This window comes from Acipenser ruthenus, chromosome 28 (assembly GCF_902713425.1).
Source record: "Acipenser ruthenus chromosome 28, fAciRut3.2 maternal haplotype, whole genome shotgun sequence".
NCBI lineage: Eukaryota > Metazoa > Chordata > Actinopteri > Acipenseriformes > Acipenseridae > Acipenser > Acipenser ruthenus.
Window position 1 is genome coordinate 19740160 of NC_081216.1, and position 107410 is coordinate 19847569.

The window sequence follows — 107410 nt, forward strand, 5'->3', positions numbered from 1 at the left end:
CCATGTTTATTCTCTTATTAAAAGAAGCAGGTATGACCAAGTAGATGTGTATAGTGATGCAATGCTGAGGACAGGAAGCTCATTTCAAGTCATGTAGATTCTGATAAGAAGAGAATGGGAGAGTGATAGATTACTGAAATAAATAAAGAGAATTATTAACAATCTAGAACACTTCAATCAATTTCAAATATCTTATTATTTCAAAGCTTTTCTATGAGCGACATACATACATTGCATACAGAAAGTGTCCTTCTGGAACTAATTAAAAGCTGAAGAAAGCTCTACAGTCTATTTGTTTTGTCCTTTTTAACTGTGCCACTGTGTTTCTCTATAGTTTTGTTTCTGCAAACAAATGTTGTTTACAGCTGGGAATTTCTTAGCCGCTGTCAAATATTTGACGCACACATAAATAGAAAATGAACAGGGTTAACAAATATCATACTGGTTTTTTTATTTTTTATACTGTACATGTGCAAAATACTATATGCAGTATAGTTTTTTTTTTTTAAAATTTAGTCGTTGCCAATTAGTTTTTTTTATTATTTTCTTCCCAATTTGAAATGCCCAATTATTTTTAGGCTCAGCTCACCACTACCACCCCTGCGCTGACTCGGGAGGGGCGAAGATGAACGCACGCTGTCCTCCGAAGCGTGGGCCGTCAGCCACCCGCTTCTTTACACTCTGCAGACTCACCGTGCAGCCGCCTCAGAGCTACAGCGTCGGAGGACAATGCAGCTCTGGGCAGCTTACAGGCAAGCCCGCAGACGCCCGGCCAGACTACAGGGGTCGCTGGCGTGCGGTGAGCCGAGGACACCCTGGCCGACCTAGCCCTCCCTCCCCCCAAACGACGCTCGGCCAATTGAGCGCCGCCCCCTGGGAGCTCCCGTCCATGGTCGGCTGTGGAATAGCCTGGACTCGAACCGGCGAAGTCCAGGCTATAGAGCGCATCCTGCACTGTAGCGAGTGCTTTTACTGGATGTGCCACTCGGGAGCCCACTTTTATTTGGTCTTCCTTACTTAGTATTTAGCACTGCAGACTGACCCAAGGCTCAGAGACGTTGCAACCAAGTGCCCTGTCCCTTAGCGAGGTTTAAAAATATTAATAAACAACAAAGATATGATGGATTTTGTGTGGGGTATGGCCGCACCCACTCAAAAATCGTGCTGGCCGGAATAAAACTGGAAGTTACGTACGAAAATGTAAACACACATGGGGACTGCCGCTGAAAACATCAAAGATGAAGTTGAAGACCCAATTAATTTTAGGGAACAGGTGCCACGACCCTACATTTTTTAACTGCCGGCAAGGCAGCAGGATCCCACTGATCAACGAGTTAGTTATCTAGTTTTATCCATTTTCATTACTGCATACTGTACCCAATACGCACTAAAAAATTGTGCCTTAAGTCCAGAGAGAATGCTAAGTGCTCATGTTGAAATACAATTTATTCATGCACAATTCTGAAGTGTTGTCAGTGTTTAATGCTGGCCTTAAGCGACAGCTCCGGATCGTGTTAGCCGTCTAATAAAAACAAACAGTATAATTAGACTTCACAAACAAACAAAACACTCATGTTTAATTCACATTTCTCCTTTCTTGGTTCAGCTTAACCATAACAAAAAGAACAGATCACCTAGACACGTCCCCTTTTGTACCGTCAGTCACGCCCCCTTGGTTAGTGAGTTCAACTGTTTCTCCTCCAATCCGCAGTTGCCACATCACTTCCCTTCTGGGGTGATAACTTGGTGTACCGTAGCTCCACCCCCTTTCTAGATGGCTGACTTCCACCTTTCCCTGGGAATGAATTGTCTGACCATCCTGTCCAGGGCACTCTGTTCCCTTTATACAGCGCCCTCACAGGTCGGGAGGGAGATTTATAACCAAGATTCATTCTTTCTCTGTCACATATATTTATTTTTAAAAAAAACTGACGTGCACTGAAGGTACAGCATCTGACTTCAACCTGACTCACTGCTTGCTTCTAAATCCCATGCTATATTCAAGTCACCCTCCAGATAATCACTTCCGAGAAAGTGCGCGCCACAAATGATTCTTTTGGTGAACGGAGTTCGCGGTGAAGTCCTCTCTTTTGACTTGTACAAACTGCACCCTGGAGCGAAATATGGCACTTTTTTTGGAATACACCCAATGCCCTGACGGGTTGGAGTTAGTGCAACCCCCCCACACACATGTATTCATCATATTGTTATTATTTATTTTTTTATTTTTTTATCTCACAAACCTGTAGGCCAGACATACAGGCCGGGAACTGTTTCCCTTTTGAAACGTCACGTGTGACGTGGTACAAAAAGGTTGTGTTTTTGGTAAGTGTGGTCCGTGATCCACATTAATCACATTTTAGTGGTCTATACAATGTTTTTTTTTTTTTTTTAATAATAATACTAATATTCTTAATAAACACTGCTGCATCTATTTCAGTGATAAAAAAACCCTGCAAGATACACTTTAAGGCTTAATATCATTGTGTTAATGAGCAGGCTGTTAACATTAATTACAGTTTGGATCCAGATTACAATCAAGAGACACAAAGAATTGAAGACATACCAGCGCTTGGCTACCCAATAGAAGACTTAATAAGTTAAATGAAATAGTTTCCCATTGACACAGCTTATAGAAATGAGGCATGACAATGTATTTCTTTTGGGCTGAATATTCCTACAGAACGTTTGTATTAATCATCACAGAAACTGCCCCTGTTCTGCCTAACATTTGAGCGGTTTTGTACATGTACTCAACTCCTATGATTGGTCTGTGTTCAGATTGTTGGTGCATTTAATTAATGTATTGCTGATATGTTGATATATACTGGTTATACCTGCTTATACTGCTACCTTGAAAAAAACCCATGTACCATTTATGTGTTGAAGCACCTGGGTTAAAAAAGTCTGTCATGGCCATATTCTGATGGTCCTTAGTTCTGTCATTGTGAGGAGGTTTGACTGTAGCTTTGAACTTAAAAATGTATTAAGTGCCTACAACATTAAGCAAGGATATAACCTCAAGGAGCGAGTTATCCTAGTTCAGAACCATGGACAGCATTGTCTAGTTCACACTGATATCAATGACGCTACATTACATGTATTCACAACATTCTAGCTCACAAAGAATTCATTTTTAAAAATGTTTTGTGAAATACTGTTTGATTTTCATGGAACTGTTGTTGACTTCTAGAAAGTACAGTACACATGCATATACACAGCATATAGTTGTTTGTGTGTGTGTGTGTGTGTGTGTATGTGTGTGTGTGTGTGTGTTGGAACAAGATTTGTGTTAGATAGGTACTGGTCAACACTGGTTACAGTTTCCCTGTACTGAACGGGTCTGAGTCTGGGCAAGGGCCTAATTGCTTTATTGATCGCTCAACAACATAATGGGTCTTCCATCAGTGTATACTGTGGCACTGCAGCCAGAATCCTTCATTTAGGAATGCATGAAAAGCATGTTTGTCAACTCATTTCTGGGCATCTCTAAATAGCCTCGTGCAGCGCTTGCCATATCAGTCAAGGGGCGTGGCCAGGGCAGCGCCGGGACTTCCGTTTGGCAGCTCCGCCTGTCAATCTCCCCCTTTTTCCTATATTAACCTAGCACTACTTCCTCTCTTTGTCTTGTGTTTATGTTTTTTTGTCCTACTCCTCCCTCCTCCTCCCTCTTCCTCCTCCTTCTCATCCTCTGCTCCTTTCTAATACTGCACCGTCCGTCTCTCATGCTCCTCGGTGAGAGTTCAGAGTGTCTTGCTTGTATGTCTTGTCCTGGTCCTTGTCTCAAGCCGCGCAGCAGTCAGAGGATGCTGCCTGACCCGGTCCTTTGAGTACAGGGATCTGTCCAGCCTGTCCTATGTCTAACACCATTGTCACTCAAGCACTCCCATGCTTCAAGCTCGCTGCCCCTCACGCCTTTCTTTACTCCAAGCCCTTGTAGGCACCCAGTGAAATTATATTAGATTTGTTTTTTTCTACTTTACTTACTTGGCATCCGTGCCTATGATTTAAGCTTTTGTTTATCCAGTTCATTCAGATGTTCCTGCCTCCGAGATTCTTAGTAAGGCTACCAATTTTCACCCTTTTCCATAACAACGTGTCACTGCGTCAACTGAGACTAATGCTTGTAACTCTTGTGATTATGAAAACGACAGTTTCCCCGCAGGGTTGTCTGCATATTATTAATATCAGTCAGATTATGCAAGTGTTATCGCATCTCTTCCAAGTCGCTGCCTTTAATTATTTTTATTTAAATACCTTTTTTCATTTACTGGACCATTTTTCTGTGAATAAAATGAGTCACATTTCTATGAAAACCCTGTACTTCAATGGCATTCCTGTGGTCTGTAACCACTTACAACTGATCGCTATGTATATATTGCTTTCATGTTTATTTGTTTTCTGATAATCTAATCTTGCAAAACAAAACCAACTGGGGTAATGTACACTTTTTTAGGAAGATTGATCAGCTGAGACGATTAATCAAAAACATGTTGCTGTATTTCATAATACTCATCCAGTCTGGACCCCCTGAGTAGTGCCAGCATTTTCCTAAGATACTGCGAGTTTTAATTGGCTCTCAGGAGTGGAAATGCACTGAATGTTGTCTGGATTTCCGAATAGTCTGTCAGTGCGACAAGCTTTATAATCCACACCAGACCTTTAAAAAGATCTATCGAAACTGGTACTATTCTTTGTTTTTCTGCAGCGTTAGCAATTGCTACACAACAGCATTAAAAAACAATTCTATCCATCAACTCTTTTTGACAGTCTGACTTTATTGTTCCTTACTAAAAGTTTATGATAAATTGTCTGCACCAGTGCCATTTCTCTTTTAAAGTGCCTTGTATTATAAAGTTGTATTCTTTTGTTTTCTCAGATATTTGTGTATATTGTGAATACAATGTATGGATGAATACTAGAATTGAAAAATTGTGTTTTGCTGTATGTATGTGTGCCTTTAGGTAAAAGCATACCATAACAAACGTTTACATTAACAGTGTATAAACTTGTATACTTGTCTGCTGTATAGGGGGATTCACAATGCTTTCGATTATTTCTGAAAAAAATCAACAACTATATATTACCTAAGAGCTCTTAAAGTAATTTCCTCAGTTGCTAATTTCAAGCATTGTAACATCATTGGGTACTCTTCTCTTCCAGAAAATCATGAAGTGAATGACACTTTGGAGTAAATGAATGTGTTCCTATCTCTGTAGCATATCCGTCTCCATTGTGGTGTGTGTTCACTTACATCAAAATTCAACCTTTTTTAAGTTATTTATAATGGGCCCTGGAGAGCTTCATAATTGTGTACAATTGTGCAAAATTACAGTTTGGATTGGTGCATAAAAAAAATATTCAGCTCAACAATTTGCAGCTAAATGGAGTATACTCTGGATAAATTTAAATACATTTGAATGTATTTGTCAGCGATGAAATATTTATATCTGTACAGTATGTATTTATTCGTTGTCCATAGCTGGGGAACAACCTCTCACTGGCCACTAGAGGGGGTAGTCACACAATTCCACCATACACTGGGGACCATCACACGTAACCCTCTATAGAAAGAGCCAGGTTTATTGTGTCTGTTTTTATAGGTTCAGTCGTGCTCATGGCTTCAGAACCCTCTGATTAATACTGCTCTTGGTCTGTTATACAAAGATCTCACCAAAAATAAGACTACAGTCTCAGTGAGCAAATTCTTGAAAAAGTACAGATTGGACTATTAATGAAATCAAGCCACCAATAGTGTATTTGGTTAATGTCTGCTATACCAGCAGCCCATGTGCATTGAATGTGGGTTGTATGTGATACTACAGAAATCAATAAAGGTAACAGACATAGATCAACATCTGCTTCAGTTTAGCAGCCTGCAAATGTGTCCTTCGGGGGATTCTTTGAAAACAGCAGGGGAACATACATAGGAAAGCTATAGCCTCCGTCTGCCAAACTTTCTAAGCATAAAGTGTGCTTTGTATTTGAACTTAATTCGCTATGTCCTATTACTACTGATATAGTTGCCTTAAAAATACCACTGATGGATTGAGAAAAAGACATGACTTGCATACAAACACATTTAATACACTTTTTTAACACTAATGGTCAGATTCTCAGCTGACCCATTTAATAATGATGGTGTTTTTTTGCTGTTCAGTTTCATACCTAGAACTAATGATATGTTGCCAATATATCCATCCTATATAGATTTGCATCAAAATAATAAAGCTTCTCCCAGTGTTATAAACATATCTTGAACAATAATAACGTTTTTCTCTAATGAAACAAAATGGAGCATGCTCTTCTGTGAAATACACACATTTACAATGTCATTAATAAAGATGTTCTCCCAATCATAGTTTTGTGGTAAATGTAACCAACATTCTGCATTACTACAGTGTAGCCAAAGTGTACAAATATTTAGTGTATTTAATGTGAAAATGGCACTAACATTGAAGTATTCATCATATATATGCTAACCTGAGGATCACAATGTACCGGTAGTTTTTGTTTGCAAATTTCTGAAGATTCTAAAACATATGGAAAAACAGATAAGATTCTGATAAGGATTCAGCTCAGGGAATATATTTCAGTGGTATTTAAAGCTGCCAAGTACTGTAAGTATAAGATTATAATAGAAAAAAACATAAACCAGCAAACATTTTCATGGATTGTACTCCACTGTAGAAAAACAAAGATTATTTGTTTGATTTCAGTTCTTCATTATAACTAAATCAGGAAAGATTACAATCTTGAGTTCCATATAGTGGTTCCAACTGAGCTTTTGTTCCTGAAAATATCCACACAGCAGGGTGGTGTTTGTACCTTGTAAAGGCAACCTTATGGTTCCCAAGCAAGCTTCTTGATCACTATACAAAAATGGGTCTGTAACAGTGCACCACACTGGCCTTGGTGATTCCATGGTGATTCATATTGTCGTCATCATCAAGAACAGTCAAATGGGTTTGCCTTCATTTGAAAATACTTTTGATTCAACTGTGAGAAGCAACAGCAAAGCAACGAAGCAACTAAAATGATCCCAAAATCTTTGAACATGGAGACAATCAATGGCAATTACAGTATATGACATACTTTGCAGAATATCATATGCATTGAAATGCTGAACTGATGACTATATCAGGTCTTGCATACTATAATTTCCCATGGCAGATGAAGTTACATTGGTTTGATTGATTGTTTTAAAAAAAAAATTGTTTAACTTTGATTTCATTTGCAAGAAACGGAAGATCTAAAAAATTTTGTTGAGCAACCGCTACATCAATCAGCTGTAAACAGATGCAGTATCCACCCTGTGAAAGGATGGCTTCAGAATGAGATCTTAAATCACTGAGAATTATAACTTGGGAGCCGTCTGGAGCACTTTATTGCTAAGGATGACAGAGCCTTTGTAAAACACTTCTAAAAACGAATTTAGAACCAAAGAAGTCATTAATATCATCTGTGTGATTAAAATGCTATTTTGCATGTCATTTTACTGAATGCTCACACAATGGAATGCATGCACATAAAACTATGGTCTTAAGTGATTCTTCCTTCCTTTGTACATAACAATTAAGCACTGAGAATAATTATGTAGGATTGACTGTTAATCCAGTCCCTTAGTGTCTCATTGCCCCTCACATTCCCCAAGAGCAGGTTACTCATAAATCTTTTTTTTTTCATCATCCTACTACTGCTACTACTACATTTTCAGATGATCACACACTTTCTCCTTGTGATCTTGACTTTCCAAATACCAATGTAACCAACCTCCCAGGTGTATTGCCGTTGTCATGCAAGATGTCCCCTCACATATGGTGTATCCTTTTTCTCTTTATCTCCTTTGAAAATAGGAAAACAAAACACCTGAAATATTTCATGCCATCTCAAAGAACACAGCTAAGTTGAATCTGAGTTAAAACCACAACAGTAACAGGAATAAAAATATGAGGATTAATGCACAGTTGTACCCACATTACTCCTTTTGGGAGTGAGCCACACTGTTGCTCAACATATATTTATAACACTGTCACCTACTAGCAGCAAGAAATTTTCACCTTGGCTGCAAATCACAGACCTCTGGGATGTCAAGACCCACAACAGTCACTAAGACCTTAAAAAAACCATGCCTTCAGCAACAGACGTTTTGGAATGCAAGGCACTCTAGATGGTTTCCATTGCTTGAATTCTTTTTCTGTAGGCTTAGTCTACAAAAGCCCTCAAGTATGTGATTAATATATTTATAGATTCACTCCTGAATATTGTTTTTTTTTGGCTGATAATGAAGAGAAAAAAGCAGACCATGCAGGTACTTGTGACAGTGATACATTTTCATCACAGTTGACAGCAGCAAGAAATATCAGCTAAAACCAACCAATTGAAACCCACAGTCATTTCAGACTTACAGTAGGCATTACACTGGCATTAGCCAACATTCTTGACCAAATTTATGAAGCAGTAGATTTTGAGAATGTGTGAGCATTTGTACGATAATGAGCTAGATCCTCAAAGCTCTTTACTCCCAATTATCATTAGTTTGTTTTTTCCAGAAAGGAAAACAACACTTAATAAAAAGTTAACAAACCAGACAAAACTACTTAAACATGTAAAAGATGGGTTTGTTAACAGTCTTAGGTTGAGCTAATGACGAGTTACAGTAAACAGCTTTGAGTCAAGCCAAATATGTGTAAAATGCAAATTAATGCCGTTGGAAATATGATCCAAAACCATTATATTGAAACTGCTTCAAGGGAGTGACTCACAGTACCCCAAAGAAGTCTAACAAAAGAAAGCATGATTTTGACAAAACCCTGGGATGGGTTGTTTGATATTTATTAGCCAGCTGGTGAGTACTGTAGTCCCTAATGCTATCCCATAGTCCAAACTTCATTCTGCGCTCCATGGCTCCAATGGATCATGGCTGGATCCAAAATTATTATATATGTATTGCATGAGACTACAAAAGGGAATATAATGATTGATATTTTTTCTTAGTGCTATCATTTCTATTTGCTATTACACCCCATATTTGAGCCAAACCGTGCAAATCCATTTCCAAAACTTTACAAATCAAACATAATCTCCTTATTCTTCCAGAGGCCCTTTAAATGTTACCTTCCTGCACCAAACTGGTCACTCAGAGCAAGGGTCAGAAATGTGTTATTTATCAGTAGAGGGTTGATTTGCCTGTTAATTAAATACCTTTGTATAGAGAAATCCAATAGAATAAATGGCCCTGTTTTTGCACATCAGTATTTTATGGGCAAATTAATGTATTGACTAGTCTATGGACTAATCAAGCATAATGCTTTGCCGGTAGACAGAATTGAAACTATTTTATTTTAAATTCAAAGCAGATCCCTTGAGAGCAATGACCTATTAATACAATCATATTTATAAAGCAGTGCTATTGTTTTTTGTTTTATTGTGTTTTTTCATCTGGGGACACGTTCTGTACATGCATGTAGTATTTATTAAATAAACAGAGGATGTGCAACATGTGTTGCATGTAAAGGAATGTAATCTAAACTGTTTTATTTCCCTTCACCGAAAGGAAGCAGTGACACTGTCATGCATATTCTTACTATAATATTCATACACTTAGAAGACTTCATTGGTGTAATTTAAAAGAAGGTAGGATGGAGGAGCCAGGGTTAAGATGATTTTGTAAACTGGGAGGGGACTGATGTCAAGACGGAGCTGTATCTGTGGAAACAGGAATAAATAAAGAGCAGCGGAGTGCAGGAGGCAGCTGTCTCTTTAACAAACGTCTGAAGTGCATCTTTCGCTCGCTATTTCAATGGAATTCATTTTGCCAATTAAGTAATTCGCGCTAGTGTGAGAGGGCATATCCTACTTGCATTTACAATACTGGCATTCGTATACGTGTGTTGTGGATTTTCTTCCCTTTTCTCCAAATAAATGGTACACTCCTTAGACTGTGAGACCCAACTAAATCAGTTTCTGAGCATCTCTCTTTACTGTTCATAGCAGGCATTTGGGTCTCCTTAGAAAAAATGGGATATCCGTGGTAGCTAGCCATAGACACAAGGTTGCAACGCCGACGTTCCTTTCTGTATAAGCCTTGCCGGGAAGGTTGTTTCTCTCGTACAAAACGAATATAGCGTTCAAGTACGCTTGCAGTAATTGTTCGTGTAAAAAGAATGGATGGAGTAAGCAGCAACAGGACTATGTCTTACAGCAGATGGAGTTATGACAGGTAAGCTTTCTAAGATATTCACGTACAGCGGGAGTTAAGTAGTGGTACAGTAACTATGCCAGGTAGTAACAGTATGTGGCTGCTTGCATTGCATTTGTTATCAGTTGTAAGAATGAAATGTCCCGTATTTTACGCAATATGCAGTTTTTCTTCAGGTGGGTTATCAAAAGTCTTATTTGAGACCATAGTTGCAAGCCATGCGGTTTTGGACTTGCACCATGCATGGTACTGATGTTGAATCATAAAGGAATGAATGTGGTAAATATTGTAATATTTATGCAAGTTTTTTTTTTTTTTTTTTTTTTTATCCAAGCAAATTTGCCAGCACACATGCTTATGCATGCAAGTTGCTAAGGAAGCTCAAAATAAAGCACACATATTTCCAAGGATGTTTATTCCCTTTAAGAAGCACTTTAGTAACTCATGATGTGTTGTTGACAGACTGGTGATCCAACATTTGACCATTTAACAAATGCTCAAAGAATAGGTGGTTGACAAGATTTATTAAACCAACAATAAAAATGTATTTGATTGCAGCTGTAGAATGGTATCTAATTTTTTTTTTTTTTAGGTCTTAAGGGTGATGCTTTTGAGGATGTATAATGGATTTAACCTTTTAAGTCTTTTCATTGTGGAAGCTTTTACAGAAAACTCTTAATTAGGAGTGCATGTTGTACACACTATTCTCAATAATATGAATTAGTATTTCATTAAAACAGTCTGTGGGTCAGAAATATCATCTCTTCAATATATTTTCTTCCCTCCTTTCTATTGATATATGTGATGATAATGTAACATACACAGCCTATTGACATGGTGCATGCTTTGATGGCTACCATTTGTTCTATTTGCTTAAGATAACCGATGAGTCATTTATTTTTGTACTGACTGGGGTCTAATATAACCAATTTAATTAGCTTTTGTGCAATTTTGTCATAGCTTGCCTGGTTGCCTTTTTCTCCCTGGTGTAGCTTTACTGTCTAAGGGAGCTGTCCACCCTTATTCATTGCCAGTGGTGTTTACAATTACAGGTGTTCAATGTTTATTGGGCAAGGGTTAAGGTAGAATTAGTTTTGTCAGCTGGAGCTGAACCAATATGGCTTTCTGATTGTGATAAAGAGGTGCAGTGTTTGCTTACCAAGGAAAAAATACAGCATCTGTTTATTCTTACAATATTTATACAATGGTGTGGATGCTGCTCTATGAATTGTCATTTCACCACAGACATTTCCTCATATTGAACTCAGTATACCAGAAAAAAGTCACTCTTCAATATGAGCATAGTAATGATTCTATAGATTTCAACATGTCTACCATTCCTTTCACACAGGGGGAGACTGCAAACTGTATTTGAGTTTTAGAAAATGTCATCAGTCTGAAATAACATTAAAATGCCAGCCTTTGAAAAATGGTATTGAATTTTACCCTGGACATATTATGCATAAATGATACAACTGAAAGGTTTTTTTTTTTTCTTTGCATTAACATTTTCTTCAAAGTGAGGGATGGCATGGGACCAGAATGACTAATTCACTTCTCTCAATGCAAAGCTCTATCTCGGTTTAGATGAGAACTGCAAGACACACATTCCCATTTGCACATGGCATGCATTTCTTTGGCTTGAGGCTGACAAATTAGGATTCATTTTGTACTCTGTGCCTTTGAAGATCTAGACCCTGCTGGCTGAATGGCTGAGCTCCTTCCTTAAGTGACCTGTGCAGGAGGCAGATTAGATTAGAATCATTTTCACTGTGTTTAATCCATTTTCACTAGCATTAATAGTGTAAATTATGCAATGCAATATAGATCGATTCCATGTTACACTGATTAGTTATTAGATATTGATTTCCATTGTTAGGTTTTATTGACAAAGAAAAAGAATGTCACACTAAAATTCTAAACCATCCTACCACTGTTCATTGGTATGCTCTATCAATGCACAAATGCCTGGTAAAGTACCGAGCATTATCAGTGTTGAGACTAATCAGGGCTCCAGGGCCAGCACATCTCTTTAAATGTTTATCACCTCCACCACAGCCCCGACACCTGGGAGTTGAATCTCTCGACCTGGGCTCCTAGACACCTCTTTGCATCTCTAGTCCCTTCTTAGGAGCTGCAGTGTAGGAAAACAATAATCTCCTCTGAAGGTGAAAGATCCAAATGCCCATGCTGTTATAAAAAAAATCAACCAATAGTTATGCTCTATTAATCCTTTTTTTTTTTTGATAAAGGTTGTTTCGGAATTATGTTAAATACCTGCTTGTATGTTAAATAACTGGTCTTTTTGTTGCAGTGAGAGAGACAAAAGTACAGGCATTCACAGAATACTGCTTATAGCTTATTGCCACAATAATAAATTGTGATGTATAGGCTGTTAAGCTGTGGTGCTCATTGTAAATACATTTTTTTTATAGGCGTGTTGCTCTAATGAAATGTAATTGTTTTTGCACAATGCAATAAATATATATGGGCAATGTTGTGGCAACCAGAATGAATAATCCAATTCAGTTTTCAGTGTTTATTCAGTACAATTGATTTTGCTTTAGGTTTTCAGACAAAAGCATTTAGCTTTATTAATAGCATTCTTACTTCCTGTCTTCCAGTACAAGTACATACATTTGTGTGTTTTTCAATAATATGAAAAATGATGCTTTGTTTGAAACAAAGACACATTTTCTTCTGATTTAGTGACTCTGTTTCAGGCCCGTGCTTTGAGCTGTTATCCATAGTACTGTGAAGTGTATCAGTGACATTCAGGATCACTCAAGGTAAAGGTGGAGTGACTGGCTAAATAACAATAACAGGCTCTGATTATCTAAAACATGCAGCTCTGTTAGAAATACACAATAAGAGATGTTTGCAATACACAGACTGTCCCCATACTTAATGGAAGTTGTCATAGTTGCTTTACTAATATCAGGACATTAAATATTAACAATGTTAGGCACACACACACACACACACACACACACACACACACACATATATATATATATATATATATATATATATGGCAATGCAAATCAGTGAACATTATTGCAAAACAAAGCACGTTAACAGAGAATTTGGCAATTTACAAAACAGCATTCCAAAAACAATTCTTAATGTGCTTTCTCATCCATGCCAAAGTAATATGTCAGTTATTTTTATATAGCACCTTTCATAGTGGATCACCATCACAAAGCGCTTTACAGAGGCAGGATGTGAACTGTGCATTATATGCAAAGTCACTTACAATAGGACATTGATTTAACATCTCATCACCAGGATGGAACACAAGGAGGTTAAGTGACTTGCTCAGGGTCACACAGCAAGTCAGTGAGTGGCAACGGTGGGATTTGAACCGGTGACCTTTTGGTTACAAACCCAGCACTATAACCATTGGACCACACTGCCTCCCGATGTACCATAAGTAACCTGAATAAGAAATGGTGTTTAAAAAACAACAGCCAAAAAGTGTACCACTTTTTAATGGTACAGTAATTATATTAATCCCTTGCTTTCTTGTTTTCTTTTATTGAACATGGTTAAACTGGGCAGTTTCTTTTTTTACATGAAGTGACAGCTTGTAAAAAGTATAACTGAATACCCAAACGCACCATCTTTTTTATTGTTTTATCTGCAACTGAATCTATTCTGTCCTGCAAATAACTGAATGTACTGCTTTAGACCCATAATACAATGTGCATTAATCAATTTCCTCTGTACAGTTCAGCTGGTAATAACATGTTTAAATGACACGTGTCAGAGGTCCATCAGAGGTCCTACAGGATCGGATATGGTAGATTCTACTGTAGTACTAAATGCAGCAAATTATTTGAGACAACTTGAATTGGGGTAATAAATACAGGCTATATAGAATTCTACATGGCTCCTACAGTCGGGTCAGTTTATAGCATGAACTTTCCATGAAGCATTTACCTAAAAGGTTGATTGTATCAGTCATTTGGTCTCATTGGTGGATGTAGGTACTACTGCCATTTCTAGATGACGCATTGCTTTACACAGCTAAACACATGCAACTGTATCTGATGTCAAATTTGTATTTTGGTTTCATTTGATTGGTTTTGATAATAAGCTACTGTAAGTAACTGACGTCTGGTAATGTAATTGGCATATGTTTTCTTTATTACCCTCTGGTGTCTGGGAAATGCAGGAATTGGAAAACAAATTTGTCTGAATGGCATATTAGTAGAGCAGTACTTTTATTTGATGTATTTATTTAACAAGGAGATGACCAGTTGAGACTCTTTTACATTGTGTTCTTGTTCAAGACTACACAGACAGCGAAGCAAATGACAGTACAGTAGTTGAATGCATAAACAATATATGAATAAATAGTATACAAATATTGACTGGAGTTGAGGCTTATAGTGGAAAACTGTTGCCCCGAGGGTTGACACAATTACAGACACCACAGGACACTTTGTTAAATCTACCGGTAAGTCACATTTCTACATACACATCAATTAAGCAAAGCAGTCATTCTGGTAGGGAATTACTTTAACCTTAGATCAAATCCCATAAACCAAGTATAATTTAGGCGCTTCCAATACCAGATCGAATCGTCAATCGATAAACAACACGTCCAATGATTTATAGTCTTTATAAGATTTATATCTTACCCCAATCCATTACGTCCCCGCTGTGCACCAGAGTTCGCCTCCTCCTGCCCAGCCTCCACTTGATCTAACGGGGGGAGGGCAGCTGTCCTGCCCCCCTGCCCATGATTTCCCTATGGTCAGCCTCTCCACTTATCTGCGTAATAAACTAAGTAACAAGTCTACAAAAAGCTGCTGTACTGTTGCTCAAATTACCACCAGGTAGTCTTTGTACTGACTATAAATAAATTAAAGGAGTTTTAAATTAAAGATTCCCAGTCATCTGTATTTCCCTTTTGATGTATAATTGAAAATATACACTGAATGTGCTTTTCAAACTCCAAAAGGACACAATGCTTATTTTTTTTTCAGTAATTGATAGATTTGTAAATCCTTCCCTCAGCATTCACTGTGATTCATCTCCTGATAGGTGTAATTAATTTCTTAATTCCTTGAAAAAATAGTGCTAAAGCAATTAAACGAACACCTGATTTCTAACACAATTTTTGAAAAGTTTTGGTCAGGTTTCCGTTCTTACCATAGCACAGAAACTGTGTTATTAAAAGTAACGAATTACCGGTTGATAACTGCAGGTTGAAAACTTTATTCTAGTTTTTATTGTATTTTTTAAAATATACTGCTCTGTTTTTGACTGTCTGTAAAGCGCTTTGAACCATTGTGTATGAAAGGCGCTCTATAAATAAAGGTTATTATTATTATTATTATTATTATTATTATTATTATTATTATTATTATTATTATTATTTATATAAGTGCAAGTTGGTAGAAAATGTCAGGAATCAAACATTTCAATACCTACAGCAGGTATTTGGTATATGCATAGACAAGAACAAATAATTAATTGATTGGTAGGAAAACATTCAAGACCAAAGTGGTGTTTTGACCATTTTAGCCAAAGATAATATCCCTTTCTTTGGTGCTTGAAAAGCAAAAACCTTGTACTTGATTTCCATGTGTGGTCCAAGGAATAGAAAAGGACACCCCTGTCATCAAATGTTTTAATGCTTGGTGAGGTTGTGTCACAGAGTGTCACATTATCTCTCTCTCTATATATCCCTTAAGGCCAGTTCCTCAATGTGATGTATCTTTTGTAATTTGCAGGAATCAACTTGTGGTATATTTCCTGTGATTAATTTGCAATGAGAGCTATCTTATAGAGCTGGGCCTGGAAGACCAGCAGTAACTGAGTCAGGGGACCAGCAGTTCTACTCTGTGCAAAAGAAAACAGATTCTGTAATCCAATTTTATTTCCTTCCTGAGTAAAACTGCGAACATTCTAACTGTTTTGAATAAAGAAAGAGTCTGCTCCCTTGCTGAAGTGTTTAATTAATTCGACTGGAGAGTTAAAGGGAATTTGTAAAAATCTGCAGATGTAACTGGATGAATCTCATATTAGTCTGCAGGGATTGGATAGCAATGCTACAAAGGGGCAAGTGTAGCTACAATGTTCTGTGCCACAGGTAGAATGAGTACTGTAGCATATCAGTATCAGTGACTGTGCAGTCTGTGTTCCTTGTTTTCATTATGTACCAGAAATAAGCCAGAATATCCCAGGTGGCAACCAGACAAGGGAGCTAGTTGGGAGCCCTGCCAGTTAAAACTGGTAAACAAATCTAAAACAATGCATTTATTATACACGTTAAGTTAAGTCGGTGACTGGTACCCAAAGATAAATTAATGAGGTAACTGGGGATTAAAAACTCAATTGAGATACAGCTCCGACTGTTGACAGCAATATAAGCAATGGAATATGTCACATCTATACAAGTTTAGGGACTGATTTTCTGAAATAAAAATGTTGCTGATACATATTACCAGTAAAATTATTGACCTTTTCTTTTTACCTATACCATAACTGTGTACAGTATGTGCATGATTTAACTTAGTTGAGAATAGTTCATAAATGATTGATTATTTTAAGTTATTATTAAGAAGAATATTTGATGTCCATGTCAGGGAACATATTTTCTGAATTGTAATTTATGAACCAGAAAATCGTCATCCATTGGGTGAATGGAGAGACTTGAATCCTGGTTCAAGTCACATCCCCTTTTTCTTCAGGCCAGCCAAAAAAAGCTAATCACATAAAAACACATAAAATGTGCTTACCTGTCTCACTATGGCTGTGCTCTGTCTCACTGTAGCACTGCCCCAATTGCCACCTCTATTGAGACCTGACTCAATAGTGACTCATTGGCTGTGCTACTGTACTTATTATAGCTCCAAGAACAATAATCATCAACTCAGGACAGGATGTCCCCAGTGGAAAATAAAGAAAGATTGAACCAACTGAATTCACTTCAGCAGTGCTCCTCCATTATAAGACAGTGTCCAGGGGCCATAGTTAAAGGCTGCTGTGTGTGTTCAGCCTAATAATGAGAATCTGAGTACAAGTAATTCCCTTCCACAGTAAGGGTCTGCATCAGAGTGAGCAAAATATACACAGCTGGTATAAAGCCTCTAAGGGTATATCTAGCAACACATGCTGTGTCCTACAGTATCTAGGTTACGGATTTCGGTACTGGCACAGAACGTAATGATCCCAATATCAACATCATTAATAAACTGTGAGTGTTACCGTTACCGAGAGATATAATATGAGGCTGAATGAGCAAACTGTAGTTAATTAACCATGTGAAGCGCACATATGAGCATCGACAGACAGTTAGACACATCATATACTGTTCTTATGGTAAAATCTTTCCTTTTTTCTGCATGTACTCCATAGGGTGTCTACAGGAGACCTGGAGAAAGCCAATGGTCATCAAGTGGCATGTCGTTATCAAAGACTGTATGACTGTAAAGAATTGGCAGTCTTGTAACAAGAGCCTTAGTGTTCCTGTAGGCCAAATGCAGCATATTATAACTGGAAAAACGTTTAGGCCTTTAGCTACAGTAGTTACTGGTATTTGACAGCTGGGTTACAAGTTAAAATAATCCACACCACACATCACATTTAACATTGACTAACTTTGAAATATTCATGATATCACTTTGCTTAAGAATGTTAATTGTTACTCCCCCTTTTTTTGTAAGAAACATATTCAATGTATTAGGCTATTCACTATTAATGATCCAAACTTAGGGACAGGACCTTGATAACTGAAGGATATTTTTCAATGTCTCCTCAGTTCTCAGCCACTATTCATTTTAATTCAGAAGCAATTCTTATGGCACGGTGACAATGCTAATAGATCATTTCCTTCATTATTGTATGCATGGGGGCCAATTCTGCATTTCTACTAGACAGGTAGTTTCGGAATGTCAGATTTCACCATTTAAAACTGGTAACAGTGTTAGTTTTCTTTTTGTTAACAAAAGAATACTTTAAGATGGTTGTTATCATTATTATTATTATTATTATTATTATTATTATTATTATTATTATTATTAGTAGTAGTAGTAGTAGTAGTAGTAGTAGTAGTAGTCGTAGTAGTAGTGATATCTCTTTCCGATTCAAGGATATACCGCAGTGCAAGCATTTGTGGCTGTCTACTCTAAAACAAACATTGGATATTTCTTCTTTAGTGATGTTAAGAAAGAGTGCTTTTAAAATAAAGAACCTGCCATCATTGACAAGATCTGAAGCCTTTCACAAGATGTAATCCTAGAAATGCTGCATCACCATTACAGTATGGAACTGTATAACATTTTACAGTGGAACATATCTTGGCTTAATAACCAAGATAGGCTTGCTACAGCTATTGCCAAACATTTTGCAGAATGTTAGGATTGTATATATATATATATATATATATATATACACAGTGCCGTGATAAAGTATTTGCCCCCTGTCTGATTTTCTGCATTTTTGCACATTTTTCACATTGTATTTGGTCAGATTTTTTTGTGGGTTGTAGTAGTATATAGAGGGAGTCTGAGAGAAAAAATGACACCAAGTCTTTTACAATGTTCTGATGAAGACAAACTGTCAAAATGCGTTAACATTGTAGCTTGCCGACTTTTGTAATGTGAACATGCACAAATAAAAATACTTTTACCTACAAATCAAGTGCAGATCTGGATCAATCCAAGGGAGTAGCTGTTTCCCTCTTTCTGTGGTTTTCAACAGTTATATATATATATATATATATATATATATATATATATATATATATATATATATATATATATATATATGTATATATATATATATATATATATATATATATATATATATATATATATATATATATATATATATATATATATATATAGATCTTTTATTTAACATCATGTAATCAAAGAAACTACAAAATGATATCACAAAAGTATATGGAAAACTACAAAGCGATAAGTAATTCAGTATGTTAACGTAACATTATTCAGCAGGTTTCATTCAACTTTATGAAGCAAAATGTGTTAATTCTATAAGGTGATCATAGCTTAGAATGACTACTCTTACCCCTTCAGTATTAGAGCAACACAAGCCAGAACCACTTAAAATGACTGCAAACAACATCTACAGTACGGGTACATATAAAGATCGTCCAGCCTTTCTGTCTGTACTTGTGCTCTTGTGTAAGGGGTGGTGAACTTGATCTGCTTGCCCTTCACATGAACACAACATAGGATTAAATTGACTGCACACATTACACATGCAGTTTAACTGACCTCCCTGACTTCCTGGCAATTACAAAACAGCACAGAGATTAATTGCATTTCTGTTGGCATTGTAACATCCCTGAAATTAACAAAGCTTAAAATTATTCTTTAGCTGGAGGTTTTGATTGCTGCTACTGCTGATGCATGGAGCAATGACCCTCAGTGATCTTTTCTTGTTATGGAAAGACATAAATGGAGCACTTAATAACAGCCAAGTACCCAGCAAATGGTTGTAATGGTATTAATAAGGGGCTTGGCACGTGTGTATTTCCATACAAAACTTGAGACACACTGTAAGACCATTCCTGCAGTATCTACATGATTCAAACAAGTTGAAAAAAGCCTGAAAGTGGGACAGCGCTGCTCATGACTTATCCATCTTTATTATTCATGAGTCATGCGGTGAGATAATGTTCTTTCCATTGACCAAGTACAGCAAAAGTAACTGTGTTAAATAATGATAATCTCTTCTGGTGCTGAATAGAATATTTTAATAAAATAAATGATTCAATGAAGGTGGAACCTATTACTGGAGTCTTTTGTTCTATGAACATTGCATTCTCCTAGGTACCCCAGCCTTACAAATCCCAGCAGGATTTGTCAACATAATATGAATTGTGGCATCTTTGAAAACGTGTTTGACCTTTCCGTTGATTTGATTTTGAAATTCACTAGAGAAGATGACAACACTCATGAGTTTACCTAAGGAGGGCATTTTCTAATCTTCTTTGACATAACTGGCAGGACTTTGGAAAAATGGCAGCTGATTGTCGGTTTCATTCATTCGGCTGTGTTGGTTACTCAGCCACCTGCTGATCCTGTTGAAGTGATCACAATCAGGGTCTGTTTGAGTAATGTCACTTCCATTATTAAAGATTCAGTGTGGCATACCTCCTCTCCTGTCTGCTACATTGTCTAAAGGTAGGGGAATACATTTCCATGTTGTAAAGGTGATGCATGTAATAATAGTAAAAAAAATAGACCAACGATAGCCATTGTAATATGGTAGCAATGGTAGCAAAGATAGCCATTGTAATATGGTAGCAATGGTATGGCATATATGGAAAAAACATGTCTTCACACAATCGGAAATCACTAATACTACTACTACTGGCAGCCAGAAGTGACAATGGCAAAAATCAAGGCCCGAGACCCTCCGAGAGAAGGAGGAACTGCTGAAGCAGCTGGATGACCTCAAGGTGGAGCTGTCCCAGCTCTGCGTCGCCAAGGTGACCGACGGAGCTGTAGCCAAACTCTCCAAGATCTGTATTGTCTGCAAGTCCATTGCCAGAGTTCTGACTGTAATTAACCAGACGCAGAAGGAGAATCTGAGGAAATTCTACAAAGGCAAGAAGTACAAGCCTTTGGACTTGAGGCCCAGGAAGACTCGTGCCATGAGTCGCAGGCTGAACAAATACGAAGAGCTTGAAGACCAAGAAGCAGCAGAGAAAAGAACAACTGTACCCTATCCGCAAATACGCTGTAAAGGCATAAGTTCGTTCTCTTGTACTGAATAAAACACAGAAAAGCAAAAAAAAACTACTATGGCTACTACTACGACTACTACTACTGCTACTACTACTACTACTACTACTACTACTACTACTACTACTAATAATAATAATAATAATGATAATAATAATAATAATAATAATAATAATAATAATAATAATAATAATAATAATAATACACATATTCTATTTGTCTCACATGTTGTATTTGTCCTCATAGCTTTTTTTTTTTATCCAGTGCATTTGTGATTATTCCAGATAAGTCTGCTGCCCTGTGGTCCATGTGAGTTCATTCTAAAAGAGGGAAATGAGGTTAAAGTGAGTGAATCAGGCAGCCGGTTAAACACTGGAATTACAATTAAGAATCACATTAGGCTCCCAGACAAACCCCCCACTTCTCATTATTTCTTGAATGAACCCCCACCTGTAATAAACTTCATTAAATTGATCCTCTATTTTACTGTTCAATAACGCGGTACTGCGAAAACATTGTTTTATCCCACTCGGACTGCTTGCTCACCAAATATATTTGTATCACTGAATATTAATGAATGATTTTAATGAGCAAGCCTTCTCTACAACTACCTATATCAATTTTATTGAAATGAAAAACCACTTGTTGACATGTTGTCCTTTTAACCCCACTCAGACCCCTTGTTTAATAAATATCTTGGTATCGCTGAATAGATGATCATGCCCTCTTAGCAAAATATACGTGCTGAACAGCTGGCTGGGAGGTTTTGCTCCCATTTTGCTCCCCAAAAGGGTTTCTGCAGAGGCTGATTAGCTTAACCTTATAACTAATTTTTCTGGAATATTTCACTTTTTATCACACAACCGAATTTCATTGCTTTTTTCACATCAACTTTGCTTAATTGTTTTTATCACACTGATATTGCTGAACAATACTTTTAAAATGTTAACACTCTTAATACAAATTCCCATTAATCATAACTGCTTTCCAGTTACATACATGAAAGACCTCTTAAAATGAATAATGCCAGAAGACATTAGGCAGCTACACTGAGCCTCTTATTTTTGTGACTAATGATATCCTAAGACGTGGAAACAGAATTGAAATGAAATGACTCCTCACAATTGATTGTATAATACTGTTTGCTAAAGTGTTCTGTACAGTATAACATACTGTATTGAGAAAGTTTTGTCATGGAATTGGTCGTGTTACCCAGTGGTTGGATTTTTCCATATTTGTCTGCTTCTGTTGCATTTCAGGGTTTTGGCCATGAATGCTCTTTCTGATCATGTCTGAATGCTGTTGACATACGGTATTTAACAGAAAGCTGTGTAAAGAAGAACATGCTTTTATCTGAACTTTTTTTTTTTTAATCTTTTTTCTTTTCATAGCTGGTTGGTTAAATTCAATGATTGATGTTTGTTTATGTGGTGTTAAATTGTTGGGAACAAACTGTTCCAAGTAGAAATTAATATCTGCATTGAATTTAACTAAACTATAAGCGCTTATAAAATATGAAATATATAAACAGCATTATCCTGATAACCAAGTTAGAAACTGAAATGCTTATAGTATGACCTCCAAATGATACAATTCTTGAGAAATGTCAATGTTAAAATAAACAATACCAGTATGAATAATATGTATAATATCTGTGGCATGCAGCCTTTTGTACATTAGTTCTTCATTCAACAATACATCCAGCATGTAACTAATGAAGAAGCTGGTGTATATGCAATGTGCAATTAGTGCTTGTTACCATACAGTACTTATATTTTTGGCAGGCTGTTTAGTCGAGAGGTTATTTTAACACACTAATTATTACAATAAGAAACAAACAGAGCTGATAAGAAATAATTACATATGAACCACACACAGTACATTACATTCCTGCGAAACACTTTTTATTTAATTAAGAAAATGTGATATATTGTGTTACTTACTGTATATCAAGAAATCAGAAAACATTACTAAGAAGTACTTTAAATATTTTTTGTGTTACTAAAATAACAGTTGTACTTATTCGATAGAAAGACTGGCAATTATTTATAAATTAATTATTACTTTATTACAATTATTACAGTTAGATCCTCAGTTCAATTATTTTTCTGTATTGCAGCACGTGGTGAGGCAGAACTTCTTGCACAAGATGGCTCCCATATTGAGGACAAAGTGACTTTTTGGTTTCAGAATGATACCTTGGTGTGTGTGTGCAAATTGACTGTAGTGAGATGCACAATGCAGACAAGTGTGCCTCTCTGCAGAACTGATGCTATATTTTAAAGGCATACTTTCTACTAAATTCAATTTCTTATTAATCTAGCATTACCATGACTGGTACCCCTTTACTTTTGTTGAAGATCTTTTTGGTCTTTGCTTGAATTATATACTTTTAATATGGGATATGCATAGATATTAGACCAGGCTATGTAAGTTAAAGTTGCTGCTACATGCTGTTGTATCCCTTCCTGCTCACTCCAGTGGTCTAGCAGCAAATATGTTGTATTAATAATTTTATATTTGAACTAGCTTGTGATTTCTCACTAAAATCTTTAATTCATAATGAATTACTACACAGTAAACAGTTTAATGTAACACACTGTATTGATTCACATTAAACACTTAATCGTAACATACATTGTACTAGAAATAAACTCGACAACATTTTGAAAACGGTGACAGATTTTTTGAACAGCGCTATCTTTGTCACTGTTGCCGTAGATGCATTTTATTTTATTTTTTTACAATTAACCTCAAAAAAAGCGAGCAGCTCACTGCTTTGGCTATAACCTTTCTGCTTGACATGGTCTGCATTTATTTCCTGCACAAATTGAGTGATTATTCAAGTGACATCTGTCTTTGCCAAATAGATTTTCAGGTTACAATATGTTCTTGTGAAATGTCATTTTTAAAGCTGAGTCTGAGGTGTCCAGGTGTTTTGTGTACTAAACAATGATGCATGATTTTCACCTGCCTGCCCAATATACTCAAATTATCTGATTTATTCACTGAGCCACCTGTCAGTGCACCAAGCACACCTGATGCACATTGTTTCAGCATCAGTCAGGTTCTTCATGTCTATTGCCTAAAGGGCTTGTTGCCCTGGCAGCTCTAACATTGTGTAAATCCTACTGTAAAGATGGCTGGGGTCTATTTTCATCATCTATATAATGCTGCCCTTTAAATCTTTGTTAATCCTGCTGTCCCCCAGGGATGGTTTATTGACTAAAGACAATACATATACAGTGGAAAGAGAAAAAATACCCAACTGCTTAGTTAATTAAAATTGGCCCCAATGTCTTTGCTGCAAAACTGAGAGGAAAAATATATGGGATATTTTTGGTACAAGCGGTAACTGCAGTGGAAAATACTGTACAGCACTTAAGGTAATGTGTCAAGACAAAAATGAATACAAATTGAATTGGCTCACCTAGTAAAAGCACTGCAGCAAGTGCAGAGTGAGTCAGCCGAGCACAGTTCAAATCCACTTTGTTGTGAGGAGCCCATCTTGGCTTGGGATCTGCAGGGAGGGTTTCATTAGCCTTTGCGCTCCTGCAGGGTTTGGGAGGGCCTATGAATAGTTCTCCTTGTTGCGCTTCAGCAGCACAGCAAATCCAGGTGGAGACTTTCGTGGCTGGGCCATCCCCTCCAGGGTTCATTAACTTGGTAACACCCATTGTTTAGGTTGGCAGGTGCAACTAGGCCAATAGCTTGACTGGAGGACAGAGGCCGTCTGATCTTCCTGATCGATAAGTTTGTTGTAGTGAATTTAATTTGGGCATTTCAAATTGTTCAGAAAAATGGGGATACAACTGAATCCATCAGACATTAATGCTTAAGAATTGTCTGCTTAACTGGTCACTTAAATAGTACTCATGTGTTTTACTCTTGAATTGAATCATTTTATTTCTGGACGGCAGAACTGTATGAATGACTGGCAAACACAGTTTTGGCAATAAAATTGCTCACATGGAAATGGGCTTCAAATCATGGAGGGACTTGCCTTCGGTTAAAACCTTATCTCTAGCCTTTGAGGTAAAACAGGACTGGGCAGGGGCTACATGCTTAATTATGGACCCAAATTCCATTTAGCTGGTATGCGACTGAAGACAAAAATAATCTGGAAAGAAATAATTCAGACTCAATATTCATCGTATGAAACCTAAAATCGAGGTCCTATTGTAAGTGACTTTACAGCAGATTGGTATTAATTAAAACACTAAGTGGTTTTAATAGAATAGTACAGTATGAAAACTTTTATATTAATATTTTAAATGTGGTCATTTTCATGCATTGCCAGGTAATTTAACAGCTTTTCAGAGAGAAGTGGATCCTTCTGTTACTAAGAGCTATCCAATTGCTTATCATATAAGGTAATTAAATGACAGATGGCGAGGCATAACATCATTTTACTTTATACTTATTTATCAATTATGCGTGCATTTTTCAATTATTATTGTTGCTTGAAACTTCATAGAGTAAATATTAGAATGGTAATAGCACTTTGCCCAGAATTGTGTATTTCACATGTGGATTTTTTAATTGGATCACTTGAATAATTTTTTTTCACTGAATTGGGACAGTGGGCATTCATCTTTAGGTTTGTTAACAGCACTTACAGTGCTAATGATTGGCACAAGTGTAACCCATTTCTCATCAGAGTAGAAAGAGGATGCCACAAACTGAATTAACCAGCAGAAGTGTTTTTTTTTTTCAGAAAAAAACCTGCTGCAGAAAAAAGATCGACTTGGACCTTTTTGTAATACAGACAATTGTTGTAATTCTGATAGAAAAAAACACATTCTGAATTCTGAAATATACTGTAGGAACCTATTCACAATTAATCATGAGTTATTTAAAAACATGTATTATTATTATTATTATTATTATTATTATTATTATTATTATTATTATTATTATTATTATTAATAAAAATAGAATTGAGTTAAAACAATTCTCGTTTTTAAAGAGCTGTTCAACCTAAGACGAAAAAAACTTTCCTAAAACATTTCTTAAAGGTTTACGATCACTTAGTTTGGTAGTCTCTCAGCTTGGTCTACTTCACAAAACATACATGTGTCATAAGAGAGTGGGTTTTCAGTTTAGGAAAATCATACTTAAAGTCTGTAGGCATTTGAAAAGTATAAGGGAAAACTGTTTTTTTTTTTTTATTTCGGGGTTATAACAAAGCACCCAAGTTAACATTTTCTTTTTCTGTGTTTACATGACTTAGCGTAGTGTAGGAGGAGGAATAAGAAACTTGAGTGACCAATGTTTTGTCTCGTGCCTTCTTCAGTGCCTTCTTTCTTGATGCAGCTGTACCTTAGAATCCCGATCGAGACGTTTTGGACGAGGAATAACATCAGCAGGAGGCACAAGTGAGGCAGCTTTCTTGCGTTTATTTCAGTGTACAAGCCCTAGTATGTTCTATATAATAACTTGATTTCATAACAAACTGCAGGATTCATATTTCAAAAGCTCAGTTCTTACATTAGAAACACAGGGGGTGGGTCAGAATTTGTCTGCAGATCTATGTTTGTAACATCTAATCAGGGTACTTTTAGTGACATACTTTTCAGCAATGGGGGAGGGGACAGCTAAATGAAGCAGAATAATGGAAATAAAATCATACAATAGCTTGTCATTAACTTCTTAACACATGTTGCATCTACTTCTTAAATGTGACAGGCTCTCATTGAATGGTCTTTTTGAAAACCGTCTATTCCCTTTAGTGCCCAAGCCTATGCATGGCCAGATGGTGTGTGCCAGTGCTGTCCAGTAAACACATGGCATGCACTCTGTAGTGTATAATAGGTTTGCATGGATATGAGAACTGCTCTATAGTGTTGAACCTTCGGAGATGTTTACATTGTATGATAACTTAAAAATGTAACTGAACAATGATGTGAAAAGAGCACCTGTACTGAAGTTCATTAAAGCCAGGGAAATTAAAAAGATCCACAGAAAACAGGTTATTATATTGCTAATATCTCTATAATTACTGTTAGCTGTTGTCTGTATAGAATAAAGGGTGCCTTAGTAATGCTAATGTATTTTTTGAATAGCAATAGATCACATCTTGAAAGCCTTAGTTCCTCCTGTAATGTGTGCAGTACATTTATCCACCTTGGGATTTTCTTTATGTAGGTCAATTATTCCCCTCTGCTGTGAAGAAATACCACAACACAATATAAAGACACGGGCTAAATAATACTAAACAATATGCAGTTATAATTTAAACTGATATGTGAATTGCTGGAGATCCAAAGTGGCAATAGTCTGAATGCGTAGCTCCATATTAGGAGATGGGCTCTATACTTCCCCCAAACGGGCATATGATTTGAACTATGGGGCTGGCTGTGCGCATTGGGAGCCTGTTGCTATGGAGAGGAGATCCATGCAATAATGAAAGTGCATCAAGATGCATTGGATCGGATAGGGCAGGCTGCCAATGCACAGTTTCTGAGTTTCAGCTCCCTGACATAACCAGGTAAGACAGTATGAAGGGATTTTGGACTGATTTAAAAAATATATATATCATTACAAAGCAGGAAGCAATCAATCTTTAAAATTTGAGGATCACTTAGCTCCCCCTAACCCTGAACTATAAACTGAACTGCACAATACGTGATTTGTGTTTCACGCATATAGCAGAAAAACATGTAATTTATTACTTTTTTTTTTGCTTTTTTTAATCTCATCAAGTCAAAATGTACAGCTCAAATACTGATTTGCTGGCATAAGTGGTAAACTGGCTTATCTTTATCGAAATGCAAGGCTGCCCCCTTGTGGTTAAATTAGAATAATCAGGTTCATTTCAGAGTTTGCTATAAAAGGACAATAAAGTTCACATAGGACTACAGTAGTTCAACACTGAAAATATTTACCATTCATTAATAAAACAGTTAGGGGTTTTTCAATGACAAATGATGAGAGTGACATCATCCTAAATCTCATGGCTATCTTTTACCAGTATTTAATCCTATAATATATCAGGGCTGTGCTGTTTAATAATTTTTTCATAGTAACTGCCATTGTACTTTTAAATATATTATTTCTTTGTGTGTATATATATATATATATATATATATATATATATATATATATATATATATATATATAATTTTTATTTTATTTCTCAAATAAACTATTCAAGCTGCATTTTGATGTCAAAATACAGGACTTGGATGATGGCATATAATGTATAACCTCAGTACAGTTTTTGTGTTCACAGTACAGTATAATTGCATGTGGAATTTCTTGAGTGATTATCAGCACACCTGTAATCTAAACCCACTACATTGTCTGGTTGTCTGGTATGGAAACAGCCTTTTCTAACCTGGAGCTTTTAAACATAGATTTGGGTGACCCCAGTTTTATATAAACTGGATTTCTGAAAATATGTCTCAATTTTATACAATCTGTTACTCCAGATTTAATTGATAACTATGTTATTGTTAAACCCAAACAAACAAAAGAACATGACTATGGGTCACATTAAATTGAACTAACCAACCAAACTTTCGAAAAAATAAAGTACATTTTTGCAAAAAAAAAAATCGTTTCAAGCTGTTTTTAGAGAAAGACTGTACTTCATTCTTGTTGTCAGTGGAACACAAAAGCCAGTTTTTGTTCTGATTGTATCTCATATATTGTATTAAGATAATTCCTTAAGTGTTTTATTGCAGTGCATTACTATGAAGACAGAGAGAGGGGAGGGGGTTACTGCACAGCAGTCACTCTTTCTACACTGCTTGTGGATGTATTCTTAGAAAGAATTATGCTGCTCTAAAATGTAATTTCTCAGAACTCGCATCCCATCTCTATATTAACATTTCATCGTGACTACTTATTATTATTACCGATCAGGACTGTTGAATAATGCATTCCATGGATTGTTAAACTGAAGATGATTTGCTTAATTGAAGTAAACCCAAAAAGGACAAACCAGTTATTCTATTAACACATACTGCACAGTATCAGTACTCTGTGTGTTTGAATTAGGGATCGGTTTATTAGAACAAGTTAATTATTACCCAATACATGGGAAATTATATATTTTTTATCTTTTGAGTATATGTATACACTGCTGTGCAAAAGTCTTAGACATGTTGCATTTTTCTACTCTGATGCATTGTGAGCACCAACAATTTACTCAAAGCCTCCACTAGTGTTTTCTACTATTATAACAACATTGACTTGTCTAAAGAAGGAAAAACACTGAGTGAAATAGCTTGCATCACTCGATTTTAAAGGTGTGGTATCCGAAGCATAATCAACAAGTACAGAGAAACATCATCTGTAATTGACAAACCCAGGACTGGAAGACCCAAAAAGCTGTCTAACAAGGATGAGCAATACTTGAAGATAATATCCTTAAGGAATAGAAAGAAGGCAAGCGTTGAATTGACAACAGAAGTGGCAGAAGGCACAGGTGTCATTGTCCATCAAATCAACAGTACGAAGGTCACTCTTGAAATCAGGACTTAAAAGATGTGTTGCAGTAAGAATACCTCTGTTAAGAAAGGGGAACAAGACTAAAAGGCTAAAATATGCATAAGAACACAGAAATTGGACTATGGAACAATGATCAAAGGTGCTTTGGACTGTTGATGGATGGACAACGACACCTGTGCCTTCTGCAAGTTCTGTTGTCAATTCAACACTTGTCTTCTTTCTATTCATTCAAAATTGTACCATTCCCAACCACTAGGTGTTGCTAAGTGAAACTTCAAATAAAATATGCTTTTTTATAAGAAAGGAAAAAAGTGGTTAAATGTATGATCCATTCTGTTTCATGTTTCTGTTTCTATTTTTAAATATAACAAATCTGAGTTATAGCTCTGTGCTGGTCCACTGACACATGAAACCTCAGTTCTGCAGTACAGTATACTTCATTTTAATTTGAGAAGTATCTTTTCCGGTGGAGATTACTGAAGCAGACAGGTAGGAGCTGATGTTGGTATTGACAGTCATGAAACAAAGGCCTTCTAGCTTGAAAACATTTACAAAAAGCAGAAACAGAATCTTTTGTAGGGTACAATGTAATACTTTCATTGCATAGCTAGTCCAGATTTTAACGTGATCTTAATTAACCCACCCCTCCTGTACAGGTAACTTAAAATTAAGGCTCACAGAAGAAACCACCATGGCTGAAACTGCTTTTATGACTAATGGCAAAGTGTAGGTGTGTAGAATCAAAATGGCCTCTTGCCCTGAGTGAGAAGTCTTGACCCACACCCACTATACAAAAAGAGCCAGGTTCGTTTAGTTAATTTAGTTCATGTTTACAAAGATATTCTGCTGTAATATTTAAATTCAAAATGTACTGTGTGAGCATTTACAGTAGAACTAGTCCTAACTAAGGACTGAGATTATGTTTGCTGTTGTTGCTGGTCTAAAGCTTTATAAGAGAGACAGACACAGAAACAGCAGTTTAATTAAAACAGGTCACACTGGGCTTTGTTTCCGAGTCTGTTTCCGAGTGGCTGAACTGCACTGAAATGAGAGAGAGCAGATATTGGTAGGAGGTTTTTTGATTTTCTAACTTTAGCCGATAGTGAGTCAACAATGGGTTATTTTTAAGCACAGAGAACCGGCTACATTCCAGATGTTGTTTTTAGTTTTCGCTGATAAAATACAAGTTACGATTACTCACAGGGCCTGCGCAGCAATAGAGATTACATAGAGTTTATACCGTAGTCGTGTTGTTTGCTTTTATAGAAAATCATTGTCTATCAGAAGTAGAAGTTTGGTCCAATGCTATATGGGAGTAGAAAATATTCATTTAATTGAGCAAAATCTTTTTCTATTTTTTTTTTTTTTTTGCTGCATCAGTATTATTGTAAAATATCTAATTTTCATATATTGACTGATTGTACAATTTTATATACCATTGTTTTGAAGCGGATTCTGTTTAATGTTCTGGCTCCCCACTGAGGTTCGTAACAACATTACATAACTAGCCTTCAGAAAAGCTGCAGTCTGAGGGTCACATCAGAGGGCTATAAGATTGGAATTGTTCCTACAAGAGATGCCCAAAACGGAACTAACAGAACTAACGATCAGTTACCTAATTCTCTGGGAGATAGCTCGGGTAAGAAGAGAGTCTGTCATCAGGAGAGGATTCAGGTAAGTTTGTCTCACTCGCACTAATGAGTGCCTGTCTTACATATTTTAACTAACTGCATGTGTGTGTAGCTGAACTTTGTGAACTCTGCTCGCACTATGTTTACCTAACAATATCTAAACACTGTTAATTTCTTGGCATGTGTCATAATGTTGTTCCAGACACAGAACATATGCAAGGTCAAGATGTACTCTAGTTTATCAATTACTTGTTCCTACGTCATCCAGGCTGGTTGAGTAGATAAACAGATTCCCACAACTGCCACTGGGCTCCAGTGTTCTTTGTCTAGCCAACATTATATGTTACTCTCAGAATAAATTGATAAAATCTTCCATTAGTTTGAAATACAGTGTCTTATGTTAAATAGGGAATAGACAGGTAGCCTTTAAAATGCAGCACCTTTTATATCTACATTTTCATGGAGTATTGGTGACTGTAATGGCAGTGGGCCAACACAGAAGCAAGAGCTGTTCTATAGGGTTTCACCTTGAAGAAAATGTATATGAAATAAAAGTCCATCTGCTCAGTGAGTAGTGAAAAGATTACATACAGTAGTGAAGTGGGTTTTACATCCATCAGGACCACACCTTTTAAAGCATGTACTGCTGATCTAGTTTCCACTGGAGACCAGGGAGGGTAGCTGAGGTGAAGGAAGAGTAAACCGTTCACCTTGCAAGGCTGGTGTGTCAGTTTGGGAAAGTCATTGCTTCCATTTTATGGCCAGCAGTAATGGGTCTGACCTACCTGTATGTATCGTGTATGTAGCTCCTCTGTTTAACTACTTGGCTTCTGTACATCCTGTATAGTACGTAGTATGCTGTTGCCGATATACAGTGTGTGCTCAAACTCTGAGCTCAAAGCCTGGTTAATTTGCATGAACATTTTAAGAACATTGTTTTAGTTGTCATTGAGAATATCAAATGGTCTGGGACAATTACAAATAAATCATTACAAGCAATAAACTGTGTAGCTTTACTTTCTTTGCCACGATGAAAAGGCTGCTTTGTAAAGCGCTTTGGCAAGAGGGTGGTATTTTAGTCTGCTTGTCTGTTTTTATTATTAGCAAAATGAACCAAGGAGCCCAATTTAATCACAGCACATTAAATAAACATTTGTGCGTGTTCATTTCTATGCACGGCTGTGCACTCTAAAAAGCTCAACATAATAAAAGTGGCTCATTTTACTGCTATATGGATATGCATTATGCTACCATGGTTACGTTTCATAATAGCCACAGACTAGAATGCTTGAAGTTAATTTCCATAGAAGGCTATATTAGGATATTCCAAAAAATATATAGAATTTTTACAATTTGTAATTGTATTTTTTAAAAGAACATAACATTGTATATTATAATTGACAACAATAATTATGTTTAGTTTTTTTTTTCACTTTGAAGGGGCTTTGGGTAATATGATTACTGAGGTTACCTGACTCAAGCTTTCATTGTATTTTTTTTATTTTTTTTTGGCAAGATTGGATAGTTAGATTAGAATTGGCTACACATAGAACATCTCCGGTTTACCTAACATTAGGAGAGCATTGTTCAGAGTTGCTAGAATGCATTCTTCATTCACAATGCAAGGGTTAAAGCAGACAGGACTTATTTTTATGCCTGCAGGAGTATTTCCATAAACGTCATTAATGATCGTGTTTATAATAGACCTAACTTAACCTAGTGGGGCACCCCATGGCCTGGGGCCCTGGACAATTGTCCTGGTTGCTAAAACCTAAAACCGTCTCTGCATGGAGGAAGTGCATCATCAGCACTGTCAACCTGGGACCAGGTCCTCACAGGACACTATTCCTCACTGACCTTGAGGACCTTTACCAGGTTTCAGTTTATGTTTCTATTCTTTGGTTGTGGGCGCCATTTACACCACGCTGCCCAATCCTAAGGAGGAGGAGCAAAACATCTGTCCCTCAAGTAGCTGATGGCATTGAGGGTGCTGGTCCAATTAAATCAAATACTAGTGTCCAAAGGGGCAAAATAAGAAATATATAACACAAATATTCAGTAGGTAAATCTCATGTTTGTATTTTAAATGGGGTGGCTTTGTTGAAGTTTCCACCTGATCTAAATCAGGTTAAAAAACAACAACAACAAAAAATAAATTAACACCTGAACATCATGCCCTTTTTATATTTTCCCTGTAAACATTTGCAGCATGACGAGTGAAATGCTTCTATAAAATAATTATTTTCCATTCGACGCGGTCTTTATTGCATCTGTGTGTTGAATGTTGGCACATATTAAGAGTGCAGGTGGCATGATATGAAGCTGAGGTTTGGTCTTTGATATTGAATAGTTTGGTTTGGCATATGGAGGTTAGTAATTATCAGCTGCAGAGTACAATAGCTTGGTCTTGTTGGCACAACATGAAATGAACATCAGTAATTTAAATACTGCACGGCTGATTTGCAATAAAACTAGTATAGCTTTTTTTTTTATAATACAGGCTATTCATTATGGACAGTGTCAGGACAGCACTGAAAGAGTAAGTAGCGGGGTTTCTGAAAAATATAGTGTTATATATCCCCACGTGTTGCCACTACTGTTTAAATAACATACCTGTAATTTGTCTTTTCATTCTTAAGATCCTGACAAGTTTTTACATGTATAACGTTAAACTCTTTTTCACAGCTCTTTTCAAAATGTCCGCTCTAGTGCACTGGGGTTTGAGATCTGTCCTCTAAATCACTGCAGGAAGAGCAATTAAAAAACATAACAAGTGCTCTGGCTTTGCTGTTCCGTACCACATCATGGATCGTTATTGCTGTGTTACCAGTTTGACAATGTGGTCAATAATCAGACACTAGAGTGCTGAAAAGAGCTTTGAAACAGACTTTAAAGTTATAAGTGTAAAAAGTTCAGATGTTAACAATGAAAAGAAAAATTCAGAACCCCACTACTTACTCTTGAAGTTTCATGCTGCAACAATCATTTGCATTTCATTGTATTGTTTAATGAATCATTTCCTCAAGTGTTTTTTTTTTATTTTTATCATGTTATTATGACAGTCTGCTTTCAAATTCGGGTCTGGCTTGAGGTCAGCTGGCTGATAAGTGTTTGACAGTTTCAGTTCAAAGATGCTGAGGGAAGAGACTTGAGAGAGTATGTTATCAAGCTCAGGACTGAGGAGAACTTTTGGATACAGCTGCCATTCAGTTCTTCCGTCTTTAATGAATTCAATTGCAAAGTGCTCTACGGAGAACTAAAAACAGCAGCAAAATAACAAAAAACTTCAGAGTAAAAAACCTATTTAACATAATACTTTCCATTAGATGCATGTGTTCTGAAATAGGCGATACTCTGACATATTTTCATTAATTTTACTCAAATGTATTTTTTATTTTTTAAAGAGAAAATATCATATTGAACATCCAAATAAAATGAGAAACAAACAAATGCTGAGTACTCAAGATTCCTAACAAATTATACGTGATCCTACGGTTTTATTCTCCAGTAGTGTTAACCTCAGTGTTATCAAAGCAGATTAATGCTATTGATAGGCTTTGTGAGTGTGCATGTAATTTAATAACATACAGAGACCTAGCTTGCAAACCCTGTTATCTGCATCATTACAATCTGTTCTTATTCCATTCTACATGACAAAGGGTTATAATAAACAGACACATTACCAAACAGAGTGGTGAAATTATAACACAGATCGTGAAAATATGCTTATAACATTCCCAAGGGTGGTCATTGTTGAGCCATGGTACTGTGTCTGCTTCTAAGGACTCACCTTCACTGAAATCCTAAATCACAGGAGTACAATTCCACACTGTTCATATAACACCATCTGCCGTCATGCCAGAGCTACAATACTAAGCAGTTACTAGTCCAGCACCTCTCTATGTGTCTTCATGTCCTCACAGAGAGGATGATAATAACAACAGTGCATCCCACTGGTTTGATGTCCCTTGTCTGCTAGACACGGCAATGATGTTGTTGTAATCATTTTAATGTTAATAAACAGTGGCATACGCTGACCAACTGTTCTTATTTTAACCAAAGCACTTCCTAGCCCATGTAGGCCAGTTTCATGGTTCATGGGACAATGGCAGATTCCAAATGTCAAAGAGTGAAGCACATTGTGAAGGCAAACTTTTTCTATCCCAATAATAGTGCTTCAGTAACAAGCAATGTTTGATATTCCTCATCCGGTTACCTCCTTTGAGAGCGTTGTTGTGTTCACGCTTCTCAGATGCTGTGATGTCTATATTTGTACCACATTGAAAATTCACACTGAATCTTTTATTTGTTATGCTGAATTATTCACCCATACACTGGGATCCAGCCTCTAAGAGTTCCAATTGCTTAGCTTTTACTGTATCTAAATGTCAGCCCACTGGTGCCGCTACCTAAACTATTTTAACTGCTAATATTAAATCTCTTCATCTTTTCAGTGTTATGGAAAGTTTTAAGGTGGTTTTTGGATGATGCATCGATTTGAGATATTGGCTTCATACTTTGTACACAACTGTATTCCATGATTCTCTATGTGAGGTTTGATTGTGGCCATCCTATCTCCAAGAACTCCTAACTCTGTATGTTCCTAGTCGTTCTTTGAGATCAAAAAATGCAAAACCTTTAATTTTTCCAAAAAGCCGCCAGAGGTTTTTACTGTTGTGGAACTCTATTCCAATTGTCATTAGGCAGGCTGAAACATTGGGTTATTTTAAATCTAAATTGTGTTTTTAAATAATTGGTTGTAACTGGAGTGTATTGTACACATTAGCTATATTGGTTTGTTTTTAACTTTATACAGTGCTCTGGGATGCCTTGGCATGAAGGGCGCTATATAAAAATACATTTGTATTGTATTGTATTGTATTGTCATGACTTCATATGTGCTGTGTTATATAAACACTGTATTCTACACCACGTCTTTGACCTATGACAGGGTTACGTTTCTTGGGGTAAATAGACAGAACACTGTTCTATATGTGTTAGTCTCACAGTTGTAGCATTTCACAGTACTGTTTTTTTTTTGTCAGCAATCAATAAAATAATGTAAGAACTGTATTCTCCCACTAACATGGCATCTGTTTGAATTGAACTTTGAATGCAAACTGTCCGCAACGTGATCTGTAATAGTGTGAATCAACTTTGAATGTAACCCTCGACTGTGCCAAACTTGAAGGGCAGCAAGAGATCTAACAGAATTGATTCTGAACAGCAACCATCAATCCCATCTACCTCATGTTTACACTCTTAAAGCTGCAGACATAAGAAAAGCTTCACAGTGCATAATAGCAGCAGGGCTTCTCACAGGAATGCTGAAAGAGAGCAAGATTATTTGCAGATCCCCTCACTGCAATCCTAGCTGTGCATTTTACCTTAATAAGAGACCTGTTTATTAATAACAACAAACAGTTAATACACTAAAAATATAACAACATATTTATGTCTGTATATATTTGTTTCCATCTTATTTTCATTCAGAAGAGAACATACCGGTAATTGATTTGTTGAATAGTATTCTGGACCTTTTGAATTTGATTTGAATATTATCTAATGCAGTACACTAATGGTGAATTTTGTGGGCAATAAAAAAAATATATATATATATATATATATATATATATATATATATATATATATATATATATATATATACAGTGCCTTGCATAAGGCACTTAGTGTTACAACCTGGAATTAAAATTGATTTAATGAGGATTTTTTGTCACTGATCTACACAACATAGTCCATAATCTTCATATTTTTCAAAATTATTTACAAATACAAAACTAAAAAGTCTTGATTGTATAAGTATTCACCCCCTTTGCTGTGACACCCCTATATAAGCTCTGATGCAACCAATTGCCTTCAGAAGTCACATAATTAGTTGAATGGAGTCCATCTGTGTGCAATTAAAGTGTCACATGATCTCAGATTAAATACACCTGTTTCTGGAAGGCCCCATAGTTTGTTAGAGAGCATATCTAAACAAACAGCATCATGAAAACCAAGGAGCTATCAAAACAAGTCTGGGATAAAGTTCTGGAGAAGCACCAATCAGGTTTGGGTTATAAAAAAATATCCCAAACTTTGAACATCCCCCGGAGCACCGTTAAATCCATTATTAAAAAATGGAAAGAATATGGCACAACTGCGACTCTGCCTAGAGAAGGCTGTCCACCAAAACTCAGTGACCAGGTAAGGACGGCATTAGTCAGAGATGCAACCAAGAGGCCAATGGTAACTCTGAAGGAGGACAACTATAACCCGGACACTCCACAAAGCTGGGCTTTATGGAAGAGTGGCGAGAAGAAAGCCATTGCTGAAAAAAACCCATATCAAATCCCATTTGGATTTTGCCAAAAGGCATGTGGGAGACACAGCAAACATGTGGAAAAAGGTTCTCTGGTCTGATGAGACCAAAATTGAACTTTTTGGCCTTAGCGCAAAACGCTATGTGTGGCACAAAGCCAACACTGCTCATCACCCTGAGAACACCATCCCCACGGTGAAGCATGGTGGTGGCAGCATCATGTTATGGGGATACTTTTCATCGGCAGGGACTGGGAAACTGGTCAGGATTGAGGACAAGATGGATGGAGCCAAATACAGGGAAATTCTAGAGGAAAACCTGTTTCAGTCTGCATGAGACCTGGGACTGGGGCGGAGGTTCACCTTCCAGCAGGACAATGACCCTAAACACACAGCCAAAACTACACTGGAGTGGTTTAAAAACAAGAACCTGAATGTCTTAGAATGGCCCAGTCAAAGCCCAGACCTCAATCCGATTGAGAATCTGTGTGCAAGACTTGAAAATTGCTGTTCACCAATGGTCCCCATCCAACTTGACAGAGCTTGAGCAATTTTGCCAAGAAGAATGGGCAAAAATTGCAGGATCCAGATGTGCAAAGCTGGTAGAGACTTACCCAAAAAGACTCATAGCTGTAATTGCTGCCAAAGGTGCTTCTACCAAGTATTGACTCAGGGGGGTGAATACTTATGCAACCAACAAATGTATTTTTTTTTGTTTAATTAACTTTTGTGTCACAATAAAAAATATTTTGCCCCTTCAAAGTGTTAAGTATGTTGTGTAAATCAAATGGTAAAAATCCCAATTAAATCCATTTTAATTCCAGGTTGTAACACTAAAAAATGTGGAAAAGTCCAAGGGGGGTGAATACTTATGCAAGGCACTGTATATATATATATATATATATATATATATATATATATATATATATATATATATATATATATATATATATATATAATGGTTTCAGCCAATGCATTACTTCAAAATAATAATGTTTACAATTCCAATATAGTTACATTGGTCATCCGATCTCTGCTTCATAAATATTGTTAGATAGATGGTATAAAACAATTAGGCTTTAAGTAAATGTATTTTGTTCAATTTAAAAAGTACGACAAGGAAATGCATTTTACAGTTCAAAGTAAGTCAAGCAAAAGGTGTTTGATAATTCTCTCTCCTCGCTCTTCTTCAAACTGTTTTTTGTTTCAGTGGCATCGTCAAATACATGTAACCGTTTTCCTTGTAACCATTTTCCTACTTGAGAAGCTCAGACTATTTATTGCTCATCTGTCTTTAAATTCTTGGATTGGTTTGAAACAGTGCAGTGCATGCCCTGGCATACGTAATGCAATCAACGTGATGGAGGAGACGGCTTTTGCATGAAGTCCTCTTAACTATTAAGAATCCCCTAATAATATATACATGTATTCCTCATTTCTTTAAAATGAATGCATTGTCTTTGTAAATGCAATTTATGTGCAAAAACATGATTGATTGTAACACTGTTAAAAAAGTGTGCAGTGATTGGGGTTAGCTGAAATTGTTAGCTCTGTGTCATGTAGTTGCTCAATCTATTACTTGTTGGCAAAATTATAATCTGTTACATAATTAAGATGAGGAAAATCTTAATCAAAAGTAAGAAATCCAAAGAAAGGTTATTTATATTTTAAGTGGCTTTAAAAAAAATGTACCATGATTATTTGAACATATTATTGAATAGCAGTGTGTTATGTATGAGGTGTGATCTATACTTACGTTATCATTTATTTTCCACTGCTGGTTAAAAAAATCAACAACATAAAGCACTCAGAATATTGTCAGAGATAATGTATGTACTGTAACACATAGTGTGGATTATACACAGAATGCATGTTCTATTTTAAAAATGACAGTAAGCAATGTCATTCAAAGCAGTAGCAGAAGAAATGAAATAATGTGCTATAAACTGAGCTTATCAGAACTTAAAAAAATAGAAAGAAAAAGGATAGATTATAGCTATAAATGGGGAATTCAAAAAACAGGTAATTTTTGTTCATTTTGAAGCCCCTTCTTTTAATCGCTACTTTAACAATTTAACAGAGGTGCTGTGATAATGTTGGCCTAAAATTAGTAAACCTACTCTTCTTCTGTATGTTAGTTATATGAAGTGATATTAATAAACGTGTTAAAAAATCAGCCCTGGTGGAAAATACCATTGGGTAATATAGTATTAAAGGTAGGGTGGAGGTATATAAATAATATTGTATTTTAGATCTTTAAGAGACTTTCAGGATTCTGTTGGACACTACCCCTTTAAGTACCTGAGAGAGCCTCATTTTGCCCTTCCTTTGTTATATTGTGACATTGAGTTAATAGGTGGAGGAGTGACACAGGGTGTATTCTGCTGTACTCTCACAACAGGGTTATTTTTTTGCATTCACTATGACTTTCTCTCCTGACCTTAATTTAGCTTCCATAAGAGCTTGGTGACTGCAGCTAAAACAAACCCCCGCCTGGTCTGCTGCCAGTATTATTGTCTTCTCGTGTTGAACTCAGGCCATGAGAAAGAGAAACTGACTAGGTTTGCTACACAATTGCTTCTAGTTTGAGATGGTTGGGGTCTGTTCAGCTGGATCCACTTTTAGATTTGTGTGTTTTGCTTGTTGTGCTGTAACTGCTGCTGTTGATTGTGAGTTCCACTAGGATGCTGCATCTCAAGTGTGTTCTTGAGATGTACTAATACCGAAATGCACCTTCCCTTAAGACAGCACTGTCTACTTCATTCAATGTGAGTTTTAAAGCAGGATTCGTGATGCATTAACTCCTGTATTTTGACTGCTTTAGCTGCTTGCCATTCTGTAATCATTCTGTTCAAGAAAACAGCTTCCCGGAAATGAAAGGTATAGTTCTTTAATCGGGCCATTGCTCAGCTTTTGCATTTACTCAATATTGAAGTGAGATTTATTTAAATGCAGTACCTGCAGTTCATTTTAATTTAGCAAGACCAATAAATGTACCTACTGGTAATGTATTTGCATACCAATACTGAGGGAACTATTAAAGGTGAAATAACTCCAAACCAATGGTAGGGGCATTCAGTACTGGACATTGTTTAATATTTATTTTATTCAATTATTTGCTACTGTGGTTAAATACAGTCAATTTGTGTCTTTATAAAAATGGACACAGTGTGGAGTTCACAGTACTTCCTCTCATTAATAACATCTGTTAATATATAATTACTTTTTACTGCATTTAAAATACTTTTTGAGGAGCGCTGCTGCCTTTTCCCGCTGTGCCTCATTAAAATTGACTTTCTGTTTTAATTACTAATACATTCAAACAGCCCTCTGTCTGTTGCCCTTGGCAATTTCCTTTTTTCTCAGTTTTCTTATCTTTGCTGTCACTTGATGCAGGTATATATACAACATATTCAAGATTTACTGTGCCGTGTAATTGCATCATCATCATTATCAACCATTCTGGTGACGTGAGCTTGATACTGCATTTGTCACTTCATTATCTTCAAGCAACATTGCTCTAAGATGTCTATTACAGGCAGTGCATTCGAAAATATGAAGGGTATGTTTATATAGGCCAGGTTGCATGATGTGTTAATAGATTAGGTTGTTCCACTGTAAAATAACATGACTAGCAGGCACTAAAACACAGCCTATGAAAGTGATAGGTTGTACCTTTATGTATAGGAAAATTCAGAATGAAAAATGTCAGACACAGCACACAAAACAAATACATTCTGCATTCTATAAGGGGCGTTTTTCATACTACATTTCCAGATGAGGATGGTGGCATACTAATTATAGACATTTTCCAATTTATGATAATGTATTCTTTTGATTTCCATATATTTATTATGTATTTGTTTTAATTCATCGGAGAAGCTAGCTCTTTTAGAACACATTCTTGCTGTTAATAAACTGTTTGGGGATAACTAAATGGATGAAGGATGAACATGTACAAAAATAGGCTTTAGTATTGAATTAATTTTTTAAAGGAGCTTTTGCGGAACCACACACATACAAAAATAGTATGTTTTCTTTATACAACCAAAACCATTATATTCCAAAAGTTAAGTGGGTCATGTTGTAACCCATGAAAATCAAATTCCCCTTTTTATACACAACTTTGAGCAACATGTTTGGTGCTTCTTTCTAAAAAATATTACTGTTTTGTAACAAACAAAAAAATTAACCTTTTGATCCCTGTAAAGACAAGGACATAGCTTTTAGCTACAGTGGACCCATGTGCCTCTTCACAGCTGAACCGTAATAGGTTTTTACAGTAATTAATGCAATAAAGGACTTGCAGATGTGTTGCAGACCTATAATCGTCTTCATTTTATTTCCAGTTGTTTTTTGTTTATTATTATTATTTATTTCTTAGCAGACGCCCTTATCCAGGGCGACTTACAATTGTTACAAGAGATCACATTATTTTTACAATTACATTATTTTTTTTACACATTATTTTTACGAAATCAAAGCATAATTATCAATACCCCACGCAGTCCCATATTAATGAGCCTTGCACTTGGAATTAATTAATAGTGCATGACAAAGGAACAGTTTGTGCCTGTCCCGATTGCATGCATCTTGAAATCAAATGTAAAAAAGGTGCACTCACATCAAAGGCTGTTGACAAAAGAAGCCTGCGGCTACCTGTTTTTGTTTGTGAGCTCTGCCGAAGCTACTGTCAGAGAGAGAGAGAGAGAGAGAGAGAGAGAGGGAGAGAGAGAGAGAGAGAGAGAGAGAGAGAGAGAGAGAGAGAGAGAGAGAGAGAGACTGAGAAGGAAAATGTGTTTTCTCTATGTATAATTGAGGAGAATTCCTGTTAACAGTGTGCCTTTTATAGCCAGCACCTGGGATTAGCATTAAATTGGACAGTTTGTATTCGAGCGCCGCTGTTGAATTAGATGATGGTCGGGCTGTGGTGGATTTCTGTATGGGGTCTATCAAAGAGATCATCGTATGTTGCTACAGGCCGTCACACTGAGTCTCAGGCAGTGGCTGATGTGAGATATGAGCTCTAAGCATTACTCTGACTGGATCCCTTACAGGTATGTTTGCCAACATTGTGTTTTCAAATGAAGGGAGAGTTTCCTTGAATTAGTTTCTGTGTCAGTGGACAGCTGATCGCTGGCATGTTGCAAGGATTATTATATTATGTGCAGGGCAGTTTGGCTTTAGAATGCAGTCATTTTTAGCATGTAGCATGGAACTGATAAGTTGTGTTTGCCGTAATTTACATTTGCATGTAGCTGTTGTTTTTGATTCCTTCCTCTTTATTGTGTTCATTCACTGTCTAAAGTTTCAAAATAATCTGCTTTATTAAATGTTCAAAATTACAACTTCAGATTTCACAGCTGCAGAATCCAGAAACAAGGTGAAATGCTTTCAGAGCATGTGAAAGGGAATGGTGCAACGGCTGGTGTGTGCCTCAGTGAAAAAAAGCATCCTAATACTGCCTTGCATTATCGGACTTCAACATGCCTTATATCCATGGAATGTATAGTAATACATAATCAACATGTACTATTTTACATAAGATCATTTCATAAATGGTGTCTCGTATTGGTCTTATAAATCTTTATTTAAAGAGGGATGTTCCTTAAAATACAGGACTGTGGCCACCATACTTAATGCCCTCTGTGTCTTTGTATAGACATCCTTTAGTTATATATGGGTGATCGTGTGTGTGTGCTTTTTTTTATTTTTATTTAGAGGATTAACAATGAGATCTTTAATTAGTTTGTTGTATGTAGTTCAGTTATTGACAAGCATATAGCAGCCTAGTGCAGCATGTTGGAAATGTTTATGTTTCATTCTTTCTTATTGTCAGGGAACTTTAAAACAAAAAGATATACTACTGACTGACTTAGGTTCAAATGGAGAATGCAAGTGTGTGTAGTCTGTTGAAATCCTATGTAACTGTATGTTAGATGCTGATTAGCTAACAGTTTACAATAAACATGACAAGTATTGATGCAGTTAATTTGGCTGCCTGTGGGCTCAGTCCGTCTATGTGTTCATTGTCTTACTTGATTAATTTGGAAGTGTGTTTTTGTGTGGCGCTTGATTGTAGTGCCAGGGTACCTCATATAGCACCAGTAGACCTTTTTTATTTTTATTATTATTATTATTATTTGTATGTATTTATTTTTTATTCCTTAGCAACTATATATTATGACAGTTTCTCATTGGGTCTGGGCCCATCCACATACACAGGAGAGAAGATTTGTGTCATGTGGGGAGTTGTGAGGGGAGCTTGATTAGGACGGGTTTGATAATTTAGCAACAGTTTTTATATAATATATATTAAATATGGACTGGAGAGGAGGGCTATAGTGGAAAATGATTGACCAGAGGGAAGACTATTGTTACCGACAGGGGGCTACAATGACTGAAGCCTCAGGCTGAGGTCATTGCACTTTGGAGGTAACAATGGTGTTTTAGTTTAATTTTCCACAATGGCTGAGTCTGCTGTACATATTTAATATATGAATCAGTCAAGAAAGTAAGTGAGGCAAAGTTGGATAATAAATGCAACTTAATATATTTTATTTAAATATAGCTGATAAAGTGTACGTAAATAAATATTGACTTATGTATCTTGTTTAAATATAGCTGATACAGCATAAGTAAATAAATAAATAACATCAATAAATAACAGAAAATGCTTTTGGAGTTAGCAAAAAAAAATTTCATCTCGCTAACTGCTGCATAATCCAGTTTATATTCCGCCCATCATATTTGTTTTCGTCCAGTTGAATTTGTTTGAATTTCAGAAAGTCAGAAAACAGTGACAGTGACATTTTAATCACATTTTAGTGTCTGGAGCATCTTTCTTTTGTAGTATGGTTTGTAACTCATTTTCTGTTAAGTCACAGAATCGCAGTTTTTTCACATTTCGCCATTTTCTCTTGTGAGGAGTGAAGATGAAAGGCGGTCCTTTGAAAAGGGGCAGGACTGACAGTGATGTGAACCAATCACATGACAGATAAAGACTATTGCCTGGTGGTGTAAGGATGTTACAGCAAAATTTCAGTCTATTTTTGCTCCTATGATGAGGTTTTAACCAATCACAGGCCAGAATTTCCAACTACTGATTTATATATATATATATATATATATATATATATATATATATATATATATATATATATATATATATATATATATATATTCATTAAAACTAACTTGGCTTAGACACATTTCCTGATACTACCTAATCTATATTATTTTTTTTACACAAAATTATTTTTTGTACATTGTGGTTATACCTCCTTTTAAACCCTTTTATATTTCTTTTTTTCTGTATAAAACAAAGTGGTGTGTCAGTACATGTTACTGATGTAGTGCTGCTGCTGCTGCTGTCATGGAAAACTTGAATTGCCATGGCAGCACTGCTGCAGGTCTTCTCATTGGCTTACGGTTGCTATAAGTTACCAAGCCTGCATGCCACCCATTTCACTGTGGGTTTGCATCAAAAGTCCTGCTATTCATAAGAAAACTGGTATTCAGGGTCCACGTGAGATCTTCAGTGCATCGACTCAGCTATGTTTTTCAACTGCAGAGGTGCTTTACAGAAGCAAACTATATTAATAAATACTCGTGAATAAAACTAATGATAGTTAGATCAAAACATCTAAGAGGGAATTTGTTATAGTACCGATATGGTAAGATGTGTTAAGCGCTGAGTAGGAAACATTTTATCATACAAAACAACTGCATGTTGCCACCTGGACATGGCAGTGGAAGCTGCAGTTTCTATTTCCTCTTACATGATGTTTGTTTTGCTTTCTGGCACTGGCATGTTTGTCCTTGTTCTAAGGTGTTAATTCTGTGCTTGTGTCTGTCGGCTTTGAAAATCCGCCCCCCGGCGAACTTGCATTAGCAGCTAATGACACTTGCCAGCTAAGAAATACACTATCAAGATCTGATGTAGCAATACTGGTGCCTCGCAACCTCCAATCCTATATATATAAAATGAGAAGATAGGGATTACAAGGCAGGGTCAGAAATCAAGATGTTTTCATTCAAGCAGTAATGTAAAACAGGTCAGTCCTTTTGACAGCAAGTTGTGTGGAATGAGTTGAAGCTTGCAGAGATTCCTACTGCTGGTATTTGCCAGCAGTGGCGTAGCCAGGATTTAGTTTCGGGGATGGATGGAGATTTTTTTGATGAAGGTTAATAACTGTTCCGAGGGGGGGGGGGGGTGCTGGTGGTGAATCGCCTGGATTATGTTCCAGGGGGGTCAAACCCCTAAACCCCCCCCCCCCCCCCTCCTTGGCTACGCCGCTGTCTGCAAGCGTTTTTTTTAATTATTCACAGCAAATAGTGGCAGATCTTAATACAGCCACCCAGCATGGTTTTCCATCAGGAATAATTACTGTATTAATTGTATCTGTATGAAAAGATTTCAGGTCTTATGAATGTGTTTGGAGCTGTCTGTATATGCATGGGTAGGTAAAGAAATCCCTGTTCCTATGTCAATCGTTGGTGTTTCATTGACCCCCAAATGATAAATTAAAGGATTATTCCTGACATATAAGAAGACTGGGGCACTCAATGAAGGCAGGAAGACTGTAGGATCAGCTGGTCTGAGCTGTGTGACAGTGAGCGAGTGAAAGAGAAAGCTGCTGTCAAAGGACTATCAGCTAACATGTACTGTAAGCATGTGGCAGGAAGGTAAACAGTCTGGCATCACAGTCACACACAGTTTAGTTCATTTATAGAAAGCCATGTTAAATATTGAAAATGGAATACAGGAAAATCCATCACGTTGTATCAATAGCTTCTTCATTTGAAAGTCTTTTAAAAAGTGCCCTTCTGTTTTTCTCTGCAGCCATCTTGACGATGAGGGCAGTAATCTTCGACAGCAGAAGCTTGACAGACAGGTAGGATGGAGGAAAGATATGCTGTGGTTTGCGTGCTACTGTGAGCTTTACTGCCTTTCCCACAGCCATCCAAAACTGCATGTGTAACAGGCAGTGTTGTGTGATACACTGCCATTACAGATTCTGTCCTGTCCCCTATCGATGAGATAATATGTGGTTAAAAGCTCTATAACCACGAATGCAGATGAGCCCACCCTCCGTCCCCCTGTTACACATGTCAACCTCTTGGAATGACTGAGATCCATGGAAAAGACCCCAATGCTTACGCTGCATACACACACAATTTAAAAACATTGCTATTCATTTTCTGACCTAACTTTTACCTTCGTATTACTGAAGATCCTGTGATTGATGTATGAAACAGTTTTGCCTAAATCCTCTAAATCGCTTTCTCCATTGGTAACGAGGCAAATCTATTTATTATTAATTGATTTTATACTGGCTGTGAAGTACTTTGAGAGGAGCAGTGGACCACACAGGTATACAGTAATTATGACTGAGTGAAAATGAAGTTCTGGATACACTCCCTAGAAAGTCAAGACATGACACTCTTTCTGAGACAGCTTATTTTTATTTCCAAAAACCGTGAGTTGGAATCTGTCAAATCACAAAAACTGCACTTAAAAAAGAAATTCAGATAATTTTGTATTAGAAAAAGCTGAAGCCAGATAAAGCGATAAAGACCAGCAATAAAAGTAATAATTACAGTATGTTCATTTTTGGGAACACCATTTCAATATAAATAATAAAATGTACATTATGTATTGATCAGATATTTATTGGGGTTAAAAATCCATTAAGTCCATTAAGATGAGCTACACTTTCAATGTAGAAACCAAAGCAACGAAATATCTAAGTCTATTTGAAGTTAAATGATTGAAGTCTAAAAACCTATTGTAGGCTTCAGTGGAGATACTGCAATTAATATCGACCCACAAGACAGAACTGTGAGGAGAGAAATTGCTCTTATCGTGGAAAGATTTTTTTTGTCAAGGACAATCCATTCTCAATTTGCACAGATATTTTACTTGACACTGATGGCTTATGAAGTGATGCCAGAATGAAACAGTTTGACCAGTGCTGCCTTTTACAAATATTGTATTATCTCCAATGCTGAGATTTGTTACATTTTAGTACATGATGGGTTATCAGTTAACAAGCCTGCTGATGTCTTGTTGTGATTCATTTCACAATAAGCTGTGATGTTCCTTTTGAGAATTTTTTTTTTTTTCTGGACGATGCTGAGCTCTCGGCTTGTTATCAATTGTATGTAAAAATAATGTGATATCTTGTAACAATTGTGAGTCGCCCTGGATGGCTGCTAAGAAATTAATAATTATAAAGCACCTAAGTGAAAGAACATTTTCACAGGTCTCCATGGTTTCCAGTGGTACAAAAAGGAGACTACTTTGGTTTGAAGCTGTTTAGTGTATCCCAAGTATAGACAATGGTGCTGAGTAACCCGAGGAACTGACTAGTGCAGCGTTCTTCAGAACATCACTGGCTGTCCAGTCATAAAGATAGTTTTCTTTTGCACTATGAACTGTATAACCATTAAAAGTAGTAGAGGAATGAGTTCCCATTGACATTTTATATAAAACTATTCAGTAGACAAGTATAACAATACCAATACCCAGACATGTAAAAACGGATCGATAGGATACCCTTTTATAATTTATTTCAATGCTTGTTAAAATGTGGTTTTATCCAAATTACACCATTGTTACATAACAATGACTTTTTAACTTCACAGATACTTGGCATATATAATTACCAGTGTTAACAAGAAACATTACCGACTTCTAAGAACTACATTTTGTGATTACCAATGCAGTTAAATACATATGTTGTGTATACTGTATCTACGGTGTAGTTAATGCCATCTATGATAATGCATTTCCTTGTGTTTTATCAGGCTGTTAGTCGTTTGACATTGAGACATCTTCCCAGTCTTCCATGGTGCACAGTAATAAACTGAACACATCTCCCTGCAAAATGGGCAGAAACTGTACATTGATGTGGATGAATAATCTGTATTTAATGAGCTTTGAAAGGACATATTTAGGTAAAACAGTATTTCACATGCAGATTGTGGCTTTCATTCTGTTTTATATATTTTAACTGGTAGATGCAGATTACACTGTTAATGAGGCCTGCTAAATTAACCCATATTACAACCATTCAAATGAATCCCTCTATTGACAAAGTTGTTTCACCATTTTATTTCTAAAATATTTTGTTCTTTTTTTTCTGTGAAATTTTGGATTTAACCAGATTAGCACCAACCGTAATCTACCTAATCTAAATTTATATGGTCCAAGATGCTGTGAAATAAGTTTGGTTTCTATTCCCACACATGTTTATAATAGCTTGCAGTTTATTCGTTCTTGTTTCAGCACTTGTCAGGCATCATAAAAGTCAACCAAAAGATAATCAACATACCTTTAAATCCTTTTTTAGAAATGTCAGATGATATTTGCTGTTGTGGAATGCCTTCATTAATTTGCCATATACGGCAGGATTGCATGAAAGAAATGGAAAACAAAGAGGAGAGTTTGCTCTCTTTATATCAGTCGGTACAGAGACTGAATCATGGAACCTGCAGCCACAAAAATAATGTTTTATTTTTACTTTTTATAAATCTAATTTTTATAAATCTTCACATGTTAAGATCACATTCTACCACTGCTATAACAAAGGCACCAGTCACTGGCTCTTACCTGCCTTGATAATTTGATTCTAAGTGTGTGAAGTATATTCAGGTCATTCAAAGGTGAAGAGATTCAATGAACTCTTGAAAAGCAATTTTAACTTCTCTGATGTACATCTTTGCTGAACATACATGTCCTGTGCCTTACCAAAAGTTTCCTCCTCTAAGGTGAGGCTTAACTTCTCTTGAGTTTCATATGGATGCAAAATGTCCTTCAGGGGTAGATGATAAACCTGTATAATGCTGCAAAGAACTGTTTTGGCCTATTTCACTCTGAAAACTGTCCTTGAAGACTTCATGTGTGCATTGTACTCTATTATAATTGTTCCCAGGGAAACTGTAGTTTCAGGGATAAACAAATGTCAAGAGCGCTCGGATGTATGAATAAAACCAACTTAGTTGAGGGAATGATTTTTGGATATTTAATATTTATCATAGCTCAATCCTTAGAAACACAAGGCATGTGACCTGTACCTCTGTTTAGAACTTCCGCAAATAACCTGTTGTTCCGCATTACTAGTGACAAGCAATGGAAGGACCTGTAGAGGGACAGTAACTACAAGAGTTGTATTTTTCAGCGTGCACTGCTAGAGCAAAAGCAGAAGAAGAAGCGGCAGGAGCCCCTGATGGTCCAGTCCAACGTGGATAGCCGCTCACGAACACGCAGAATGAAGCAGTCCGAGGAGCAAGCCCCCCTCGTCGAATCTTATCTCAGCAGCAACAGCAGCACCATTTATCACGGTAGGTCTGCATCCCACTAACACGCAGACATGCACCACGCTTTTAGAGATCTTTTACGTAACGCGATAAACGCAAAGGAGTAGGCCGGCATGTGGGTGTGATTTTACATACAGTATGCATGAGTTTCAGACCACACAGTTCACTGAGCAGTAATTTCAGTTCTAAAATGTAACCAGAGAAAAACAGTTATAGGCGACCACAGTTACCGTAAAAAACGGTATATAAGTCGCTCCCCACCCCCCTTTCTGAGACAACAATTTCAGGAAAAAGCCTATAGGTCACACCGGTGTATAAGTCGCTCCCCCCTTTTTAGGACCCCCTAAAAATACCTAGAAAATAGACTTATACAAAGGTTTTTACAGTATTTTTTTAGTCTGAGGGTGATTCAGTGTCTTATCCATGCTACTGAAGGATTATAATTATAGTCATAAATACAAAGTAATTCTTCCTCTGCACCACCATAGGCCTGTGATGTACATTATTGCTTTCCAAGAACTGCAGTTCTGCATCCTCCAGTACCTTCATTACTCTATTTTGCTCTGATGCCCTCAGATTGTTATCTAGAATTCAATTATGACGTGCTTCATCTGAATTTTGGCTCTAACATGTCTTACGAAACAACACTATATTGCTTTTCTCAACAGTAGTTCATGACCTTTAATAATGTATCTTAAGAAGTTAAAATATTAGGATGGAACCAACAAACTACTGTTTATATTTATATGTATGTATAAAACATCCCTGTCCATAACTTGAATGTAATTATTAGATTGACCCACTGTAACCTTATTCAGAATGCCTGATGTTACAATCAATGCATAATCAGGCCACTGAGGACAAACAATATAATGAAAGAAGTGTTTAAAAAATAGAGTGCAAAAGCTATGAAGAAAAAGCTTCATTTGTGGACGTGGCATACCAATCAAATAGGATTCAGGGGAAGTACTGCAGTGTGTAAAAATATCATCTTTAGTATTTGCACTACATTGCTTTCAGGTATAGCCTATAATGCTGCTACTGGACCCAAGAGGAAAACATAAAGGCAAAATGTTAAGCACCTGAGTCTGGTTATGTTTACAGGTGCAGTACATCACCAGCTTTCCTTAATTGGAAAGATCTGTACTATAAAACATGCTGACCCATCTTAGAAATGCAAATGTAACCTAAGATTTTTATCATCCTATTCCAATTTCCTTTTCTTTTTACGACAAGATTATTGAGCATCTTAACACACTTGTTCTCCCCAATTTGAAAACTCCATTTCAAATAAGCCCATTTCCAATAAGAATGGACAAGTTAACATTGACTTTTTCAATGTCCAAACCTAGGGGACAAATGTTGGCAAGCAACGGAACTCTGGAGGCAAGGACCAGTCTGGCTAGTCTTTGCCTGGCCTTGCAGGGCATCTGACCAGAAAGGGTTACAGAAGTGTGATGAGGTGAACAAACTGAAGTCGATATTTCTCTGTAACCCATAGGAGTGTAAATGCATTTCCTTTGGGGTCCTCAGCCAAAATTGACAACTCCTTGCGACCGGGAATACAAACCATGATTCTACAACTCCCCCTGCACTCGGCACAGTATTACCTTACTGGGTGACCCAGCCCCCCCACCCCCACCCCTATTTTAAAAATCAAAATAGTGGCATAATACTGCCATCCTTCCACTGTATTTTTATTGTTTGGTGGTTTGGTGACTATCATTGGGATCAATGGGCGTATGTCTGTTTAGATCACTAAAGTTGAGCCCCTTGTTGTTCATAAAAATCATATGCTTTGTGTTGGCAGTTAACCATAATGAGGGATAGTGGAAGTCAATAGACAATACAAAATCATGTATATAGTGCTATATATGAAACCATCTTAAAGTGCTTCACAATAAAAGCAATCAGTGCTGGCAATTCAAAGGCAACACTCTACATGTGAGTCTCAGTAAATACAGAAATTGCATGCTGCAACTACAGATGGGGAAGGAAAAATTGTCCACAAGCCTATATTGCAATAAATGAAAGTGCCTAGTGCAAGGAACCAATAGTTTCTACGTTGTTTTGTTGAGAATGGGTACAATGTGGACTGCTTTACAAGTTGATCGGATGCAATACTCATGATACAATAAAAATAAAATAAAAATAATATAACTTTAAACTCAATTTACTGGTAAATCAGAAGCCAGTGAAATTGAATAAGAGTAAATTAAAACTGAAGGTAAAAACAATTCTGGGTTGCTGGCTTAAGTGCGAAATATCTAGATGATGATAATAATTCAGATGTCATTTTTTTCTTTCTTTTAAATGGCCTGAATATTGCCAATAGTTTGCATGTGTTGTATCCCTTCCCCAGGCTTTAATCTTGAATACAATATGTGCTGCAGATGGCTTTCACATGTGCCGGAAATCTTTTCCTTTCATTTACACCTTCTAACGCACGCGCTTAACAGATGTAGGACAGCTGAAAAATAGAGTGCCTTTTTGGATTTTTTTTGTTTTTTTCTTCTGTGAAGTTGACATAACCCTTTATTCCTATTTAAACATGCTTTTAAAGGAGTGTTTACCATATTTTGACATATTTATAAATATATAAATATATCAGTAACACTTAAAATATTTGTGGCAAATGCAACAGATTTCATATGATGTAATATGATGTAATATGAGTAACAGCTTAATAACTGTTTAATTATTTTTCGTTTTTGCTTTTTATCATTTTCTAGTTACAGTATGAGTATGAAGATGACCACAGATTTATAGTAAATTCAAGTTGAACACCACAGGATCGACAGTAAATCAATCCATTGCGATAAATGTAAATTTGCAGCTATTATTTTAAAGTCTAACTAGCATATCAGTAAAGATTGAAAAGAATAACTGTGTATGGTATAATACTACTCAAAAGACTGAAGGAAGACTAAAGATATCCCGGCTTTCTGTATCCTTCTGCTCTTTGAACTGTTCTGCTTTCATATGTCAAACTGTCATCTTTATCATTCATTACTGTATCAAATTACTGCTTCAGACATTATTTCCCTTGCTAACTAGCAGAATTTCTCTTCACTTGGAACATGTATTGGCTTTGTAAGAGTGAATGAATTTCATTACCTACCCCCACTGACGTCTAGAGCAGGGGATCCCAAACTGTGGGCTGTGGGAGCAACGACATTCTAAGTATGTGTGTGTATATATATATATATATATATATATATATATATATATATATATAAATTTGCCATTTTTCGTAAGTGCTTATAGTGGGCCACTGTGCTTAATGCAGCAGAACAGGTGGGCCTCAGTTAAAAAAAAAAAAAAAAGTTTGGGAACCCCTGTAGTAGAGTGTCATATAGAAAAAAAAAGTGTTTTAATCCAAATAGAAAAAAGAGGGATAATTCATCTTTACTCTACACCCCTTGCTGTATTAAGCATTTTTGTTGTTGCTTTTCTTTTCTGCCCTTTGGATTTCTTATCTTCTTCTCTCTCTCTCTCTCTCTCTCTCTCTCTCTCTCTCTCTCTCTCTCTCTCTCTCTCTCTCTTTGTGTCTCTGGTGTGTTCTGTGTCTGCACCCCTCTGTCTCCTCGCCCTTGTCCTGTCCTCAGCAGTACAGGAGGCCGAACAGGAGGATGTAAAGGTGGTAACTGATGCGCAGGCCCCAAAGTCAACTAAAAAAGCAAAGGCAGCCATCATGGCCTCACAAACTAGCAGCGCCAAAAAGGAGAAAAAGGGCAAACACAAAGGTTAGCTGCATGCTTACTAATGCCAGTCCGGCATGGCACAGAGCCTATGGTATTTAGAGCTTTTTAGAGTGACGTATTACATAAATGGAGCAATTTCAACCACCCATCCTCCATTGCAGCATTCAAGGGCATTAGAGCGGACTTAAACCATTTAATTCTGTGTCCTGAAAACGAACTGAAATCATCAAAAATAGACAAAAGGTGGGGGAGTGATTGGGGAACATTATTAAAAAATAGCAATACATCATTGGCATAAATGAAATATGGTGCTGTGTATTATTAGGAGTGCTAGGGGAATGAGTGGTAGATTGGTGGATAGCCTGAGCTAATGGTTCAAGTGATAGGGCAAACAGCAGAGCGGGCAGCCTTGACGAGTATTCTTAGAAATAGTGAACTGGGGTGAGCATTTACTACCTGTAAGCACCATCGCACCATTGACATATAGAGCTTTAACCATATTAATAAACTCAATACCTAGACCCAGAGGTATTCACGTTCGAGACGATCGAAAGCCTTTTCAGCATCTAAAGAAAGAACAGCACACAGGGTGTCAACATCTGTGGCCATGTGAATAATATGAACAAGGCGGTGAACATTATCAGAGGCTAGACAAGTCTTGATGAAGCCTGTTTGGTCGTGATGAATTAGTTTAGTCATGTGAGCTTCCAGGTGGCACGATAACACCTTGGCATAAAGCTTAACATCTGTATTTATCAATGAGATAGGTCGGTAACTTGCACAAATGGCGGGGTCTTTATCTTTCTTAAGTAACAAGGAAATGATAGCCGAATTAACATCTCTGCGGAAAGAGCCCTTGTCTATGGCAGTATGTATCATTTTCAGTAATAATGGTTCCAATTGATTTCAAAAAGTAAGAAAAAACACAGGTGGGATACCATCAAACCCTGGGGATTTGCCTCTGCTCATATCGTGTAAAGCCTCCTTTAATTCATCCAAGGAGATTGGAGCACTGAGTACAGCTGATCCATCGACTGAAAGGCGTGGCAGATTAAGTTTTTGAAGACTAGATGAGTTTCTCGGCTTCAGCTATCACTACGTTCATGTCAGCACCAAGAATTAATTTAAAATCTGATAGGTCTAATAATATTTTGGTCAATAAATTAAAGAATTCCAGATCAAATACCGTTGGGGGCGTACACCAATACAAAGGCGACTTTTTTACCTGAAATAATAGTTTTAAGACAAGCCACTCTCATTGTACCCAGAATAGTAATCTGGATATTGTGGTGAAATACAATCAGAGCACCTTTCGTTTTGTTTTCTGCAGAGGAGGAAGCAGCCACATAGTAGTATTTATTGGCTAGTCTGGGAATGTCTTGTTGTTTAAGATGAGATTCCTGAACCATGGCAACATCTATTTTTTTCCTACGTAGTAAATCTAGGCAGGCAACGTGCTTATTAGAGGAATTTAAACCTTGCACATTACAAGATAATATCGAAAGTCATGGGAGTCAAAAAAAAATTATAGAGTGGTAAAATGGTACAGGAGACATTATGCAACCATCCCTAGGATGCTGCAAGGCAATACAGTAATAATCTTAGCGAGGTCCTCATCGCCCCCCCCCCTTCCCAGATTCCGCCACCGCCACCCCCTCCCTCCCCATAGCCCCCCCACAGGCATGAAATTCCCACAACATTGAAAAGAAAAAACAAAGTAAACATGCCTGGTATTCAAAATCAATAATAAGGTTCAACTACTTTTAATTAATGTTAGCAGCACAGTTTCATAGTTTGTGCATGTCCTTCCAATAGTGTGAGATTCTACCTCCACAAACATCTCCCAGGTAACTTATCATATTATCCAAACAGTGCGTTACAGTAAGCAATGTTATCTCAGAACTGAAAGAGAAAACCTCTCAGTGTAAATTGCCCAGAGTCGTGGCTTGGCAAGGTGACAGCGGGTGTCTTGTGGTCTGGCAGGACTCGATGGCCCAGCTGCCTTTCGGGATGAAGTCCAGGGCTTGGGAAGTCCGATCCAGATTCTCACAGTGGGACAATCCAGCACAGATGATGGGGATGGAGACATGGCGGCCAGTGGCCAACAGCAGGGCAAGCATGACCTTCGAGCCACAATGCAGAAAAAGGGTGTGTATGTTATCTCTAAGTCAGAGCCCTGTGTCTCTATTCATATGGTCTTTGTAAGATTCTCAAAGCTTTTTGTTATTAGAAGTGTTTTCATCATGAAGGAAAACAACTATAATTTTGAAACTAAACTAAACACTAAAATGCATCATAGAGGCTTAGGGGGTTTATGCATCAGAATAAATATATAGTTGCAAGTTATATAGACTTTTTGAAAACTTTATAGTCATTTTTTTTTGGACATTCGGGTGTTCATTTGACTGTGCAGATCCACTTAATACTAAAAAATACACTTTTAATAGTAGCTACCATAAAGGGGAAACTTGCTGTGTGCAAAAAACCTTGAGCTTCGGATTTTGTGTTTTTTATCGTCACAGATACAATGTGTATGCAAATATATAATCATTCCAACAGGTATTGTGGTTCTATTGAAATGTGGCCTCCTAAATGTGAATCTGATTCTTCTTTTTTTAAGGGATTTCCAGCAGTATGAACTTTGATGAGGAAGAAGAGGAGGAGGATGAAGTTAGCTCCAGCTCCTCCCAGCTAAACAGCAACACCAGGCCAGGATCCGCAGCCAGCAAAAAATCAAACAAGGTAAACACTGCCTCCAGCTTTCCTACACCGCTACTGTAGGCAGTTTTCAGGGACTACTGGAAATCCTCACATGTTTTGACAGAAGCCTGCGCTCCACTCCACACTGCTGATAAGAGTCTAAATGAATTAACTTCATGGCTGGTTAATACAGGTTGGTTTCGTTACTCACAGAGCCTTTCTAACTATTATTGACACAATAAATAAACAGACTAGTAAGAGCAGGCGACTAGTTAGTTCAAGTGACGATTCTAGATTTTACTGTGTAAAAAACAAGGCATTTACCTTTTCTATCAAATGACTTGATTGTAAGTAGCATAATGAATGGGCCTTTACTGTAATTTCATTTTTAACTTAACTAGATCAAGTTTAGATAACGCTATCATGATGTCTGAAAGCATTCAATTCCTTTGTAATCTATTTGTTTTTAAGGTATTATTCATATAATTTATTATTTTCTACTAATCCTTTAGGTTTTAAACTAGCTTGCCCAAGTCCTGCAAGCACTAGGTTACACAGTTCCATCACTCTCCCTGATCCTTTTTCAGACTTAACTTCTTTACACATGGGTCTGAGATCGTCTTACTGGTCCTGGGGCTCAGTTAGGGTAATTGGCGACGGAGCTGCATTTGAAGGTGTTGGACTTCACGGAGAGCTCTGAATCTGGCCCTCCCTGTAGATTGTGACTGGAGCTCCAAGAGCAACGAATCCCAAATGAGTTAGCATGCAGTTTAAAGGCCAGCATCTGTCATGGTACTAACGTAATTGGCAAAAACAGATACGATGTGTCATGCTGTATAAACACATGACTTCATACAATTGCTGGTACTGAAATAAATTGAGATTTCAAAGACAAGGTGAACAGATTCAAAATGGGATATACTGTGTACACCATATTTAATTGTCTTCTCACAATTATTCTGGGTGATAATGTATCCCAGTGGCCTGCTTATGAAAAAATATTAATACATGATTTATAACTACAGTATATTGGTTTTGGTTTCTCCCTCAAAATCCACATCCGTCATAGCATTCTCTACAGTCCTGTTTGTGCTCCTTTAATTAGACATATCATTTTACCACAATTAAATAATAACTTTACCGACATTACTGATCTAGCCTGTTCCTGCACTGGATTTTATATCTTGGTTTACAGCATAAACCAATCAACCTCTTGTCAGCAGACATCAGAAAACCTTACCCTTATGACATTACTCCTTGCACACAACTGATGTGTTGAAAACATCTGTGCCTTTAAATTGCCTTCATCAGGTTCAGATCCAGGATTTGGAATAACGTCAGTCCTTCATATTTATCATGGCCCATAGGGGCAGCAAGCTCGCTCCGTCTAGACAAATTCCCTGAAAACAATGAACCTTCAGTTCTATTTCTGGTGAGCATCACTTCTGTTGCTGCAAGATTTAAACTTGGCTGTAGTTTTTGTTGTTAAATATTTCAGTAGGGATTACTCATCTCTGAAATGCTCCTGACCAAGTTTCACATGTCACCCTTTTATAGCTGCTTGCCCAGAGCTCTCTCATCTAATAAAGTTTGAGGATTACACCGTGGAGAAGCTGTTTGACTTTACTTTAGTCTGCTCTTTTACTACACACATAGCTTGAGTCACCAATGCTGCTGGTCCCTCATCTTTTGAAACCTTTATTCAACAGCAAAATATTTACATACACAGAAAGCGCTTGAGTTCCCCTTTCTAAAGTCACATGTAGATTAAAACAAACAAGCTGTGTGGCTCAACTTCCACCACCCTCACAATGAGAGCTCACAGTGCATTCCAAATAATGCGAATGGAAACAGTTGCATCTAGTACTGATATGTGGGCCACTGCAGCATGTCTTTTGCTTTTCACAATCTGTCATGACCCGGTTGAGACTAGAGCATTCCAGTTTCCATTTCATGAACCTGGTAATCTGTCTTGATGGACACGTTGCTGCATTGAGAGACACAAGCCAGTTACTCCGGCACCCACAATCATGGTTCTTGTGAAGTCACCAAGATCATTCTGCTTTCCTCATTATTATTGCTGAATAGTTGCACACTACTCTCATACCGCTCACGATGCATGTCACATGACTACATACATTTGCATTCATTGCAGCCTCTGGAACATTCTAATTGTAGGTCTCCTATTTTTTTGTCCGGTCATTGTGTTTGGTCTGAGGCTCTCTTGCTCGTCTAGGAAGTGGCCTCTGCGTCGACGCCTCCTGCGAGCGAGCCGGTGGTGGAGGTGGAAGTGGATGACCTGGAAGAGTTTGCTGTGAGACCGACTACCCAGGGAGTTACCATCAAGTGCAGAATCACCAGAGACAAGAAGGGGATGGACCGTGGGATGTACCCTACTTACTACCTCCATCTAGAAAGGGAGGATGGGAAGAAGGTAAAGCACTTAGAAGAGCAGAAAGAAACGCTTCCACCCTCACTTTAACCATATACAGCCTGTGTGTTTCATTGTGACATATACTAATGTATGTACCCATTTGATGTTTAATCTGACAAAAGTAATCTTTATGGCTGGTTTTAGAGGAAGGGCATTTTTTTCTTTATATAGTACCATTGAATTAACATTTGGTCACTGGGTGCTAAACAAAAAAAATCCAATTAAAAGAAATGTTAGAAGGAATTCTCTTCAATTAATTTGGAAGCATCTTTGCATTGCATATTGTTGGCCTGTCATGTACAATGTTGGTTTTCTGTCTTCATCGTCCTGTGTAAGTGACCCCATTCCGACATGAATGCTTTTCTTTTCAAGGATAATGGTTGACTTAATATTGTGTAACAGCAACATGGGTCTGGCTATCAGAAGCACATTTCCAGCCAATTTCCCCCCTTAGATTGCATTGCGTTCACCCCATCTCCACTGCTGGTCCCTCTTGGCCTTGTGTTGACTGATATACATGCCAGGATGTCAAGGATACATCTCCTGGTCTCTGAGGGGAATTCTTACATCTCTTGCATCCCTTGTCTTTTGACACATCTGTGTTCCATTAGTTCTGTTCATTGACCTGCATATCACTCTCCAACCTTGTTAAACGTATTGAATATCTCCTTGAGTTTAGATCTGTTATTTACTGTTGAGTCCTCAGTCTCTATAGTGACCAGTAGTGGTTTATGAAGAGGTTCCTTTTTTGCCTCGTGTCTAACAGCAAGTCACACCTTGGCATGTACAGTATCTTATTGCTGAAGTACGGGACTACGTCCCTGTTTACATCAACCATCCTGGATTTGGTTGTCATCCCTAAGCTGCCTTTCATTCATGAAATCATTAATACTGTACATATTTAACTTTTTAATACTGAGATGCAAAACCTTATTTGCATCAGCAACTCCTTACAACCATGCTGAGTATATCTATACAGTCCACAGAAGTGGACTAGAATAATATATATATATATATATATATATATATATATATATATATATATATATATATATATATATATAGTACAGCAATGTTAAAGTACTATAATGAGTTTGCCCCAAACAGTGTTCTGTAAGTTGTTCTGTAAGTCTGATACACAATTCAAGTTGAGTGGTACTGTATTTCAAACATCTGGTCTTTATAGCATCCCTAACGCTGGTACTCTTTATAAGCAACGTTACAATTAAAAATATATTAGCCATTAGTGCATGTGATAATGTAGCCTTTTCTGGGTTGCTCACTGCTATGTTTAAAACTGCTGTTTTGCTCCTTTGTGCTTACATTTTTTTCCCCATTACTGAAATAAGAAAGCTTGCTCCTTGTCTATTACACGCATCATTTGCATATTTCACATCATCCCATTTAAACTCTCATCGCAATATTGTCCCCAAAAGTGATTGCGCTGATATAATTACGGGCTGTGCAAATGTTCATGATTTGAGTCAAATACCAGGAAATTGAAAATCAAGAAATCTGATTGATGTAACTGCCTCATTATTCCATTATATGAGGTCGGTCTTTGCGGCTGACATTTACAATGTGGTGTGATCTGGGTTTCTGTAGGTGTTCCTATTGGCTGGAAGGAAAAGGAAGAAGAGCAAAACCTCTAATTACCTCATCTCCATAGACCCCACTGATCTGTCTCGTGGTGGAGAGAGCTTCATCGGGAAGCTGAGGTCAGTAGCTGTTCAGTAATCCCTGTTCAGTTTCATGTGTAACCTTCATAAATACATGCAGGCCTGGTGAAACAGATTGCTGTTGGTTATAAACACACTGTTTTCGGTGCCACAAGCAGTATTAGCAGTAGCTGGGGCTTTAAGGAGATGCCTATCTGTCTTTCTTTAAGAACGTAATTAGCCCCAATTGTTATTCTCTCCATTGTTGTGACATTTCAATTAGAAGTTGACCTTTGAATATAGTTTTCAGTTGCCTGTGCAATGTGTTTTAACTGGCTAACTGCCACTTTATATATATATATATATATATATATATATATTGAATGTACCTTCTTAATCTATAGCATTTGTAAAGTAGAGCTTGCGTAATTCTAGCAGTAAATGATGTTGCACAGTAATTACATTGTAATTTGCTTATTTTATTCGTCAGATCAAACTTAATGGGGACCAAGTTTACTGTGTATGACAATGGGGTGAATCCCCAGAAGACCACCTCTAGCTTGGAGACAAGCAAGCTGCGTCAGGAATTAGCAGCTATCTGCTATGTAAGTGCCCTTTCATACACTATTATTAAACACTAAACAAGGGATTATAAGCAATTACTGCAGTTAATGAACGGCAAGTACGTCACCGAAGGCAGAAGCAGGTGCAGTCCCCAGTCCCTTGGCTCTCTTTACATGATATTGAGAAAGAAATGTACTGCAGGGAATTGTCTTTCATAATAGAAAAGAAGGTTGCCCACTCATCTTATTCTTACAAGGATATTGTTAAGAACCTAAAACCTATATGTTTTACTGGTCATACATTTTAGCTATATGGGTTTATGATGGAATTTTATAAAACATATAATGTATTTAAATAAATGTGTTTTTTAAACTCAAAGCAAGCTATTGTTTTAGCAAGTGTATATTTTGCATAGGACTAGCATGTCAGTTGGGTGCATCTCTTAGGAATGCAGTCAGCACTCACATATCCGACCCTATAAAATGTTGACTTCAGTAACGGTTAAACGAGTGTGACGCGTATCTGATTATTTCATTTTGGCCCGTTCCAACCCTTGTCCGTTTTTTCAGGGAACACAAAAAAAAATACAATGTCAAAAATACATAGCTGAAAGGACTGTGTTTTAAAAGAGGTAGGCTTCCATTTAGATGTACTGTAGTTGGTTTTGTTGGTACAGTACTATATTTCCAACAGAAGTATTTTAATTCAGAACGATATGATTTTGAAAATATCACTTGCCAAAAGAGACGACTGGACACGTGGACTGTAATACAGTACATACTTTTGAATTCGGTACATATTGCTGCAGTATGTAAAATTCCCCATTTACGGCCCAACAGCAAAATGAAATCAAAATGTTACCCATGCACAGAACTGCGTAAAATGAAAAAGGCGGTGCAATTTAGCAAAAGATTAAAAAAAACGACAACAGTTTCCAGAATTTAAACAGTATCCACAGTATTCAAAATTGCAGAATGTCACAGTTCACTTGCAAATGAAAATGCACAAAAGCTACTAAAGATCACAGATTTTAAAAAATGCATCACAGTATCTAAAACAGTTTAATGATTAACTTTTACATTACCGTAGCTTGTGTCTTCGCTTTGTTTTTGCTGTATTTTTGTCATGTGAAATTGGAGGAAGCGCTGTGTAACTGCGCAATAAAGTCAGACTGATTTGGCATGCGAGAAAAAAACAAACAAAAAAAAAAACCTAGGCTGTGATGGCTAAACAAGTACTTTGTAACACTGAAGAGATGGGCTTTGTATCAGAAAACTCGTTACAGAGTCGGAAATCGCGTGTGACGGGTAAGTGCATTAATTTGTTACATATATATATATATAAAATGGGGATTGAGTGTATTCTTAATACAAGGGTGGTAAAATGCGACTGACGTGTATCTGAATAACGGCTATCCGAGTGCTGACTACAGAATCTTTTCTTTTAGTTCAAATGCAAATACAAAGCAATGAGACCCCCGGTGGTTAAACTGTGAATAGCAGTTCTAACTTGAGATGAGCAGTATTCACTAGAAATGTGTCCAGAACTACATAACTAATGCACATATTTTGTACATTTGAAACAAACATTTCTTTACTTTTTTTCATTTTCGTAGGAAACAAACGTCTTAGGTTTCAAAGGGCCCCGTAAAATGAGTGTTATTATACCTGGAATGAATACGGACCATGAAAAAGTTTCAATCAGACCACAGAATGTAAGTCAGATAAGCAATTCTGCTTTATATTTTTAATTGATCAACTGCAATCCGGGCCAACAATCTATTCATTTCTAGATTCATTTTAAAATGTCATTGTTATAACAAGAATAAGAATATCAATAAGAATACATCTACTAGTATTTCCTCTTGCTGAAATAATTCATGACTGTAATGTAGAGTTATGTGCATTACTGTACCTCACTGGTAATGTCATGATAAGGACTATAGTTATGATCAGTAACAGTTATTAGAGGTTATTAGACCAAAGCAAATGGGGTAAAGCACAATCCAATGTATTAAATGAAGAGCTTGGACCTGTCATGCTGAACATTAAGATGGAGGTACCACATGATTATGACGCCATTTACTGTCAATGAGGCTCACATCAGCTAGGGACGACTGCACAGCTTCCAGCAGCAGATTTAACATTAACCTACAGAAAGTAATGCTTCTTGTTTGTTTGTTTTTTTTTCAATTTTTGCAAATGTGGGCTAAGGATCATGAGTCACTGCTGGCAAGATGGCAGAACAAAATCACAGAGAGCATCATTGAGCTGCACAATAAAACCCCGGTCTGGAACGATGACACCCAGTCTTACGTCCTGAACTTCCACGGCAGAGTCACGCAGGCGTCAGTCAAGAATTTCCAGATCATCCACGATAATGATCGTAAGTGTGGACGCTTGCTGCCCCGGCCCCTGCTCTTTGCTTCACATATTCATGGTGGTGGGTGTCTCTGCTACCACTTTCATCTCACTTCTCTTGAAGTGGTGCATGCAGGTTACCAATCAGTTGCCCTGTAACTTCTTTGTGATTTTCTTTTACAATATTTCCTAAAAACTACCAAATGGAACACTGTGTTTAATGGCTAGCCACAGAGAGCAGTTGCACATGTCGAAAAAAATGAATTTGTTCAGTTTCTTTTCATGTAGCGTAATACTGCTTTTTATTCCATCTTCTGATTTTTTTATTTTATTTTTTTTTGTCTTTTGAATTAACGGTTAGTATTATTAGCACAGTAACATTTTCAGTTAACAAGATGTTCCCTTTCTTATACAATGCATTTACCATATTTTACAAAGTCTGGCCATACTCTTAATAACATACTCTATTAATTCTAAAAGCAATAACAAATATTGCTAATACCAGATGAATTGTCCCTTGCACTATATATTAAACTAACATCATCATGTACTGTATTTACTGTAACATTATGTCCAAGTAGATCAGCATTGAAATTGCTATGTGGTAAGTTATGCTTAGAGGTACCTGATGCCAGTCTTCTTCATACTCAAATACTTTTTTATTGTTATTATTTCAGCTGATTACATAGTGATGCAGTTTGGTCGGGTGGCTGAAGATATTTTCACAATGGACTACAATTACCCCATGTGTGCGATTCAGGCCTTTGCTATTGCCCTCTCTAGCTTTGATAGCAAACTGGCCTGCGAGTAAAGAGCAATAACACCCCACCCCACCCCACCCCCATTCCCACAGAACAAACCACGCTTTACATGGAGGCAGCCCACATTTCACACACTGCCTGAAATTCATTACCTCTCCCTGTGAAAACACTACAGCTTCAGAGAGTCAGAGGAACTGGAGTGTAGAAATGTCTTGAAAACAGGGAGCTGATGTCAAAATGACAAAATGTGGGGGCTCCCGAGTGGTGCATCCAGTAAAGGCGCTCCGCGCGGAGTGCAGGATGTGCCCTATAGCCTGGAGATCGCAGGTTCGAATCCAGGCTATGTCACAGCCGACCGTGACCGGGAGTTCCTAGGGGGCGGCGCACAATTGGCTGAGCGCTGCCCGGGTAGGGAGGGCTTAGGTCGGCAGGGGAATCCACGGCTCACTGCGCATCAGCGACCCCTGTGGCCGATAGGACGCCTGTGGCTCTGCAGTGGAGCCGCCAGATCTGTGTTGTCCTCCGGCACTATAGGTCTGGTGGCATTGCTGTGGATCTGCAGTGCGAAAAATGACGGCTTGGTAGGAGCACGTTTCGGAGGACTCGTGTTCCAGCCTCCGTTTCCCGAGTCGGCGGGGGGGTTGCGAGCAGTGAGCCGAGGATACAGATAATAATTGGGCATGCTAAATTGGGGAGAAAACCGGTGTAAAAAAAATTGGCAATGACTAAATAAAAAAAAAAAAAAAAAAAGACAAAATGTGGTTTAGAGGGATGTCTACTACAAGAAACCCGTAGATGGATGAGGTAAAGCACAAACAGCAATTCACTGATTCTGCAAAATTATTATCTTGCACTTCATGCTGGATCATTACTGTGCTTCGATCACGAACATCTTGTTGATTTGTTGCCTAAAGAAGTCCAGTAGATTACGAACCTCTGATACTATTTTGCAGGTTTAGCAGTATACATGTAGTATATGACTTTCACAATTCATGAGAAAACTAGTGATGCTCAAGGTTGAGATTTCTGTTTCAGTGATCTCTCAAAGGCATAGGCAGCATTCGCTCACAATTTATTTTTGAAAAATGGTTAGAACCTGTCAGTATATTTGGCAGTTTTTTTAAAAAAAATTTATTTCAGTGCAGGAAATGACACACAGAGCAAGATGAGATTTACTGTAATCACAGAACTGGATCAAGAAAAACAAACATTGACAAATTCTAAAGATTTGCAATGGTAATTGATTTTAACATTATTATTATGTTATCATAAATATCCTTGAAAACAATTGTACTCTTGTTTTTAATGAGCAATGATAAGTCAACATGTAATGGTTTGTATATACATTATTTGGTGTTCCTAGTAAAAAAACTGTGAGTCATGTGATCTGGCTCAGGGACTGCAGGGGTTTAGGAGGAAGATTATGTGGGGATAGCACACCTCATTGAGATTCAGCCACTGGCTAGGCACCCAACAAGTGCAGACAAGGACTCACAGTAACAATGAAGCAATGAAAAGAAAAATTACAGGTATGTTATTAACACGTGGGGTCATGTAACGTATATTTTCCGGAACCCTGTTACTTACTCTTTAAGATCCAGTTGGCACCAAACCAAAAAGAGTTATCTTAAATGCAGTACATGCAACCTTTGACATGCTGAATACTGACAATGTAAATTTTACGTAATTGTAATGTTATGTCAAAATATTTTTTTAAAGCTATATAATACTGTGTATTGTACAGTAAATATTCAGTTGCCACACACTAAGTTAAGGGCCTTATTGACTGTGTTGCCTATCTTTTAGCATTGCACAGGGGAAGCTGTTTCTAATACACAAAACTATCTGAAGTGCACGTCAATTTAAATATAAATTTGTCTGCAGCCTCGTATGGGATGCTTGTTGTTTAATTTAATGATGTTTTCCTTTTTGAGAATTAACATTTCTAATCTGTTAGCCTCAACCCAGACTAATACATATAAAGGAATTATAAATGGATGAATTATGCATATTACATATAATACTTTCTCCAGCTACATGTGTAAGTGATAAAAACACAATCATTGTGGCGTGGCCAAATAAAAAACAAATGTGTGTTGACGTACATCTGAATGTCATATGTACTGTATATCTTTGAATAACATCATTTGTTTTATTTTTGTAAAATTATCCTAACGGATATTTAAAATCCATTTTGTGCTTGATTTTTAAATGTTGGTAAAGTTGTTTAGTAATAAGGAACGGAAATGTTAGAATTTGAACAGGAGGCCAGATGGGAAGGTTTTCACCTACCTTTTAAATGTTTATTTAATTTGAAATCCCCTAGTGTGTACAGTCACATATTTTAGAAAAGGATTTTAAAGAGAAAGTTATACCTAGCTCTTCTTTTTCGGTTTACTGCATTTTGATTGAAAATACACATTTCACTGTGTAAAGCACGGTAGCTGTGATTTTAAGATGTATGTAATATAGATGTAAATAGTTTGCCTTTGGGAATACAGAAAGGTAATGCAATGTTATATTTGGAGTCATTTCATAATTGTTATTTTTTTATTACTGTATTAATGCTAGGCAGAAATTAAAAGGTTTGATGCAGTTTTAGCTTCCCACAGATAATTTTCTAGCAATCCTAAAAAAAACGTAAATGGACATTCTTTTATAATACCATTACACTCATTTTGCATAAGGAACAAAACATGAGCATGTACTGTTCTTTTGATTATATTTGCACTCATTAGTTCATGGTGTACACAGTCTATAACACCAGTAATACAATAGTCTAAACAAAAACAGTTTAGAGCAAACTTTGCTAAGTAAGTCTGGGCACCTAGTATTAAACTTATTTTATTATTATTACTTTTAATTATAATTTCTGTTGAATGTAAAGGATAGTCTTTTTTGATTACCTGTCTGACAAAAATTGTTTTTCAAATTCAGAGCATACTACAGACTTCAAACCTCAAATTAAACAGCGAAAGTGATCCCACCAGCTTGTCAGGTGTTTTTGCCAAGGTCTTACAAGCTTATACTGTCCCCAACAAGGTTGGTTTCTAGGTTTACTGGTGGAGTCTTGCACACATTGAAATTGCATATTGGATTCAATCTATGGCTTCTGTAACGAAAGCACTGCAGTTGTTTGTGTGATGAGGTTAAAAGCTCTATAGCTACATGTGCAGAGGAGCCTCTTTTGCATAGTGGTTAAGACACTCATTTATGGTGTACAGTATGCGATCGCCAGTTCACTTGTCAGTTTGTTTTGCAAACTTACTTTTTTTAGTTTTTTGTAACCCATGTTTTCAATGAAGGATTTCAGGGTTGGTCTCGTATTACAGGAGATGCTGATGTTTTTTCTGAAGCCAAGCCTTAGCCGTATGAACCCTCTGCACACCGCAAGTCTTATTTCAGCAATTCACAGTCTCACAGCTCTCATGCAGTTGCCTACAAATAAAGGATTTACAAACATCGAAACAAACAACATTCACATCAAAAGGTTAATTTTCTACATGAAATATTAAGAACAAATGTTGGTCCTACCTTTCTCTTCTGTAATGCCTTGAGCAAGTTCTGCTGTTTTGCACAAAAAAATGTCTTGTCCTGTGGTCAAACCTATTTTGTGTTTTTTGTATTTGGACATCTAGATTATACTGCAAAACTGTGCTTTTCATAGAAGTAACTTTTTAAACTTTACCAAGGAAAACAAATGGAAAAAATAACTGTGTTTCATGATGTATGTGCAACAGTTTAGTATTTTATTGTAATTCATGTAAAAGGTGTATGCTGTTCTATGTACAATGTTTGTTTAAATACAATATATATGTGCTGAAGAAAATAAAAGTTTAAATGATAATGTTAACTTTTTCAATTCTGCATCATATTTTATTCAGTTTGCTGATGATTACAGTTGGTACAATTACATTTCATTACTGTAATCTGTGTTGGTTTGGGCGAGGGGTTGGTAATCTGTTTTTATAGTAATTAAATGTTTCCTGAAATAGTGTTCACCAAAACTCTGCTTGTAATTTGTACTAAATTGCTCTGAAAACCTCTTTGATGTAGGACAAACAAAACAGAAGACATTTCTTCTTTTGAAAATGTTAAAAGTGAGAAAATGAAAATTCAAAATGCAGATTCAGTTGCACAGTAATTACTGTACCAAGTATATACCCATACAATGTGGCATCTTAAGTTCCAACAAATGCATTATGTACAGGTTTTTATTTTCTAACAATGTGTCAGGATGTGAGTGGTGCAGGAATGAATCAATGGGTGTAACTACAAAACAACCTTCCCATTTTATTGCAAATGTTATCCTCACTACCAACAATGGTATTGTGGATGATAGACGGTGGGATTGCAGTCCCAAACAAAAGAAGGCTTCCCAAATAATAAACAATAATCGCACATTATGATCCACAGGTGCACACATGGGTTGAGAAGGTTTGGCAGTGTAGATGCTCTGGGGGTCGTGCTGGCTCTGTTGCTTCAGCTACCAGAGAGGTCTGCCAAAATACAAAACATACAAGCAGCGCTCCGGCTTGTCAGTGTAAGGGGCCATACTCACGTAGCTATGTTCCCTTTGCACTGCCAAACTCCTCCCCATGATCAGCACCACAGCACGCTCTGTCCATTCGCCGCACACAACGCAGCTGATCACAATAGAGCTGCTTACAGCTATGACTTCTGGTTCTGTCCTACCATTGAGTCAGCCCATCCCTGCGTCCTTCCTGGTCATGAGGTAGATTTGCAGTTCAGATTCATTCTCTCCCATTCACACAATCATTTGATCATTTAAAGCTAAGAACACAGAACATATTTAACTAGGGGTCTTCACTGTAAATCTGGAATAAATGAAAAGAAAAGGGTTACAAACTGTCAATGAATCAATTCATATTTAATGCACAAATAAACTATTCATAGTTAGTCATAATGTAGACTCCGTTAGTAGGAAAAAAAAAACACATGCAATAAAATGCAGTTTTCTAAAACAAATTTATTGAGTGTAGCGATGAGACGGAATTTGTAAGCATTTGTATCTGGCAATTCCATAGGCACTGCTACACTGAAAACATACAAAGTATATTGCATTCCACATGGACTATGAATGTGAATATGAATACAATTACTCTAGTGTTAAATCACTCTTAGTTGTAAATGATTGTGCTGCAACATGCAATTTGCATTTCCTTATCTTTTCTAACATAGATTTTTAAGTCCTCGTACACATTACTGAACGTGATCTACGTTCTGAAAGATAAGCTTTCACAATTTATTATGAAAACCACACTGACTTAATAACACTGTAAATATCCTTGTGTTATTTCCTAAAAGACCAAGACAACATAGAGTAATTACATAAATAAATACATAAATACATTAAATAGTTATACAGTACATAAACTCAGATTTACAATAAAAATAACGGAAATTTACCAGGAATCATTTTAATTATTTAAAGAATGACAGTGTTTAGAGCTAAAGTGATTTAAATCGATTAAAAAAGTAAGACAGGGTACAGGACATTTTCAAAATAATTAGTGTACATTTATATATAGTACAGTTAAACTGGTTAATATATAGTCGAAACACAATCAAATTTAGGGGGGTAGGGAGTGGGTAGGCACTTCACTTGTATTTAATAGTGGAAAGGTGTGAAGTATGGGGAGGGTGGAAATGGCTGCATCACTGTAACTAAAACTAAAGAGAAGGCTGTAAGAGAGCAGCAACATGTTAAAAAGACACATCATTTTTCTTGTTTCAAGACTGCATTCTTTCTGTCTTACTTCATGTGGGATTGCGCTGTGAGTTCAACTAAAGAAAAGCTTAGTGTTGCATGAAAAAAAGAAGCTGTATGAAGCTACATGCATTTCCTTTGTGTCTCTCATGCTGAGATTTAATGCCATAGATAAGCAGCTGCATACTCGTACCCTACCTAGGACACCATTTAAGTCAATTAAACTGAAACATATCATTGTCTTGAAATGTCTACATATGAAAGACAAGCAAAGCACAAGAAGCTCTTCAACAGAAGGCGGCAGGAGGCAGTGAGAATATATTTCTAGCGCTAATGAAAGGTAAGAAAATGGAATTTCAAACCTTGGCTAGCACGCCTATTATTTTGAGACTGAAAAAGAAAGACTCATGTACTATGGATATACGTTTTAGGTTATCCTGTTCGAACCCCATTCACTGCGTTCCTTTCCTGTTGCGCTTTCTGATCATTCCAAACGGCTCCTCTCTTGCCGTTTCGATTTCTTTGTGGTTCTTCTCAACAGTGTCCTCGGCATCAGAGAGGTCCCTGCACAGCTCCTCCTCATCACTAAAGCTCTCGCAGGTGAAGCCAGTGTTCTCGGCTATCACTACTGGGTCCTCCTCTTCACACTCGCTGTAATCCTCTTGTTCTTCATCTTCATTATAATGGGAGACATCTCTTTGTTCACAGAAGCTGGTTTGTTTCCCACTTTCTCTCTTCCCATCAATATCCTGACCTGCAGTCTCTTCCTCCTGGGCCATGGTTTCTATTTCTCCCACTCTTTCAGCTAACTCTTCGGCGGTTGGTTGATCCAGGTCAAAGCGATCCACCACAATTGTGTCGTACTTATGTCTGCAGCAGGCCGGTTCGTCATAGATAGGGAAGGTTTCCTCAGGATAACCTTAAAAAAAAAAATTATATATATATATATATATATATATATATATATATATATATATATATATATATATATAATCACACATACTGTACACTTTTTGAGATGTTTTATTTGAGTTGGGCATCTGTTTTAAAACATACCGAAAGCCAGTGTATGAAATTAGGATGTAAAGTATGTTCATGGGTTGCTTTTCCAGGCTGAATGAAACATCAGAAGCCTTTATAACCAGAAATATGTTTATAAAGACTATTATACTCTATTACATTAATACAGGTTGCTTATTAACATACAAGTGGTGCATGTTATACAAGGGGTGTGCTGTAACTGAAGGCTGCTCAGCCATACCTGTTAAACACGAAGTGCACATTCTATTATAAAAATTACACGGCCCAAAATCACCTTTCTTAGTCAGCATTTACTGTACACTACCTTCCCAATCCTCCATGTATGGGCCTTCCTCAGCCTCCTTCTCGGGGGAGATTCCCTCGATCAGTTTTACCTCCTGCATCGCCCGAGTGATTTCTTTTAGCTGTCGGAGTAATTTTTCTTCGTGCTCTGAAGTGACACTTTTAATCCTGTAATCGGAACACACCAGGTGAGGAAATTAATCATAGCATACACTGTGGACCAGCAAACCCAACCGTTCAGATTACTTTAATCAATAAAAATGGAAACAGTCATTTATAGTAACAAATACTACATTATATATCTAGTACTAGAGGCTCAAGAAAACCTGATTTCACACTTTGTTAGGTAATGAAAGGCAGTACTTTTTTCTCGCAAGTACACCACCCTATTTACAGAACACATACACCTCTTTGAAAACATCGAGGACATAAATTGAAATACAGCATGGTATATGAACTACTTAAAATGTAATAGTGTGGTGTAACCATGTCTGTTTTTTTTATCTAGAACTCTGCTAACACATGTCTTGGCCATTCAATCATATCTTTATAAAAGTTTACCACAATATTTTGGCATGCTATGTTTACAGTTTTCCCATGCTTTTTTTCCATGGTTATACTATGCATTTACCATAGTTAACCTTGGTTTGACATGTTTATTAATATGCTTTATCATACCTCTCTATTCTTTACAATGCTTACCTATGCTTTACCATGCATTCACTATTCTGTATTACACTTTGCTATGCTTTTACTATGGTAAACTTTTATAAGGGATAAAGTTAATCTCTTACGTGTCAGGATTGTGTTCCACTTTAGAGACGATCGTCTCCATCACCTCCTCTGTCTCCTTCAGTTTCTCCTGAAGCTGGGCGAGTTCATAATTCGCTGAAAAGAAGATGATTGGAGATACATCAGTCAGAAAGTGCTGCTGCTGATGTGTTTCTTTATCTCTATCATGTCCCTCTCTCGCAATCCGATTGACGAGTCAAACTAACCTTGCAGATAATAGGTCTAAGATTCCCCTGTCCTGATATGACATTACATACTCCATCCACTAATCCAGGTACGACAAAGGAACACACATAGCAACCTGTGAATTGACATGCTTTTAATGTACCTCATCAGACAAGCTCATGCTCAGGCACTTGATACTGTACTTGCAATAGGGGGCCTGTTTGCGCAGACCTCCCACTGGAATTGGAATTAAGAAGATGTACAGCTGACAGTTTAAAAGAATTGACATTGCAGGGTTTTTTGGAAAGTCACGGATGCTGCACAGGACATTTCACCAGAAGATTTGCTCTTCGAGGATTTAAACAGGGATATCCTTTCCAAGGCAGCTTAATTCTTCTTTTTTTCTCTTATAATGTTATAACAGTACACTGATGAAATCACTGTTGTTGGAACATGTGTCTGCTTTATCTAAACAATAAAACATTTAAGCCAGGTAAAAATAAATTTAAAAATTCTATTTTAGCAGTATTTATGGTTATAAAAAAGAAATATATATATAGCCGTATATATGACATAACTTTATACTGCTTAATTTAAACCCTAACCAGTATGCTGTAATTTTAAACTTTACTCTAACTAGCACTCACTGATTTTTGTTTTCATGTTTCTGTTATTTAAAGCAGGGAATCTCTGATCAGGTTTGGTATTTGTGCCCTTGGAGGTAATCTGAAAAACATAAAACATAGACATTTTCTTTAAGAGGCGTAATGTTGCGTGTGACATGTGGTACTGATGGCATTGTTATCATGGTATGTTATTATCCTCAAATAGGTGCATTACATATCAAAAGTGGAGGTGGATACACATATTAAACACATCACAAATAAGAAAAATAGAGATAAGCAAATAATAAAGATTTCAAACGGTGGGCTGGCTCCTGTTCATTCAACTGATGATGACCAACACACTATTCCCTTGAAAGGAACTGACCAAATGACGTGAATAACATGTCTGAAAAAGTGATGCCATCTTCAATGATGCTGCACCATTTTATTCTTGTCTTCTCCCAGTGAGTATAACACAAATCTATGAAGGTAGGCTGGGAAAAGATCAAGAGAACTCATTTCAGTAATGAACCTCTGACGTTAATGAAGTTTGTTCCATCAACTTTTTGTTTTAATATAATGGTCTTAAATATTTGATTATTTGTCATTATTTTTTAGATTTGGTTGAGTAATATTATATGCGGCATCATCAGAATATTACATCTACAATCACAGAAGAAGCAATATTTTAGTGGCATAACTTTAAAATAATGGGCGAAAATGCATAATGAATTCCGGCTGAATACCACAGGAATAACACCTGAATATCTTATGCACTAAGTAGTAATTCATTTTGAGTTATTTCGTCAAGATTTAAAAACATCCATTCCTAATCAATTCACTGTTTAATCTTCACTAATGTGAGAAGTGTTCATTCATGCATGAATGCATGCCTTGTACATGTGATCATTTGTTACAAAGTAACATGGAATGAATACAGGTAATTAACAGGGCTGAATTAAAAATGAATAACTTCAGAACTCAGAGGAAGTGTGATATTCAGGTGGAATCCATTATGAATTTGCAGCCATCATTTTAAAGTGTTACAGAAAAATGGAGTATGACCACTGCATTGCACGCAATATGATAGCCACTAGAGGTTGCTGCAAGTGTAGCACATTAAAAATGCTGTACACTACATTTGGAAACCTTGCAAACAGATCTGTGCAATCCATACAACTCTTTTCTGACGGCTAAGAAAACTGCATCAGAACATTATTCTGTGATAAACTCTGCTGCGAAACACATACTGAGAAATATATTGTTTAAAAGCTGACTACAGTATCTTTTTGGTATTGATAATTTTGTAACTACCCTAAAATGTATTTCACTATATTTTCATTGTACTCTGTACTGTATATAGTAATGTTAAGGCAGTGGATCAATAAATAAATAAGGGTAAAATCCCCTGCTGGGATCATAGGAGTTAAAGAGTAAGCATTTACAGTAGATCCACCACAGTATAGATCACTAACACAGACCCCAATGGCTTGTAAGACCTGGAATACAGCATACCTTGAAGAGGATGTATAGGATGTATAAGAGGATTCCAAAACCATATACTGGTATGATCTGTGCCATGAAACTGGTTCTCCCCCCTCCCGTCCCTCCTCCCCCTCCGCTGCCCCCCTTTGCCTTGGCCACAGCCTCTGCGTTGTGAGACTGGGGGAACGACATCTTTTGGCGGTGCATTGTGGGAGGGAATCGACCTGGCCCTGCTGTAAATACAAATAAATTAAAGTATTAATGAATGGAATACCCACGATGCTCAAGACAAGGGCCCACTTCATAAGTTTTAGCTGTGAAGAAAAAATGTAATAAATAATAATCATGCATATACTTATTTTTTTCGGTTAACACACTTTTATTGATGGGGTCTATTTAGTGATCTAATCGATCTTAAGACTAACTGGACAGATCTGGAAGCAGTATTTGCTGTTCTTTATTTATTTTACAGTAAATCATTAAGTTTAAGACAGTAATGTATGAATTAAACCTATTCACATACAGTACAGCCCCTCCCCATTTCTCTCCACTGGGCAATGTGGGCAAAAGAAACAAGATACCAGGGTAAGGCAAGTTGGGTTTGAATAAAGTGTTACTGAGTTCAATCATTCATTATAAGAAAAAATATATAAATACTGTATTTCCATTTACTCTATAGATACCTTTACAGCACGAGATGCAGTTTCAATGTGGTATTACTAGATACTGTTAAGGTAGGAAACAGTTTGATGCCAACTCCCTTGACAAGGCCGAAAATGAGGTGGAGTTTGGGGAGGACTTGTACTAATTGTAGAGAAGTAGGTTTAAATGTATCTGGCTGGATTACTATTGGTAGCTGGCTGAAGGCTGACATAAGTTGTTATTGTCTGTCTACCTGTCTTTTGGTGGTGGTTCAAAGATTTGTTTGTCAACCAGATTATCATATCCGCAGGTGTATTTTGAGTTTCCTGTTTGAAACTTTGCGTATCTTTACATTCTGAGACTCAGGGGGTCTCCAGTCACAGTTCAGTCCATAGCTTAAAATACGGTTGTCAGAGTGTTTATCAATACAGGTCTTTTAACATGGTTGATAATAATAAAAAAATGTATTCTTACTTATCTTATCTTACTTATACTTTTGCAGATTGTCTTCACTGGCAGCCTGTGTAGTGGTCACTGCCCTCTTTTCAATTATATTATGTTTTTTAATCATTTAGCTATACTTTAACTATTTTCCACAGGTTACATAGCATTGTGGTGATTCCCGTTTAATCGTACGTTTAGCAGAATAAGATATATTTAAAAAGAGTGTTTTACCTTCTTTTTCCTCACAATGATTAACAATTGGTGAGAGATGACCTGTGCCCCGTTTTAAAATACCCAACAAGAAGTTTATACACAACCATCCAGCAGGTATTGGGACAGATGATTTAATGCAGAACATTTAACCAGTATACCCACCCCCCCCCCCCCCCCCCAAAAAAAAAGTATCCCCAAAACAGATTTCTGTCACAGTGACTGCCAAGAAAGTCTCCATAAATGTCATACTTGGAGAAGGGTAGTGTCTATCTAAAGAAACTATTACACTTTATTTAACAAGTGTTTTATTTTTTGTATTTCAAATTAAATTGAATCTTCTGTTATGTTTAGTGAAGTTTACTTAAATATTTGATACTCAACAGGAAGTCACCAAGCTTTGAAAAACGTGCCCAAAGTGAAACCTAATTATAATCAATAAAAGTATTTTTATACATATATTTGTTTGGCAATGGTCCCAACATCTGATATTTAGAGGTAGGAGTGCAATACAGGGGACAGAGTGGGGCATAAACAAACGAAAATAAAAACCATGACAGGGGTTGTATATGGCTTTATTGGATTAAGGTAAAACAAAACAAACAAGAACCACAAAATAACGTTTATTTGGGTATCTAAAACAGATGGTTACATTATGAACACCGGGCGTGGAAGGATTAGAAGGGGGTTAATATTAAACGGTAATTCCATTGGATTCTATTTATGACTTATCAAACTTGTATTTAGGTATACGTTTTAGAAAACAACTGCTACTGACTATTGTTTAGAGAGACTGTCGTGTTTCTTTTATGATGACGTTTTCCATACCGTGCAATTTCAATTTACACCAGTCGAATTTAAAATGAGCCATGCTGAACGTGTCATCGTACCTTTATTGTTTTCAATCATTCCAAATTGACAATTACTTTATACACGGTTGGATTTTCCGCTGCAATTTTGTTTTTAAAATAACCATTCTAGACAGAAATATTGAGGGAGACAATGAATGGGGCGAAATTGTGGCATTTGAATCCTTACCCTCCTGCTGTCCTGCTTCCTTCTTCCCCCTGGATAAAAGCATTTTGGGAAGGAGCAGGGAAATACAGAGAACGAGACAGGAGACGAGTGTCACCTTCTGAAACGTAGACATCGACATCGTTTTGATAAAACATATAATCAGAAAGAAAAGCAATGTCTTTCCTGATCGTTTCTTCGTTTTCTTCCTGTGTTTTCCGGAACCGGGGAAGTCATGTGGTTACTTAGCCACGTGATCTCTAGACAGCAACATGCACGGCATAATAAGCAGGTGTCGGCGAGGTGAATTACGGTAACGTTTATAGTATAATTCCTTATCATAGTAATACCTGTACTAACAAAAAACATATTTACACAAGTGTTTATTTAAGGGGAACCTAGATAACTAAACACATATCGATATTTAAAAACAGAGAAATTAACAGGATTTCACAGAAAATTCTGAACTTTGAATACATATTTAAGATGTCGATCTTCAATTAAAAGTGCATTTAATGTCGAAACACCAGGTGAAGAGGGGCCATGATCAATAATGAATCACAGTTTCTTTTAGCAGTCTGTCTGAAACCTAAGGCAAGTGAAAATGAAGGGAAAGGGGTAATCAATCACCCATGCATTTTCTGCACGTTTGCATTATGTGCTCACAATGGCTGCGCTTTCTCATCGATTCCTGCAACTTGGTTACATTGTAACTTCATCTGTGGTAATACATATAGCTCAGAATGAACAAAACAAAATCGCAGGAATTATTTATTTCTCTGCCAGAAGAGGGGGGAATCTGTGAGATATTGTCATGAACAATATACATCCCAGAATAAGTGCGATTTATTGTAAACCAAACTGACAGTTCATTTTAAATGAAGTGTAACTGGACAGTATAGTATATATATGAATGGCCACAAATACCTCTGTGCTGTTGGTTTCATGCTGCTCCAGATCATGCTTGATTTGTTTGTCTCTGCTTGACTTTCCCATACATTTTACTGTACCTTAAATTGGATTACACAGTATGTCAGCTTTCTCTAGTTCCAGCAGATGGCAGTGCAGCACACAGTATTTGACTAAAAAAATATCAGTGATTTTCAGGCTTCCCCACGCTGTAGTTACATTTATCACTACGAATTGAGCAAGTGCAAAGTAAACGTCTGTTTACACATAATGCACCAAATCAAAGCGATTTTCGAGTCCCAGTTTGTCATTTTAATGGGAAGTAACACACAAATATCAAATCTCAAAATATGATTTGTGCTTATTTAAAATAATACTGTGTTGTGTTCAGTGCTTTTTCCTAAAACTGTTTGAATCCAACAGTGATAAATACAATTCGGATTTGTGACCAGATCATGTCAGGTCTATGAAAGTAGCATACCAAATATACAGTACCCAGACCAATACTCAATGGGTTTAGTTGGACTACTGTTATCCCAAAACATTCTATAAGAAACTGATTCCACCGTCTCCCAACAAGAATGAGATCGCATCATAGTATCTACCACACATTCATCAGCTTTACCACATTTTACATTCATTAAACTGGACAGGTCCAATCAAAATAGCAATCAAACTTCACACGCTTTGATCCATTCACATGAGTAGCATACAGCTGACTTTAAACCCATTTTATATGGTTTATTCACTGTTAACCAGTTGAGGGTTCCTTTTCTCTGTGATTCTTTTGGAAGTTGTCATGGTGATACACAACAATACCATGTAACAGGATGCTAGCCGAAGATTTTTAAATGATTCAATTTATAACTTTAATGAAAAAAAACTGGATAATGGGTACAATACTTTAAATTGAAAAAAAAAAACTGGCTCTATGGTGCCAAGGACACAAAGCTTTATGTAAGTCATGCCATACAATAAATTACTGTAATTATTAACTTGAAAACATGTGTAAATGGAGAAAATAAATATCAAAGTTATCAGTAACACCTACTCAATAGATGCATTTTAATAGCTTATTAGTTAAACATCCCCAGGTGCTTGAGATGTAATGCCTGGGTGAAGAGAGGATTTCTTTTATAATATCGCAACAAAGTGTGTATTTTAAAAGCGAGCATATTCAGTCGCCTAACATGCAGTAAAAGGTTTTTCCATATTGGACAGCTCCTTCCCTAATTGTGTAATGCAAACTATGTTTCCCACTGAAGTTTCAGTAATGGCCCTCTATGTCTCTTTCTGTAATGATCTATGAATAAGCAGACTGCTTTCTATCTGGGGAAAACATGGGGAATAGGTACTGCATTTACATTATACTGTATTACCACAATTCTTGAGCTGCCAGCATGTGGATGGAGGATAATAGGTGCATGGAGTGTATCAGAGTAGCAGGGGTCAACAATAGCATGATGATATGGCATGTCTGCATAATGTGAATTTATTTTCTTTTGTGGTGCAAAACCGTACATTTCCTATTTAGAATCCCCCCTCCCTCCATCCCTCTAAAAATACAAATAATATCTTAACTATAAATAAACAAATGCATTAAAGTAATTGTAGCTAACAAAATAATTCCATGAATCTTAGCCATTTTGCACTACCATTAGCTGCATATGTCTGAACTAGCACACGTGTATTTTCATTTTAAAACATGATATCGGGTAGTCCTTTACATTAAAGGAAACCCTTGGTAGCTGTGCCTTATTCTTGGGTTATCTGTTTGCATCTGTACTCCCTGGGTCATTTCACCTCTTCTGGGTCAAAGCATGTTGGCTGAAAGCATACCAGTTAATAGGGGAAGCAGCTGATTAGTTATTGACAGGAAAGAAGCCAGTGAAGGAGTGAGGACAATTTTGAAATGAAAATACATGTGTGCTACTGTATAACATGTGTTTCTTTCAAAACTTCACATTTGAGGCGTATGCAATGAATAGATGTCAGCTACAATTACTGTAAATATAGATATAGATATATAGATATATATCTATATAAATAATAAATGGCACCCTCATTGAACACAATTGCTGTTAGAAATAGAAATGGTTGTACATGGAAGTAGTTTGTTGCACAGTGTCACCTTACGAAGGTGTGGTAAACCAGGCTCATGTTGTATTTTTTTTTTTCTCATCTAAAGCAAAAATGTTGGGTTGATTAAAGGCGTGGGCTTTGGCATGTTTTGTTAAAACATTTTTAGGATTTGTTGTTATATTGAGACAAAGCAGTGCTCATAAAGCACATACCGCACTGTAATACAACCTCAATTTACTTGGTCTTTATTCAGAGAACAAATCCAATTGTAAAAAAACGAATAAGATGCATTGATCATTCAAGAGGCACTCTGTAATATAGTCCTTGAAAGGCATGCAGGCTCTTGTGGCCAGTGTGTACATTATAATATCATGATTTCCTCAAGCTGTAGTGCCTTTAAGAGTAATCAGCAAGGTATAGATTACATTGAAGACTATATAAGCAATGTTTTTGTTAATGGGAAAAAAAAATGTGTTTGCACTTTTGAATTTAGACAGATTTTAAATTGAATGCATTGGACGGTGTTGAAACCTTTAATGTAAACTTGCACCTGATGACATTAACCTATTTATGTAAAACACATAAAATAGGATAATTAAAAACAGTGTTAGATGGGAAATTATTGCAGTCATAGTACTGTATTTGGATGTTAGTTTCAAACATTTCTTATTATGAACCAGGCACACTGGTCATTTATAAACAACTTTCTTTCCTAGTGAGGGTTACTCCCCCCTTATTTATAATTGTAGTTAATATGTGTATGTATAAAACGACATACTTTAATATAACACTTTTCTCCTGGGAAAATATAAGATATTAGATAGAATTTTACATGTATTAAGACTTTTTCATTTGTACAGACCTTTGTGTTCATGGGACAATTGATTGGCACATTGAAACATTTTATTTGTTTACCATCGATAAGCATTAGACTACTGCCATATGCTTAATATCATTGTACATGGTAAATTGGGAAGGGGAATTCAGTTTTAAATTGTCTAAAGCTACCCTGACTTTAAACCCAATCAATTGTAAAGAAATTATAGCTCATATTAAAAGTGTCATAGACTTTTTGCCAAATTCTACTACATTCAACTTTGCAATAGAATATGAAGTGTACATTGGGATTGGGGTGTTCTTTGTGATGCGACAACATGCTCTCTCACTTTGGCCAGGGAGCTCTTTCATCTTTGCAGATAGCTTAGCATTGTTTGACTAACTGGGCAGCTGCTGAGCATTGAATCATATTCGACCTGGCTTTATCAGCACAATTGTCCAAAAAGGATCTAGCACGCAGATCAGAAAGACTCACAGGACTAGATCACTAACCCAAAGAGCCAAGAACTTCAAAGTTCTTACAAAGGCTAGTTAGGGGCTAGTGAAAAGCCCCTGCTCAAGGCTATACAATCTGTAATACAGGTGCACTCCACTTATAACGGATCCTGTTAAAACGGAGTTCCGTTTACAGCGTATTGAGCAGGCATGTCCCTGCCAAACAACATGGGTTTTAATGGTGAATTACTCTGGTTAAAACTGACTTGTTTATAACGTATATGCTGTTTCATACGTACAGTTTTCCTGAACAGTTTTATTAGGTACAGTTTTCCTGTTGCACAGGTAGATATTTTGAACAAATAAGGTACATCCGGGACAGTAAATGACAGTCGTGGTGGCATTGGTGACATCGGGCAGGAAAAATAGTTGCTGTCTACTTTTATTCTATGTTTTTGTTGGCACAGCCATTGTACAGTTTGAAACGTATAACATATACAATGTTAATTTCGTTAGCGAAAATATAAATTTGTAAAATGGTACTACTTATTACATTGTATGGCCCACAGGAGCGTGTTTTGTGTAAACAATAAACTCCCGTTCTTTGGCAGTTAAGCTTTCTTGTATTGTTTATATTTAAGGTACTTATGTTCGCATTGTGTTTACTACGTATTTCGTTTATAAAGTACTGATTTCCGTTGTCCCTTGGAGTCCATTGTAAGTGGAGTGCACCTGTACATACTTACAAGGTGCTAGATTCATGATTCTGGTCCTCTTATTATCCACGTACTAAACCAGGTAAAGCAATAGCAGCATGAAGACCCCTCACTCTGCTGTTTCCTTCAACCCTTCCCTGGAAGGACCAACCTCTGGGGAAGTGCCGACTTTACTTTTGAAGCTTGCTCTTCAGCCTTACTGAGGTGTCAGTTATGATGGTTTCTGAGAACATGTAACTGTTTAGGTCCACTACAGCTGTCAGAAAGCTGTTTAATTAGCCACTCAAACAAATTAGTCAATATTGTCATTAACGTGTCGTCCATTACCACTAATGACATTACTAGAATAACCTGAGTACATTTTCACAAAACATCCTGAAACATGGCAGGAAGACAAAGGTCCAGTACACTATTGAAAAGCAAGTTTCTAAATGGGTCAAACATTTAAAAAAAAAATAATAATTCGGGGTGGCCATATGTTAGTGCCAGCTATTTTAGCACCAGCCAGTAGACAATTATCTTAGTCAGCACTTACATAGCCGACCCTATGACATTTTTATTTCAGTGATGCTTAAACAAGTGTGACACATAATCAGATTATTTCATTTTGGCCGGTTTTCTTTCAGAAAACACAAAAAAGATACAATGTCAAAAATACACAGCCGAAAGGACTGTGTTTTAAAATAAGTAGGCTTCCATTTAAATATACTGTAGTTGGTTTTGTTGGTACAGTACTATATTTTCAACAGAAGTAGTATTTTAATTCAGAACGGTATGATTCTGAAAATATCACTTGCCAAAAGAGACAACTGTGGACACGTGGCCTGTAATACATTACTTACTTTTAATTCTGGTATGTAATGTAGCAATATGTAAAATTCCCAATTAACGACCCAACAGCAAAATGAAATCAAAATGTTATCCATGCACAGAACTGCGTAAAACGTAAAAGGCAATACAATTTAGCAAAAGATGAAAAAAACAACACCAGTTTCCAGAATTAAAACAGTATCCAAATTGCAGAATATAGTGCTCGATAAGGCCCTAGTGTCACAGTTCACTTGCAAATAAAAATGCACAAAAGCTACTAAAGATCACAGATTTAAAAAAAAATGCATCACAGTATCTAAAACTGTTTAATGATTAACTTTTACATTACCATAACTTGCCTCATTTGCTTTGTTTTTGCTGTATTTTGGTCATGTGAAATTGGAGGAAGCGCTGTGTAACTGCACAATAAAGACAGACTGATTTTGAATGCGAGAAAAAACAACAACAAAAAAAACGTGGGCTGTGACGGATAAACAGATACATTGTAACATTGAAGAGATGGGCTTTGTATCAGAAAACTGGTGACAGGAAATCGTGTGTGACGGGTAAGTACGTTAATTTGTTACATATATATAATGGGGAATGATTTTATTCTTAATACAATGGCGGTAAAATGTGACTGACATGTATCTGGGTAATGGTTATCTGAGTGGTGACTGTATTTAAAAATAAAGGGAAGCCAGCCTTAACACTGTTGCTGCTACTGTAGCTGTGTCTAGTCGAAAACATAATTTGATTGTGCATGTAAGATTGCAAGTCTGAATAAACAAGTACAGTAGTAAATAAAGAATAGGTTTGTTTTGAAACATCTGATGGGATATTCTGTAAAAAGCAACCACCTTTATTACATTTTAGTTAACTTTGAACGTTATGAAGTGACAAAGGGGGCATGAAAATTGGAAGCAGCAGGCATTTATTGTGCAATGTAAACGAAAAGTCAAATGAGGCCCATATTCCAGTGCCTGAAATCTTTGTGGTGGTGCAGATAAAAGCAATCTCAATATTCTTGCTCTTTGATGTTGTATTGCCATTATGAAGAAAAGATTAGCCTTATTAATGCTACCAATGTTTTGAGGCATGCTTATAAAATCAAGGATATTAGTGATGTAGCACATGTACAGAACAAAAATGTGCTGAAACTAAGAGAGACATAAAACATAAAGCATACTGTGTGATTCGTGAAATGGTTTTGCTTCACAGAGTATTACAGCATGCAACATGTGAAACTTGGAGCAGAATTGTGTACGCCACATTGAAAAAATGTTTACCTCCTGGCAGGTTTTGGACAATGATATCACTGAACTCCAGCTTCATGATTAGCTCCACATGAATTAACACTCTGTTGTATGACTTCAACATCACGATCCCTTTGAATAATTCCTCCTCACACATAGCCAGCATTTAATTGCAGGGCTTCCAAATATGTTGAAAAAAGAGCCAAACATTTGCTTGAAAATGCACAGTGGTGGGATATACAAGATCTGAATAAACACATCTAAAAGATGAGGTTAGTAGTATCCTAAAAAAAAAAATGCTAGTTAGTATACTGTTATCCCTACCTGCTGCTTAAACAACCAGGGGAGAAAGCAATATTAGGTTATGATTTAAGATTTAGTAAATATACACTTGTATATACCTACAGTAGGGATTATATTTTAAAGAAAGCAGCACAACTATAGGACACTGCATTTTTGAGCAGCAGTGTGGAGTAGTGGTTAGGGCTCTGGACTCTTGACCAGAGGAGTGTGGGTTCAATCCCCAGTAGGGGACACTGCTGTTGTACCCTTGAGCAAGGTACTTTACCTAGATTGCTCCAGTAAAAACCCAACTGTATAAATGGGTAATTGTATGTAAGAATAATGTGATATCTGTATAATGTGAAATAATGTATAATGTGATATCTTGTAACAATTATAAGTCGCCCTGGATAAGGGCGTCTGCCAAGAAATAAATAATAATAATAAATTGCACCATGGTGTGGATAGGCTTCAGTTTTTGAGTATTTCCTTAATGTTTTGCTTTGTGAAAATGAAAAGGTAAAGCATTTTATTTTCAGGTTGTATTTAACTTATTTGCCTGCAAAGGTTCAAAAGTCTTAGTCTGCTTGGTTCAGTCTACCAGGTTTACAATTTTACAACTGAAATGAAGAAACGTTGCTTTGCCCTTCTGCGCCAAAAAAAACAACCTTGGTTATATTAGAGTTCACGGCATGCATTCTCAATTTAAAGTTAAAACGCACAGCAGATGAATACCAACACGATTCCCACATTTACAGAAGGCACCTTGAATGCCCTTAACCAGTATGAGTATGAGATAACGATTAGTGCTTCACAAAAGAAAGATTCTTTTTGAATTATTAACAAGTTAACTTTGTAGTGGAAGCACTTTATCCCTAAGGACAAACAACCAAACATTTGCAAAATATAATTAAGTGAAGGCATCTTTAAATGTCATTCCAGCTTGTGCCATGTTTCAAATTGTTATGCATCAACAGCATTTAACGAGATGGCTAAGGAATCCATTTCCTGCAAGCATGTGATAAGCCACAAATACAGTGAAGCACTTTCATTGATTGCCAAAATAAAGCTTTTTGTATGCAAATCGAGGATGGAGTGGCTAAACTGATGCAGCCTCATGGACACCAAATAATGGCCTTTACAATTAATATTTTTGCACGCTATCCATTGAAAATTTCAGCTCCTATTTAATGGATAGAAAACATTTACACATGCTTAGAAAAATGAAGGAAAAATGTGGCGTTCCAGCGGATTAATGCGTAAGCAAACAAATAAATAGATGAAAAGACCTCCACATTTTTGTTTCATGTTCCTGCACATTTTGGATTAACTGATAATCTTTTTAACAGGATGGAAAATCTTTATAACCTCCGGGAGGGGCTACAGTTTTGATTGTATTTAATACACTAATTTACATTTTTGTCCTGTCAAAATGGCTTCCCTTCGGTGTTTACTTGCCCTAGTTCCTTAGCAGGAACGCCAGCGCAGAGGATTAAGAAACAGGGTTGAGATTTTCTACAGAACTGGTGCCAGAATATCTCAATGAGACCCCCCGAAGGGGCCCCAGCTGTGGCTATGAGATTGGGATTTGCCCATTTCTACCACACATGGTAGTGTAAGTGATAACATGTAGTGCATATCACCAGTTCTGCATCACTGCCTCCCTTTACAAGCTGTGTTAACATCCTAAGGGCTTCACTGCTACATTTGGATCTCAAAGCTTTACCATTGCTCATTTGTAAGATACAGCACAACAATGAAGTGGCAAGCTAAAACTAGAACAGTGCAAGTTGCATGTTACAGTAAGGGGAGACTACATCTGCAATTATTTAATGTTTTGAACCATAAAAAATGAGTTAACACCATTTACTGTATAGCATGCAGGTGTAAGGTCTGAATTGTGAAACACATGGCCAAGTATATGTTAGTTTTTTTCTTTCAAAAATACCACATTGTTTTCATATGCTTATAGTTATAGAAAGAGACAAAACATTTTATTAGTTAGAAGACATATTTTTTGAATTATTATTATTATTATTATTAATGGCTGTTTGACTGTTATGATGTAAGAAAGGTACAGCTATGGCCACATTTTTGGCATCACCTAGAATTTTAGGATTGAGACATAAAAAAAAATCTACAATATGATATCGCAAAAGTCTACCGGAAGCCATAATAATAGTACAGTATTCCATGTTCGATTTTGCAAATGTCACATTTTTTAAGTTTTTCATTAAGTTTATAGAAAACTACAAAGTGGTATGTAATTCAATAAGTTAACATAACATTATTCAGCAGGTTTATGAAGTAAGGGTGATGCAAAACTTTTGGCCGTAGCTGTAAATTACACATACAGAAATGCTGGTGTAACGGGTGTTCTGTCATTGTGTGGGTATCCACTAAGAGACGAAAGAGAGACAGAGGGTTAGTTGAAACGCCGCTCAGGTTTTATTTATTTACAAGGGGTTGCAGGAAGTTGCAGTGGTTGGTGGCCACCACTAGTGCGGGAGAACATACACAAACACAGTGTACATAATTACAGAAATGCTAAACGAAACACAGTGGGTAAAACAGCTAATAAACCAAAAGGTGGCCAAGCTCGGACCGAGCACTTCTCCAACTAAAAAGGAGGACCCGCTTCAGGAACCTTCTCCCTGCATAAACCAAATTAAACTTTGGTGGGATTAAAATCCCCTCAATTAATCCCTACCCTAAAGTTTATGCAGTTATCCCGGTTACACATGCAGTAATAATCTTGGTTGTTTAAAAAGTCCCGGTTTTCAGCCACTTCATGTAGCGCGACACACTCTAAAAAACATTTTGTCAAAATAGCATAAACAACTGCTTTTAGCTTAAAGCACCTGCAGTGAAAACAAAATAAAATAAAAAAACAAGGTACTAGGGTAATCTTATTTTTATAAAGTGATTAACACAGACGTATGTGCTTATTCCTCAATAAGCCATGCGTTTTCATTTAGTTTATATTCAATATGAATCTACAATTGTGTGTAATGCGGTATTTAGATTAAGGTCATTAAAATGGGGAATAATACTGCCTCACTGTTTAAACTTAGACTGTATGCACCTCTGCTCACCTGACATCATGCGATTGTGCCTGCTTTTCATTAGTAAGCTTTGAGTTGGCACCATTCTTTTCACTGTGGAAAATAATACGTTTGTGTGTCAAGCAGTGTAAGTGTCTGATAGAAAATGAAAGGGTATGTCACTCTATTTGACAGTGTGGCCTAACAGGTTTGTAGTATAATCGTTTTTGGAGGTTTTAGTATTGAAGATAACATAAAGCTCCCCAAGAATCAAGGTGGGGATGCATCTAAATGAAAGCTGCTGCTCTTCTAGTGTAGAAAATATATCACCAGTAAGCCATTGTCATGGTCTTTATTTCTTAAGCACTGTATATAACACATTAGTATTTTGCTTGAATTAACAGCATCCATTTTTGTATCACCACGATTACATACCTGTCCCAAAATCATTTTCATTGTGTTTCCATAAAAAGCTGTAACTTCTGTGGTTTTGCATTTCCAAGAGAGCCTGTAACGTCTGTGGTTAGCTAGATTGTGAATACAGTTTTGTTTTACAATATTTCTGGATCTGTTCGCAAGTACTAAATGACAACTCTTGTATTTCTCCGGTGGATTTCTGTAAGGTGAGGTTTTGTTCCCTTGTTCCTCTGTAGCTCGCTTTATTATTGAACACGATGCTGTCAGTCTTAATGAGATATATTCCATTTCACCTTGGTCGTTTACAGAAATCCTAGTTTTGAGAAAAGTCAGTGTAGCAACAGAAGTGTTGACACCAGTGTTTGAGGAAAAGTTTAGTGTATCGTCCAGCAGTATTCTTTTTTTTATTGTGTTGACCTCCTGATCAAAAGGTAGCCAGTTTAAGTCCCTGCACTGCTGGTCATGCTGGAATTGGTGCTATAGAAGTGTTTAAGTTTTCAAATCCCAATTGCTCACAGCAGGGGACCGCTTTCCTCGCTGATGGGTTTAGCGACTGGCTTCCCTCTGGGCCGGAGAGGGGAGGAGAGTCTGCATGTTGCCAGCCATGTCGTGGTGATGATGATCGGGATGAGGCACGCAGGGACAGGCCCCATTTAACTGTTATGCATTATATATGATATTGCCTATGAATGATTACAGGACACCCTGTTTAGATTCAATGCAACGTGTGAAGCAGATTTGCCAATCAGTGTACCAGAGTTCAAACTTTAATTGAGACCAAAAACTAAGGGATGTATTCAATACAAAATACTGCATACCATGATGTTGTAAATACCTTTTCCTACTATTGTACAGTGAAACCAAAATTAAGTGACCATCAAAGGGACTGAACATTGAGGCTCCCTAAGTAGTGTCTAATTCAAGGTGCCTCTGGTGTTTGTTGGCCTGCTGTACAGCAACAATAACTTGACTAGATCAGATTTAAAGACTTTGAACACATTATTTCTTAACTAGACTAAGCATAATATTGCAGAAGTTCTGCATGCTCAAGAAACATTCATTTTATCATTGCATTTTCTTACTCCTTCAATAACTACATTATTATTTTACTCTTTTGAATGTTCCTGTCTGAATCCAGCTCTGAGGTGTACTATACACGCCTCCAGTAGCAATCATTTCATTAGGTAGAATCTCATAATGAGGTGTGTCGAAACCCAGTAAATATCTCCTCTAAGCCCCTTGAGAGATGCCATTTATTCTCTTTGAATTGTATCTGTAGTGTCTTTCTCTGTTCCATTCAGTGGGCTGATATGTAAGAGTTCTGTCATTCTCAAAAGCCAACACATGGAAAACACGCAGGTAAAGTATAAAGTGTTTAACTGTGTGTCCCAATGGACTGCTGCTAATTAATAATAATAATAATAATAATAATAATAATAATAATAATAATAATAATAATAATAATAATAATAATACAGTATTAAATGAATAGGGGACACTTTCCTTTATTCAACACAAGTAAGCTTTATTATTATTATTATTATTATTATTATTATTATTATTATTATTATTATTATTATTATTAGAACAAGACATTTAAAGCAATTATAGCTAATGAAATTATCCCACAAATGATACCTGTCATACAATTTGCTATGTACTGTAGATTAGCATACTAGTGAAAGTTTTCAGATTGCATGCCTTATTTTTAGGTAGTCTGTAACTATTTCACTTTCATAGGTCATTTCACCTCATGTCTGGTTAATAACAGGGAATAGGTGTTAAAGAGGTGCAGACGATTTCAGGACAAATAACATGCAGTACTGTAAGTTTTACTATCGAGGCCCAAGATTGTGTCTTCTAAGAGCTGGCAGACAGGCTGCAGACAGGTCAGAAATATTAAATGTCTTATATTTGCTGGCAGGGTTTACCTTTCCAACAAATCAAAGTGCTGTTTTTTTTTGAAAATATGTCTCTCTTAGTCCTTCGCCTCCAGCATACAGTCCCAAATATCCAACTAAGAGGATAATGTTCCTTGAAACAATCTTGCTGTGCGCACAGAACGTTGTCAATACACAGACAGTTTAGAACAAACACTGCAGCTTTTATCTCTGTAAAACAAATCCATAAAGTCTTTACTTCAAGCAGAGAAAAAAGCACACTGTGGTGTTTTGCTGTTTCACCGTATGTGAAAAATGAGAAGACTCTGCATCTGTTTGTAAATATTGGAGCAGAGGGGAAAAAAAAGCAGCAATGACAGTTACAATTAAATAGACAAGTTTAATCAATAGAAAAGCCTAAATCAAAACTAAGGGGGGTGGGGGTTAACTCTGTAAACCACCCCATTGATTATGCTCATGGATATATTAACAGACAGTGTTTTGTTCGCCTCATCATTGTGAGAATAAATACACTTTCGAACAACCCAACAAGTATCGCTTGTTATAAAAGCATTCTTAGAAACATATATTCAAGCAATAAAATGTATAAGAACAGTATGTGCACAGTACTATACAATAATATCATTTCCATCTGTATACACAAAGGCAGTTCTACAGAGAAAACTATAGTCAGCCACTGCTTACTAAAAAAAATAATCTCAAGGAGTTTGAAGTTGTGTTTATTTTTTGACAGTCAGACCAACACACAGGCAGACAGATCAGCCACTTTCAGAAACGCGTAACTTCATTTAAACCCTGGTCACCCAAGGGCGAAAGGCAATGGCTTACTCAGCCACCCAGAACCTGGGAAAATTATTTTTGACCTTTTCATTTATCAGATAATCGCTCAAACTGATCTGCTTCAGCTAGTGAATAAATAATATTGGCAACATTTTGTTATTTTATGGTTGGGGGAGGGGGGAAGAGAGAGGTCCTTTATTTGCGTGTTTACAGCAATTGTTAAAGTTGTGTGCACAAATACAGCATTCAATTATATAGATTTAGAGAAACGAATCATGACTACAGTGGCTAAAAGCCCAATCTCTCTGAGGTGTTATTGTATTCTGTACAGCACAATACTACCATATTATTATTATTATTATTATTAATTTCTTAGCAGACGCCCTTATCCAGGGCGACTTACAATTGTTACAAGATATCACATTATTTTTACATACAATTACATTATTTTTTACACATTATTTTTACATACAATTACCCATTTATACAGTTGGGTTTTTACTGGAGCAATTTGGAGGTAAAGTACCTTGCTCAAGGGTACAGCAGCAGTGTACCCCACCTGGGATTGAACCCACAACCCTCCGGTCAAGAGTCCAGAGCCCTAACCACTACTCCACACTGCTGCCCATATTGCAGCAGAGTGTGGTGTTTTAAAAGAGAATTGCTCTTAAAATGAAAGTCAAATTAAAATAATTATTTGTAGTGGACAATGAGCACTTGCTGTGCTGTAAAGACTTGGGGGGGGGGGGGGTGGGTTACAAAAATGTGAACAAAATGTATCAATCCCTAAAACATTATTGGTATTCAGTATTTCCCTTATAGAATGCTTCCTTTACATTCCTGCACTAAAACGGTCTTCTTTAAGAAAATAAGGTAGATATTCACTTTGAAGTCTCTCTTCCCTCCTTCCTCTGTAGGAATTGTTCTGTTGAGACAATATTAAAGAAAGGTAGCTGGAGAACAAAGAGAACCTGTATTAATGTTGTCATTATTAACTCGCTTCAAATTCAGTAAAGCTGTACCCACATCAAAATGTTGGCAGACAATAACTGCATGCTCAACAAAGGAAAAGATACAGACAAATTTGTATTCAGTCTTTACTGTATAAAATGACTACCTTCCTTTAATGACCACTACATGATTAAATCATTTAGACCATCTGTCTACAGAGACAACTTTTAAGATAATATTTTAAACTGTATTTTTGCTCTTTATGTTTCACAGGCTGGACAAAAAGAAATGTTATGCAAACGGAATCCACAACATGTATTCTGTTGCATGTCTGACTTACAGGGCTTAGGTGCTCCGCTGTTAGCAGCTTCTATATCCAAAAGAATCGTTATAGTGTGGGCCTTTCTGGAGTCTAGACTTCAGCCCATTTTCCCCAAACAGCATGGCCATGTATCCCACCAGAACAATTTAAAAACCTTGCAGACTTGTCAGATATACCCAGGGCCATCTTTGCTGTCCTGCGCCTTAGAGTTTGGGCAACTACTGTAGCTATGTTTTGTTAAACCTCTGCATCTTCCTTGAAAAAATGGTCATGGTGTGGTGCAGTATATATATATATATATATATATATATATATATATATATATATATATATATATATACTCATACGCCGGTTTTTGGTAATGGAATAGCTATGGTACCTTCCAGTAACTTCATATAGAGTAACTGAGTAAACAAAGACAGTAGTCAAAGTCCATTTTGATGACTGCTCTCTTGCTGGTCAACTTTTTTCACTTGTTGAATAAAACACCCGTGTATAAGCTGAAGGCAATGGTAGAGTGTGGGGTTATATTTACAAAGACGAACTTTCTTTTCTCGAGTACTGTCAGGTTTTAGCCTTGACGCATTTTGCGCTGGTCAGAATATTGCATTGACAAGTTATCTGTGACCTGTGGCGGGGGAAAATGGCAGCAGTGAAAATCAATCTTCCACTCTTCTTTTTGCCATGAATACCAGCAGTGCAAACAAACAGGCCAAAACAATGCAGAAAAAAACACATATCAATTACACTAAATGCTCCAGTACCTATACTTCACTGTCTCCGACACACACCAGTTACAAGTCACACACGCTGCAGTAGCCTGATAATAACACTGCATTGTTCTGAGACATCTGGCGGCTAGATAAGGGCTGCCTGTACATAGTTGATAATAGGAATAGGCAGACGTAAGGCTGTGCGTTAAATATTTCCCTGGCCTCTAAAAAAAAGAAAAAAAAAGGTTCTGTTAAGTCCACTGACCCCAACTGAATATTAATGAGCTAATTAACAGATTTATTGTTCCATGCAATTTCTGAAGGGGCAATTTTTTTCAAGTGCTATTGTTTTTTTTAATTATTTTTTGCACTTTGTATAATTGAAACTTTGTAGCTGCCAGCATCTTGTGTGTGTGTGTGTGTGTGTGTGTGCGCGCGCGCCATGGCAACCAGGAAAATGATTTAGTTGTTTTCTGAGGGGCGGGGACCGTCTTCTTTTTTCTTCTCCTTCTGCATATGTTTGTAATTCATCAACAAGACAAAACCAAAAATAATTATATTTTTAAACAGCTCCCTATATTTTGTTTCTAAATACATGGGATAACATACATTGAGAGGAGTATTGAATTACAAAACAATAATCAACTGGGATACGGTTAGCTGCATAATTTGCATAAGGTTCCGATGTGGACGCTGGAGTGGTTGAAAGACTTCATAATCAATTGATAAAGATACGGTGGTTTCAATTTGAAAATACTCAATGGGTAATTAATGTGTTGGCAGATGCCCATGTAAAAAAAAGCAAGATTATGTCAGGTACGATGGTTTTGTGGGTCAGATAATCAAACTGTATGTCTTCAATATATTATATTTCTAGTTCATGTACAGCTATGGACAAAAGTTTTGCATCACCCTGTAGAATTAACAAATGTTGCTTCATAAAGTCAAACAAAACCTGCTGAATAATTTTGCATTAACATATTGAATTACATACTGCTTTGTAGTTTTCCAAATACTTAACTGAAAACTGACTAAAATTGAAAAATGTGACATTTCAAAATCTAACATGAAATACTGTATTACTATTATGGCTTTGAGTAGACTTTTGCGATATTTTTACTTTACCAAAAGTTTTTCACCGCCTATAATTTTGGGATAGTCATAGCTGCACAGTATCAACGTTGTACAGTAATGTGTATAGAAACTTTTCTTTGTGTTTTTGTGACACAATTGGGTATGTATATTAAAGGTCAGGCAATACTAACAGCTTCAGCATTACAGACAATCAGTATGCTATACCGCTGTTGAGTTCCATTAGCAGTACCATGAAAAGGGACGACACACTTCCAGCAAAAGCCATTGTAACGTGAAATGTAAATATCTAAAGTAATGTTTCATCTATAACACGCAGCCTGTGTATAAACCGCATGACTGAGCTGCCTTGGGTTTCATTCATTTTTTAACGCTCACCTCTTTCATCCTAATGTATCAAAAACACCATACTGCACAACCTGTATATAGCAAGCAGACATTCTCAAAATATTTTTTTATATTATGGTAAATGCACTGTTTAAAAATCTTGTAATTGCAGGATATTTTTTGTTGCATATTACATTTTCAGCTTTCTGTAACTGTTCCCGTGACACTGCATTAATAGGATATGTGTGCAAGTTCACTTGGATTTGTAATTAGTTGTATTGATATTACTCTTTCATGTGAAGTCAAGCCTTTTATATATTGGAAATATATGGAGCCAAACCAAGGCTTTAAAATATTAGTGTGTCCCTACTGGCCCTCCTGTCACTGTGATGCAAATCTTAGTTTCTGTGGTTGTCTGTTTGTTTTTTACTTTAATTCAGGATATACAGTGCAGCACCTTAGATTATTTATTTATTTATTTATTTATTTATTTATTTATTTATTTATTTATGTATGTATGTATGTATTTATATATATAGATAGATAGATAGATAGATAGATAGATATAATCATATATAATCACTTGGTTCTTGGTTTATGCTCCACAAATTAAGCTTATGTTTTTTTTTAAAAATGCCTTTAGGGCTCTATGATTCTGGTTAGCAATTATTGCAACATTTGTAGATCATTATTTATTAACATTCTTTTACTGACATTGAGATACAGCCTCTAATTTTCTAGAAGCAGATATGAGATTCACGCAGCAAATAACAATAAATAATAATAATACAAAAAGTTTAACCTCATTAGTAACAACACAAAAAACTTGTGCATTTCAGTCTTTTTGCATAACATGAAATGGCAGATTTCAACTGCTCTTGAATTTAAATCGCCCTGTTTAGACACGTAAATGTGAATTATTGCAAAGCTCATTCCAAAGCACGCAGTTATTCTTCAAAAGCAAAAAAAAAGGAGAAAAAGGTAATAAGATAACCTTTTGATAACCAAAATTTAATTATTATTTCATTTAAGCTATCTGCAGGTTTTATTAACTTAATTGTATTTATGTCTAAAATCCAATTTTCAAAATAAAAGCATCCCTTTCTGCAGGTTACTTCACCAGTATAATTAATGAACTCATATTGCTGTTATATGGAAAATTTGGCTCATTACAATAATTTGGCCTGATACACCAGGCACACAATATTAAGAGGGAAGCCCTACAGACATGGAACCAGTTATTATGCTATATATCACAAACTGCATTAGCCTCATAAAGCCTGTCACCAAAAGGAAGGAAAGTTTCAGAATTTGGCACACAATACTAATATATCTTCACTTTGGAACAACAAAGTAGCACACATGCTTACTAAAGTTATTTTATTCTGTTTAGGGAACTTGATTCCAAGTATTGCCTCAGTCACCAGTGAAATTAGTTTTAACCCCCTTCTCGGTCCCAAGTGGACAATGAAGTGCTCATCAAAAACAAGCACACACGTCTGGCAGCACTGGAGTAAGACAGGAGAGGAGACTTCTTTAGAATACAATTCAGTGCAATATAGCCAAAAGCTATACTAGAACATATGGTTTTTCTAAAGGATATATTTTTTCTTACCTTTTATTTATATATATATATATATATATGTGTGTGTGTGTGTGTGTGTGTGTGTGTGTGTGTGTGTATATGTGTTTCAAAGGCGGTATAACTGCAGTGTACAAAAATTAAATAACAATTAATTAGGAAGTACGCAAAAAGGTTAATTGAGTTAAATGATGATTTTTTTTTTAATCATTTAAACCTTTTGTGTACATCCAAAAGAAAAAATAAAATAAAACAGTGCCAAGTCTAATTTATAGCTATAGCTGTTCAAGGAATTTGCTTGGTTCCCACATATTTATTTATTTATTTAATTATATCCTCAATTTTATCCCTAATTTAGAATGTCCAAGTATGTTCCCACAACAATCCAGAGGAACTGAAGGTTAGCGTGGCACCGGGAGGGGGCCAGCTCCCTGTGGAATCTCTAGAACCCTGCATGCACTCTTGTCTTTACCAGGCAAACCACTTGGGGACCCCTACATATATTTAAGAACAGGATCATGAAAGTCAGTTAAAGAACAGACTTCACTTTTGTATAATTAGGCTGTGTTAGTTGTCCTTGTAGCATATATAATAGTTTTTTCAGTTTCTAAACAGGCCTAGAATCAGCTGATAGAAATTGTTTGGTGCCGTAAACATTTGTCTTCTGTAGAGGCCATCCCTGCGTTGCTGTCTTGCACCTAGCAGTGAGGTGGAGGAAACTCATTTGCACACAAAAAATGGATGCAAAGGCATTACAGATATCATCATTCCATAAGCATTCTAGTGAAAAATGAATTTCCCCCCATCCTCATGTGTACTAACAGTTTTTTGGAATGCGATAATCATCAATAATACGATTCTAAAGTTGATGACATGATTTGTAAAACTGCATCATTTATGTGGAGACTGAATGAGCTTAATTAATTTGTCATCTCTGAAATACGATCTTCATTAATCGACGTGGGTGAATTAAGCTGCCGTTTTTAAGAGTCAATTTAAACAGTCTTAACAGATGACATTTTGTTTTTTTTGTCTTGAATAAAGAAAAATCATGAAAACTATTTCCTAAAACTAAACTATGGAGCAGATCATTCTTAAAAGTATTTAAATAGTTCTAAAACTTTTTTTTTACAAAATCCATTTGGGTTCATTGAACTAACAGGACTGCTTACTAATTGAGGTCGATTGTAACGCAGTAAATTGATACGTTTTTATTTGAATCAATCTTTATAATACAGGTCTAATTGGATATGTGGCTTATTTCCTTATTAAATCCCAATTAAAAATGAATGCGTCATGGTATGAGTAAGTAACAATTACCAGTAAAAAGGAACTTACCAGTGTACTCTTCAAATGCAGTGCAGGTTTTCATATAGAAAATATATATTTTTTTTTTTGGCTGAAATGCTGACACTAGCTTGGAAGATTCAGCCTTGCAGGTAAGCTCTAAATGTCACTGAGATAGAGCGGGTAAGCTTTAGTTTTGTATGGAGCCCTGCCAGTTGAATTCAACAACAGTCACCAGTTCATAAACGCTACTAGCCTGGCTGATTATTGAATTGAATGGTCCACAGATTACTCAATTATTTCTACATAGCAGCCCATTCCTTACTACAGAAAAGGACCATTACTGGACTGAGACCCCTGGAACTTATTATGTGTGTGACCTTTAAAAGCCTTTAGCTCTGATAGGTTTCAGGGCAGGTTTTTACTGGAATCAATTTTATTTGAAGGCGCACAGCTGTATGAGTGTTCAACTCTTATTGAAACAACCACTTTAAAAACTCTGAACTGTTGGAGATGGACAGGTTTAAAGCATGTTATTAGGGTGAACATGTTGTACTTTGAGAAATCTAAGAAACTGTGACCATTTAGAAAGAGTGATGTGGTTCTAAAGGCAGCAGGAGTAGAATGGAAGCATTCAAGGGCTTACTTTTCTAATGTTGGCGTGTTATTGGTGTTTAATTTGATGTCACACATTATTGGCTCTCATGATTACCATACAGTGGCACCTAGAAATTTTCAGAAAGGGATCATTGTATTCATAGTTTTATACCATTTAATTGTATTTATTATTTACAGAAATGTGTCTCTCAAAAGTAATGGATTTACTTGGTATGGACCAATATTTTATACACAGCGAAGGAAATAAGACTCCCATTGCATAGCAGTTTGATCCATTCCTGGATTTACTAGGCATTTAATAAGACACACCTGAGCTTTTCACCTGTACACTGTGAGTAATCAAGCTAGTAGTAAAACTTGGAATGGGTGAAACTGCTATGCAGTAGGAGTCATATTTCCATCCCTGTCACATGCTAAAGTGGGCCTGTTCATATTAAGGGTACATCATGTCTGTCATGCAGACCCACCGCATTGAGGGAGGGAGCTGTCATTACTTTTTTGGGAAAAGGCCAATTTAGTGTAAAGGACTGTTTAAGGCAAGTCTAGAGATTAAGGTCAGCATAGGCTGGTACTCATTTTAGTTTTCCAATTCCCTAACTGAGGTTAAAGTGGCAACTTCTGGCAGGTTCTTGACTGTCTTGTCTTTATGATGTCAGATGGTACAAATAATTAAATCATAATTAAGTTGTAATGAACAGAACTGTATCGTTTTTCATTGCCAAGAAAGTGTCTTTCCTTGAGTAACCTTAAGTATGTTCATTTAACATTTGTCACTGAGACACAGTAAGTAGCCTGGGCAGACTAGGTCATCGAAGAAACAACTTTGGAAAACCCTGTCACGTTGTAAATTGAATTCTATTTCCTGGAGAGTTGCATGAAGCATGTTTAAAATATAGTAAAAGGATGATGAAATGATGAATTTGGGTAGGAGCCCAAAAACATGGAAAAGGAAATTCAATGATGTCATAGTGCATAGCACTAGCCATTGAGTAGCACATTAGTGTTGTCCCTCTGCCTGTCCCTACTGTCACTTTTCACTCCTGACCTTTAGTTGGACTGTTGAGACCCTTGACCTAAAACAATGTATCCACCTACCTGCAGTGTCTGCAAAGGAGGACTGGTAGACAACTGACTTATGTTTTTTTTATATTATATACATTTTTCTCATGTGTCAATTAGGCTAGAGCAGTCTTATCGGAAAAACATGTAAATGGTTATGTAGCAGATGCTGTTTTATAACAATGCCTTCAGAGGAAGAATCCTCTCTTTTAATTAATTCATTAAGGGAAACCATCAAAAACAGTGATTTCTAACCTGAAGATGGTGCTATTAAACAACTTCTTGCTCTTTTATATTAGTAATATTAATGTCCCCCAAAACTGAGTGAGGGATTTGGGATACTTTTCATACCAAGGGCTGAAATCTCTCTCATATATGATATGCAGTTCAGTTTTTGCATCTTCTTAACCTCCCTTTCTTAATTCAAATCAGGCAATTTAGTCACGACTGAAAAGGCTAAACAGAAGGCACAAAGAGCCTAATGATCTCCGTGTTTGGGGTTCTTGAGAGAAGCAGTCCAGATACCCCTGTCTAATGAAGATGATATATTGACTTACACATCAGAAGAACATTGTAAACCCAGAACAAGCTCTATCTTAGCAATCACATGGCTTGGTAGTAGAGCCATCGAGTACAGCATTTCTGCAACAGTTTTCAGGTGATGTTCTGGTTTGACAAGGGCTGTGTTAAGGATTTTTTATGTAAATAAATTGAGGCATAAAACTTAGTGTGTTTTGTTCAATGGCTTTACTGTATGTGGCAGGGCAGCTGCTGTAAATAGTGTGTGTGTGTGGGAATGTAAGGTTGGCAGGGATGGGGTTAGTCCTGCTCTGAGTCTCCAGGGGCAATATCCCACTCTGACACCACATGTGACAGGGTAGCATCACAGCCCAAGATGTTACCGGCAGGAATTAGAGACTAAGAGACTGAAGGTGCAGTTTAAAGTGGAAAAGCACACATTTATTAAACAAAAAGCCACAAAGAAAAAGGCACAAGGGCCAAAACAAAAGGTTACACCAAACAATACAATATATGCTGGACATTCACTTTCACTATAAAGTTCACTAACACACACACTGTATTATTTTATGTGTGTGATCTTATAGTGTGATGAAGTGGTTGATTATGAAACATACTTATCAGTTATTTCAAGTAAAAAGGTATATATGTTTAAATAAACATACAAGCAGTACCGTATATAAAATGGTGGTCATTGTTGTTTTTTACTGGAAGAAGAGTGTGAATCTAATGAAATCCAATTGTATTTTTCATTCCAAGAATCACAATAAACTGAACAAGCTGCAAATAAGATTTTCAAAAAGCTGATTACAGAAGCATTTTATTGCCAAGTCCAGGGCCATGGAAACAAAAAAAGGTTCATTCCAAAGTATTTTTACACCAACCTTTGCTGCAATGTTATTAGCAAGATAGTTTCATAACAAGCTAATCTGACCAACTATTTTAACATATAAAAGGCCCCCGTCTTCTGCTGAAAACTGCAAAACAAATTTTTGATTGAGGTCATCTCAACATCCATTAGTGTGATAAATGAAGTGGAATTCAAGGCTGTTCCATTATCAAGGTCCATTTTCATTGTTCAGATCTGTTTTCTACAACACAGCCCTCGAACTCAAGGCTGATTACAATAATTACATTTTCTAACCATAATAGTACCAATGTTCCCAACAGATATGAAAAATACTTCAATGTCAGCACTTGTATAAATTAATTTGACTTACAATCTAGATTATTTTTAAACATAAAGTTTTTTCTTGGGGGGGGGAGTTGGGGTTATAAATTACTTTTAAATAATTAAATAATTATACATTGATTGTATGCAAAACACTTTTACAGCATAATGATCATGGACTGTTTAACAGGTTGGATTATTAGCTCTTTTGGAAGAGCCTCATTGAAGAACGGCTGTTGATGGATATGGAGCCATCATGGAAGTGTGCTATGAGAACTTGCGAATGGAAGATGATTACCTGAATGGAGGTGGCTTGTGCTATTTATTCTTTTTGAACCACAGAATAGAAAAACAGAATATGAACGAACTAAAGCAGGCTAAATAGCTGATACTGTAGGCCCTAGATATATATTTTTTATATGGCACAAATGACTACTACATGGTATTCCTTGACAAAAGGTGTGTGTGTGTGTGATGCACAATGAAAACACAACAGTTTTACATCAATAGCTCATTGGGCACATACATAATGTTACTTACATTTTAAATAGCAGATAGGTTTGTTGATTTGAGTAGTATTGTCCCTCAGGATAACAAAATACTGAGCTCAAGTCATGTGATTTCATAAAAACACCAGGTGCTCAGTGTTTGGTATTTCAGTTGAGTTAATGTCATAAGTGACCAAATTGAGCACTGCACTTTTTCACTTTTCATTGATTGATTGATTTGCACTGTTTGTTATAATTTTGCTGTGATTATTTGGTTGTTATTATTTTATATTACTTAGTAGGTTCAGTTTTTGCTTGGTGTGCTTACTGTTTTGTTGTATTTATTATTAGTACACTGGTGACCACATGGTAGAACTGATTGACATTCTGAGGAACCTAATTGCATCACCTGTTACCCATTACCTCATTATATTACTAACTGTCCTATAAAGGGGGTGCTGCCTGCACAGTGCAGGCAGAGAGCAGGGCAGACTGTGTTGCTGGAGGACCCAGACCAAGAAGTGAATGAGAGAAATCGCTGGAGGAACAGACTGCAGGAAGAACCTAGAAAAGTTGGACAAAGAGATAAAGGGAAGTTACAACGAAGCAGAAGTACTTTTGTTTGAGTGGTGAACCCTGTCTAGCTTGAAGGTAAGTGCATAGGGCTAGAATAATCTTGTTCAGTGTGTGAATGGAAACCATTTTTATTACTATATAGGGATTATGAAGTGTTTCAAATAACATTATACCGATTGTACATAATTATTGTGGTGGTTTCTATAAGACAACCTGCTGGAGTATCGTTAGAAATGCAAAATGTGTTTTGTTCTTTTTGCTTGTTGCCCGGGGTTTTCGGATGACCCCCAGTTGGACAGTGACCAGCGGGACAGCGTTCGGGACGGGGAGAGCTGGCCCCGGGTTTTGACAGGGCCTGTCTGTGTGGGGCTAATCTATAGCGAAGAGGACATGGGCCATTTTCGGCCTGGAGTGAGACTACAAGCCGGGACACGAGGACTATAAGGTTGTATTCCTTGTGTGCTACGGCCTCTCTTCTCACATCGAGAAGTACTGGGACCCTCCCTGCTTATTTGCACAATTTAACTTGGTTTTTAGATAGTGTTAACCTAATCCAATTGTTAGTAAAAATTGCTATTTTAGATAGATGTTTTAGTTGGGATTATATTTTATTCTGTAAGTTGTTGTTTTGATAAAGATTAATGTGGACATTCATTGCAATAAAAATTGAAGCTTCCTTACCTGTGTTGTGGTCCTTGGACATTCATCTGGGGGTCGGGGTTGGTGTCACAGAATCCCAGAAGAACCTGTAGAGAGAGAGAGAGAGAGAGAGCGGAAAACGGGAGGGTTAACTTTTGTGCACACAGTTAATAGTGTTTGGTTTATTGTCAGCTCTCTACTAGTTTGGTGTGTGACACTAAAATTGCCAAAATGAGTTGATTTAAGAATCTGTATAAATAGCCATTCGAAAAGACATGATTATAATTCACGCAAGAACAGCAAAAGATACGACCATGCCTTGAGTAATAAAGATCGGCTGGTTGCTCTCGGCATGATTGAAGGTGGCCTGTCTGTATGAGAAGTTGCCCGGAGAATGAGATGTTCTGCTTCAACAATCAGCAGACTAGTCCAGAGAATCCAGGAAACCGGCTCTGGAACCTGGAAGGCAGATCGTCACCACTCCGGCCCACCACGTCGTGGTGAGCGTTCTGTTAACTGTTGCATTGTTCAAGCCAACCGGTGGGGTGGTGGAAGTGTGATGATGTGGGGAGGAATCTCCTTTAACACAGATTGAGGGTAACCTTACTCCTCAGCAATACATTGACAAAGTCCTTGAGGCAACAGTTTTTCTGTTCCTGCAAGCCAATCCGGAAGTGTGGATTTTCCAGCAGGACAATGCAAGACCACACAGTGCTAGGATTACAATTGCACGAATTCAAGAAAACAATGTCAAGGTCTTGCCGTGGCCAGCTTTTTCTCCTGATATGAGTCCAGTAGAACATCTGTGGGACTAAATCGCCAGTGCCATCCACAGGAGATAACTGTGACCAGATAACCTTCGCCAGCTGGCTGCAGCTGCACAGGATGGGTGGCAGAACATCCCACAGCACAGCACAGTCTATCCAGAGGCTGATCCGGTATACGCGTCAATGCTGCCAGGATTGTGTTAATGCTCAGGGAGGTCATACCGATACTAACTTTGTAATGTTTTCATTTTGATAGTGTGTCAAGTTTCATACTGAAAACGTATGATTCTTTGATCTATATTTTTGTTCACATTTTCTGCGATTTTGTTTGATACCTATGTTTAAAATATTTTATTAAATCCATTCGACCTTGTGTTTCTTTTGTGTTTGTGTGTGTGTGTGTGTGTGTGTGTGTGTGTGTAATATATATATATATATATATATATATATATATATATATATATATATATATATGAAGACGTTTAGTTTTTTTGCTTTTTCATATAAGTGTATAGATACAGTATGTAGCTTTAGAATTATGGCTTCTCAAAGGCTGAGTTATGACATTGTTTAAGTTAACATTGTATATTTCTTTTAATATGATAGAGATGTGTGTGTGTGTGTGTGTGTATATATATATATATATACTAATATCATTATGTAAATGATTAGGTTGATCCTATAAAATGTATGAGTAATGGTATCAAATTTAATAACAAATACAGTAGCTGGTACAATAGTTTTCTTATTTGACAAAGTGCAAGATTAAGCATGACACACAATCATTAATCACTGCAATATAAAATTAAAATAGGTGCTGCTTAAAACAGCCTAATGCTTTCCAACCTGGGTGAGGAATGAATTGTATATTGGAATCCTGGAACATTTTACACAGCCAGTGCTGAAAAATCAGGTTCTCATTGCCGGGATTTGTGTGACCCACCGTTTAACATCTAGCGAAAACATGCAGGTGCTGTCCCGGTCCCAATTCAGGTTCACAGTATAAATCAACAAGAGAATCCATTCAAACTCGGAGGTCTGCAGCAGCAACATGCAAACAGACTTATATGTAATATTGTTTACGGTTGACAAAACCAAAAAAAAAAGAAAAAATGATAATCTCATTTCAGTCATTTATCCTTCATTATAAAGGTCTGTATCTTTTACTGGCTTGGCAGCAGCTTAAAGGATATGTTTCAAAGCAGCACACACACATTGGCTAAACGTCAAAATTAGCATTTCAAAGTCAAACGTGATTTGCAATGCAGGGAGGGAGGGAGTATTGAACTGAGCTCAGCATCCAGACCTTAAAACATTGTCTAAGTAAATGGATCCACTCAACAAAGCTGTTTGGGAAAGTTTATAGGCATTTATATTATATACACACACACACCTTTGTCATTTTCATTACTAGAATCCAGGCACAATCCATGCTACATTCTCTGAAATAAATTCATAATATGTCTGCAATATTTATTATATGCCATAAAGGTGATTGCAGAAATAGTCAGCTTTTGACATGAATGTAGATAAAAATTCAATGTATCAGTCATTTCAACTAATCCAGATTTCTGGTTCTGAATGGAAATTCAACATTAAGAAGAGTACACTGGAGGATGACAAAAAAAAGAATGTACGTGACATATTTCAAGCAGGATTATATTTCTTTTTTCACCCACGCCAGGAGGCAGTTTGGAAAATGGAAGTGGCATTAATATTTCCTTTAATGTTGGGCCGCAGACCTGAACTAGCATATATATATATCTATATATATATAGATATATATATATATATATAGATAGAGAGAGAGAGAGAGCACTCAGTAATATATTATCAGATGTACTGTAAAACAAGTGTGTTGTTTTACTTTAACACGTGCCCAATTAATATTCAGTCTTCCGTGAATCAAAAGGTTGCAAGTAAGAAATTGCATCTTTGAGGAGAAACATATTTTGCTCTGTTCCTGGCCTTTCCTTCGACTCTGAAAATGTACTCATGAAATTGTGTCATATGACAGGCCTTACAAGCGGTAGGATTTTGAACCACATACAATATTTCTTTCCTCAGGCAATATAATGAAGGTTAGAAATTGAAGTTCGAGAGGAAGAAAAATCCCCAGCACACGTCACTTATTTCATTGGCCAGTCAGTACAGACAACACTTGTGATAAAACACAGTATATACCAAGAGTTCACCTGACATCTGACTTAATATGGGTCTGGCCTTGCCTTAGTGTACAAATGTATTTAATTGACATCACGCAGCCAGCGTGGGGTGATAGGCTGGGCAGCAGTTTGACCGTTGACAATTGGCAGCAGAATGATGGTCTCTCTGTAACAATTTGCAATACACAAGTTAAAGGTCAACAATTTCACTTATTTGCTGCAATACCAACTATGCATTAATAGGGCAATCAAGATACCAAGTATGTTTAGTTCTTCTACATCTGGGACATTATTTTGGAAAACCACTTGTTGCATTAGACCCTTGGCATTGCAAATGCCATCATGTGTACCCTGGGTCTGCCTTAGATTACAGTAGTTTAATGAGCAAAAGTTTGACACAAAAGCATTACCATTACTGGCACCTCATTTGGCAGTCACAGCCAAATGAGGTTTAAAAGGACAGGGTGTTGAGAGGGACAATGTCAAACTTACACAGCAGTTGGAATGTTGCCTTGTTGGCTCCACAACATGTGACCTTGTGAATCGCCTTATAATCAGCCTCATTGGCCACAAGTACACAGCGATTAATTCTGACCATGAAAAAGCGTTAGCTATGTTAAGCAAACAAGATAACATTTTTATTAGATTGAGGAATTTATGGCCTTCTAAAATATGCCTGCTGAAGAATTCAAATTATTCAGTGCAAACATTTTCTTCACATAATGAATGCAGTGACCATGGTAAAGATAATTAGCCAGCAAAGAAGCCAAGAGGGCAGCGAGGAATTGTAGAGAGAAAAAACAAACAAAACCACACAACAGCAACCCAAATTAGCAATCTGAGAATTTGACTGCTAAAAATAAATGCACTTTGTAGTACACAAAATACAAACATGTACTGTGTGTGGGCATGTGAGTTTTCATTCCAATTGCTTGTAGAGAATTGTCTTGGCGACGAAGGCACACTGGCTAACCACACTGACATTGTGCTCCAGCTCAGCTACATTATTTAAAATGTTTTTTTTGCATGTCATTATGACAACTGTCAGTGTTGCAGTCACAGTTACGTTTGGAACCCGACTGCTTCAGGAGCATTTTTATAAAAAGCCCAGTTCATTTCAAAACTCCCAACCAGAGACCAAACAGGGAGGAGATGTGGTCTTGGGCAGATGTTGAAACATTGCTCTCAGTGTCCCCCCCCCCCAAACAAGGGCCAACACAAATTGAAAAATAAAAAGTTATTTAAAATCCACCATTTCTTCCTGGGCACTGTACAGTGACCTTACTTGCTGCCAAAGGTAGCACACCTGCAATAATTTTTATTTATCTATTATAAAACATTGCATTAACAAAATAAGTGTCAAAACCCAGGAAACATTTAAGAATCTTTAATTCACACTAGTAATAAAATTGCATTACATTTTCATAAAATAAATGTTCCAGTTTATATACAGAAAAACAGACTGTACAGACCCTCCCAGGAACCCTACCCAAAAAGGGAAACAAAAATGAAATCACAAACATAGAGGCAATGCAGTGCTCAGCTAAGCAGGCACAACTGTACATCTAACTTCTAACTGCTTATTGTTGGGAACAAAAACAAACAGAAAAAAAACGTACATGTACAATACAGTCCTTCTGGACCAATACGGAGTCAAAAGTATTGCAGGCAAGCAGACAGACGCTCCTCACTTGGAGTGCAGCAGAACATCTATCCAGTAATGCTTCAGCACGTGGGAAGGGGCTCTGGCTACTGAACTTGTGTTTCAAAGCTTCCGTTCAGTTGCCCCTCCTCATAGTCCATCTGACAAAGGATCATGTTGTTCTTTAGGAAGAATTTGTCTCCTACACAAAACCTGCAAGGTGGCAGAAAAAAAAAAAATCTCATTACAAATCTGATGAAAAGCACAATACTCTGCAATTAATTCCATATCTCACCCCCCCAAATTACAGTATTGTTAAAACTGTAACTAGGACCAGGGGGGGGGGGGGGGACACAGTAAGATGCGTACTAAAACCATGTCTATTTCAGTAAGGTTTAGATCAGTCAGTAACTGCTTTCCAAAGGCTGCTCAACAATTATGTGCAGATATGCATTATGCCAGTAAAAGATAATGCAGTCATACATCACTGGGGAAGGGTAGCACATTGTGTTCTGTTGCTCAACACACTAGTACTGCTGGTGCTGACCACCTTCCTCCACAAATTACAAGCTTACATCACAGCCCCAGCCAGCTTGAGGACAGAGCTCGCCCTTGCGATGCGTAGAGATTCCAGATTTCAATTACACAGCGCGACAGGGGGTTGCTGGGTACTCTGTGAAGAAGCAGTGTCGCCAGCTCAAAGCAGCATTTAACAGGATTCCATTCCACTCATGTTTGGCACACTGAGGTGGTGTACCCTCAGGTCATTGACTGATATTAAGGCTTCATAGCCCCTGTGATGTAGAGGGTTTCAAGATCTTAAACCACTACTAGCGTCTGGCTTAGTGTATAGAAGGTGTTATATGGCGTGCCATTAGTCAAGCTTCTGTAGCAGATACAGCTACCCAGATTAAAAATGTGATTGTATTATCTGCACATACCAATGGTGTTGAATATTTGAGCTTTATTTTAATTCGATCTCAAGTTCTTAACTTCGTTCCTCATTTCATTGTAAATGTATACTATTTATTAAAAAAAAAAAAAAGTAACAGTGACTTAATTTGCTATTGCAAGACTGTTTTCCAGCTGGGGCCTAGTCATTGGCCTAATAAGCGACTGATTTACAGCATTACTTTAAAAACAGCACTCTGCCTACATGCGCAAACACGATAGCTGTGGATGTTATTTGCACAGCAGGCTGAATAATTCTTTGCTGTGGCACCCTGTGCCACTTTTGTCAGCCACATTAGTTTGATTATTTAAAAAAAAAAAAAAAATACAAAAGCAGACATGTTTCCAAGTTCAGAAACCAGGGACAAGTCACAAGCAAAACCAAGGAAAGAACATTGTCAGGGTTTAAAAAAAAAAAAGTGCGTCTGGAACAGGGTAGTTAAATTCTCTGCAACTGCAAATACAGCTAGTTTAAAAATAAATAAATACATAAATAAAACAAAAAACACACTAAATAATGGTATTTGTTTGTCTGTGATATCTACTGTTGCCACTTGTTCCCGTTTTCCTTGGCTCATGCCGGTTTTGAGGAAAATGTCCCGGTATTTCAATTTGCCTTCCCGGAACACTAAAAGCCCACGTTTATAATCTTATGCTTCCACATCTATGTAGATCACTACAGCCATGCTGCAATGCCAGTACTGCCAATTAAGGAATTTAGATTAATGAAGATACAATATCGCTGCAATAGACAGGCAATATTAAAATCGGTTGTCAGTACTACAGTGGTAGTATTATCAAGGTTACCTAGTG

The 107410-nt window shown here is 36.8% G+C and overlaps 3 protein-coding genes and 1 pseudogene across 9 annotated transcripts in view; 2 read left to right on the plus strand and 2 right to left on the minus strand.

The window, feature by feature from the left end:
• Positions 1-9750: 9750 nt before the first annotated feature.
• On the plus strand, positions 9751-66718 carry LOC117434748 (tubby protein homolog). Of its 6 annotated transcripts, none has more exons than XM_034057385.3 (12): positions 9751-10222; positions 46189-46240; positions 49529-49691; positions 53276-53413; positions 55355-55519; positions 55992-56113; positions 58308-58505; positions 60111-60223; positions 60654-60768; positions 62343-62441; positions 62941-63112; positions 63765-66718. In XM_034057385.3, the coding sequence occupies exons 1-12, from the start codon at positions 10167-10169 to the stop codon at positions 63896-63898; spliced, it is 1527 nt and encodes a 508-aa protein (XP_033913276.2). In that variant the 5' UTR covers positions 9751-10166; the 3' UTR covers positions 63899-66718. The 6 variants fall into 6 exon arrangements, with proteins under 6 accessions (XP_033913276.2, XP_033913277.2, XP_033913280.2 ...); XM_034057386.3 differs by having other exon boundaries at positions 53279-53413; XM_034057387.3 differs by lacking the exon at positions 9751-10222 and adding an exon at positions 42068-42400.
• LOC117434750 (large ribosomal subunit protein uL29-like) lies at positions 20579-20958 on the plus strand (annotated as a pseudogene).
• A 2084-nt stretch (positions 66719-68802) lies between the features above and the next one.
• Positions 68803-76504, minus strand: LOC117434861 (protein RIC-3-like). The gene is made up of 6 exons (XM_034057532.3): positions 76284-76504; positions 73980-74182; positions 72507-72585; positions 71697-71790; positions 70925-71070; positions 68803-70498 (listed from the first exon to the last, which is right to left on the minus strand). The coding sequence occupies exons 1-6, from the start codon at positions 76399-76401 to the stop codon at positions 70032-70034; spliced, it is 1107 nt and encodes a 368-aa protein (XP_033913423.3). The 5' UTR covers positions 76402-76504; the 3' UTR covers positions 68803-70031.
• Positions 76505-105376: 28872 nt separating this feature from the next.
• The window catches only part of LOC117435124 (rhombotin-1), a 27799-nt gene continuing 25765 nt past the window's right edge, over positions 105377-107410 (minus strand). For both annotated transcript variants that reach the window (XM_034058078.3, XM_059003151.1), the window contains exon 4: positions 105377-105859. In XM_034058078.3, coding sequence (XP_033913969.1) covers positions 105754-105859 — 106 coding nt within the window. In that variant the 3' untranslated portion in view covers positions 105377-105753. The remainder of the gene's footprint in view (positions 105860-107410) is intronic.

What these genes read in the sequence shown, in the direction of transcription:
- LOC117434748 (XM_034057385.3), top strand. Translation starts at nt 10,167, where the DNA reads ATGGATGGAGTAAGCAGCAACAGGACTATGTCTTACAGCAGATGGAGT. An exon ending in AGCAGATGGAGTTATGACAG is followed by an intron (nt 10,223 to 46,188) that starts GTAAGCTTTCTA and finishes TTTTCTCTGCAG; the next exon opens with CCATCTTGACGATGAGGGCA. An exon ending in CCAGCAAAAAATCAAACAAG is followed by an intron (nt 56,114 to 58,307) that starts GTAAACACTGCC and finishes TTGCTCGTCTAG; the next exon opens with GAAGTGGCCTCTGCGTCGAC.
- LOC117434861 (XM_034057532.3), bottom strand. Translation starts at nt 76,401, where the DNA reads ATGTCGATGTCTACGTTTCAGAAGGTGACACTCGTCTCCTGTCTCGTT. An exon ending in GGAAGCAGGACAGCAGGAGG is followed by an intron (nt 74,183 to 76,283) that starts GTAAGGATTCAA and finishes TTGTATTTACAG; the next exon opens with CAGGGCCAGGTCGATTCCCT. An exon ending in TCCTATACATCCTCTTCAAG is followed by an intron (nt 72,586 to 73,979) that starts GTATGCTGTATT and finishes TATGTTTTTCAG; the next exon opens with ATTACCTCCAAGGGCACAAA.